This window comes from Ischnura elegans, chromosome 6, assembly GCF_921293095.1.
Source record: "Ischnura elegans chromosome 6, ioIscEleg1.1, whole genome shotgun sequence".
In the NCBI taxonomy this organism is placed as follows: domain Eukaryota; kingdom Metazoa; phylum Arthropoda; class Insecta; order Odonata; family Coenagrionidae; genus Ischnura; species Ischnura elegans.
The window spans coordinates 4,040,937-4,185,115 of NC_060251.1; the positions used below are offsets into that span (position 1 = coordinate 4,040,937).

The window sequence follows — 144,179 nt, forward strand, 5'->3', positions numbered from 1 at the left end:
GCCGATGCGAGTGAGTTGTGTACGTCTGCCTGAGCGTCATATCTCGCATGTTCGCATTACGGAGCCTGGGGTTCGACTCCAATTTGACGGATTATTCCATGAGAGTGTGAACCGTTTCCTTGTAAGGTGGTCGTGAGCCGTGACTGAGGTGGCGGCGTCTGCTGTTTTGAAGCGGCGTGCATTCGCCGCGCCCCGCCATTTGTTCATTCCTGTATTGTGAAAGGGAAAGGAGAGGTGGTCGACATCCTTCCATCCCACCCTGCTACATTCCTCCAACGACCGTTTGCATCGTGTGAATTCGTTGGATAAGTGTTGTGTTTGTACCGAACTTTTCTCGGTTTCGTAAATCCATTTAAAGGGAGGATATTTCTAGCAAACTTTCGTGAGTTATTTTTCATCGCCGTTGTGTTAATTTTTTCTTCCATAATTCGTGTCTTGTTCCACCGCAGTTTCTAGAAGAGTGTGTAATTACTCTTTCCTCTCTGGATTGGCCGGGTCTCCGCCATCGCCCCCGGCGTGGTCGGCCCCATTTCCTTCGCTTCGCACCCTACCCCAAGTGCCTTCCTTAGGACCCCTTCCCCACCTATCGACCCGGAACCATCCCCGACCACGGTTGAGGCAGGAAACAGGGGGCGCATCAGCAGGGCACGCCCGTGGATAGGGTCCCGCTCATACCGTGGAATATTGCATCGAAGTAAGTCATAACAGACCAATTTCCTCATCCGATCGATGTCGTGGTGAATAGCTAGTATTGGCGTTGTCTCGTGCCTTCTTTCCTTGCAAAATAACGGTGTGATTTGAAGTGCATTTCTTTCTCTCTCTCCAATTGATCGTTTGGAGTTGACTAGTGTTGGCGCGCGTGCAGTTTGGTGCATCTGCACGCAGGACGTGCTCCCTCCCGTCTGGAGGCGCGGCGAAAGCGAGAGTGGGTGCAGGGGGCAGGGCGAAAGCAGTGAAAGTGGCGGCGCGGCGACTCGGCTCCCCGCCGTGGGGGAAGAGGTTGTTGACGAGGCTGCGGGTGCCGCGCAGGCGACAGCAGCGCTCGAGCGGCGGCACCCGGAGACGCGGCAGGGAGCCGGACGGCACAGGCGACGACGCGGCTCACGGGTGCGGCGCCCGGCGCCGACTGCACCTCTTCTTCCCCCGGGGGCGCGGCTGGGAGGGAACCGTCGAATAAATCACCACCCACGTGGTGTGTATTGTACAGGCTGTGCGTGAGCGTTGAGATTCCTTTGGTTGTTGCTAGTGTTGGTTTTAAAGTTGACTGCTGTTAAAGACTGTCATAATCCCATTAGTTTCATTTCTTACCCTTATTCGTATACTGCCCATGGCACTATCATCATAGCAATATTTCTCCCATCGAGGACTGTTCTGCCTGCCCGATATTGAACATTACCGAGAGTTCCTCGAAGGATTAGGGTGTCATCCAAGTCTCACCAGCTGTCGGAGGTAAACGGATTCTTTTTCGCAGCGTGTCGGCTGTTGGTTTTCCAGTCGAACCGCGTGGATTGCGGCGGCCCTCGCGCAGTGCGGCCCGCCGGATGCTGGTCCTCCCCATTGGCGAGGGGCGCGGAGGAGCGGTGGCGGAGTTTGGCGTGATAGGCGGCAAGGGCGCTGGGCTGCGCTCGGTGTTGTGGCGCGGGGAGGACATTAAGGAAGAGATGCCTCAGCGGAGGGGCCACGAAGCGGTGGAGGCGTTGGAGGCGTGGGTGGAGGAGGAGCAGGAGCGGGGCCCGGGGTGCTGCGCCCCCTCCGGCTGCCTCCGGGAGGCCCCCGGACAGCCGGCGGCGGCCCGCCTCGTGGACACGCTTTCCGAAGACGCGGTCAGAGTCACGTGCAACAACGAGCAGTGCCCACTCGGCTCCTTCATGCACCGCGACTGCTTCGAGGCGTGGGAGCGCGGCGTCCTGCAGCACCTCAGGGGCACGGGCCGCGCCCGCGGCTGGTCGGAGCGGCAGCGGCTGCAGAACCTGTGGACCCGCAAGGGCTACGATCTGGCGTTCAAGGCGTGTGGGTGCCGTTGCGGGCGCGGGCATCTCAAGAAGGACCTGGATTGGGTATCCCCGGCCACTCAGCAGCAGCAGCTGGCGGAGGAAGGAGGCGCGGCAGCTCCCGCACCCTTGGAAGAGACGAAGAAGAGGAGGCGGCGCCGGAACCGGCAGAACAACCGACCCGCGCTCGGAGTGGTGCTGCACCACGGCGGAGGCCACAACAACAACCAGCAGCCGCAGCAGGAAGTGGGGGAGGGTCCCCGGGGGCGGGCCGGCAGTCTGTCGTCGTCCACCGCCTCCGGCTCTCCGCCACCCGCCTCCTCCTCCTCCGCCTCCCCCAGCCACGGCGGAGGCAAGAAGAAGTCCAAGTTCGACTTCTTTTCGGACAGATCAAGGTGCGTTGCCATGCCATGCTTTGGTTGGTTATCCGCTATTTCCTCGATAATGTATACATCCATATTATTATAATTATTATAAAAAATGTTGTTACAAGTCGACCATTCGGTTAGGTGGCAACATGGATTGGGTTTACCTAAGTTAATACATGTCATTGCAATGGAAAAACACTTAAACTGCGAAATAGTATCCCAAAAACTTTAACCATTAACTATCCCAAACCATGAAGGCGCATCTTGAATTTCTAGTGCAGAAAATCGTATAAGTGAAATTTGAGCAGAATAATAATCGCATCTTAAATTTTGTCTATAAAATCGTATGTCAGAATATCAGTCTACAATGCAGTGGACGAAACTTCGGATTCGAATATATGGCTCGAGTTTTATAACATTATATTTTCAGGACTAGAAATTCAAGATACGCCTTTAAGGACTGATTTTTGGATATGCTACTTTTCGGATAGGAGCTATCGACCTGTGCATTGTTGGTAAAATTAACTTTTTCCTAAGCGTAGTGCACATTCAAATAGGAAATTTAGTTTTATTTAGCCGTTTCTTGAAGATATTTTGGTTATTCGGGATGGATTTAAAAACCCCGTTATCTTCAATAAATATATACTTCTGCGTTTCGGCTAACCCACCTGCCTCTGCACGAATCGGAGGACCTGGTTGTAGTAGGTAGTGCTATCATCGTCACGACAGATTTTGCTTCATGGTTACCTTTCATAAACACCAAATTTAGGATCTATAAATTATTTAACAATATAAACATTGATAGATGTGGATGAAAGCACTGTGCAGATAATTGCAATGTGATCCAAAGGGAACTAGCTAATTTTGTTTAGGAATGGCCTGCGATTCCTTCGGCTTCTGTAGTTCGACAACGGATGATCGAATCAACAAGCGGCTGGGCGACATGTCGAAAAATGTTGTAATTATAGATTTAGTAAATATATTATTCGTGATGAGAATTTGGAGAGACAAGGAAATAGTGTCTTTTTTATAGAATCAACTCGTTCCGAAGCCCAACCCACTCGGTAAATATCCGACCCGCCGATGTGTTCGTACTTAAAGCTAGAAGCAACCTAAGCAGCTGCCGTCAAACAAATTGAGCCACACATTTCCAGTGTCATCGCAGTGCATATGTTGTAATGTTTCCAATTTAAAATTAGTGATAAGCCCTAAATTAGGTGACCATCGGACGAACAATGGCGATATAGATATTGATACCGTACTGCAGCCGGCTGTGGCCTAAGGATGTCTTTTTATTTCGGGGAGACAATCATACGATGGAATGACGTGTAGCTAACCCAGTAACGGATACAGAAAAAAATCTAGAGGGAGACGAAAGATATCTTGAGCTACGTTTACTTCTATCGCAATGAAAAATAATCAAGTTACATGCAAATACTAACAAATTTTCATTCTAACTTATTTTACACGCATACAAACAATACCATCTCATGATATAAAAATTTGCGATTCTGATTCTGCAATGTTTGGCAATGCGGGCGGCCCTGCAAGGTTGGGGGCGCGCGCGCCCCCTTCGTCCCCCGTATGTATCCGCCACTGACTGCACCGCCATAATAAGAAGCAGGTAAGGTGATGATGTTTGTATTGATTGAAGACATCCTTTAGGATTCGTTAGTGATACAATTAAAACTACCAATTTGAGTAAATGGGAGAGGCCAAAGAAAAAATAAAACGTGTAATTACCATTGATCCTGATAAATGTTTCTGTGGGCTGTTGTAAGTGATGATGTAGATCTTACGGGCTTTCCTCCACGTCGGTCGCAAGAAATATGTTCCGAGGTGTAGGAAAGCCCAGAGGATCCCTAAGTTTATGTGTTTACTGTATTTAAAAGAAATTAGGATTGCTGTGATGCGGATATTTTAAATTTTTAGAGGGGGGTGAGGGTTTTTTTAGGGTTCCGGAGGGGAAATGGATATTCTTAACTAGTCTGCAATTGCCTGCAATGCAGGGGGGTAGTAGGGTAACTTCGCCACTGACAGCCGATTCTCCTCAGGATAGATTGGGATTGTAATGCTGCTCACTCGCTCATAGCCTTTGCTCAATAATTAGTGGATATGAAAAAAATCCTAAGATCGACTGATCGCACAGCTGCAATGTGAGGGAATTATTTTGTTTTTAATTGATATTTTTCTAATAGAGAATAGATTAGTTTTAACTTGCTTTAAATATTTTTGACAAAACATTTAGAACTAAATATTAAAAATGAAATCACATTAATAAAATGAATGAATACCCTCCGGAAATTAATAAATTTTATTTTATAATGTGTGTGCCTTTGGGAATTCAGCCCCTAGGTATTTTTGACTGCTTGCCCTTCTAGAGAGAGAGAGAGAGGGAAATAAAGGGTTTGGAGAGGGAAAAGTCTGGAAATCGATAATGGGAAGATGAAATGACCACGAAATTGGACTTACCTTCTGGGCTAAGATAAATATCCATCCAACCAATTTACTTGTAATGTTCAACAGTATTTGGAAACCATCCTCAGCAAGCAAGCAATGACATAAGTATTAAACTCTCCTGTCGTGGAAAACACTTTTGTTTCCGTTGTTTTCCGCATTGTTTCTTTTACACTCTGCGGTGGTTGTCGTAAAGTCATCTTGCTCGCAATATTTCATTATCATCTTTTGCTACGTTGGTATTCATGCTTTACTACACACTCATGTCCCATTCATTTAGTGACCTTCTGCCTCCGTCAACGTGACTTATATTTGGTATCAAAAGTGAGAGTGACTCTTTATTGACGTCGTCGCGTCTTCACGCCTTCCCCCCTTTTGCATTCACGATTGCATTTTTTCTTCCCATCATTTTTTCTAATGCTTTCGCATGTGTTAAACATTCCATCTTTTGATCTGTGCCGTAGGGATCCCTCAAATAATATATACTTCATTGTAATCTTAGTTTGGCGTATCCCTTCTTTTTTACACGTCTTATCTCTTTAAAGAAATGTTTCCATCAACCCCATTCTTTTTATCATCAACTCATAGGAACGTTCTTTTAAACGAACTACAGAAATCAACCTAGCATAACATACATTAACATATAAATTAACACAATCAAAAACACAAGTAAGGAACGAAATTAAATAAATAAAGTCAAATGAAATAAATACAAATGGAGTTGGACAAGGCACGACGTTACAGATCTTATAGTAATGATTACGTTTGAAAATTTTCACGGGCTCAACGGTGTGTCCGCGTGATGATTTTTTGACAGTGTCTGACTTGCTGCAAGGCATTTATCTATTCTATTTCTGTTGACACCCACGTAAGGAACGAAACCTTTGGTTTCAACTGGAATTCCTGATCTGTCTGATATAACTTTAACGAATAATAAATATACACATTATTATTTACGTTATATATTACGTTTTATTATACGTTGTATGTAATTTATAACGAATGATAAAATATTAATCCTTGCGGAGGGTAAGTATTTGATGGCGAGGTTTTGAATGTGGTCAACTTTACGAGCGAATTTGTGCTAAAAAGCGAAGACGAAGAGTTCTTTCGCTACCCCACCTCGATGGGATATACAAGCATGGACTTATTTATGGGGAATATGACAGAGAATTATTGCCTCTCGTTACGAATGGAGAAGGTGCCCACTAAGTCAATGGTCCTTACTGAATTGCTCGAGCATTCCAGTTCTTACCAGAAGAATGTCCACCTGGACGTGGTAAATATTACTAAGACCAATCTAGATGCCTCCGTATCCATTAGAGGACACGTGGGCAGATGTATATACCAACGTCGCTGTTCACGAAAAGGGTGCACGCTTGTCTGTTTGTTGGAACCGTAATGGTGAGTCCAATTCCCTCCCTAACCAGCCAGTTCACAAAAGCATATTCAAAGGGCGAATATATATATCGTCGTCAGTGTAATGTGATGTTTGTGTGTAAAGGAAACTTAGAAATAATGAATTTTAAAATGATTTTGGAATCATTAGAACATTTTTAAAATTAAAAAACTTTGTGCTTTCACATTAATATTTATTCACAAATTTACGACCATGGTTTCAAACGTCATCATCAGGATGATGACGTCTAACGTTGAAACCATGGTCGTAAATTTGTGAATAAATATTAATGTGAAAGCACAAAGCTCTTATTTTTAATTTTAATAATGAATCGCTTTCACAAAGTTAAGCCTCAAACAATCAATTTTAATTAGAACATTCGTTAAAAAAATTCAAATATTTGACATTTTTTAATCAGCGTTTTAATATTTGAGAACTATTCTCACTCGAAATCGCTGTTTAGAAATTCGTCAGTATCTTGAATATTTTTTCTCTTTTGATTTATTTTCTTACGTTATTAAGATTGAAACAGAAGCATTGCTGAATAATTACCTGTGATTAGAAGAAGCTCAAGAGACACGAAAGAATCATAGTAGGGTAACAAGTTGAGGCAGCTGAAATTGTTGAGGTTCCAAATGTCTGTTAAATGTGTTACCCTACAGCCTGGCCTTTATTCCGAAAGCAGCTTGATATGAATATAGTCGTACCAGTGAGTGCGTTCACGTGCACCCAACCCAATTCCGCTTTTCCCCCTCCCCCTCTGTCGCCTCTGCATATTCATCCCCTCTCCCCGAATTTCTCTCTCTCCTGACCCGCACCAAATCGATTTGTGTGGTGGCGACGCCACTCGGCTACCTGGTCTCATCATATCACCATCCCCTGCCATTCCGGTGATGATGAAAACTTCCCGGGTTTCCGACCGTGTTAGGAAGTGCATGATGGAGGATGTTCCATCCACCCCTCCACAACGCATACAATTTCGCAGTGCGATAATTACATGTTTCCCGTCGTTTCGTGGGTCATAGAAATTAAGGCCCCTTAATCTTCTAATTGGTTTGAGGTTTTTCCCAAGTTCAATTAGCATCCAATGTTGTTTTCATAAAGCTGTATTCCGCCCCGTGTCTATCTTGGCCATCGAGCCATCTTCTTTCTCCGTAGTTTATTTATGGTGTTTTATAAGATGGCGCGTGCAACCAAACACGTATGACAGCGTGTAAACATACTCCGGGCACTCCACCTCCGCGGCTAGAGCCGAAATTACCCATTAGAGCCTCCGTACACAATGTCTGATGCAGAATAACAGTAGGAAAGGAGGCGCCCGGTGCACGGTTGACCTTTACGACGTGACCTGCAGATGGGGAATTCCAACTGCGGGTAAATAATGTGCTTTTTTCCCGGAATCGTAGCCCAAGTACGTGTAGCAGAAGTAAGTGACGACGGCTCACGAAAATTTTTCCCTTTCAATGCACATTCAATGTCATTTCTGAGTTAATTTAACTGTAGCGGCGGTTTAATAACCTTGAAATGCAATTTGGCAATTACTGTAAATTTTACGTCTTAGACTGCTTGTGGAGTAATATTCATTCAGAAAAATGATAAGGAGGTGGATTGTTGCAAATTGATTGCAAATTTTAATTTCTTAAACCGTAATGGTCAGCCAGGAGGGGGATACTCTCGAGTTTTTCACGATAAGATAGCTGTTTTGGGGGGCCTCGTGACCCCCGGTCTTACGATGAGGGTTGGTTGCTGTGGTTGCCAGCAATCTTGCCAACATTCGCCACTGCACAATCGGGTACCTCCACTTGGTCGAATATCAGTTGGTTAAAGAAATAGAAAATATTGATTGACAAGGGTGAAAATACATAAATAGTGCTATGTAGAATTTAGATTATATTATATAATTTAAAAGCGTTTTCTCCTAATTATGTTTTATTAGTAGACGATACTTGGGGCAAATTTCATGTTCTAACATAAGTAACGATACTGTAGGAAATAATCAAACACTGTAAATGTTTACCAAAAATTTGAAGAGCTCTTGCACGTTGAAAATAAGGAATTGTTGAATCACCAATCTTTTATATTTATTTTTGGTGCTGTCCCAAGTTGGAGGTGGGGGAGGGTGTTGTACCATTGGAACACTTTTTAATTGTAATTTAAACCTCTGAAAGTGTTTTACATTGTTCCTAGCTACATCAGGTTCATGTATCTAGCTGAACACTTCCTATTGTACCGAGGAGCCCAAGTTAGATTGGTGGAAGCAGTAATTAAAAAGTGAAAAATGGAAATAAATATAATTTATTTATTGATTTTGAAAATACATGAACATGTCTAATAAAAAAGTTAACGTAGCTTAGGTAAATATCTCAATATTATATTATAACCCCTTTCAAGTCAAAATAAACTTAGGTTAAACCCTCCTAAATTAAGAGCATTCTTTAAAGTCCAGTTATATAGTGAATTTCACACAAAAAAGCAAATTATAGAATATCAGACCATAAATTACGGCTGACTACAAAAATCACAAACACAGTAACATGTTACATCATGTGCTTGTGTTCCTTCGTACAAGAGGTAGCCATTTTTAATTTCGGCTGAATTTACTGTTTAATATTACGTCTAAAATAGCAAATAAGTAGCTAATACTTATTACCATTACATGCCGATTTCACCTATGCTACGATAGCCGGCCTCGGTAGCGGAGGGGTAAAGTCCTCGCCTGCCAAACCGTAGGTCGTGGGTTCGAATCCCGCCTGGGTAGGTGATCCCTATCCAGGGCATGGATGTTTGTGTTGTACTTTGTTAATATTGGAAACCCTCGTTGTAAAAGGCCGTTATGTGCTGTTTACGGGTGATGTGATAAATAAATAAATAAATAGCCACTGTTGGAGTGATCAATTTTTGGTGAAAGACTTCGATATACAACCAAAAATCTTTACTTTTCAGCGTAATAAATTTCAAACTAATGTCTTCTTTGTAAACATGAATCAAGTGAACTCAAATTGACCTATTCTAGTGCTTCTTTCTCGTAATAGCTTACTTTACATCCCCATTGGTCGCAGCATTTGGCGATAGTCTCAAGTGTTCCTCGGGTACGCTATGCCCTTGGTACGCGACCCTCCCCTTCCTCTCCTTATCTTGGGACAATGTTTTTAGCTTTTTTATTTACATTTAACGGTAGCATAAATTGCCAGCAAAGAGCAATAAACTTTAGAAAAAAATTGATATATCTACTCTACTTGTTGATGCGTAGTTTTCCGCGGCGTTGTCTAGATGATGTCTCCATGTTCCTGGGTTTCACCGCGTGGATTTTCTTTGTGACGACACTCTTCCCTTCGACCTGAAGACGCCGGTTGGAATACCGGCGAAACTGTCGTCACAAAGAAAATCCACGCGGTGAAACCCAGGAACATGGAGACATTATCTACTCTACTCTTTGAAGACGGTATCATTATGCCTTCAGAGAACTCACGCTGCTTACATCATGTTAGCCTACCTGAAAAAGTAAAACTTCCCGTTTGGTGCCAAGTTACCTCTTTGTCCCATGTATGGGAACTGTGCTGACTAATTGAGGACCCCAGAATTCAAGGGGTACCAGCGCACCTTTTATAACTTTGGAGTTGTTAGGTGCAGATAGTGGGTTGGTGGTCCTATATTGATATATTGTCCAATAATTATCAAAGTTTCCTTTTATCACACAAACCTCACCGGACCTCACCGCAAATAAATAAATGCGCCGATAAAAAATAACAACTGTCAACTGGCTGTTTGGGGTCTGAGTCATTCAGCATCGCGCTCACCCTCGTCCTGTTCATCCATTGTTTTTTTGGTTGATTGTTACTGCCGTTGAGTCTCTTCTTGTTCTGCACAAGGGGTGGTTCAGGGCCTGGTGGAGGATTTTGTTTTCACCGGTCTCACTCGCTTTTACGCCGGGACGATTAGGCGAGGGTAGAGCTATCTTCCGACCAGTCCATAGGCTTATGTTCCTTCGCGTCGGCACTTAGAAGGCTTTTGCTTGGAGGTTGTGCGGTACTTCCGCCAGGATTTGAACCTGGGACAACACTTCGAACTGTAACCAAGCGATCTGTACGATGTCATGGGCACCCAATGCCTCCAGAATGTCTTCAGGAGGACTTTCTCGTTGGAAATGATTGCAGCGGTCTTGTAAAGCGGTGCCCGGCGCATCATTCGAGAGGTGCGACAGTCGTGGGAATGCGGCAAACGCGAGAAATCTGGAGAGAGAGAGGAGATTTACCCAACTGTGCCTAGGGGTCGCTGGCTGGCGGTTTAGCAGTTGGTGTTCTACCAATTACGGTTGGCTTACATTGGGCGAATTACCACGGTCTTCTCTCCAGGAAAATTGGACTTCCCTCTTCAATTCACAGTAAGGACTATTCACACTCATTCTCCCCACACGATAACTCATTTCCTCTTCCTCCATCTGCCTCTTATAACCACCATTCTTCTTCCACTTCTCCAACACTGTCTTAAACCTACCCGCTCAGTAATCGCTCCATCCAAAACCTATTCGTCGCGTCGTCTTGACTTTTCCTCTCCTCACGCACCGCTTCTCCTTCGTCATTTTCACCTTTTTCATTCTTTTTCACGCACACACATCTCACGTTTCCCATAAATTAAAGTGCTATACTCCACATTTGACTCTTCCCTGGCCAATTCTTTCCCATACACGTACAAGGTACCCTGCAAGTCACCACCAGGGTGTGTGGCACAACAGGCATGCACCAATCATCGTAGCCTTATCCAGACGCGCGCTCACATTCCGGACTCAGGCCAAGCACACAGGACAGCGGGATGCGGTCAGACAAGAAACTGGGAGAGTAATAAGGACACGAAAATGCGAAGTAAACTATTAGTTATAAAAAACGAAAAGTTAGCGTAGTAAGCTGATTCATGCACGAGTTGTAATATGCCAAGAAATATATGCGGATAAATAATATTGACAATTACAGTAAGTTAATAACTATACTTGCAGAGCCTATTTTATCTAGTACGAGTCAAGCTATCCTGAAGCTAAACTATCGCAGATGGTCCCTTATTGTACGCGGTAAAAAACGACATTTTAAATATATGGGTTCTGCAGTCTATTTCCCTATGTAGGATCTTATTTATCGTTCGCTATTTACCCATTACTAGGGACACGTGAGAGACTCTCAACTCCGTGAGGGGCAAAAGCCCTCGCTGACGGAATGTACTGAGGAAACGCACACGTTGGGCTGTCGGAATGTTTTCTTTCGGGATCCGAGGCGATTTTTTTCCTCTCTTTAGATTCACACATCGTTAATGTCTTACGAACTCTTGGCTCCTTAGCCAAGTAGGTTTATTTGTGCGCGGTAGTTGCGATGAGGATTCGAATCTGAAGCAATCATACTTTCTTCATTTAGTAACATCAACACAATCGACACAGTTGATTATAGAAAAAGTTAATACTGTTAATTAAAAAAAACGACTAAATTTATAAAAATTATGACTCTGTCTACGTTAACACATTTATTAATCAGCAGATTCATTCACTGAGAAATCATATTCACGACAATAAATTAATTCTTGACGAATTGCAAAGTAAAGTTATAAATTTGATATATCACATCATCACGAATATTAATGGTCCCTAATTATTGCCTTTTTCCCCCGTGAAATACGGATCTCCCCGTCCGTCAGCGACGCGAGCGGCGAGTGCTGTTAACGTATTGGAATGCGCGGTGGGCGACAGGGCATCTGGAGGCCGATTTGAGAGACCACTGTTGTTATTGTGATTGTGAGAGAGCGTTCCACGGCGTTGTATTGCAGTGTTTGGCACGTGGGGGTTGTTGTGTTTGTGTGCCTCCCCTTTAAAAGGCGCTGCATCGATTGGTCGCCCTCGAGGGGCTGCGCCACGCCACGGCCAAGACCGTCACTGGCTCCCACTTCATCGGCCGGGACACGCGTTGATGCGTGCGTGATCAGCGGATTACACTCATTAGCGAGGTATTTCGGATCTGGCGCAGAAAGATTTGATCCGTGAACTGTATACATATAAATAGAAGCTAGTGAATCGTGGGAAACTACTACGAGCGAATAGAAAGCGTTAAGGCATAGTTACACGGTACATTAACTCAGTGGCGTTACTAGGAATATGCCTTGGGGGGCGGGGGGGAGGATGAGAGGCCTAGGGGGCGAATCCCCCCCACCCCCTCCAAGCAATCGAGGTCCGAGAAAATTTGGCAAAATGACATTCCTGGATATGCATTTATATCGATTTGGTACTTTAAATTTAATTTTAAGTAGATGCAGTTTTTATGCATCAAAACTAGGCAATAGTTTTATAATACGCCAAAGTTACGCCACTGCATTAACTCGTGCTAGTTAATGTGATAATTCATGAACGATTTTTGTGGACCGGAACGGAACATGTACGACTGCATGAACCAAATTAGAACAGGTCTATTTTCTGTTCATGCGTTCGTACAATTTGGGTGGTTACACGGTGAATTTTCGCGTTCATGCATTTAGAAGTCAACTTGTTCATGTTAATGTATCCTGTAACGAGGCGTTTACAAAAATTTTACACTAATTTGGCTGGGAGCCTCCAGATAATCGGAGGCTATGTGGCAGATAAAATTCCTTTTAAGCAATTAAGGACGGATATCTTACAGATCGTCACGGAGAACATTATCTTGGAACCTCGCTGTTTCTAGGCCCGACAAAGACGATAAAATTAGAGATGTGTTCTTCAGAACGGATGGGAATATCAGATCTATTTTCCCTCGAACAACTTGAATAAATGCAAGGTGGGACTTGTTTAAATATCGCCTGAGCGAGTTTTATGTAAATTTAAAATATGTTCTATCATTAACAGCTGGAGCCCTAACACCCACTGCCACACACCTGTTGGTGCGGCTTCTAACAATGTAGATTATCAATTCTAGCGTTGTAGACGTAGATTTTCAAGCGCAGTATCAGAAACGCTGTTCCGTGGGGAGTTGGGCCTCACCTACAATACCTAGGTTTGATGCGGGGTCCTCTCTTTCTGTCTCATGAATGAAATATGATTGCGAGTGCTTAGAGTCAGTTGCGGTGAGCAGCATGTGTGCCACTATGAAGATAAATATAACATCGTGATTCGACCCTCGCGGATGTGAAAGGGAGCTCTTGAGTGACAAGCAGTTGTATCTTCACGTTAAGCTTCCCCTTTTTATAATTATAGAATCGCGGCATAAGTTGCATTGCGTAAGCGTTTATAATGTCATCGAGGAGACTTACGCGTACTACGCAATGATATAAATAGACTCGCTGTGGTGTGCGTAACGCATTTAATCGCGCCGTAGCGGACAGACGTCCATTGAGAGGGAAATGTTGCACAACTGCAACTTTCAAAGCTCGTCGTCCTTGGCAACCATTCCGTAAACAAACGCGCGAGATGTCTAGTGCAACTGATCCGTAATTTCTTTGGATATCCTCTTCTTATCCACGTCCGTTTGTTGCATTTCGCTGACCGCGGGAGTGATCAATTAATTATCTACGAATCCAAACGAAGTGTCTGACATCAGGCGTCCAAAAATCATAGCTTTGGCGTGTCGGTCGCGTGAATTGAGCTGTTTGAATTCGGGTTGGTAGGCGAGGGAGGGGAATTTAGTTATATAATGAAAGGGGGCGGACCGTGAATTGAAGAGGCTGTCCAATTAGGGAGTGGACACAGTTGGGAGGTGATCTGCAAAATGCTCCAAGGAAACGGACCTAATCCGGTAGATGCTCTAATAAGAATATATTTTCTTGCTATTTATTATTTACTAGCAGGCCGCACGGCGTTGCTCGGGAAGGACAGCGCCCAGGGAGGTGGGAAACTTTAAATTAATGGTCGCGTTGCAGGATTTTTAGGCACGCAGAACAACCATCAACGGAAAAAATGCTTTCCGCGTAACGCGCACGGGATCACCTTATATCCCGCTTCACAGCATTGATCATTATGTGTTTCTGAATGTGTGTAAACCAAAAACGTCTTGTGAACTGATGCCCCAACAAAAAGGTTTGCATCGAGAGGCTTAACAGACAAGTGTAGTATCCTTCGAGTTATATTTTCCCTTTGAGCGAGTGAAGAGGTGTGTCTACCCGGCAGGATGTCTAACAACAGAATTCGTGTATAAATATATATTACACAGTGATGTGGAAAAATGATGCTTGTAGCACATAACATTAATGGTTCAAAAGCGAGTTACTGTCACTAAAACACAAACACATAATAAGAAAGATTTACACAGAAAAAAATTAAAACTCGGTGCTTTCGGAACAGTAACTTCTTTGTCAACGTCTGAGGAGAAAATGCCTATCAAATAAAAATCTGAAGGTAATCTGCAACTTCTCCTATTCGTCCACTTCATAACTTCTCCATTTCTAAATATTGCATGATTAATATTTATCATAAAAGGATCGCTCACGCGTCATCGTGGCTCTGCGGACATTATTGAAGACCGATTAACATGCTCCCGAAATGATAACACGAGTGAGGCACCCAGAGTGTCGTGAATGTCGTCGGGGCTGTCGTTGGTTCGGTGGCAGAGAAAGAGTACGTTTACGGCGTACGCGAGCGATGCCGGCAGACGGTGGTGACATCTCGGGGTGGGCGGGGAACATCTCTTGGGGCGCCGCGCCGCCGCGGCGGGCCAATGGTAGGGGAGGTGCTCTTGCGAAGGAAGGGAGCGAGCGAGGCACGGTCAAGGTTTAGCTTCTTCACTTTCTCACTTGAAGCGGAACTGAAGGTCCCCTCGAAGCCAAAGCGGGATTTTATTAAAGCCAGACCGCTGGCAGTCGCGGGACCTATTGTCATCTGGGATTTATACAGTGCTCTCTCTGGGTGATCCAGTAGTTATATGACCAGAGCGTTGCAAGGGCGTACCCAGGATCATAACTAGGGGGCGGGGGGGCAAGCCAAGTTGTGCCATTTTAGCATGGAAAAGGTGAATGAAAACAACATCTTAAAAATATATAACAGCGCTTTATTATTTTTTTAGATTATTTCCTTGAAAAAATAGTTTTATTTTAGTTAAATATCTTGTACTTATGCGTATCATTTTTCGTGGGTTTAAAGAAGATTTGTTGAATACTTTCGTTTCAATTCAGTACTGATTTTTCTTGGCTTTTTTTTTGCAGCTGCCCCACCCCCCGTGCCCCTCGCTGGGTACGCCCATGGAGCGTTGTCGAATTAACGAAAACCCAATCAATCAGTAATCACACAATGGAAATCACTAATAATGACGCAATTAAACGGCAGAATGTATATTTTATTTGATACTTACATGTATAAAAGATATCGAATTATATGCATGTATGTATATAATTATGTTACCTAATATAATCCAGGTTGGGTAAGGCACTGTATGAAAGGCAGAATGAAAAAGAGACACAAATTTTAATGCCCGGTGGCACTGCCCCATTCTCAGAGTTGCGAACGAGAGTCAACTTTTTCCTTACTCTTAGCAGGGTGGTAGTACCGCCGAAAGTTTTAAGTCGTGTCTCTTTTTGTGCCTTCCATACGGTGTCTTACCAAACCTTGGTTGTAGTTGTGGTAAATACCTCATCGAGAAATATCAAGAAGTAATTATATTTACTAATGTATACTTTAGTTAGTACTCGCAATTTAAGTGTCGTTATTATTAACGTTTAACTTTCGCGTTAACCTGGCCGATGCGGGCATAAATAAGTCGGCCCATTCCACTTAAGATTTGAGGGTTAACGGTCCTCACCTACTTCCCCCCTCCCTTTTCACTATGGAACAACTCTTCCTCCATGTCTCCCCTCTCAGCAAGTGCTGCATACTTCGCCAATTTACTGAGATGGACCAGGCACACCTGCAAAGTAGATCACTCGAAATTACCGAGCTACCCGGGCTGCCTGTATAAAAAGGCCGGATTATTGGAAGAGTGAAGTGCCAGATGATAAGAGGGAGTACTATGCTTGTTTTTTTGATCGATAATTCGATGCAATTGTTATCATCGATGCCGTTGGCCGTCAAGGCTGTATTCACACGTCGAAGCAGACTGCTAGCTCAATAACGATACATCACTACTATTATATGAACGTAGCTGAATGTCTTATTTGTTCCAATACCTACTCTCCTTGATGCCCGGAGAGAAAAAAGCATTGGAAATGACTTACAATTAGGACTATGAGTTTAACCGCTGGTGGCGCCACGGGGTGGAAGTATTTTTTAAAGATGGTTGTATGACATCATATTTCCTGGTCTCCGATCTTAAGTTCTTGGATCATAGTAGCTCCGTAAGCTTCGAGATCCATGTCAAGCTAAGGTGACGCTCATTACCAAGATCCTGCGAGCCGCTGTGCTCGAGGAGTACGATACTGGATACAGGACAGCATATGGTACGTGGAAACATTCGTGTGGGCTGTGGCACTCTAAGGATGAGAAGCTTGGACCATGGGGAAAAGTGATTTAAAAAGGAATGGGGGAATTCGAGATGTGGTGCTTGAGGAGGATACTGAAGATGGAAGGTTGGGGTGAGAAATGAAGAGATGCATCGTAGAATTGGAGAAGAATGGACTGTACGAATCACTGTAGGCCAGTGGCGTAACTATGGGGGGATTAGGGTATAGATTCCCGCCCAAAGCCTCAGAGAAATGAAAAAATGTGTAAATATATTGTTTAGTTTTGACTTATAATAACTGCATCTGCTTAAAGTTACATTTTAAGTGCTGAAACCATGTAAAATTTATTTTCAGGCATGTCAATTTTGAAAAAATTTTCCCGGGGGGAGTCTCCTCCCATGAACCCCCACCCTCACTCCAAACCATACTCCTAGTTACGCCGCTACTGTAGGCCTTAGAAGAACACTCTGGATTGGCCACGTTTTGAGGCACAGGAGTTGCGTGGGAAACATAATGGGAGGAAATATAGATGAAAAAGTGCGTAGAGGAAGACCAAGGGACTAGTACATGTGTAGGGCAGATCAATAAGGATTAGGGGAAGAAGGTCTTCAATGAGGTGAAAGAACTTGCTGGGGATGGGGGCAAATGGATGGCTGAAGTATACAAAACTTCGGATTGCTGTACGATGCGAGTAGGTAGATCTTTTAACCGGAATTTATATTCGAGATGTTGTGATCTACCAAATCCATAACCTTTTTAATGCTATTCCTACCGGTTGAAAGTACCTACTAAAGTGCAAATATGGAATTAAGAAGGATCGCTCTGCCCTCTGTGGACGTTTTTGGAAACGGGTGTAAATGCGGCCATAATGGCAAGGACATGAGTAGGCTCGGCTCCATCCTGACTGACTGTGCCACGTCCACTAACTTAGAATTTCCATGGCGTTACTATATTTATTTTCTACAAATTGCATTCAGCGAAGAACGCTTTCTTGCTTCCTCCTACGGAACTGCTGCAAATAAAAGAATTTTGGCTTTACTTTGATTGGGAAATTTTCTCCGAAATTAATCATTACTCTTAGAGAGCGCACATTGACAATCAGTCTCTATGAAAGCCGTAGGCGTTACAAGAGTATAATTTTATTCCCGGACTAATGGGTGTGACTGAGAAGGTGACTTTTTAAAACACCTGCCAAATCATTACTTCTTAGTTCTTCTATGGGTTTGAAGTGATTTTTATATCATTAAAATTTTAAATCACGAACATCTGGAAGCTCAAGGTGAAATGTTTTCCGGAACTATAACAGTTATTTTCAATGGTCTGAAGTGTGTGTGACCGTTGTATTGGACCGTACTAACGTAGACTCATCGTATATTATGGAAAGTGCGATGAATGAGGATGATCGGGTGTTTGAGACGAAAGAGCCCTTTAAAATGAAGGAGGGGTCTTGGCCGAAGGATACTGTGAAAGCCACCTGAATGAAGAAAGGTGAAATGCGGAGATTAAAGGACTAATATCTCTTGCGGCAAAAGTGGTACTTAGTATTTTAAGTAGGCGAATGAAGGCAAGGGCAAACGATTATTTGGGCGAGTATCAGTTTGGTTGCAGGTGGGGGAAGTCAACCGGTATTTCAATAGCGGTGATCAACTATCAAATGTTATTTGCGCAAATTCACGGCTATTAAGTATATCACATGAAGACAGTCGTTTTAGATTTTATAAGATCACTCCCTCAATCGCATATATAAAGAATATTTGCGGCATAGCCCTGAAGAAATTAGGATTTTATCAAGCGTATTGTGGGAACATTTTCCGATGAGGAAGTAAAAGAAAAGTTTCGCACTCGTCCGACCTCACCTTGAATATGCACCGAGTATATAGGATCCGGTGCGGAAAGACTTAATCCGCGAACTGAATAAAATACAAAGGAAGGCTGCTCGTTTCGTCAAAAACTGCAACGGGGGTACAGACAGCGTTACGTAGATGTTAAGCGAATTAGGCTGGGAGCCGCTGGCGACTCGGAGACTGCGCGCTAGGCTTAGATTGCTTGAACAATTGAGAATGGATATCTTTAAGAGCGACACAGAGAACATAGTAATGGAGCCACACTATATTTCCAGGTCCGATAGAAGCGATAAATTAAGAGAGATGTTTTGCCGAACGGATAGATATGGGAATTCGTTTCTCCCCCGAACCATAAAGGAATAAATGCTAGTCGTGAATTTGTGTGACCATTTTCTTTTTATATTCAAACGGCTGGTGTCCCAACAACCCCTGCTGCACGCCTTTTTAGACGGCTTGCGGGGTAGTATGTAGATGCAGAATTAGGCTCGCCGCAGGCTTACGTTCTAAAAATATCCACCGAAAAGAAGGGGGAGGGGAGGCTGATTGCTCACTTCCTTCATTCCATCCGTGCGCTCGGAAAACTCGTTTTGCCCTCTCTCTCTCTCTCTCTCTCTCTCTCTCTCTCTCTCGCGTTGCTGCTGCTGCTGCTGCTTGCCTCTCCTCCCCCACCATCGTAATCGCCTTCTTCTTCTTCTCGATGCAGCACGGGTGTTAGGTCGTATTCAGTCGTATGAAGTGTGGAAAAGGGAATTTGTGGCTCACTCAGAAAAAGGGACGAGACAGTGGAGAGGCTGATGGGGAGCGCGTGTAATTAATGCACGCTTAATTCTGAGACTAATTGCGAGTTTAAGTTTTGAAATCAAGCATCCTAAATTCATCAAGTTAATCCATTTAAACCCAGAAAATTGTCTGCTTGTAATTTTGAAGGTATTTAGTTGTTTCTCTCCTGTGGTCGTGCTAAGTTATCCGTTAAAAATATCTTGGTGATGCATTCATCTAACAGTTGTCTCAGAATTGCCGGTGGCCACAGGGTTACACGGTTAACTGGTCAACATTTTATGGCATCCATTTTCCACCACTATGAAAAGGATTAAATCTTCAGTGAAAGCATAGTTTTGGATGAAGACAAGTTAAAATCATCTCTTGGATGTCCTTGTATTTTCACTTCAATCACACTCGCATCTTACGTACGGACAGAAGGCGTTCATATTGAAATTCGGATTTTCAGCAGTCTCTACTAGCAAGTGGGATTATTCCGAACAGCAAAAAAATACTGTCGGATAAGGTTAGAGAAACATTTAGCAGCATGTTTATATCAATTGCAAACAAAATAGTGAGTAATTTTGCATCAATGGCCTCACATACTCAAAATGGTAGGGTGTAGCTATATGGCTACAGTGGGTGGAAATGTGGCCAAAAGACGGTCCACAGATGAATGCTGCATGTTTTTATCAAAAGATATTATGACATCTTCGCGCAGACGGTACGGCGTCAGAGAAGCTTGTATCAGTCATAACATAATAAATACCCCCTTTTACGAAATATTATGATTTCACAAGAATAATAGACATGAAAAGAATTCTGTTTTGCCGAATTGAAATTTTTTCGGTAATCTGTAGCTTTTCGAGCATTTTGCCTTTACTGGGGAATCCCGGAGATTTGGTCTTCCTTTAGGATTTTCTTTTCCTCACCTCAGAGCTCTGAAAATTCTTTCGTAGCCGCACATCGTAATTGTTTAATTAAACATTAGTAATTTGTATACTTACCTAATTTTACACCACGTAAATAGTTTTAAAATATATGGAAGTTGTTCAGTGCATGTTATGTAATAAGTTAATTGTTTGGGAGGGAATAATTTTTGTGTTTGATGTATGTATAGAGTCCCATGTGCAAATTATATTACTATGACGGTTCTCGTGAACACCTAAGTTGGCAAGAGAAGGGATGGTTACTCATGCAAGGATTATTTTTTATTCCTCTTTCAGAATAGAGTGAAATAGTTGTATCGCCAACACAGACAGTTGTTATTCTGGTTTACTAATCGCTGGAAACTTAATGAGGGAAACTCGGTGACAAAAATCAACCATTAAGTATTTGAAAAATTATAATTATTTAAAAATCCAATTAAAATCCAAAATAATTATGTATTACAAATTAAATAATGAATCAAATGCTGAATGATTTGTCTCCGAGTTTCCCTTGTTAACTCCTATGCAATGAGGATTACGGAATGAACGGAGTCGGGGAGGTAAATCATTTTTTTAATGACCGACCCACGGGAGACACGATAAAGTAACACAATCGTATAAATAGAAGGGATTCTTTAAAGTGAGATGTGGTGTTGTTACCTGTCCTTCGTGAATGGAAGAAAGAGTACAGGTTCCACTGAGTTGCTTCGTTCGCTACACTACTCGAGATGCGTTTCCATGTATGTCGCCACATTGTCGTAAAATGTTCAATGATGTGACGGCATCAATACGCCTCGTGTATTGTAATTTTCATCAAGTTTTTAAGTGGCTCGCGTAAAATGTCTTTCATTCGTGAATCTTTTGAAGTTAGTGGTCAATAAATACATTGATTAAAATTTAATAATAAAATATTACTGTGAATTAAAATGTTAATCTGAAGATCCAGCCTTTTATTCGGGACAGAAGAAAGAACATAAAGCCTTCCAATATGCCTTGGCACGCATTATCCATTTTACAGATAAATGACATCACATATTTCAAAACCAGAAACGTGGTGAACTTCAATTTCAGCATCTTAACTCAAATTCTGTCTTCAGCTAAAATCTCAAGCACATGATGATGAATAAATATCACTCGTGGCAAATGTAAGGTTAATGTTTACGTTCACCACATGCAGTTTTTTATTCGTAAAAATCAAGCGGGGAACTCTGCTCCTAGGCAGGGTGGTTAATTTTCTTCTGTTTAATTGGAATAAAAAACGTTGGTTTTTAAATAAATGTTAGTGATTTATTGTGAAATGTTTTTTCGCCGTTTGGCTTCGTGGGTGTTGTCACGGCGTCCCCGATGCACGCCGAGCGCTCTATTCACGGGGGAGGGCGAGGAGGGGAAGGAAATAAACCACCCCCCTCTATCGCTTTAACGGTACCCTCCCCTCGTCTGCCTGCAGCCAGACCGCCCCCTCCCACCCAACACTCGTCTGTTTATTTGTGTGTCAAGTCCGCGTTGTTGTCAAGTTTATTCCTCTCCATGCACGATCCTAGGTATCATAAAATGTACGAATTTCGTACAGAACCGTGGCAGCCTATCAAGTAAGCAATTGTTGAAACTACATTTTTAATCTTTTCGGTTAGATATTTTTTTTCTATACGTTGACAAAAATGATGTTTTTTGCTCTTTTAACATAATTATGGTATCATGAAAATTTTGTCAAAAAGACTGGCTATTTTTTACAAAGTAAATTTTATGGTCTATGTCCATAATTATGGTCAAGAATACACGTTGGGAGGTTAAAATTCCATGAACGTCATTTTCATTTTAACGGGCACTTTGACTGAAAGGGTTAATCCACAGAGTTTAAGATGGCGTATCACTTCCGCTCGACCGATATTCTTCATTGAATCATTTTCATCGGGTTGAAAAATTCAGCTACTTGGGTGGAGCATGAGAGGGAAATGGAGACATAGGTGAGTAAGGACATGAGGAAGGGAATCGCGTTAGCAGAGGAGGCGCACGTAAGCGGAAAAGAGCTGATGAGGTGATCGTTGTGTAAGAGTTTAAGGAAATGACTCGTGAGAATTGACTTTTAATGTTAATTGTAGGGCTTTATGGTGCGGTAACTGCAGTAGGTACTTAGGAAGGAGGCAGATGAACGACCGGAGGCGTTGGGCGTGGAGGAGAGTAAAGAAGGTGAAGTGGACGGAGAGAAGGAACGACCAAGTCTTGGACATGGTGGGCGAGGAGAGGTGGTAGCTTTTAGATGAGATACGGAGGAAAAATAATGTTTGTATGGAGCGAGGGATGAACGGGGGGGGGATGTTGAAAACAGTGGTAACGGGTAGAATGTTGGGTGAACGAGGGAAAGGAAGGAAGTGAATAGGATTTGTAGATGGAACGAGAGTAGTTAATGGGATTCCTAACACCCCATGCCACACACCTTTTTGGGCGGCTTGAGGGGTGGTATGTAGATGTATTTTTGTGAACTGAAGATAGAAGTCTATGTATGGGCTTGCTCAGTTGAGTCGTAAAATATTTCATGCATACCCTCCTAAATCGCAAAAGTACTTAAACAATTGTTAATTTTTCATTAACCCTACGATTTTATCTTAAAATTTTCGTTGAATGCAGAGTGAATATTTTAATGTTTTTAATTTTTAAATTTCACCCCAGTACCTTCTCAGATGTAAAATAGTGAGATGTACAGAAGATTATACTCTGCATCCCCTTGCAGTTACAAAATGATTACGTAATTTTTATTTACTCGGGAAATGCCATCCTCGTGGCGATTCCAATGTACTTACATGATCTTGAAGGAGTGCTTCATCGATTCCCGATGGAATAAATTGGTTTCGCCTCCGTGCCTGAGTCTTCTGTGCAATATTTCTGCTCATGGGTGTCTCATGGCGATGCTGCCGTTGTACTGGAGGAATTTTGAAGTGCAGTTGCCATAAATACTGATATTAAATTTGTTATACTCTAATTATCGCAATAAAAATTGTACCCAAGATCATCATCATACTACTTTTTGAGTTTTTATCTTATCTGTGCTTTCATCGGAGTCAAATAACGTTCGTTCAAACCTGCAGGTTGATTGAAGATTGCTGTAGGTAGACCTCACACCGGACTAAGCTACAGGAGTTTGAGTTTCACGTATTCATGTTAGGGATACCAGTCCATTTCCATACATTTTATTAATCGCTTGTCAAGGGTAATGATCCATTATGTTTAAAGAAATGCGTGATTTTATTGTGCCACCTAAATACTTCGGCATCCTTGTTTTATAGCACAATTGACGAATCATTTTGCGCACAATCCCAACTCAACAAATGCGTGAGTATGGATGACTATGGCGGCCGCGTTGCTGAACAGGCTTCTGCCGGCTCTGCGCTCGAGAAAGTTCTATGCTCTCATCAGCTGTCGTCATTACTTGCATATTCATCTAGTCTCGTATCAGTTCGGAGATTTAGGGTTATCTGCGGTGAGATACTCATGGGTCACTGGGGTCTATTCTCCAAACGTATGCAACTTTGTAGCGCTAGTGGCGAGAGCGTCGATATGTCAACGGGTGACCTCGTGTATCCCACGGGGGCGCAGGTCACTCAAGGGCATCTCGTCGTCTGTGACCGATTGTGGGTGCATTTAAGAGTTTTATAATCGCAATTATTCTCACTAAGACAGCGTCGCGCGTTATGACTGCACTCGAGATATGAGAGATCGTAATGTGAAGCCCGTTATCGCATTTCCCGAGCGTGATGCCATTGAAATAAATTCTTTATCTTTTCTGTCATTAAAAGTGACTCTGACGGCCTTTTAATGAGAGCAGCGTGTTCTTTTTGGATGGGATTCGGTCGACAAAGGATGCCGACTGCAAGGGGACCGAGAGTGTGTAAAGAGCAGAGAGGAGGTCTCAAAGCGTTAGTGGCTCGATGCGAATTTGGCCTCACTCTGAATAAGTTGATTGCGGTTGCTAAGCAGAATAAAGAAAAACTCAAGAAGGGAGAGAAGACTGCTCGGATACTCCACTGAGTAATCTCCTCCAGACCTGAGGAAGGAGTACGACTCGTGCCCCGAAACGTTGGATACGATGGAGGAGATAACCCGGTGGAGAACCCGAGCAGCTATTACTAAGAGCATACCAGCGGGGAAAGCATCAGATGTTTTTTAAAAATTCGAGGTATTTCTGGCAGCATTATTTCATGTTGAATTGTAAGGATTTTTTACAGTCGAAGATATTGGCTCCGCCGTGGGGAAATGGATGAGCAGAGAAAGGAAATGAATCGGTTCAGCTTGATCATCAGAAAGTTACTGGAAGAATAAACCCGACATGAAAGATAATGACGGCATTTTCTGCTTCCCCAAAGATCCATCCAGGAAAGTTTTTTTTTTCCATAAATAATGGCTAGCATTACACTTATTTGACGAAGATGGGAAGGGTGATGTGACTGGCGACCGTAGAATGTGGAGGCGTGAATTTGTTGGTGAGATGTCCTCAATATATATTTTTGCTGAAAATTATGATATTGGATGCGTTACAATTAATTGTGCTTACGATCCAGGTGCAAAGAATGAGTGATTCAGCGCTGTACCTACACGAGGCGCGGATACATATTCGCAAATGGATTCGGTAATTGAAGGTGTTACATAACTTGAGAGGTACTGACCTTAATGGTGACTGAAGTGACGGCCAAGATTACGTTCAAAGACTACGAAATTATTATTTTAATTAACCCTCGTTCGGGGAATGGCTAGTTATTATTGAAGCAGTGCTGCTCGGAGCATCGCGAGGAAATCGGGTAGTTTCCTTCATCAAAGAAAACGAAAGGCATTGATTGTGATTCGTTACCCACCATTAGTGTATTCATAATGTACAAATTATTTCGTTTTAGAAATCTCAGTTCAGACGAATGGCAATGGTCAATTTAAACCGCATTTGACAAAGGCCAGATTGGCGCCCATGCGATGCCACTCCACGTGACGTCACAGGGAAATTGTTTCTTTACGAGTAGATAGGAGTTTTACTCCGTCTGAGATTACCAATGCATGCATGAGACATAGAGCTCAGGGAAACGTCTCTTAATTATTAAAACCTATTAAAACTGCCTAAAGTCGGAAAGTTTCCTTCGTTTGATTGGGTATTAATAATCCTTATTTAAGCCTAGCGCTACCTATTAGCAGGGTACTCTGCTACCTGCTAGCAGCCTGCATCGTATCAGCGCTCAAAGCCTCGCCCCTAGGTCACCTCACCCGGCGACAGCGGGAACCAGAATGACGTCAGACGAAGTTTTCCCAGCATTCATACTTAGCCGTCGCGTTTTCGCGCGCTTAAAATTTTTCACTTTTCATTTCATCGCGAAAAATAGATATCGTCATTTAAAAATCTAAAAGCGCGAAATACCTACTCCAGGAGTAATAATCTTTCGATTTAGGCAATAATAAATTATAGGAAACCACCCTATTGTGATGTGAATTAATGTGATTCTGTGGAATGATTTGGTTGAGTGCTGTCACGGTGGATGATGGCCAATAATAAAAATCATTGAAAGCAGCTGATTCGCCATTTCTATTATTCTCTCGCGCAGATACTGCCCTCCTCATCTGTCATCCCCTCATATTTATTCCTGTTCTCACCCTTGGACTCACTCATGGACACCACGTCGAAGTGTTTCTTACTTAGTTATGAAGGTACGGTATTCGCCCTTATCTATCGTAAGTTGTACCGAATTGGCCTGAACGGGAAATGTGTAATGACGTTTTTTTAAGGAAAACCCTGGTCTTCTTTAGACTTATTTAGGAAAACCGGGATGGTACTCCGACCTCGGTCATTTACTAATTTCAAGTACTCGGTTAAAACTTATCGTATTCGTAATACCAACCGTACTATCATGTTGTCCTGTCCTTATTTCGTCTAAGCAGCCATCACTTCCGTTGGTGAAAACTTTTTCCAATTAATTAGTCCGATGGAGTTGATAGCAAATGCAGGGAGGGCAGCGATGTAAGGTGGCGCTGCTAGCCGAGGGATGGAGAAGCTAATAGAGGCACTAAGTTAAAGTTTGTCGTAGGCACTGCGCTGAAAATGGCTTCTCCATAGAAAAAAAAAACGGAAAATTTTTCATTCGAGTTTGGGAGAACATTTTTCTTACTGTTAAAGTAAAACTACCCTGTTTCACAATCAAATTCGATGAGGGCGTGGTACGTTCAGAAGACTCTGTATTGAGTGCTGAGTGTGAAGAGTGCTAAATATTTTGTTGTTATTGTCAATTTGTTTAATGATTCATGATTATTATGGAGTTTAGGTCATAGATTTTATATGTGCATTCAACTTATCGCCTAAGTTTTGTTATTCATTGCGAACATCATGTGGGGTGTTTTTTAGGCAAAAAAGGTAAAATAATTATTGGAATATAGGAAATAATTTTTAAGTCATACTATCGTAAATTTGTAAGAACTTTAAGTTTCAGAAAGTTAGACTCGGACAAACTTTTACTTTTTCCTTGGCGCACTCGTATGTCATTGAAGTTATCACACATTCACTTTGATTCACCAGTGAAACAAATTGTAGGACTAGGTTTAAAGATTACAATTATAACGACGCCGAGGCAATTGAATTAAAATCTCTTTACTCACATAAATGTAATCAATTTCGGCGAAATACGATGTCCTATCTACCGATTCCACATACGAGTGTTGATCTTTCACTCTCTTATATAATTATGTTTATTATATTGGTTTAGCGAGCTTCTAAAGTCAAATTTACTGGACATCAACACAACGATAATGTAATTGTAAAACTCAAATTCCTCATCTTTCTCTTTAAATACATTCATGAAAGGATCGAAGCTGTTGTCCCTTTTCTTGCCCTCGATTCAAATTATGGGGTCAAAACTTATCTCTCTGGTCATTATAATTTCGCGCGGAAGTGAAACTAAAGCAAGGCTTACACTTTTAGTTACTTTACATCTGCATTATACCATGCGAGCCACGTCTAGGGTGTTTGGCAGGGGGTGATCAATTACCAGCATGCAGCATGTAAGAGGATTCCCACATGCCCACCACACGGTCATAAAAATGTTACGTATGCTAAGAAATTATACTTACACACTCATGCAAAGGCAAAACATTCCAAATACTCATGAAATCAATCTGCCAATTAAGCGAGAACACACAAAACATGCCGTTAGAAACACAAGGAAATTTCAGAAACATGCATGAAGGAATGCATTACATTAAGTTAGTAGGCTACACTGCATCTACATAACATCCTGCAAGCCACCTCTAGGGCGTTTGGCTGGGGGTGATCAATCATCGCTATGTACTACAAGTCAACTAACCTATTAGTAAGTCCTAACGCTGCCGTTATAGGGTCTTATCGATCGTGGAAAAAACGAGGATTTTTATGATCTGATCTACAGAGTATATTGGCTTCTATTTTTACTTTGTCGGAAAATAAACTGGTCTTTACATAATGGGTTTAGTCTAGCTTTCAGCAATCCATTTGCTAAGTCTTCGCAGTTACTGTCCGTACATTCGAGAGTTGGCCCAGCTGTGAACACACTGGAGACTCTTCGTCCACGCTGCGCCGCGAGATATCGTTCGCTTTGGCGGAGAGAAGCCGAAAAAGATTAGGGGCAAGCCGAGTTATCTGCCCACGAACACGCGCAATATTAATATTTTGGGTGGCACCACCTCCTCTCCGATAAGGGCGAACTAGAACAAGCCGCGATCAACACAAGTACGGAGAGACAGAAGTCTCAAGATTCGTCGCGGGGGCCATTGACAGCTGCTGACATCCATGTGGAGAAGTGCGTTGGAGGGGCTAATTAATCATTTTGGTGGATTGGCCTGGAAGGGTTTCGCTCTGAAAGGAGTGTTATTACGTGCATTAGGGTTAGCAGAACGAGCAAACATTTCCATCGCGTCAAGATTTTAGCGCAAGGGAGAGTATCTCCATTAATGCGTAAGATAAAAATCCATGCAATAGCCCATCTATCAAATCATTTAAGGCCTTGAATTGAGAAAGATAATCAATGCGTTTTTTTACAAAATTTGAAAAAATTACTGAAGTTAACAACAATTTCCAAATTTTTTCGATTAGCAACTAATTCGAATTTCCTTATTTCATCCTGCTACCCTATTTTCCTTGCATAGCCATGGCGGAACGAACGGGATGTTTTTACCCGCTCACGTCAACGCGGCCCCGCCCCTTGTCGTAAAAAAGTTAGCTATCCTCGTGAAATTTCCTGTGTATATAGTTTCCCCTAGACCTGTGATCGAATGACTTTTGGCTTACAAGGTCTTTGCGCAGACCACTTTGCTACGGAGGTTCCTTTATTCCCGGGGTAATTTACTTTTTTATGGCGATTTAATTTAGTTAATGGCGATTGCAGATGCTTGCCCCTATGGGGTACATCGTAGATGGCAACGCAAGGATATCGGTTTCGGAGAAGGATATTGACGTCTGGACAACTCGTGCTTTTCCTGTGTGACAGGAGGGAAATATGCCTTTGTGTGGACCGTCCGGCAACAGGGCAAACTCGCAGCCAATCGGAGCGCTGGGCTTAAAGAGTTTCTGTAAGTAGTTTAAAAATGGTGCGTCTTCAATCATCAGTTATTTTGGTTCCTACTGGCATCAGCTTAAAATTTCGTGACATAATTTTTCTCTTCATTGTATAGATGTAGGTAAATGTTTACAAGAGTCTCTTCTTTACACTCTGAAACTATTCAAAATGATATCGTAATTTCTCGTGTGTTTTTGCGTCAGGGGGTGGAGTGATCGATGCGTCTCGTTAATGGTTGTTCAGAGAGCCAATGGAGTGGATTGAGGTCGACGTGGAAAGCAGAGGAGGAGGACAGCGGAGGTCGCCTCTCTCTCTCTCTCTCGTGCTGCGAAGGAAGATCCCTCGCCCTGTCTTCCCTCTTGCTTCTCCACATATCGCTCCTCGAAAACATCCTCTTCGGCCATCCCTTATAGGTGCGGCTGTCATTTGCTCGCTGGAATTTTATTTCAAAAGATCATGCGTAAATTATTATGTGCAATATCTACGTTATACATTTTAATTTCGACCTGGTTGCCAATGCAACGACATGATATCGCTTACATTGACGTTCGGCTCTAGTTTAAAATTTATTCCGTCGAAAATATCACAATTTTATAATTATTATTTCATGTATGGACAAATCCCGTGCCATTTCGCAGGAATTATCGTATTTTATATTTTAAAAGATGCATTTGTGTGATGGAGGAGGAAGCTGTTTCAAATTTGGATCGGCTTCAAAACCGCGTGAGATTTAAGGAAATAAAAGTTAAAGATCTTTCCGCGTGGGTAGCGGAGGAGGGGAAGGGGGAGAAATGTGTGCCTCTCGTTGCCTAGGCGACGCTGGATCAGGTTGATTTCTCTCTTGGGGGGGGGGGGGGGGAGAAGGGGTGTCCACGTGAGCAGGTGCATCTGGATGGGCAGTCGTGGACCTCGCTTTTGCTTGGCCTCTCTCCGCTTCCAGTTTTTGGGCGTGCATGTGCTGCTGATGTTGCAGCTACAGGTGGGGGAACTGTTTGGGGTTGGCTGCTGCTTTTGTATCTGGTGGGGGCGACCAGGGGAATCTCGTCCGCGCCGTGTGGAAGGAAGGAGATTGAAAATATTTTATTTCCTTATCCCATGACAGAATTTTTTAACGAATATTTTTAATTGAATCGGAGGCCACTCAGCCTCGTGTGTGTATTTTATTGTACTCTATTGTACATATATTCCAGGATTTGGGGAATTATCTTCTTAAGTAATACAAGAAAAGCAAGAAAAGAAAGTGATACAACTCAATAAGACAATTTATAAACTTATGCAGAAACAAAGTTTTGTGCAAATATGCCATTTGAGCATTGAATTAAATTACATATATAATGGTAAGGCCAGATTAGAGCGTGATATTTGTGTTAAAAACAGATGGTTATAGAGTCTTTGCCTAAATAGTCGGCTATATTTGTATTTCACTAGTTAGGAAAGGGTTGAAGGAAGTGGAAGGTGTGGTAGAAGGAAGGGTGGAGGGAAACCTGGCGTCGTGCTCTTGATGGCTGAGCATGGTGGTGCGGTCATTATAGACTTTATTTCCAATGAAACATCTCCATATGTTTCATGGAAAGAAATGTCCTCTGTCCAACGGTGCCATGTAAGCCGTGAGGGTCCCCAGTCATTTTTAAAAATATATTTAGAATACGCCAATGGGTATTTACGTGGACTTGGGCTTCAATTTGACAACGCGTTTCCTCCTCTCTTTTGATGGCGATTGCAAACTCATTAGCTTGGAACTTCCGTTGACAAACCAGCTATTGATGTTAGAGCTGTGAAGCGGCGCAGGACTTCAAGACAAGAGTGGCTGTTGATGGGCTGGACCAACTCTCAGCCTATGCCCTTCCCGTTGGTGACTGCCTGAGAGGATCGGAAAACCATCTTCAGAGATTTTAGTTTCCCTAATTGGATTTGTATTTGAATATACTTGTTTTGGAAAATACAGCGTTTGTGGTGTTTAAACATGTAAAGAACGTGAATTCGTAATATACATATATTAGATATTGAATGGTCGTCCATTACTTCAGGTATTCATCCTTGTGGTGCTATTGAACTTGTATTTGTTGGCGTCGTGTGTGTGTGATTGCTTGTTTTCTTGTTTCTGCAGGCATGGCTCCGGTGGCAATGGCATCTTCTCGCGTCGCCAAGACTTCAGCTCCTTCAACTCACTGCCTCGACACAAGCTCAACTCTTATCACATCAAGGTAAGACGATGAGCAATCCATCCCTGTCGGTCCACTCGGCGGCCGTGCGACTGTATGCATTCGGTCCCCTTTCATTTCCTCGCCCTTTCCAGAGTTTCCAGTGAAACTTACGATACCCGCCTCGGCGACCACGACATTCATTGCGCGAGAGGTTTTTGGGTGTTGCCATGGACTGGAGGAGATTGTGATGGGTAGGTCGGGTTGGAGGGAGTTTAGGTCGTTCTGGGTGGAAACGAATGTGTGGCTGAGGAGGTGAAGGACTTAAACGGTACCACATCCTATTGCGACCCCAATCAGAAATTTCTACGAGAGATCCTCGCCTTCCTTAAAGAATTTGGTCCCGTAGAAGGGCTCAAAAATTAGCCTATCGCCTCCCACTGACCACATTTTTTTTATTCTCGCCGAAATTCATAAACCCGGCATGCCAGGCCGACCCATTGTTTGCGGACACGATTCCCCAACTGAGAGAATCTCAGCCCTAGTAGGCTACGAAGTATCTACAGCTTCCAGTCACGTTCCTTCTTTCTTTCTTTCATCAAAGACTCGTACCTCTTCCTCTCTAAGTTCTACCCACATTCCCAGCCCGAGCGACATCCTTTTGGCAGCAATTGATGTCGTATCCATTTACATATCAATCACTTACGAGGAAGGGAGCGATTCTCTTCACTATTTCTTTTTGCTGAGACCCACATCGTATTCCCCATCCACCAGCTTTGTAACCCAGTTGAATGAGCTGGTCTTAATATACGTATATGAGTGGGTGGGAAGTCAATGGGTACTAGTGATTTCTTTTTTCTACACAGAGTTAGGTTCATAAATTAGGAATACAAAACAAACGAAATAAATAGATGTTTAGTAGTGCATTAGATTTTCCACTCGATGTCAGCACAGAGAATCACTCGTATCCCATGGCAACCAAGTTTTTGTGTACTTCTTCTAACAATTAACTTTACCTAACTCTGTTGAGGAAAATATCACTTGTACCTCTTGGCTTATCACCCTCTCATATCATAAATGAAAAAACGTAAATTTTATAACGTTTATCCGGTAGGAGAGCGAAGTGTTGAACTGCGCAAACCAATTCTAGGATCCATGACATCTGATGATGAAGCTATTGTGGAGACTGGAGAAAGATATTCGACAGGTTCTTATAAATACATTTTATTGAAATAGGAAATCTCTCCTTTTTGCGAATGTGAAACTTAACGAATATAGTATTTCCGAGCGAGTAAATTGCACAAACAATCGTCTGAATCATCCAATCAGCAATCTTGGGGATTCGGGAGATGACGCGGTCGTCGTCATTGTAATCTTGGTTTCGTGCGCGGAAGCCAATCCTGTTTTCCGAGGCTCGCGTTCGCGACTCCGGCCGTCACAATCCACTCCACAATCATGATCATCGGAGCTATAGCCGTCCGTTGTCCATGTACACATGAGAATGGACCCCTGGATGGAGCAGTTGTATTCTGGGAGAGCAGACCGTGAAAAGGCAGCCCCTGCCAATCGATAGACGAGAAGGTCACACGGTGCCTCCTCTTGAGGTCACGGCTGACGCAAGAGCCGCTATTGCCTCGTGGAGGGAATGCAACTCGCCGTTCATTCATTCATTCATAGTATGTATTACAATCTTAAGGTTCTCATCTCTCCCATTCACTTCTCCTCTGCCATCTGCCCAAAGCACTTCTCAGATATTTCTGAGTCAATGTCCCTCAGTTACCCCTGACGATTACATTTAAGCTATATTTTACTTGCAACCGTTACATTTGCTCTCCAATATGGTCCATCGCAGCTCCCTCTAACCTCACCTCTCTTGACAGTATAACCAGCTTCTTCGCCAGAATCGTAAGACGCAGAGTTCCCCACTTACGTGACATGTCCACCAGCTCACTCTTATCTTCCCTATCAATGACTGATCTCTCCCAACAAAGGATTAAAACAGACTTAAAACTTATTCACAATATTCTAAATTCACACATTGATTGTCCTGATTTGCTTTCATCCATTAATTTCAGAGTGCCTTGCCGACCCACTCGTACACATTCGTTACTCCATACGCCTATCCCTAGACTATCCGTCGTTAAGCGCTCACTCCAACACCACCTTTGCTCCTTGCTCAATTCATTACCAGACAATATTGACCCGTTTTTTCTGCCCTTAAACTCATTTAAAAAACTTGCCATGTCCCATTCCTCGGCTAATAAATAGACCTCCTTCTCCACCTCCCTTTCCTCGTGCCTTCTATTTTGTTCTTTACTATCTTATGCCACTGCTCTCTGTTCAATTTAAATATGTTAAAATTTTATGTTTGTTACTGTGTCACTATAAATTGGCAGAAATGCTGTTTGTGAGCAACTCCTTAAATAAAAAAATAAGTAAATAAATAAATTTGAAAAATGAAGTTAAAAACTTGAAATCCTCGGCACATCCTAGTGCCTTTCGGTTGCTTACACGATGAGCTTTGTCCGGTGCCGAATTATGGCTCGATATCCGCGGTGATCTGTTCAACTTACCGAATCCGCATTGAATCTGAATCCATCAGTAATCTGAAATGGCGTCATATATTTATTACCATATTTATAGAATAATATTATTCATAGAATCATATTTTTAATATTAACCAAAATCGCAAGGTATGTGATTTAAACAGACGATGAACTCGTCAGAGTCCCCATTAGGTTACCTGCGACCTCCTCAATTGCGCTACTACCTCAACAAGAAGCCACGGGTGTAATGCATTATTTGTTCTTATAAAACGCAGCCTGATTTTTGGGAAACGTTCAGCTTGAATGTTCTTGGCAGTTTTCAAGAGATTTTTGGAAAATTAACTTTACTTTGGCGTCACTTGTCTTCCGACGGGCGAATTATTTTCTATTTCGGAAGTGACCATATTATTCATTAGCTCACGAATTTATTCCAAACGCCAAATATACTTTGCTCTAGACAATTATTATTATTACTTAATTTAAGCATTGTACCGATTCAGGTAGGTTTGCATGGTTTCACTTTGGCTGTCTCCGCCCCTATCTTGGAATTCTAATTAACAATGAGGCCTACTCCCTTTCATTCTACACCTATAAATCTATTTATATTATATTTATATATAATAATATATATTATTATATATTATTATTATATTCTATTCCTCCCCCACCTAAGAAGCAATATTCCCTCATACAGGGTTTTTTAACATCCCCTCCCCTACTGAACTGTGGGGGTACTTTTAAGATAGTAATTTTCATCGAATTGTCTCATCCGATGAGCCTGACTGTTGTTGTCGACTATTATGGCAAGAGGTTTGGCTGGGCCCGAGCAGCAAGTGTCGTTTTCTGGCTCTGGTGGCGTTTCTAGCCTTCCTTCAAGTTCATCGCTCTCTGGCTGATCCGAGAATAGACGAAGGAATTGCACGGGCTGCTGTACGCTGTACCCCCCGCTCCTTCCATTTGTGTGAGGCTCTTTCGAAACTGCGCTCGACGAAGCTTCCACGGCCTCACTTTCCGTTTCGATAACTGCACCACACGTGCGATGCGTCCCATCCACGATTTTTATCCGCCGAGCGATATCGAAGGCGGCTGCAATTCATCTTTGGCTTTCATCTCGCTTCACTCCGACTGGCTGGCCCTACTTCGTGGAATTTCGCCATTTTTATTACTATTAATTGAAAATGTTCAGAGTATTGATGGGTCGAACGCAATCGCTTCGTTCAAAATGATTGAACCACCAATTGACTCCAATGGCTCATGATTCATAGCACAAAGTAAAGTCGTTCATTAATTATTATCAGTCAGTCCGATTTTCGGTATGTTCGGTGTTATGATCGTCTATCAGCCAGACTTCCTCTTTGTTCAGTGATCGATTCTGAGTATTTACTTTGGTTCTGAAAAGGTTTGGCGATAAATTTCTATCGTTTTAAGTTGTTACTCGTGTATTGAAATGACTTGAAAACTATTCTTATGGTCATTAGTTTCTACCCCATGAGCTATATTTACTTTAAGAAACTTATGTTTAGGACTGAATGTATCGCCCCACTGGAAAAAGAAAGCAATTCCCAACATGGAAAACCTCTAACGAAGGAATTTTTTAATTAATGCCCAGTAGACACCCTGTTGGCTTTATTATTCTCTTCTCTAAATTAGCCTTAGTTTGTTTTTTATTTTTTAACAAACGTTTTCAATTCTGATAATGTTCGTTGGACCGATTCATAGAGTTGTAATATCTTCATCCGGTTGCATCGCTCCCTCCATCTTTTCTGTTTTGATTTGCTTCTCGTAAAAGATCCCCTTGATTCAAACGAGTCCCATTGTCCCGGAATTGTCTCTTTTGCGTTGCTATGTGAAGGATTTCACTCATTGTGTGGTGATGATCTCCCTCTCTCTCTCCCGGCGAAGCGTTTGCAGCCGTTATTGCAGGAGCTGTCGTGCTTTATCCCGCTATAAGTTTTAATCAACCTTTCGCGAATGCATTTCCCATTGAAAGTTCCAAGCCGAAGTAGCTGTTTATCTGCTGCCATTTGTCGCTAAAACTAGGTCGTCAGCGTTTGGAACAAAAATCAGGGCTCGGCATTCTACATCTTCCCTCTCAATTTATGTGATAACAGTAAATAGGTTATTTGAACTGATGAAGGTTTTTTGGAAAATCGTCCTGCCACTGCCATGATTTTAAAAAGTCCTTGTGATAGAGTTGTACGGATATCGGGAATGTTAAGAAGGTAACGTGCCTGTCGGTACGTACTCTTTCAACCAACTTTGCCTTGGTCAGGTGCGAAGGTATGAATTAAGGCTGGGGGGGGGGGGGTAGGTGCAATTAATACCGGGGGTGTGTGGATGTATGGAATACCCACCGGGATAAGCGGTAGGTGCGAGATTAATAAGTTGTGGAATTTTAAGATAAATGCCTCAAAATGGTGAGTTTTACGGCATTTTTCGGGATATTTCATTGATCCTTACGCTATTCTATTAGTAATATCAATCCAATTAAGTAAAATGGATTAAAATTAATTTTTCTCTGAGCTTTGGCGGGGGGGGGGGGTTTATCCCCCTAAATCCCCTGGTCTTGGTAGCAAATTAACTTGCACCCGGAATGATATGGTGATGTAAGTGCAACAACTAACGAAATAACCGATGTTAATTTATTTTCACTATTGCATTTTTGTGTCTCGGTAGGTGTTGAGGAGAAAATCATGCCAGGATGATTTCGTTATCGCGGAGTGTGCCTCGGAAAATTTCCGTGAATGTGTTCAATTTCGACTATTCCCTACTGTATGATCGACGATACTGACTCCAATCGTCAATAATAATGTTGGTGTTCAGAATCCGTGGCAAATCAGGGGCTGCGGAGGTGCGTATGCATATGAGTTGTTCGTACTATTTTACACTCGCGGTTTTATCTCCCACATGGTAGTGGATCATTTATTGCTTTGAATGCTAGAATAACTTTGATAAATGACTTAAATTATTGCTAGCTTGGCCACTCGAGAGGGTAACGTCAACCCTCCACCAGAAACTTAAACATTACATGCTCCATGTTTACGTCGTCCTCATCCACAGGCATCAATCCTAAGATTGGTGTGACCAGAGAGTAAGTGTATGTACTCTGTGGTTTGACGCAGCTCGCCGCTCAACTCTCCTATCAGCTAATCTTTGAACACGTACATAATTCTTCCGCTTCACCTCCTTCACCACCTGCAGTATCAGGGCTACCTCTGCTTTCTTACCTTCCACCTGTCCTTCAAAGATTATTATCATTATGCCATCGTGTCTCATAATGGATGTCCCATCTTCTATCCAAGTTTTTTCAAAAGACCTCTCTTACTCTTCTCAGAACTTCATTTTTTCACACCCGATATATCCAATTGATCTTATCCATTATTATTCTATTATATGCGCCACCTTTCTAAAGCTTGTAATTTTGATTTTTCCGCTGTTTACATCGTCCAAGAATATCCGTACACAATATTTTTAAAGATAATTATGACCTAAGCAAATATCCCAGCTTTGAACTGATGGTAATTTCCACTAAGTAATCGAAGGATCTGTTAAAAATAAATATTTTTTTAAAATCTAATAAATCATTTGGGCGTGGGAAGAGCGGCTGTAGTCAGTCGAGGGGGAACAGATTGCAAGTCCACGGTCCCAGAGGCCCACCTCGGCGTGGGTGTTCCCGCAGGTTCCCGTTATTCCCGCAGCGGGTCAAGAGGTCGCCCATGGAAGCGTGAGCGTATAAACGGAGGGGTTGGCCAAGGGAGCCCTTTCTATTGGCTGAGTGCTAACCACCCCCCCCCCCTCCCCGGACGCCATTTCTCGTTCGTGCGCCGGAATTATGTAGTTCGGGAGCGGGGGAATTGGAGCTGATGAAAATTTTGGCACTTCTGAAGCTATTTATGCTTAAAATAACTGACGGAATGATTCGTGGAAAGTCAGCTGAATTGTCAGAATCCTTTGTTTTTAGTGTTCCCTCGAGTATTATGGTAAAATGCGTGCATGTAGGAGCAGTGGCGCCGACTCCATGGGGCTTGAGGGGGCCCGAGCCCCCTCAAAAATTCGTTTTGGGCGTGAGGAAAAAATGTGTCAGGCTTGCTGATTTTCTCCGGAGTGTCCAGATATCGAGATTCGAGTTATAAGGGCTCTAATGTTGATCATATGGCTCTTCTAAAATGCTTAAAAAACTTAAAACTCACTACTTATAATATTTCCCGGGGCAAGATCCCCGGTTTGGGCCCCCCCAATATTTTTTGTAAGTCGGCACCCCTGTGTAGGAGGCTGTGCTTTGAATGATCGTTAATCAGGGTAAATTTAACACCAGTGCAATTTATCTCTTGAGAACTTGGCTTATATTAAATTTTTGTAAAGTCATTATTATCTCAATCACTTTTTCATTAGTTGTGTAAAGTGTGCTGATAAGCTTGTTCGATGGTGTTCTACGTCAGAAGCCGTGTCGAACCGCTCGCACTAATGCTAGCGCTAGGACGCTGTGATTTCACGCTACGCCAGCGCTAACGACGGGTATTGCTTGCATTGAAGCTTGGAGTTCTCAATCAGCATCATTCTCATTTCCGTCACCAAAGTATTACCAAAGCTATTTCTCGGCAGTATTTGGCGAGGCCATGACGGAATTAAAATGCCTAATTATCAGAACTCATGCATTTACATATTTCCTCATAAGCCGCCTCAATAAGAACGGGTGGCGGGGGGTGTTAGTATAGCAGCCGTTGACAAAAAAAGAAATGAAAAAAGGAGGGTATATGAGCGTGCTGTGACCCATGGAGCAGATTTAAGGATTTTAACTAGGACGAATGGGAAGGAGGCAGCTATTGTGGTTTAGGCTACACGCGACACGGGTGGAGCTCATCACTATCTAGGGGGAACGTCTCGTGGCGGCTTATCTAACGGTCCATTCGGTTTTGAGGGAGTGAAGCGATCAACGGAAGCCCTTCGTATTCATAGATCGAGGTAGAGTGACCTATTTCATTGTTTCACCCCCCGCCTTTCTGTCTCTAAACGTTCTTTTCTATTCAGACTTCCTTCTTCCATTAACTCCTATGCCAAATGTGTTCCAAATTTTGATCCTTTTTTCATCCCTCATCCAACTTACACCATCACTACGTAATTTTCCCCCTATTCCTCACACCACCCGATGAAATTTACTATTCTTTGTTATTTATTTGTAAATACTGTTGAATATATTTTGTTCATTATTGGTTACGTTGCTTAATATCATTAAATTGTTTCTCCTGTTATTGTGAGACCTCTGTAATTTGCCTCGAACTGTATTTTGACTGGATTAAATGAATAAATAGATGCATTCACGAATTTACGGAATCTAAACCTAACTGGTCGACTGGCAATGTCTTTTTGAGCCGCATCGATATCTTTTACCCAATTCAATCTCAAATCCATATTATATCCTCGTTATCTTTCATTCCGAGGTGTCCTTTCCCTCGATTCGCGGTTAGAAATAACAAAACAAGATTGCAAAGCGCATGGGAAAATTTGACTTGCGACACGAGAAGCCCCAACGTTTCCCGACCGATGCTGGTTGCTTTTTCAAGGGCATCTAATGAAGTAGACATTTTTTTCATATATATCGGTATCCGTGTCAGGGGCGGGAGAGGAGTGGAGTGGGAGGCTGGAGGAGTAGGTTGTTGAGTGTTTTTCCGGATTACGGTTTGCCAAGTACGAATTATTTTAAGGCCGGTGTCCCTGTTCAAATTGTTCTTCTCCCCTTTTGGTATTTCGATGGCTGAAAGTTAAAACCCGCGAAAGTTTTAACGATGAATTTCTATTTATTTTATATCTATCTACATCTACATAATACCCTGCGAGGTACCTCTAGAGTGTTGGGCAGGGGGTGATGAATCACCAGCATGCAGCATGCAATGGGACTCCCACATGCACACCACACAGTACAAAAAACGTCACGCATACTAACAAATTATACTACCTCATGCTGTTAGAAATAATTATAAACTTAAGAAACACGCATTAAGGCTACACTGCAAGTCATCTAATCTACGTATGAGTTCTGTCGCTGCCGTTATAATCTCTTATTGATCGTGGAAAAAAAGACATTCTGAATCTATCTGTTCTAAAATCTATTTCTCTTATTCTATTTCTATGATCTGATCTTCCGAAGTATGTTGGCGTCCGTAAGATATGGCTAACTTCGTTAGAAGCTGTAGAATAAAAACCTGTCTGAAGAAGGCGCTGCTGAGGGCTACACGGCGGGAACATGTCCCACCGTCCCTTCGAAATGATTGGAGGGGAGATAGATGGTAGTGTGACCAATGCAGTTTTATGTGTACGCACCACGCGCGTCCCTCGCCCTAACCTTCCCCGCTATTGCGTCGTAGAGCAGGGGTTGTCCTCGGACTGCCCACTTCCCCTTTAAACCTTTAAGCGTGGCTTCCACAGCGCGGCGACGCCACGGGGGATGGGCGAGGTTTGCCCTTCACAGCACTGGGTGCTCCGCGGTGCGAGAGCAAATGAAAGGGGAGAAGCGTTGACTCCTTTGCACAAAATTTAGGTTTTGTGTGTGTTTTCGTGCAGGTCTAATTTCTCCAACCATCCTTCTTAACAATTAATCTTACTCGAATTAAAATTTGGCATTCATACAGTCGTTAGTCAAGTTTAAAATAATGACAATTGCATATGCATCATTATTAAATTTTGTTTCTTCATTCGGAATACGCGAAAAATAATACGCAGGGTGTTCTCAGCGAACGTGGGTAGCGTGAAAATTTACCTGGAATATTTGTTTTGATCACCAATGTTCCAACAGCTTCGCTTCTTCGTGCTGTTTAAATGGCTTCAACTAAGCACATTCTAAGGGCGTAATTACGAACCTTATATTGTGTTTTAAGCAACCACGGTCACCAGAAACGAGCTCTCACGCTATATTTAGCTTGTGATATCAATGAATGGTATCTTTTGCGGCGACGCACGCTCTTTTGTGATTGCTATCTAATATAGGGCCAACGTTTGTCTTTTTTATGGATAAAAGTCCTAGTATCGATGCTTACTAATTCATAATAATATATTCTAATGGATTTAATAGCATTATTAGCTTCCACATGAGCTACTTGAGCATATCTGTATACCTAAGCTTTCAATGTCAAGAAACACCAATTCGAAATCCCCGGCGTGTTGCTGCCTCCATGCAGAGTCAATCCAACGCGGAGGGATTTTTCTGCGACGACGCTGCGAACTGACGTCATCAATTGTCGAAGAGGGGATCCGATTGGGAGCTGCGAAGAAACCCCAAATCGAGCTCGTTCTTTGGAAGCCATAATGGGTGGCGCCAAGCGAGCGGACTCCAATGCTGTGATGCGCCCACCTCGGCGCCTCCCCGCGCATCTCCTCGCTACCAGTCACCTTTACTGCGCGAATTTCACCAAAGGGAAAACTGAGCTATAATTCCCATGTTTGAGTTATACGTAATTGGTGAAGAGAGTCTACTTTATACACACTCAATAGCTCGAGATAATTCATTATAAACATTTAAAAAAGTTATACGTCGGGAAATTTCCTAAACGAAGCAAATAATACTAATGTGTTTATTTTCAGCGCTGTGCGAATATAAGTTAATCTATCGATTGTGCAGTCTCTTTCCCTAATCTTATGCTTGTGATGCCAAAATTATTAGGCTCTTTCAAAATATCTTGAACAAATTGAAAATGTATTCTACTTGAAATTTCTGCAAAATATGTACTTAATCTCAATTTTTCCCTTCGATGAGTTAGTCTTTCCCATTTTAAATTCCTAATTAATTCAGTTACGCTACTCCGTCTATTGTAGTAATTTATCTCAAATCTTGCTGCTCGCCTTTGTATTCCATCCATATCGCACGGGTCCCATACACAAGCGGTAGACTCCAAATCGGGTCTCACGAGCATCGGCGAAGCGTGGAATTTTGATGCCCGGAGCGGACGTGGCTGTCGAAAACCAAACAAACAAAAGTCACGATAGTTGGCCAAGGAATTAATTCTCCGCACCCATTTCTTCTTCTGGAAGTAATATTGAATTTGTGATGATTACAGACTTTTTAAAAAGTTCGTTTTTTAGTTTCGATTTTTATTTAAGGTCTGCCTTCGTACTACAACTGCGCAGTCCTCTTTTCTTGCCACTGATGTCTTATATAATCGTATCTATACTTCGATTTTGAATAGCGATCGAGGTAAGATTTATCAATGAGGCACATATCTGTTTTAAAAATGCAGGATGATGCCCCTATTTTAGGTGAATCCTCGTTCCCCCCTCCCCCACCCCCTGACGCTAACTAACTCCTCACGCGTGAAGGAAAACCTCGTTATTTTAATTTTCCTAGAATTCTTCAAATAAATAGGAATTTTCGATTTTTCCTGCCCGCAAATTTCCTGCGTTGGCTTCATCCGGGATAAGTCGTGGGGAGGAGTCACTCCTAAATACTAAACTGGCTCCATATTAAATTACTTAGCTTCATTAATTGAATTCGATTCGTTGGGAAAGCCTTTCTTTTCCAAAAGTCGTTACTTCACATCAATTGAGTGGGTTGGAATCCAACGGGTACAAGTGATTTCTCTTTTCTATACTGAGTTAGGTACAGAAATTAGGTATAGATAGCGAACGAGATCAATTAGATAATTAGTGGTGCATTTGATTTCCAACTCGATGTCAGCACAGAACAGAGACTCACTCATATCCCTTGGCAACCAGGTTTTTGTGTATTTATTCTAACAATTAACTTTTCCTTTCTCCGTTGAGAAAAAAATCACTTGTACCCCTTGGCTTCCAACCCACTCATTTAAGATTGAACTCTTAACTGCCAAGACGTTCACGAAAGTGACCTCGCCGAAGGCGTCTCGCCTCTGCTGTACCGGTGAGTCAAAAACTCACCCCAACCAGCCAGTTCACCAAAGCATATTAAATAAATGGCGCATGTGTGACGTTGACAGTGTATTGTGGTGTTTGTGTGAGATAGGAAATGTAAAAACTGAGACTTTTTGCACAAATTAGAAGCAATACAGCAATTAGATCAATAATGGATAGAAATAAAATTTTAAAAAATTAAATCAAATTAAAAAATTAATTCTTTCTCCAATTTTAATAATTTTTTGAACCAATTTAATAACATTATAGTTTACTTTTGTTTTTGATCAATTTTCCATGCATCTTAATTCACTGCTGCGAATTTCAATCAACTTTTTTAATTAAAAGAATGTACATTCGCTTTTTTGTAATTAAAAACAGTGCATTTCTAAATATCGTAATGACCTATGTTTAGAGGAGGGTGAAGACATTATTTTAAATTGTTTACTGTGTACCCTTGGGCGGCTTTTGTTCGACGCAGGCGGGCCGGGCGCGATGTGAGACCGCGACTCGTGCTTTTCTCGGATCTAAACTCGGGATCAGGACGATGGATTAAATGCTGCTCGTGATCCCTTGGCATTCTGGAGGAATGCACTCCCCCCCCCCCCTCCCTTCCCATCTCTCTCTGTCTCTACCTCCTGAATTATAATCCTCGGCACTGGGAAATTCTCGCGTACTTCGCTCGGTCGGGGATTGTGTCGTCTCTCTGCACACAATCACTCTCCGAAATCCTTGCGTGCTGCAAGCGGCGCGTGACTGCAACCCACGTCATCGACAAACGATCAATGGCGAGCTCGTCAACTGAATCGAGAGTCCCGTTCACTCGAAATCGACCCTAATAATTCGATGTAGAGGTTGAAGAAACATTTCGTCTCGAAATTTGAATCCTTAGTTGGCTGATCCTAATTTAAACCAGAAGAACAAATGATGTTTAGCTCTAAAAAGCACCATGTTTAAACTACAGAAGATTCGATCCAAGCGCTCGGATTGACAGCGAGTTTGCCCTGTTGCCGGATGCCGTGGACACATCGCAATCTCCCGACATGCTAAGTATTCGAGGTCATGAGTTGTCCAGAGCATCCGGCAACAGGGCAAAATCGCGGCCAATCGGAGGGCTTGGCTCAAAGTTTCTGTGGTTTAAAAATGATGCGTTTTCGGCCTAAACATTATTTGTGATTTTGGTTAATTCTTACATCAGCCATCCAGCGTTAAAATTTCGTGTAATAACTTTTCTCCGCCTTGTATATATGGAAGGGTGTATTAAGCTGCGACGAAAACAATAATCTTCCCCATTCAGTCTCTCTCTCGTTTTTAATTTCCAATAAGAAAACCCGAAAGTTTCCTCCCACTTTTAACGGGTTTGTGACTTCGATTCGAGTTTCTGCTCATTGACTTGTTCAGAGGGAGAGCCTTTCTATGAGGAAAGGAATCGCTCACGGAAGTGTTAAAAAAATGCATCGAATAAAGTGAGGACCATCCATACATGAGGCCGAGGAATGACGAAGGAGCGCTGAACCACTTGGCTATAGTTCGTGACGTCGCCAACTTACCTGAGAAAGGCCGTCTGTTTACGGCCTGATCAATTTCTCTCCTCGGGAGAAGTACGGACCTCTTTTATTTTTTTACCCTGTCGTACGTCGCATCGAATTTCTTCTGTTTGGCGTTCGTGTTTCGGTCTCCTTCCGACTTCAGGAGCCCTGGATCGAATCCCTAGCTTCTGATATGCCTCGAGTGAAAATCCGACTGGGGAGGTGGTCCGGGAATAGGAACTGTTCCCCCTAACTCTAAATGTATTAAAATTCACTTGCCTGTGGCTGACCTCTATCCCCACTGACTCCAACAAATCCTCGAGTGAAATTGTGAGTTCGCGATAGGAGAGTGGAGCCAAGTGAATCTTGACTTGGGAGTTCGTGTCGCAGATTTACATAATATTCCAAACGAGAGATTGCTAGTCACGTTTCATAGCAAATAAATTACATTTTTTAAGCTCTAAAGTATCCTTATGACCTACTCTATTTTTGGTCGTTCCTCGATGATCCTCTTAGGCCATCGAATCAGGAACTATCGAAAGATCGCGCTCTTGTCATTTCGAAAGGGAAATTGAATGTTTTGTTGGGGTGGTGTGTGTGGAGCGCAGCAGCGCGGCGGTAGCGAGGGGAACGAACGCCGTTTCCTGCGCTCCCGACGCTATGATTTCTAATAATAGGGGGCGATCCCCATTCTGACGAAAGGACCCCCGGGGAGAGGGGGAGGAGCGCATAGAAACACCATTGCTCGTTGCGAAACGGAGGGAATGCGTGCGTGTCCCGGCGCACGCTTTCGAATTTCAAGGCACGGAGCGCTCCTAACGAAAGGGAAACTTGCTTCCTCAGCGCCAGCTCAACTTTGGCGCCTCTCCCCACACTCGGGAAAGTTACCAAAAAAATTGACCCTTTCGATTTAATCCCTATTAAAAATTACTCGTTTAAGTTATGTGAGAACCTACAGCGATTTTGGGACTTTGATAACTGAAGACTGGAAAAGTGTAGGAGAAATAAAAAGAAGGATAGGAATGGCGAAAGAAGTTTTCAAGAAGAAGAAAAGAGCCTCGTTTAACAAGGCAGTGGAATTAAAATTGAGGAAGAGATTGGTGAAATGCTATGTGTGGAGTGTGTTTATGTATGAATCTGAGACTTGGACGATGGGGAAGGGAGACAGGGACAGGATTGGGGCGTTTGAGATGTGGGTTTGGAGGAAGATGGAGGGAATACGGTGGACGGATCGAGCAAGGAAGGAGCAAGTGTTAAATAGGATAGATGAGAAAAGAGCGTTGATGGACGAAATAAATCAAAGGAAGGGCTGGGACATTTGATGAGAGGGAGTGGAATTTTGAAAGTAGCTTCGGAGGGAACGGTGGAATGGATCAGAAGAAGGGGAAGGAGAAGGCTGAAATTCATCGACAACGTAAAAATCGGAAGATATGGAGACTTCAAGGAGATGGCCGGAGGGAATGGAGACAGCATTGGCGCGGGGGACCTGCCGACGGGCTGAACACCACAAGATGATGATGGTGAAAGTTGAAGGTTATTTTCCTGATAAAGTGACAGATGAAAGTTTAAGCTAAAAATATTGTTTGTTCTTTTCATATTTCTGAATGCTGGGCCCAAAAAAAGTTACATGAGCCCTCCGAGACAACGTCTTCGCGTGGTGTTTTTTATTTTCCTGTCTTGGAGTGCGTTCCGAAGTTTTTACGGTCACTCCAATTAACCCCGCTGACTGTTACAATGCTGAGTGCCTGAACTGGCGAATTTGACAAATACGGTTCATTAAATGAGCTCATTGGGGATTTCCCCTCGTTTCCATTGGTTTTTGGTGATCCCTTTTCTCATTTTTAAGCACTATGATGAGGATGTCGCCTTGGAGGCAATTTAATTAAATTGAAACTTACCAGAGTGCGACATGCAGACGCTCACCCGGTTGGAAGCCCGGGAAGAATTCATTCAAGTCATTCAATAGGAAAAATACAGATTCATGACTGAATTCATTCAGCTCATTTGACTGAATTATTCATTTTGAACGATTCATTCATGAACGACACAGTTTCAGTGTGCTTCCCTGCGCGTTGTTTATTATTTTATGTACAGTATAATTCATCCATTTTATCAATTGATCTGGCTAAGTCTTAACTGTCGTCTTGGCGTGGTATCTTTTTATTGGCTGTCTACCCTCGCTACGCTGTCAGTATTGTCTTCATTATTTCTAGCTTACTTCGGCTTAAGCCACATAGTCGGTTGAATGTCTGTTGCCGATGATGAATTCTTGAGATGTTTCGCATGGAAGGAAGTGTCTTATGCAACGCAATCACGCGTCTTTTGTTTTCATGTGGACTCTCGCCGTCGGGCGTTTGAGCAAAACAACATTAGGACATTCTCTTTGCCTCCGCTGAAAGTTATTGACGCGCCTGAGGCAACTTTCGAAATAGGTCGGAAAACATCGATATTTAAAGTGAGCATTTGTAAAGCAGGCAAAAGTGGTCGGATTTCATACTGATCTGTGGGGAAATAAATAAAAAAAATCTCACAATTCATTTTGCTTCCGTTCGGACATTCACCCTGAATGGAAACAGTGACAGAAAATGGTAAATTCAGCATTAAAAGTAAAAATATTAGGGCAGTGTTTAATTACTGTTGCCAATTTGAGATAACTTTATTTTACCTGTCTGATAACAGTAACATTATTACATCAAAGCGTAAACTGTGCATTCACATTTGGTTGGAAAATTTTAGGAAGCTTTTCCCTCGCAGTTTTGACGCTCCGTAAACATGTGTCCTTGTTTACGGAATTTGCTCCTTTAAATATTTTTAGAGGACAGCGTTTGGTTTCAAGCTTGCAGTTACAAATGGCAAATAACACCGAAGTATGGAGATAAACTATGAGGTAATGAAGTGTCTTCCGCCCCAAACCCCAATGATGTGGGACGACCCCCGTTTTTCGTCGCAATTCTCCCCCTCCACTCTCGATGACGTCGATCGATGGATCGATATCTCGCAGCAGCGAGCGCCTCCCGACCCAATCACCTCCCCCATTCCCTCCTCCCCCTCACCACCCCCCTACGCCCCACGAATCCATCTTTGCATCAACACTTCGACGGAGTTTGATGTAAACGTTATTTGCTCAATGTAATGTATTGCCAACAATAAGACGGGGGCGGGTGTTATCCGTGATGATCATTGTCGTTGTCCCGTCAATTTTCTCAACAGTCGATTGCGCGACTTTCGAAAAAGCGGACGATTCGTTGGACGGGTGGGGATGTGAGTGTAAAAAAATGTCAGTTCCCCTCGGAGGACTATGACCGAGTCGGCAATCTTGCAAAGGAAACGTTCGGATGAGAATTCCACCCGGCAAATCGGTGGGGAACCCAACAAGAGTTGGCCAACATGTCTTAAATCATCCCTTTCCCAACATATCAATTACCTAGTCTCTGTTCCGCAGCTGTTATGATTTTTAGTAATTTCACTCAATATGAGTTGGCATTAATACATTACGTACATTTAATTATGTATTTATATTCTTTAAAGATGAATATTCGGTGTAATGCTTGCTATCAGAAATTTTTGAAAATGTTGGGAGTGCTAGGATGAAGTGAGGGGAAGTGGCATTTTTTGGGTTTTCGCTGAGAAAAACCGCGAACATTGCGAATTGTGGGTGCATTTTTAGTCCCTGGAGTTATGCATGAATTATTCAAGAATGTTTGCACCAACGTGGAATTTCAAAATCTTGTGTTTTAAATTCATTTCACATAAAAAACTTGCCAGTTCAACGCATATTTCCTGGCCTTGACGTTCCAAACGAGACATGCATATGTCTACTGTTAAATTTCTATTACAAAGTGTTTGTCTTCAACCCTTTCTAACCCAGAGCTGTTTCTGGGAGAAATCAAATTTTAAGATTTTTCATTTTGAAAACTTGAAAATTATACACTCAGTGATAATTATCCCGGCAGATAAATATTTCGTAATTTAAATTTACACTACAAAATAATATTTAGCTTAGCTATCTCCTAAATATAGCTCAAAGGTTAAACATTTTTGATGTTGCTTAGGAGCAACACTGGGTTATAAAGGGTTAAGTTGGGAACGAAAAGTAATACGTAAAAAAATCGTATTTAAATGTATTGAACTATTTTAGTCGCTTTAAAATTAATATCTATCGCAGTATTCACGTAATATTTACCTATAATTTCGTGAAATGTCCCTGGAAAACCTGGAATTGTGCGATAATTTTTCTGCTTTGATCGGCTGGGCACCCCGAGTTTTCCGTTGGCATTGGATGGGGGTGGCGTCGGCGTGTTTGCCGTCACACGGCAGTTGCTGCTTGTGAGTGAATGGGTTTGGGCCCATTTGATCAAGCAGCTATTTGATCACCGCATAGCACCAACTCTTAAAACTCTCCCACTTTCACTCGGCTGCAGCGCTGTGGAATCGAATGTATACCTACATGCACTCGAGGCTCGCAAATAACCGAGTGTGGCTGTGTTCGACCGTTCACTCGTTTCGAGTCCACAACGGATTAAGTCGACTCGACAGCTGCTTTCGCTTGCAGATTTGCTTCGCTCATAACTGTGCAAGTAGGAGTTTGTTGTGGAGCTTCAATGAGAGAGAGAGGCACGATATCTCGGGGGTGTTAGACCGTACCTACCTACTCTTACGATTCGTCGTCGGTCGTAGCCGTACTCGGCCGCAGGTTTCCGATTGTACAGTCACTTTCAAAAGTCGGTCCACATACCTGGCGCAGCCGTCTCTGTTATTCTCCGAAGTCGACCGTCGCGTATCGCTTACGTGTTCCTTGTCCGCTGGGGACCGATTTGATTTGATCGGGTTGTGCAAATGGTGCAAGTTGACTCCTTTAACCCTCGCCAAGAGCCCCAACCACGAATTCGGAGATAGGAAGGTCCCGGTGAACCCTCCCCCCCCCCCCCCCCACAGCCAAAGTTTCCACCATCGAAGAAAGCGGGGAAGAATTCAAGGATTTTTCTGGCGAGTAACACATCGTGAGAGGAACATACGAATCGTTTGGTGAATTTATACAGCACATGTAGTACAAATAAAAATTTAAGAACATTTCGAGCATAATACTACAATATTTTTTTCTCAACATGGTCTTGATAAAATACGAAAATATATACGCCAATGTTAATATTGTCGTTTGCGTCACGGCTACTATCATGCTCGCGTTCACCCGTTCGAGGGCGAAAGATTTTCAGACATTTTTCAATGTTTACAAGTGAAATATCAGTTACTCCCCAAGTTTAAGTTTATTCGGAGTAAAGTGGTGCCTACATTTTAATACCGTAACTTATTCCCATCCTGTGAATATAAAATAAGAAAAAGTATTTTAATTTCTTACCTAGAAAAACCACCGGCAAAGCAATTGTTTTATGAGAGAATATAATTTTTGCATTATATTTTGCAGATGAGCAGTCGTATTGCCTTTAATAGGGTGGTTTCCTATTATTTTTTTATTGCCTAAATCGAAAGATTATTACTCCTGGAGTACGTATTTCACGCTTTTAGATTTTTAAATGACGATATCTATTTTTCGCGATTAAATGAAAAGGGAAAATTTTCAAGCGCGCGAAAACGCGACGCTTAAGTATGAATGTCGGGAAGTCTCTCCGTGTGACGTATTTCTGGTTCCCCCTCCCGCCCTGCGAGGTGACCTTGAGGCGAGGCTTAGCTCTGATACGACGCAGGCTGCTAGCGGCTAGCCTAGTACCCTGCTGGCTGGTAGCGCTTGGCTTAAATAAGGATTATTAATAACTTATCAAACGAGGAAAACTTTCCGACCTTAGCCAGTTTTAATAAGTGATTGTTAAGACATGTTTCCCTGAGCTCTGCGCCTCATGCATGCAATGATAACCTCAGACGACGTATAACTCCTATCTTCTCGTATAGAAACTAGGTCCCTGTGACGTCACGTGGAGTGGCATCGCATGGGCGCCAATCTGGCCCTTTTCAAATGAGGATAAAAATGGACCATTGCCATTCGTCTAACCCGGTATTTCTAAAACAAAATAATTTGTATATTATGAATACACTAATGGTGGGTAAAGAATCGCAATCAATGCCTTTCGTTTTCTTTATGAAGGAAACCACCCTATTGCTTTGAAGATAAATATAATTTTTTCAGTGAAAGAAGTAGCGAGATATTTATGGGCATTGAGAAAAATGGCAAGCTTTCAGGCCGCAATGCGTCGTAGGAAATGTTGTCCTTTTCTTTCTGTGGAATACTCGTACATCAGTATTGTTCGGTGTTTTTTAAGAAAAATAGTGCGAGCAACATCAGCCTGGCATTATGATTGTGAGTAAACCACTTATGGTGGTCATGAAAAAACAAAATTTACCTGCTCTTCTGAAATGAAAAAGGAAGTATATTTGATTATTATGAAAGGTATCTTGATAATGTTGGATTACATGAAAGAATTTGCGAATCACCCCGCCTGCGCCCCTCCCAACTTGACCTTACAACTTGAATTAAAAGTAACGCATTAAGGCCCTTTCATTCTATCCATATCCTCACCTTCATCCTTCTCCTCCCCCTGTACCTCAAATCTCTCCTCTAAGGATTGCACTTCTTCATTTCTTTTCCTCTCCGTGTATCTCACCTTTTCCGTTGTTTTTTTATACTCACAACTTGGATGCCTTCATTCTTTTCTTGTCCATCTTTCGTCGTCGTCTAAGTTTCCGCACCGTAAATCGCTACATCAAAAGCTTTATATTTGGTAGCTAATACATATCGTTTTTATTCATTGCGCAGAAATAGTCATCAAGTACCCGACACGGTATATTTTTATCGGATGAAAACTATGCATGCGTAGTTTTTTGTTTGTAGGATAATGATGAGTATTTGTTCACCCATAAGACTGCCACAAGGTATTCATTACGTGAGTGTATGTTCTATTATTAGTGCGAAACCATTTACACATAATAATGTAGAGAACATTAACATGCATGATATCACCAGGCGCCAATTACGGCTGATTCTAGCTGAAAAAAGAAGCAAAAAGCGGGAAAGACTTAGTTTGACCTCTCAGTGAAAGGGTGAGAGATAAAACATATACTAAATGTGCCTTAAAATGGTAAGAAAGAGGCAAGGAAGTCATGTAATTAATGTTTCCGAAGGTTTTTTATCTAATATATTTATGGTTACTATTTAGACATTCCATCTTTCGATGAACACGAAGAAATGTGTTAATTATTTACTGATACCTGGAATACATTAAGCATTATTTAAACATTTTCTTAGGGAAATGTTAGTAACGACTGGAATAAATATCATAACGAATTAAACGTATTAATTTGGCGCACGTCAGTATTTTTATTTCTCGTATGATGAGACGCGTATAAATCTCTAGGATAATATATATCCCAAGAAAATGCTTAGGAATTATGAATGCGCCTATCAGTGCGTCTAAAATACTAATATATAGAACAATATGCATTGATCGTGTTTGGTAATAATGTGTTAAAGATATAATCTAGAATGTTATTTTGGAGGCAACTTTTAGAATACTTTTTCAGACGTAAATTCCGATTTTCGTTTCTTCCTTATATGTGCGTTGCGACGCAGATACGTCTCCGTATTTTTGAGTGAAAGCCAGACTTCTCAGACTATTTATCTCAGAATACTATTTGGGTGAGAATTGCGTAACTGAGAACCTATGCTTTGCCATGTGTTCTGGCACCGGGAGTCGAGGAGGTCGCGAAAAATTTAGGAATAGTGAAGAATGCCTCGGTTGGACTTTGGCGGACGGTAAGAGTAAGTCTAATTGGCCCATTCAATACACAGAAGGCATAGGCAATACCCGAAGTTCTAGCCCAGCGGAAAACGTAGTTGCTCGCGCTGGCCGTGGGGACCGACTTTTGAAAGTGACTGTACCTCCACAATGCGGGCTCTTCGCCCATTTCTCCGTCGATGACGTAGCATGGGAAATGCGCGAATATCACAATAACGGGAGGAGAAGTCGGGGCCTCCAGATGTGCATTGCATTTCAGGGGATTTACAAAAGTCTCCGCTCGCGTCGCTGTCGGGCAGAGAGAATTTCACGGAGAAATCATCTATAATCCGGGATGTTAACCATAATTTAGAATCCTGATGTTATCTATCAAATTCATAGCTTTCAAAAGCCATTCCTTGCAATTGCAAATGCGTTTGCACCAAATTATTTGTGTTTTATTATAGTATTCCTCTGATTAAGATATGTTTTCATAGAGTACGTAAGAAGCATTTCGGCAGCCTCCGCTTCCATCAAGCATTTCCCTCTTCAATTCACAGTATGGCCTAATCCCTTTCATTCTATCTAAAAATCCTTTTATTTTCCTTCCTCTCCCTCGTTTACCCAAAATTCTACCCTCCAACACCGTTTTCAACATTCCCTCCCCGCTAAGTACTCCCTTTATCCATACCTTCTGTCTCCTTCGTATCTCATTTAAAAGCTGGCTCTCCTCACCCACCATATCCAGCACTTCGTCGTTCCTCCTCCTCTCCGTCCACTTCACCCTCTCAATTCTTCGCCACACCCACATCTTGCACTCCTCTAGTTTTTCTCTCGTTCTCCTTCTTAAGTGTCCACGTTTCCGCATCGGAAAGCGCTACACTCTGGATAAAAATAGCGCCAAATATAGGAATAAAAAAGAGCAGAAGTCAGTCTTGTGTGGGATGGGGTGATGGGGCCTCGTGCGTTCAGTGCTTGGGGGGGAAATGGCTCATGAGTGGCAGCCGACCGACCGATTGCGTGGGCGAAAGCGAAAGTTGTCGAGCAGGGCTTCATTAGTACATAATCCATTCGGTCTCTCAATGATTATTATTCAGATTCCACTTATGAAGGAATAGTGTCATAAAATCCATTGCATTAGGATTGAAAGCACCTACTCAGGCTTGTGAGCTTTAGTGGTGTCTTTCTAAAGGAAACGAAGACATTATATGCACTTTCCGCAATCGAAAAAGTTGTCCCCCACCCCGTAATCATCTAGAATAAGTTCATTGAAATGGGATTTCGAGAGTTGTGTTGGAGTTAGTACTTTCTGTGGTACTCTTGCCTCAGAGTGAAAAATAAACGCAGTACCTGATCATCCTGGATACTTTTTTTACTTGGAAATATTTTATTCAACGTTCTAAAACGTCCCCGGAGAGTAAATAACGTTTTTTTCCCATCAGTAATCGCAATCGACAATTATCCGACAGTGGTGAAGGAGGCCGTTCCTTAGTTGATGCCAATTACGTTTTTCGCCGTAAAATGGCGGGCCAATGTGGGGCCCTTGAGGCACTCAGTCGCCTCTTTCGGGTGGACGACGACGCAGAAAGCAACGCCCCTTCCTCTCCTGCTGCTCCTCGCCCGTGGGACCGTGTCGGTTGACCTCATTCCCCCCACCCCACCCCGCCTCCTCCTCGATATGCGAAACAACCTTTTGGGCGAAAGCTGTTTGCCGCCGCTTCGGAGGGCGTTGACCCCCCCCCCCCCCACCCCCTCCGAAATTACGTCACTCGCACATGCACTCACCCACTGGCTCTCTCATCGAACATCTCTCTCTCTCTCTCTCTCTCTCTCTCTGTGTCGTCGCACGTGCCGTTGCCTGGGGTCGCCATGGTGATGCTAAAAATAAACACCCGCTGCGCGGTCATACCGCCACCAAATGTATTACACGCCCCACGGTCACTGTGAAAACTAGCACCATTAACATCCTCTTTGCACATTGTATAGTTCTTCCCAGATAGTCGTGGGAGCAGCGGTTGGAGCAAATAAGAAGTAATCTTCCCTTTGGGCTCCGCTGTCTGTATGTCTGCCTCTCCTCATAACCATCAACCCTCATACCAGTCTCTCCACTTGCATTCCTTCGGCTCCCAGATACAGCGTGGGAATTGCTATCATTTTATGTTTGCTTCGTGATAAATAAGAAATACAAAATTCACTTGTTCTTCCGGTGTACTTTATTACCCAGCTCGGTTTCAGCAATCCATTGTGACTATAGAGGTAATTATTGTTATCACTGATCAACAATCAACAAAGATTGGTTTGACGGAGCTCCAGAAGATTATATAAAATATAATAACCTCTCAATATGAAGAATTTTATCATGTCCTTAATGCTAAGTTTTGGAGTAGCTGGGATTCCTCGGTATAATTCCGTGGTGTCTTCCGCTTACCTTCCGCGTTTCTTTGCTACAGTCACTTAAGAGATAGCGAGGATACTCATCTCTGGGACCATCAGTGTCCCTGTACCAGACAAGATGGTCACCACCTTCACCCACATTATGAACTCGGTAATTACATCAGAAGATTCTCAAGTCCGCCGCTAGAATTTGCGTCCCTCAGCGCGCATTAAAATCATATTTCCTGATAACCACTCGCGGCACTACCTGTTCTACCTAACTTCGACTTTTTACACGGGAATACTCGGAAGTAACTGAGCCAATAAATCATATAAACGACACATGTAACGCGTTCGAGACGATTGTCTACTATAAAAAACCACTTCCACTACAGTTAATGGCCAGTGTCACTCTGACTGAGCTACATAATGGCGCCGCCGAATAATGTGCACGCGAAACGATGAAAATACAGAACACAAGCAATTAAAGAGGGGTAATAAAAGATAAAAAATACAAACAAAATATGTATAATTGCTAATTGTATTGGGAAAAAAACAATAATATAAAACGTGCAAACCTTTTACCCACACTATGCAATCAAATGTGCTCCTTAAGTACTATTGAAATGTAACCTGGCTGGTTGTGACGAACATGGTTTACCAGTGCAGCTGAAACGCGCCAATTTATTATAATTCGCGACAGATGTAACGCTTAACCGCCATGTTTTTAGCCCACCGTTAGTGGAGTCCCCTTCCATATGAAGAAGAGCTGCTGCCCTCTACCCCGGGAGATGAGTGCTACAATTGTTGGCGGTCTCCCGTCGCCGAGTTACGGTATCTTCGCACGTGTCCGTACTATTACTTGATCTGGCGTAAGGTTCGCCTCACCCAAGGATGGACCCATTCCCCCTCTGAGTCACTTGTTGTCCACCAGTGTTCCTTCGACTAGTGCACTCGCGTATCTCGCATGGTGGTCTGAAACTCAGAAAATAGGAAAAAATCCCCATCGCAAATTTTTTGCGAATATTTTATGTCATTGATGTTTGTTAAACAGAGAAATAAGGAATGAAAGATAGTCATGGCAATTTTTTTGCGTTACAATACCCATAGTTTTTTCGTAGAGAAGTGAAAAAATCGAGAAAAGTGTTCTTAAAGGGGGAAAATGATAGCCTTGTCATAGTATTGCACGTCGTAAATGGTCAAAATTATGACTTCGAAAAAATCACTCATTTCCGCTGTTCTTCTATTTCATTCCTCTATTAGTCCTGGCTTACGTATCTAGAGGTCCATCCGCAACCCGTCATACGCAATCGGTGATTTTTAGCTTAGCCGCGAGAAAATCTAATTAATTAACGAGCTCTTTCCATTAGCAATAATGTCGTGTTTCGGTGGGGTCCGTGTTGGCCTCGTATTTGTTTGACCGTCTTTTGTTTCCGCTTGCTCTGTTAGGTGGGCACGCACGCGTATATCTTCACCCACAATGCGTTGCGCGTCGTTTGGCGGGAGGGAGGTCGTCGACCTCCCGTCCTCGACCCATATTCCCCAAAACTGCGACGCCCCCCCCCCCCCCCCCCACAACAATATCCAATCTCCCCCCCACCTCCCTACTCCATCATTTATATATTTCAGTGCTGTTTTCCTTCCAAACGCTATCTCTTCCCCTGCGTTGCTTCCCTGGCATTCAGCAGGACGTCCGAATATCGATCGTCATCTGTTTTTGAAATTATGTAGTTGGCCTGCGTTTGTGTTGGTCCTTAATGGGTTACCATGGCAATATTCTCGCACAATGTTATTTGGGCCGCTTATATTGTATCAGTACCGTAAATTGTAATTATTTTAATTAAAAGTACGCGAAATGGCCAGATGATCTTATCCCGTGACCCTACTGGAGAGGTTTGCCATCGGCCAAGGAGTGCAAATAGAAGGTTAATGCACCGCGCGCAATTGTAGAAATTACAGTCGTGCGGGAATCGGCAGTGGGACACCGTATTTTGCTGTGATGGCCGTGCAATATGCCCTGTGCCTCCTGTGGTTCGCCTCCTGTCGTTTTATCCGTTATTCACATTCTTTTAATTGAACGATTAAGTTCGATTTGGGGGACAGGTGCAAGGTGGTCCATGTAAACTTATCGTTTTGAGTAACTTGAATGAAGAACCTGGATTCAAAGGAATTAGAATGTCGCGCCCGAACATTCTCATATTCTTTTATTCCGATTGGGCGAAGTGAGTGATTTTCCGTGCGAAGCATATTTGAAAGATTTTGTTTATATCAGGCGATAGTGTTAACGTTACGTAATATCTCTTACCTCGTTGGGAAAAGCAGGTATGTTTAGTAAAATTTAGAATTTTTATGCATATAATAGTATTGACAATCAACTTTGCATGCTCACGTTGCATTTATTTGGCTGCTAAAACGTTGTAATATAGTTAAGCGTAGGTAGTGCATGTGGCTGCATTTCAGCTTGAATTACTGATTTCATCGACAAATACCTCCCTTATTTTGCCGTGTTGTGACCGAAAATACCTTTTTGGACTGAAAGAAGCGTTCTTTTGTGAGTTTTCACGGCTCGTTCACCATTTTCAATCGCAACGTAGTTTGAATGATACGGAGGCCCTTTTTTCCTATCGCCTACTTGTTGGGTGATTCGCCAAAAAAATTCGACGGCCTTTTACCCTTTAGAAAGTAAGTTGATGACGTCACCCGCCCTTGCCGAGCGAGAGACAAACCTCTCCAGGAGCTACTCCTCTCTTCCACACTTGGGCCTCGCGTGGTTCATTTGTTGCGATTACCTCCCTCATTGAATGGCTCTCCTGGAAAAATGAGTCTCTAGACCATAGTGACGTCATCGGCTCATGATAAGGGGGCGGCAACTATCGCGTTTTCTTCTAATTAACTTGCGGATGAGAACGGCCGAATGGGGAATTATAAAATCCTAATATTCTAGCGTGATGGAGTGGAATTTTTCCATGTTCAAATAAATACTTGCAATTTCCCACGATTATAAAATTCATTACGATATAGGTTTCAATGTTACTACACCTTACCTTGAATATGATGTTGTAAAATTGAAACATAGGTCGTAATAAATTTTATAGTCGTGGAAAATTGCTAGGGTCTATTTCAATATAAAAGCAAGGATGAGGAGTGCTTTTGTTTCGTCTTCTGACGTGTCCATATAGCGAATTCTCTCCGTCTAGCGTCTCCTTGAACGACAAGTATAAGGTCTTACCAGTAGAGGGGACTTTTGTAGAGTTTGAGACACACGGGGTGTGCATGATTCCATCCGTATAGGTTGGAGACTCTTTTCAGCTAATTGAGCCGACCGTGGAGCAATTTCTTCTGGCCAACGTAGTGGACTCATGTTCCAACTTTACTGTCAGTTGTGTGGTTGTTCGAAAGATAAAGAGACCCGTATGCTTCCGACTGAAACAGGAGTATGAGCTCAACGGACTTCAATGCGCAGGAGGAATGCATGGAAATGCTCTCTCTATCCGCTAATTTCGCGCTTAATCCATCACGTACTGCGATAATATTTTTTATTAACGCCGCACGCGTGGTATGTGTACTGGAATCTCACGCTACATCTACATCTACATAATACCCTGCGAGCCACCTCTAGAGGGTTTGGCAGGGGGTGATCAATCACCAGCATGCAGGATGCAATTAGAACATGCACACCACACAGTACAAAAAACGTCGCGCACACTTAACAAATTATACTACCATATGCTGTTAGAAATAAAGATAAAATTAAAAAACATGCATTAAGTTTTACATAGGTTAGTAGGCTACACTACAAGCCATGCAATCTATATATGACTTCTATCGCTGCCGTTATAATCTCTTATTGATCGTGGAAAAAAAGACACTCTGAATCTGTCTGTTCTACAATCTATCTCTCTTATTTTATTTATGCTACTTGCACGGCCTTGATTCATTGTCATTATGTCTTTAAAGTGGGCTTTTGGCAGAAAGGAAGACATTTTCAGGGTATGCAAGACTCTATTCCAGCTATTCCCTACCGGTGGTACGCGTACCTCTAGAGGGTACGCAACGAACCAGTCGAACCAGTTTGACGAAAATAATTGTAAATGACGGACTATACGTTTCCTCTATTTATACAAATATTTATTGCTAAAGGTGTCACCTACCTGTGGTGAAATTATGTAATAAAATTTGCACGTTACATTTTAGGGGGTTAAAAATCAGTTATATACATATAGACGGGTGCGGGAGGAAAAAAAAAAAGGTTGGGTACCGCTGCTCTAGTCAATAACCATCTGCTACTCAAAAAAGTTATAGTAGTTTCCTTCACTCATTAAAGATGCGTGCACTCGAAGTAATATTCATAATCACAAAGCATATCGTCAGCAAATTAACAGACGTGAAAGAGCTCCAATCAATTAGCGAGGGAGGTAGAGCGACTGGAAAATAATTATGGGACGGCTTCACTTCGAATTGACTGAACCTCGCGGAGGAAAAATAGAAAAAAATATGAAAATGAAAATAAGGAGACTTTCCTTTTCCAATTCCATGACTGGGGCTTCCCCGTAATTCAGATCGCGGGTAAGAGATGGCAGCACTCGCGAGCCTGTTGCATGCACTCTGGCTTGCCCGAGTTGCTTTGTGTGACCTTGGGCACTCGCTGAAGGTGTAAACAAAGCGAGTGAGCCATGGGCGTGTGCACGTATCACGTGATTCACCGCAGACACGTGACCCCAACAACACGAGCAGTCGCGTAGCGTCCAAAATGAATAGGCCAGAACATCCGAGTGTCGATTGTCATCTGTTTGAAGTTAGATATTGTTTGAAGTCCTGCTTTTGAATGTCCTTATGGGGATACCATGATAATAGGGTGGTTTCCTTCATCAAAGAAAACGAAAGGCATTTATTGCGATTCCTTACCCACCATTAGTGTATTCATAATATACAAATTATTTTGTTGTAGAAATACTGGGTTAGACGAATGGCAATGGTCCATTTTTATCCACATTTGAAAAGGGCCAGATTGGCGCCCATGCGATGCCACTCCACGTGACGTCACAGGGACCTAGTTTCTATACGAGAAGATAGGAGTTATACGTCGTCTGAGGTTACCATTGCATGCATGAGGCGCAGAGCTCAGGGAAACATGTCTTAACAATCACTTATTAAAACTGTCTAAGGTCGGAAAGTTTTCCTCGTTTGATAAGTTATTAATAATCCTTATTTAAGCCAAGCGCTACCAGTCAGCAGGGTACTAGGCTAGCCGCTAGCAGCCTGCGTCGTATCACCGCTAAGCCTCGCCTCAAGGTCACCTCGCAGGGCGGGAGGGGGAACCAGAAATACGTCACGCGGAGAGACTTCCCGACATTCATACTTAAGCGTCGCGTTTTCGCGCGCTTGAAAATTTTCACTTTTCATTTAATCGCGAAAAATAGATATCGTTATTTAAAAATCTAAAAGCGTGAAATACGTACTCCAGGAGTAATAATCTTTCGATTTAGGCAATAAAAAAATAATAGGAAACCACCCTATTGTGTTACACAACGATATTTGGACTCATTGTACTGGATTACTGGCGTAAATTTCTGCGTAATAATGATCATAGTTATCGAGTTATCGCTACCGATGGGTCATAAAGCTTTTTGTACTATTTTATCTAATATATTTGCGCGTCGTCCAAATAAAGGTGTAGATCCGAATGTTTCTTATTTACTATTTGTCTGGTTTCTATATCCCTAAGATACAATAATGTATTGACATTTTAAATTGAAGAGAAGTGGCCTTCATGGATGCCGACTTACAAAAAATATTGGGGGGACCCAAATCGAGGATCTTGCCCCGGGAAATTTTTATAAGTAGTGAGTTTTAAGTTTTTTAGCCATTTTAGAAGAGTCATACGATCAAAAGCAGAACCCTGATAACTCGAATCTCGATATCTGGACATTCCGGGGAAAATCGACAAGCCTGACACATTATTTTCTTCACACTCATAACAAATTTTTGACGGGCTCGGGCCCCCTCAGGCCCCATTTAGTCGGCGCCACTGGACTGGCCTTAATACTAAGCCTTGCGAATTAAATTTAGTGCCGTTTCTGGTCTGACCGCTTGTCGCTGTCCCGTGTGCTTGGCCTGTGTCCGACGAACGAGAGCTTTTCTGATTTAAGGCTAGGATGAGTGCTGACTGCCAAGTGTGGAATCACCCCGTGCCACACACCCTAGTGGGGACTTGTATGGTACCTCGAAGATGTAGATATACATAATTGTTTATTGATTAATTCTTCTCGGGTTCTCAGCCATGTTGATTCTGTTGTATAAGCCGACGTTTCGATAGACTAATTGTCTCCCATCTTCAAGGCCGTGTTACTCTTTAAAAGTCAAATTTCACACTGATAGCAACAATTATAGCTGATAATGACAAGAGTTACACGACCTTGAAGATGGGAGACAAGTCGTTTCTTGAAAGGTCGGCTTATACGACAGAATTAACCTGGCTGATAACCCGAGAAGAATTCATCGATAGTATTCACAAGGATAAATTAAAATCGATTATAATTGTTCGTTTCTCAAACTTTCCTGGTTGTATTTGCCCTAAATATTCCGCCGTAAACAATGCTAATCGTTACCCTGGGGGTCATGACCCCCACCCAAATGTTATCAAAAAATTTTAATTTTTATTAGTTAAATAGTTTGTGCGATCTTTTATGTGATTATCAGCACTCTAAGCCTTTTCCAATCAATTATTTTCGATTTTCTTTGTTGTATGAAGCGTTAATATTTCATAATTAATTTTAACGTCAATTTTGCAATTTATTTCTTTTCAATTATTTAACTTCTAGTAGATATGTCTAAAATTGTCCAGTTTCATATGTTGTTAAGAATAAAAATTAAATTTTAGGCACAAAAATGCCTAAAAAAAGGGTAATTCAAAAACATATTTACATGGGAGAGTGCCCCTCTACGCCAGGGGGTACTACATATTACCCGGACCCAGGTCATGACACACCCACCCGTTCAAATTTGATGATTAATCAACCCCGGATTAAAATATCATTGGATCAAAGCGCTTAGGCCCTAGTCCGAATAACATTTTCGGGCGAGGGAGGAAGTGTCCCTCTCACAGGCGGCGTAGGCTGTATCTCGTAGGCTGCGGTGTCGCAATTTGTCGCTGTACTGGCTGGCTGGTTGGGATAAGTACCTAAGGGCTCATCGGAACAACACAACTGTGCGCCCCTTAAGCGCTGTCATCAGCGTGATTGGATCGTTCTGTCTGTAAGCGACTCAAGTAAACAGATTTAATGCGCGGAGGACTGGAGAATCCTGTTATTTATGGTGAACATAGGGGATGACCAATTTCATCCCGCAGGAGGCTGATTTCTCTTCTCGCCACTTCGGTCGCATTTTAATCAATTTTCAAAAATGTCCGCGGCGCGGTGACGAGTGCAATGCGATCCAACTTTCTTCCAATATTTTGCATTTTAATGCTTTCAATTACATCTACATCTACATCTACATAATACCCTGCGAGCCACCTCTAGGGTGTTTGGCAGGGGGTGATCAATCACCAGCATGCAGCATGCATTGGACTCCCACATGCACACCACACCGTCCAAAAAACGTCACGTATACTAACAAATTATACTACTATATGCTGTTAGAAATAATAATTGAATTAAGAAATATCCATTAATTTTTACATAGGTTAGTAGGCTACACTACAAGTCATGCAATCTATTTACGAGTTCTATTGCTGCCGTTATAATCTCTTATTGATCGTGGAAAAAATGACATTCGGAATCTGTCTGTTCTGCAATCTATCTCTCTTACTTTATTTATATGATCTGATCTTCCGTAGTATGTTGGCGTCCGTAAGATATGGTTAACTTCGTCAGAAAAGACACTGCTCTTGAATTTATCTAAAAGGTTTAGTCTATTTTTCAATCTACGGTCCGACAGAGATTCCCATTCGAGTTTATCTAAGAGGTCAGTTACACGAACAAGACTATCGTAACGACCTTTCACATACCTGGCAGCTCTTCTTTGCACGCGTTCTAACTCTGTTATTAAGCCTTTTTCATGAGGGTCCCAGACACTGGCAGGGATAGGGATAGCATTGAAATATAATAGTTTACATCATCATTTGTATAAATTTTGGTTCATTCCCCTTATTATACTTCATTTCTCCGTGAAACTCGGATCACATTGTCCGTGTGCGACGCGAGTGGCGACTTATGTAAAGCCATTTAATTGCGCGGTGGGTGACGTGAGGATCCTCTTTCGTAACATTCGTGGTTCGAATTCGGCCCGAGTGCCAGCTGCAAGGGAACGCATTCTCTCCGAGAGCCGATAATGGCGGCACAAACTTGGTCCGGAATCCTCGCGTCCGTCCTTCTGCGCGCGCGCCGCTGTGGCTAGCTCGTAGTCGCGGCCATGATAACTAACGACTCACCCCCTCCATCTCACGACACGCCATTTTCACTGCCAAGGTCATTCAGGACTCCCCCTTTCGATAGAAGCAGAGAGAGTCTCTTGTGTGATGCCGTCGTCTTCCGTCATCATCGTCATTATTATTATTTGCATTAATGCGCGTATTGGATGTTAATTCGAAGTAAATCTTAATATTAATCGGTAGCAGAAGACCCTAAGTACAGCGCTAAATTTGGAGACTATATTAACTTGCGGACGCGAAGGAGTTTTGCTGCGTGGATGACCGAGTGGATGGACGAAGAAAAGTGTTTGCCGAGCACCTGGCAAGTGGTGGCATCGTAACGATTTCCCTAGCCTCCGTACACCCCTAATCTTGTCCCAGGAGACATTTTTCGCTTCCCCTCGAAGGAAGCCAACCCTTACCGTACCCTGAATTCTGTCAAAGCGGCTTGCACGCTGCAACAATCTGAAATTTTTATATAGTCTGAAACAATCTGAAATTTTTAAATAGTCTGAAACAATCTGAAAAGGGTAAGATTGCGATATAGTATTCTTTGACGCTCGCTTCAGGCTCTCTTTCAATTAAGATCAAAGATTACCTAATTGTATCAGACAATTATAATGGCACATTTTCATCCAACCTTAATTATTCAATGTTCATAAATATCTAGAGAATTAAATAAAAGGTCGAAAATGCTGAATACGCTAGAAAAAGTTTCCATGGTAACTGCGAAGTGCATCCAAAAATTATTGCGTCGCTTAGCTCAGTAACTAAGGAGTTTGCGACCCCATGTTTATGGACAAAAATGCCTTAAATCGAATTTGGAGACGAAGCTTTTCCACTTGAAGAAGGGGGAAAGAACACGATATCTAAGAATTCAGTATGACAGCGTAGTGGTGCCAGAATACTATATTGAATAGATATGTCGAGACGAATGCAGCCAACAAAAGCAGGTTTGCGTGGATTGGATGCATTTTTTCTTTAAATTTCAACCGACTTCTATCAGACAGGAGGCACTTTAAAATCGCATATATGCGGAAGCAGTAACGAGAGTGCTGCACTGTTGACGAGCTCTCAGGATGTGATAGAAATTGCTTTATCAAGTGCGTGTAACCCGCTGGTATTCCTTCATTAGCTCAATGTGAAAGGATGCTTATTAGTGCTGCAGCAATTCGTTTTGCGGGCCTGGAGAGGACGGATATTTTATGCCAACATTCAAAGGAGAGTGTAATTGGAGTTTAAGGACTTTTTAAGTTATGGTTACGTAGGTAAATTATTTTTAAACTCGAAGTTTGTATTTGTATTATCGTAGATGTATAAATAGATTTTAATCGTTACTTATTGATAAGATAAGTTAACCGAAAAAAACCTTTATCGCTAAAATTAATTTTTTAAAAAATCTGCAATGTGATCATATAGTTTTTCAAAAAGTAAATTATAACTTCAACTATTTAATTTTTACCGAGCTTAACTTTCATCCATAAATTAATTAAATGTTAAATAAGTTAATTTTTGTAACTTTCCCATGCTCAAGGCTATTGCACTGTTACACGGAAACAAATAGCTAAATATTGCCAAGGGTTGTAAATAGAATAGGTGTACATATGTGAAGATATACTCAAGCCAAGTGTTTACCGAGAGGACTTTCGGGTGATGCAGTTAGTTCAGTAGTACAGATACAGTTCTCTAATGTGATAAGACGAGGAAAAGTTATATGCAATGTTTAAAGGCCAGAAACAAACAAACGGATAAAAAACATGCAGTTGCTAAACTTATTAGTGGAACTGTTTTCTACTTACTTTCCGCCCAGCCAGCATTATGATTACCAAGTGATCGATTTCAACTTTAATGCTTCGTCATTTTGAATGGGGGAGCCGAACTCAATTTTTTATTACAAAGAGGAGCGTGGTAAGGGGGGGTAAACGGTGTGGGAAGTACAGAGCAGTTTCATTTTTCATGTATAACGAACGGAAATTTCACAAAGTGTCGCCTTAAGCCATTAATATCTACTGATCGGTTGTCCTGGCGAGTGCTCCAATTGGTTACAGGATTTGCGAGACTATTACCGTCCCAATTATATAGATAGACGGAGAAAAAGGGAGTCATTCCCTCTTCTGAAATCGATTTCCTTCATCTTCTTCTCTCCATCCCCTCCTCCAATTTACGTCAGTAATGGAAGGTGTTGTGTTCAGATTATCTCGTGAAAAAACCTCCTCTCCGCTCAGTAGGGCATATTTCCGGGTTCCGTCCGCGTTGTTATTTTGATGGCGACGTTTCGCCTACGATGTTGTAGGAGTCCTCACGCCTAGAGCACATTTGGTGAAACGTCGCCATTAAAATGATGGCGCGGAGGGAAACCGGAAATCAGCCTTACTGCGAACCTGAACGCCGCGAAAACCAACTTCATCAGAGACTCCTCATTTGCGTTCTAATTTCAGAGCAGGAACACTTCTTTCTAGGCGCCCGTTAAAGTTCCTCGCCTGATCACATGAATGCCGTCTTTGTTCATTCCCATTGAATGCACCTCGTCCTCTTTCCATTCCTCCAGCATCTATATGCCTAGCGCTCCTTCGCCCGCAGCTTGTGCTCTTTTTTTGGGGGGTCCCCCCCCCCCTTCTTCCATGCCTCCTCTGGGGTCACTGGGTACGAATGGAGCAAGGGGGTGGGATGGGATGGAGTGTGGGAAGGGGGGGGGGGGAACTAGTCGAACGAAGGAGAGCAACTGCTTGTGTCTGATGCATCACGGGAAGACACGCGGTGCGGCGTTGCCGAATCTCTCACTTGGCCCGTCCGCTTCCCCCCCCACTCCCCGCTCTTCCCTCAATAATCACGCGATCGTTTTTTCCGTCCGTTCCTTGCGTTAGCTACAACAACTATGACGGCGGAAAAATGGCCATTTCTCGCGATCATTTCGATTCCGCAATTCGCTCTCTTGGGGTGGGAATCCTATCTTCCCATTGCTGAAAACCATCGCTAGCGTAGTCTTCCATCCTATCAGAACATACGGCCGCTCGCTGTGATTGTAACGCCGCGTTTGGCTTTTGATGGAATGACAATCGTGAGCAAGGAAAGCGAATGAAAAAGGGACAATGGGTGTTATTCAGAAAAGGATGGGGCGAGCGATCACGTCTCAGAAAAGCCTTCGCTTCAGCGATCACTCTGAGGGACTGAAAAATGAATAATTGCGTGATTATTCACGCCTTACTCTTCGTGCATCTACTCGTTATAATACACCTAAAAATATATAATACACCATATAAAACTATCGACAGAATACCCTATCCACGCAAAGGGTTTATGGCAGGGGGCGGGTGGCCATAACGTTTTGGCGTAGACCGGGACTTCTTAGTATCGGGGTTCCCGGTGAAGTCCGAAAACCTATAGCCTCATTTCATGGAAATGGGTTTGTAAAATCGATAGTAAGATTTTAAAGTTTATTTTATAGTTTTTTTCTTTCTGTGACTAACTAAAATCTAAACTAATATTGCAGAATTGTGCTACGTTAGTTCCCATAATTTTTGCACGAAACCGGGACATTTTAGAGAATTTTCGAAAAGCTACGGGACGCCCTCAAAAGTCGTCGAAACTGGGGCTATTCCAGCCAAACTGGGACGTATGGCCACTTTGGGCAGGGGTCTTCTAATCACCGTCATGCAATAGACACTTCACTAGCGCACCTTATGGTTATCATAAATGTACGTATAATTGTAAAATGAAGACTTCATTAGTTTTGGTGTTGTGAACTCCCTCAAAGAATGAATGCACTGCTCCGTGCAAAATCAGACAGTAATACAAATTCGCTAGCGTAGAAAGCTTGAGTAGGCCGAGGGTTAGTTACTAGAATGGATTCTATCAATGAACGGTTAGAATCAAACAAGGGGTATATCGTGAAGAAATTAAGGGCAAACAATATGCGGAAATGATGAGATGAGAAGAAATCCGGTACAGATGGAAAAAATAAAAGAAATGCCTGCTATTGGTCGTGCTAGTTAGCTGGTAAGAAGTATTTACGAAGTTATTTCTCATTTAAAAAGTGTTTTTTCGTAATGAGGGGAGACCTGTTGTGGGGATAAGAAACATTTGTGGCGGAGCTCTGACGAAGCTTGTTAGATTAGTCGAGCGCGTCGTGGGAAGGTTTTCGAACGAAAAAGTGAAATAAGTGTTACTGCTTCACCTCGAACACGCTGCGACCACGAGGGGTTTTACGCAGAAAGTTCTAATCCGCGAGCTTAATAAAATACGAAGAAAATCCTCGTGACACGTCGAAAACTGTCTAGTAAAATAACTTGAAATTATTAAAAGGTAAATTATTTTCTTTGAGTTTTTGTTGGCGCGTTGGAGGACATCTGAATGCACTCGAATGTTATTCTCGTGCCCTCGTCGGATGGAGCTTGGCTTTAAAAATATTACGCCTGACTCCGATTCGACGAGTTACGTGCTGGAATCCACACACGCGATCGTCGACTGTTTGGCTCGTCTCCCTCGCTCGCATCCACGTCGTCCTCACTGCATTGTTTGCTCTCGTTTCGCCATCGGCATCGGTGAAGTCGACGCCTTTCTTTTGTTTGGTGAGTGGACGCTTTCACTTTTCTCCCTCGCGGAATGCTCTGGCAGTGTCTTCTTCAAGAAAAGCTTGCGTCGAGACGAAAATATTGTTAAACCCTCATCCCACCATTTGCCCTCCCCCCCTGTAATCTTTTAATAAACTCGGTCGCCATAAGAGCCGAAGGCTTCGCGGAATGATGCTTCAGTTGCCATGGTGACTCAGTGGTTACATGGTCTTGAACGCGGTCCCTCATTGTCGTGGGCCCCGAAGATTGCTTCTTATCTGTAGAGACTCAAAGGGATCATAGCGTTTAAGGAATCCTTGTTCTATTGAATTTGAAATGGGATTTACTGCTTTATTTCTTGCCATTAGAAATATTCCGATTTGCGATATTTTTGACGTGTTGTTTATGTAGCATTATTACTCGAACTATGGGCTTATTAGATACAGTTCAAATTTATCTAGAAGTCCACGAAGAAAAAACTGAACGTGTTCCCACGTCATCAATCTGATTCAGAAAATTCAGAATTCATCTACATAATACCCTTCGAGCCACCACTAGGGTGTTCGTCAAAGGGTTGAATGTGTATGACATGCCTTCATGCACACCTCACGGTCATAAAAATACGCATAATAACAAGAAATACGTGCGAATTCATGAACAACAAGCTTAGGACAGTGGAAAAAAGCACGTAATGAGTCGGCCTAGCAAGTAATGCCATTAATCTTTTTAATGAAGACACCGTTGGTACAATACTAAGAGAAAATAATGACATTTTAAATCTTTCTGTTTTGCAGTCTATTTCCTTTATTTTTTCCTTCCGATCAAGTCTACCATAGTGCGACCGTAAACGAAGGACATTTTTCACGTCGTCTGAGGAAAACTCAACGTCGAATCAACTAAGTAAATGTAGCCTATACTTTTATTTACGCTCCTGTAAAAATTCCCATCCTAACTCATCCTGACTCGTTCCCAACCTAAAAATACTGAACTTACCATGTAAATTTTTAAAATGAGGGTTTAAATTTTGATGGAGAAGTACGTGGGCCCAAAATACCTGCGACTGTTCTGGAGAGCGGGATGAAAAAGTATCAGTCCATTTCAAATATCTCAAGTAATTTAGAAAGTGCAGTGAGATGGTGGTGGACTTTAATCAGTGCTCCTTCGAAAGTCATTTCCAAGCACTATAAAACTCTTATCAGTCAGTATATCCGTGAAATCAATCCTTATTTCAATATATGATGTTGAATTCATTGAATCGACCAAAGTGAGTTTCCTTCCACCAATCATATCAGTCTTCGCATTTCACTTAAATGATTCTTCAAATTGAATTTTTTTTGTTGTTCTGTAAGCTACATTTTTGTTCGCTTACATTTTTGAATAGACGCTTTATTTTCAGGCTTTGTCTTTCGTGTAGTAGTTTGCAATCGTGAATAACTAAAAAAAATATTGATTTATCACACAAACTTTAAACTTATTTTCTTTGCGTAGAATGTATCCTTTATCGATATCTGGGGTTATTTTGTGGGGGGAAAATGTCCACCCCCAGATCAGGTGAAAGCGGCCATCGGCGCTCTGTCATTATCGTATGCATGTACGCACAATATCTCCAAATGTGCTCAAACTGTCTGCTCTATTGGTTCGGTTTCGGAGGTGAACAGCGTCAATGGCTGGACTTGGTTATTTTCGCTCCTCGGTGTCCGTTCCTTGTTTATTGCGAAATGGGAGCAAATAACTGACGCCAAATGCGCTGTACTTCCCCTCGTCGAACGAAATACGAGACATTCTCAGCAGTATGATTTGCAATTGAAGTGGTCGTCTGTGATTCTTAACGGGAAGGAAATTCCATTTCGTTGTCTATTCTAAGTCATTTTCACAAATTTCACTGCATTTTTGATTGATTGAAATTGTTATTTCATAAATTTTCTTCAAAAATATCTCTTCCTTTCGGCCGCTCATAATTGGCCTGATTACATCTATGTATACTTACAACTCCGCAAGCCTACTCTATAGGCGTTGGGTGTTACAGCACCAACCGTTAACATATATTAAGGAAATGCGTGCACTTGGGATTTAATACAAAATCCTTTATTTCTAGGAGGAATAACGAATACATATGCTTACCCATTTGGAAAATGTTTCTTTTAACCCTTATGTTTCTTTCGGACCTAGAAATCTAGATGAGGTGAGGCTCCAATATGTTGTTCTATGTGTCGCTCTTAAAGATATCTATTCTCAATTGTTCAAGCAATCTAAGCCTAGCGCGCAGCCTCCGAGTCTCCAGCGGCTCCCAGCCTAATTCGCTTAACATTTGGGTAACGCAATCTGTACGCCCGTAGCAGTATCACTCACTTTGCATGCAATTCAATTTTCAGTGTAAGAACGGTAGACCTTTTCAAAGTTTGCATGTCCCTACTCATATCTAAGAATTTTACCTCGTCATTTTGTCAGATACATTTTTTGTACGAATGAAAAATAAAGTCAAAATTTGACAAAGGTGGTGTACGGCTTGAGGATTTCAAGATGGTAGCCCAAGGTTTTAGTGAGCAATTCGTGACCAGTCGTCTTTAGTGCCATTCTTAAATTTTACTACTGAGCTAATATTTTGGATGAGTCGCGCACCGAAACAAGATTGGGAGTGAATATCTCTTTGAGAATTATTTTCATGAATGTTTGATTTTTAGCTTATTAAAAAAGCTCACTAAAATTTAGGCATTTTACGCTTCTGTGACTGCCTGCATGGAAAATCGACGGGACGACGAATGCAAGTAGGCGTTCGGCTCGATCGCTCATTTTTATTGCCATGCAGGCATTACTGTTCAATTAAAGTAGGTATACCGGGACTAGCCACGATGATAAATTTACGGAGCCACCCGCAATGCAGAAATTGTGCAAAAAATCCGCAGAGGAAAAAAATCACCACAGGGGAGAATGACGCCTCAGTGGCTTAACTGGCGACAGCACTCGACCGAAAATCGGGAAATTCGGGTTCGAATCCCGGTCAAGGCGAATGATTTTTTCTCTGTGAATTCTTCGCACAATGGGACTGTTTTACAAAAGCCGCCACTCGCATCACAGCAATCCGAATGTCACGCAAAAGTGAGCTATAGGTAATCAGGTCTTTTGACCAAAATTTGTATTTGTGCATGCATTCCCTATAAAAGCGGTAGATTTTCATTGCTACTCCTCACGATTTATAATGTAATATTGTAAATATTGAGAACAAATGCATCCATCGCTTTGCCATGGGCGGAGTTTTGTTTTATGTTGGGGGAAAGCAGCAATCCTGCTGGGGTTTTAGGGAATGCCCAGCACTCCCCCCCCCCCCCCCAACATACGTGGTTATTCGTCGTGTCCCTTAACATACATCCCCCTCGCCCCCCCCCCCCCAAAAAAAACTCCGCATCTGTGCTCTCCACTCATCGCTGAGCCGCGGGAATTTGATAACCGATGAAATTGCGTCCGAAGTTGCGAGGCCATAAATGAATGTTCTAAAGGCCTGGTTACACGGTACATTAGAATGTACAAGAAAATGTGAGAATGTCTGAATCTCAGAATGAACGCGAAAATGCACCGTGTAACCACGCAAAATGTAAGAATGTATGAATTTCTGAACGCCTGTTCTAATTTCGTTCAGACAATCGTACAATTTGGACTCATAACAGAGTCACCTGGTGGTACCACGAAAACGACACATTCAGCTCAACTGGCTTGTATTGGCGACTTCTTTGTTTACGTACGGCTCCGATAGTTATTTTGATTTTGACGCCTTGCTTGTCTTGGATTTATCACTGATTGGTTGCGAAAGGGTGGAACAGAAGAAAAGGGATGGGTAAAAGGAAGGATCAGATGGAAAGGCGTTGAATGCTTGAACCGCGAGTATTGTCCAAGATTGAGATCCAAATGATCGTTAAAAGGTCATAAAAATCATTTGATAGACAAAGAAATAAGTTTCAAGTACTATTTACGCTGTATTTACTCGAGTTCCTGTTTTTGAATCGAGACCGACTGCAAAACGAGTCCAACTTTTAGGTGTTGCGTTGACATGCAGCGAACGTTATAGGCATCGCAGTAATAAATATTGAATTTACCTTGCCAAAAGCCTCATATTTCTCGTACATTCCTGTAGCGTGCGCCGATTCACAGGAGATGTAGATGTAGATGTAGATGAGAATGATAGAGAGAAATCACGACACACTCGCTTTCAAGTCTAAAATTCAACTGCTTTTATTATGTCCTATTTATTATATCACAAGGCTTAAGGGCACGAGAAATTTTGAAAATGTGCTTTTATTATGTAACACTACTATCCAACAAAATTTGAACGATATCGGCGAAAGACACTTCGTGAATATTCCTTGTTAGGGGCTCCTTGTGATGAGAGGCCGGCCGCCCATTACATTCCTTATTTTTCACCGTGGTTTAATCGTAATCAGTATTTATTCTCGTAAACAGCCACTTTCCTTATAATTTGATCCTACAACGGGTAGAATGATAGGTACATTTATAGCGTTGTTTACAAAGTGAAATAAGTAACTTGATAAAATCCTGCGGTAACCCTGATTTAAGAGTGTACTTACGTTGAGGATATCCCGTTGACAATATAGATAATGTATTTGGCTCCATTCTGTAGATCATCAACCACTTATTCCTCTTATTTTTGTCCTTTTGAACACAAGCAAAAAACTTCTCCGGCGAGTAAATAGAGGTACTAGACAACGGGGCACTTGATATATGTACCATATGGTTTCATGGGATACACGATTTGTATGGTTTTCACACGTTTTTCTATTGAAGGTCCATGCTGCAATACACTTACTGCATAAAGCAAATGCTGTAGTGTGTAACGTAGATCACAATCTGCAATCAGCTTATTTTAATTTAATCTTCCCAAAGCTCCCCAAACAATCGCCTTTATTTATTTCAACAACGCCTTGGCAACCCAATATATTCACAAGCCGAAGTTTGACGTTAAAACAGCAATTATATTCGCCAAATTTGCGTTTGAGTCCCTACATAGACAGTTTTTCTATCCACTTCCTCCGCCTGTCATCAGTGGATACCGTGCCGTGATGTAACGCGCGCACGCTCCGTCACGTGTTTTCAAACAGTCGATGAAGATTATTTTCAAAGACTCATATCTCATTGTCAGCTATAAAACATTATTCATCCGCGAAATTTTCTGCAAGTACATTCGAGGTAAGTATCTTATTATTCTAGTCCTTTTAAAAAAGTTTGCATGTTCCCCATTAGTTAATATTTGAAGTTGAAATAATGTGTTGCGCATTTAAAAATGTCCGAAAAAATGTACCTTGTAACCACCTACTCGTGGATCTTGTCCATGTGAATGTACAAGAATATGTTCAGAAATCCATTCAGAAAAATGTACAGAATGTTGTAAATTCTAATGTACCGTGTAACCAGGCCTTAAGGGAAGGAGCAGGGGCGGTGTGGCGAGGTCGACTGGTCGGCAATCTCCGAGGGCCCCTAGCTATCGTGAAGGGTATGTGGAAGGTGTAATTAGCAAAGAATCAGATTACTTGGACCAAAGTTTGTTTTACAATCATAAAATTCTTCGTGTCATTAGTTGCTTTGTATACAACATACTCAGTGTAAAAAGATTGCATAAAAAATAAAAAAAATAAAGGCGTGAAAAGGATAAAGGAAACCTGATGCTTTTTTGAGAGGGTTATTCGAAAAGGTTTTTTCAGAGTTTTTAATATATTTCATTACAGTTTCAAGGAAAAAATTCACTAAATAGATAATAAAACCATAATAAATTATTAAATTATATAATCTGTGAAATTCTCTTTTCAAAGTATTTTTTCTTGCGGAATTTCTGTTTTCATTAACTTTTATCTTCTGTTTAAGAGCCGAAATAGCGTCAGAATCCATTTCCGGGCATGCAATTTCCTAAAATCTTTCGGGGGAAGACCCCAGTGTGGAGGGCTCCCGATCACCCCAGACCGCCCCTAAGCGAGAGCATAAATGAAGTAAGGATTGTCCTCTAGCGCTCCTATCCACTGCTTATTGCTGATACTACGGAGAGAGAATTTTTTTGTCGTCTGTTGATCAAGCGATGAGTTCACCCATCCATTAATTCGATGGTGATAACGCCGCTTTGATGCTGCTCTCTCTCCCAAACATGAAGCCCTGCTCCGCTGTGTCGCTACGAGGCGGAGGGGAGGGAGATAACCTTGTAGCACGGGCGCTATTTATAACATCTTCCCCTCCGCGTGACCTTGAAGCGCCCCTCCCCAAGGGCACGCAACACAGGACGTGGATGGAGTTTATTATGACGGCCTCCTCTCCCTCCCACCCCCCTCTTCGTTTTTATTTGGCAATCCAAATTTTCCGCTGTTATTTTGTTTTCCGATTTTTGTGTAATCTCCAGCCAGTCAATTGCCATATGTGATAGCTTAAATGTTCTCTTCTCTATGTGCGGTCGTGAGGACCCGTGATCCTTGGCATGACACCCGGTTTTCTCAGACTCGAACAACAGAAATAATCCCAAGAAATGAATGTGTGTTGATATAGTGCGACAGCGGATTTAAAAAAAAAACTGCTCACGTTCTGAAATCGTTTCCAGGCGGCGCAGCGCCGCGGTGGTCATTGGGGGAACCTCGTATACCTATTTAACGATTTACAACGGAGGTGTGCGCTGCTGATGTATCGGTCGGCCAATAGAGGTCTCCTGCGTTCCTGTAATGCAACTGTAATGTTCATCACTTGCGCATGTAAAGAGGCGGAAGACTTTCGACTCGTATTACGAGCGTCTCATTGAGTGAAGTTTAAAGTGCCGCTGTTTCATGAGTGCCATTATAATATATCTTAATCACTATTTTCTCCAGCTGTCATCATCGATTGTCAGCCAGCCGTATATGGGTTTCATAAAGCTCTCCACTCATTTTTTTTATCATCTAAAATTTCATAATACATATTTCACATCGTTCATCACCCTCTCTCCTACTATCTCATTCGAAGCCTTTTCTTGCCGTCCGAGAAGAAAGGAAGACCAAGGAGAAAAAACTATCAATGAACGCACGGAGGTAGAATCTTAGGTCGATAATGTAGAATTTTTTAAAACTTCTTATATTCAAAGATTTCTTCGCACCTGCTTAATATTTCAAATACACTTATTTTCAGATTTTACTGGAGACAACATTTAATTGATCTAACAAAAAGTTGTAAAAAAAGCATTTAATAAAATGGAAATAAAAACATATTTAAAGAATAGAAACAGAAAGATATAAATTATAAATCCTAAACGTAAATATGATTACTTATATGAAAGGGGAAAGGGAGGATTATGCGAAGTGAGGTGGAAGGATGGTGGGGACTACTGGAGTGATGGGTAAAGGGTTATTTATAGTGCTGGAGAGGAAAGTCTATGCGAAGGGTAGCTTTGAAATTAAACGGGAAGATGGGTAAGAGAGTGGTGGGAATAGGTTAAGGAAGCGGAAGTATTCTGGTGGTAGAAATTGAGGCGCAGCCCACTGACCTTGTGGTGGTTCACGTTTACGTGCCCAATAGCAGGCACGCACGCAGGCCTGGACGATGTGTCGGGAAACTGTGGACATTTTTATCGCTATAAATAAAATTTTATGATATTTTGGCACTTAAAATTACCTACTCCACTGATGAGTCGCCGGGAGGCCGTGTTTCTAAAAAACGTACCTATTTGGCTGTGAAATGCATTTAATCAGTAAATTTTACTCCAAGGACGAACTTGACTTTTATTCTTAGAAAAGAATAATGGAATATAAATATTAAATCACTCTTGCTTTATGAAAGATGTGAGTACAGTAATTTGTTTTGGGGGGGTACGTGCCCCCTGTACTCCCTCCTGGCTATGTTACTGCCCACTAGCAATCATACGGAGGTAGAAGTAGATGGGGTGTATGAGCAGCTCGAGGAAATAATTAGAGAAACTCCGGGTAAGAAAAATCTGGTAGTGATGGGGGACTGGAACGCTTCAGTCGGGAAAGGGAAGGATGGCAAAAGAATAAAATAATTGAAAGTTGCATAGGCTGGTGCTTATGAGATGGTTCGAAAGGCTTGAGAAAATTAGGGCATGGGCTTAGGCACTTTGACGCACTAGTTCCTGTAAGATCACCGCTGTGAAGCAATTTTGGATCGGGACCAGGGGTGGAGCATTTATAGCGTCATGTATGAAGTGCGGTACGGCGTGGTGGAAGTTTTTATATAATATCAGTCAAATGGAACTTTTCAATATTTCCACTGTATTTATTCGAACGCGACGCGTGTCGTCGTTACAGCAACAATATCAGCGGCACTCTCTCTCTCTCTTTCTCTCGTTGAGCCATTAATCCATGGCGTGATCGTGGTGGGCTTATCCGCAGGCGAGAGGCAGAGTGTACGTGGGGGGGGGGGGGGCAGAATGGGCGAAGGGAGGTGGATGGGTGTTCCCACTAGGGGTGAGAAAGTGGCGAGGGGGAGAGGTGAGGAAACGTTTGCAAATTATAAAGCAGTGCTACTTCTCTTAAAGTACTTGTACTAGTGGATGATATACGGATGGTTTGGGTGGAGCGAGTACCGCGAGGAAAGCGATGCTTAAATCCGTGTTTGAGGCAAGAATGTTAGGTGATAGTCCGGGCATTGAAGTTATTCGTTGATATCAGACAATTACTTATACCACCTATTTACATAAGTGGCATAAGTAATTTTCTGATATCCAGGAAAACTTAAAATGGAATACCACAAAGTAGATCAAGAGTTAGTGAATTTTATTGAAGTTATTCACCTCCGATGTCTTTGCAACGAAACCGATTTACTCGACATTTTGTGCGCATTCAAAGAATGTGTAATTCAGCTATTTGGGGAGAGGAAAATGGATGCGGCAGTAAGGTTACCAGGAAGTTAATTGCGTTAGTGAAGGCGGCGATCATGAACAGGAAGGAGCTTATGGGAGGATCATTATGAAATAGCTTAAAGGAAAGGTCGCTGAAGATTTTGATTTGGGGTGTAGCGCTTTACGGCGCGGAAACGTGGACATTGAGGAAAGAAGACGAGAGAAGATTGGAGGAGTTTGAGATGTGGGTGTGAAGAAGAATGGAGAAGGTGAAGTGGACGGAGAGGAGGAGGAACGACGAAGTGCTGTACATGGTTGGGGAGGAGAGGCAGCTTTTAGATGAGGAACGGAGGAGACAGAAGGTATGGATGGAGGGAGTACTTAGCGGGGAGGGGTGTTGAAGACAGTGTCAGAAGGAATAATGTTGGTTTATCGAGGGAGAGGAAGGTAGACGATAGGATTTTTAGATGGAATGAAAGGGAGTAGGCCTTATTGTGAATTGAAGTCGGGAGTGATTTAAGGAAGGGGAGAATCTCAGAATACATCTTAAGTACGTAATGGAAACCTACTTTAATCGGTAGAATAATAAATAATTCGCGCATGCATACAACAATGAAAGCGGGCCGATCGCCGGGATGCTTCCTTCTGACCTGGCGGTGGTTTCCAACCCTTCTCGGGGGGAGGACATTCTTTACTGCAAAATAACCCCAGAGAATAATCGAGGACCAAAGTTTAAGCGAAAAGTGTAAGATGAGTTTTTTTTTATCAATACTGTTCGAGTTATTCGCGATTGATAATTCGAAGTTATGATGGATATTAACTAATTTTTTGAGCGTTTTTAATCGAATAACTCAAAAAATATACGTGTTATCAAAAAGAAGTGTAAGGAAATAAATTTAGGTTATAAAAAAATAAATATAATCGTTTTTCGAGTGATGGTCCGTCTGGAATACAGGCATGGATGAATGGCAGATGGACTGAATTAAATGATTCTTTTGCTGATCGCTCGACTGGAAAACGGAAAAAGGACTGTTTTCACGGGGGTACCTATTATGACCAAGTAACAAGTTCTGTGTAATGCATGAAAATACCTTTCGAATGGCTGCGGTGGAATTGAATTGGGGTAAAACTGAATTCAGTCTTTAAAGAACCTTAGAAGGATTTATCGTTAAAAACAGATGGGTCGCTCACACGTTTAAAGGAAAATGGATCAGCATAAAGCAGTAATCTCTCCTTCCTAAGTAAAATTAGTCCTTTTTTATATCGTTCACAATTAATTTTTTATTTTAGCGCTTTCTATATGATTACAAAGTTTGAGCGGATTTGAATGCGTATTTTTTTACAATAAATTACGATGATAGCCGAAAACATGTCCTTTATAGTTCTCACATACATAATAAATTACGCAATAGTTTAACTAATAATTCTAAAACTATGAAAGACTCGTAAAAGTGAATTATGAATATGTAACTTTTGGATAAAATTCTTTTTATTTTTTGTTTCTATAGCATAAATAATAGCAGAGTTTGAATGCCGCTTGAATTTTATCGAAAGGAATACCTGCCTCAAGTCTCTCGGCCTTTAAAATTCGAAGGACTTGAAGGATTTCATGTACGTACATGATCTTGTAGTTCTTGAATATATATTTTTAATCCTTTTTTGTCGGATACGATAGTTAAAAATTAACCTATTTATCTTAAAATGAAGTTATGACATTTTTTTTGGAACAAGTATTTTTTTCATTTTTCATCATCTCCTTCAATTCACTGGAATTGATTTAATTTAAGGTCTATTAGGTCTTTTCAAGCTGTATGAGGTCATCATACCCATTCCTTTTTCCATTTTTTGATGTAGAAAATATCAAACCGGCTCTTCATAAAAAAGTTCCCTTGCACCTACCATATCTCTCTTTGTAATCCACATTGATCATGTCTAAAAAAGTTTATCTTTTTATAAGCTGCATTTTTGTTCACTATACTTTTTTGATAATACACATAGTTTTTGGGTTATTCATTAATAATTGTTTGAAAATATGTGGATTTTTTCCATACTAATTCATGATCGATCAATCTTGAATAACTGTAAAAATTAGAGATTGTCTTAAGCACCAGAATATAAGGTATTTCCTTCATTACAATTGAGTCGTTGTCCTATTTTTCTCCATTACACTTTCCTTACTATCTAATTTGTAAATCCCAAAATTAATCATTTTAGAGTCATTGAGTATTGATTTATCAAAATAAGTCATTGTACACTTCTTGCTTAAAATTTTGTATTCAATCTAATTTTCTAATCAATACCATCCCCAGCATGGGAGTGTCAATGGGCCCTGCGTCACTATTTTTTGTTGACATGTTCTCACAAAATGTACTTAATTTGATGTCAATGGGTTTAATTTCACAGAATTCTGATGTTTCAGCTGATATTTGGCTTCAATGGCTGGACCACAAGGGAGCAATGCCAAGGGAGAGGATAGGATTTATGAATAGAGTGAAAGGGAGTAGGCCTTATTGCGTGAAGCAACTGAAGAGGGAAGTCCGTGAAGGGAGGGCTGAGACAGGGCTGGATAGTTAGCAAAATGCTCCATCTATGTTGTAGTATACTTTACTTTATGACAATAATTTATTCATTGTAAAAACTTCCCACTCCCACCTTACCATGATCTAATATTGAAATTGGCCTTGAGTGGTGTATAAAAAGGTGGAAAAGTGCTTCTTACGTCTCAATCGAGATACTTTTGTTATTTGCATGCTCTCAAAATCTTCTTGGCTCTCCTGAACACAAGTTGAATTGCCAGTGTGGACAGTGGGGTTTGTCACCTTGGCAGCGACGCCTTTGCAGGATGCCATTGCGCTCTCTCTACAAAGCATGTTTTGTACGTGTGCGATTCATTTGTTTTCCTTATTTGCAGATGGAGGATGAGGGTAACCATGGGAATGACGACACGCGTTGCTTCATTCTGTCCACGCTGGCTGCGCAACACATGTCCAAGGTGACGTGCCTCCTCTGCCACGCTCCGATGCCCGTCTTTGACCGTTATCCACTGCTCGACGGCACCTTCTTCCTCAGTCCACGCTGCCACGGCCCATCCTGCCTCCAGGTGCGTTGACAGACTTTTCCCTTTTCTTTAAAATGCCAAGTCTCTGTGTGCACCAAGGCACATGTGCACTTCTCTCATTCTTAGCGTCTGTTATCTGCACCCAGGATACTTTGTACGTACATACTTCTACTATTTATCCTTCAAAGAGAGAATTCATGTCATTAATTAAAACCAGATAGAAGAATAGTATAATTAAACGTGGAATCATTGATTTCTGTTTTTCTCTCCCTTTTCATAATATGTGATCTATTGATAATAATCAATTTATAACTCAAATGGGGGACATTAATGCATAAATTAGGAGCCATGGCAGTCCCTTAACTGGAGGGCACTTCAATTCAAGGTGAAGGGCATGAGATGAGTAACTAAAATGAATTGAAGGACATCATCAACCTGTAATTTACCTGATTGGTGGAACTGCGCTATTCTATTGTCTTGAAAAATACCTATTGTATATTGACGTATCTGGTGTATTCTGGTTTTCAAAATTTCCTATTGGACTACAGAACTCACGGTGAGGAGTGCGCAAAAACTGCCACTCTTGTATCTGTGCCATATTTAGTGACCATTTGAAAGCAGTAAGGGCAGTGCTGTTCAGGCAGTAATAATCTAAAAGCCATGTGGTGAGCATAGCCCAAAATGTATATTTTAACTAGAGAAATTGGAGGTTGTCTTATACGCCAGAATATATGGCAATTCCTTCTCCACAATTGAGTCACTCCATTTTTGTTTCACTTCATTCCTGGAATGCAAACCCATCCTGTGAATGTGGGGTTTTGCCCAGCGACACATGTGGTATTCAAGTTGTCACATTGTGCCTTTTTGTGTTGTGCTCAGGTGCGTGTTGAGGGTTTGACGCAGTACCTGAGCGCGGTGTGCATGGGCTGTCTGGAGGGGAGCTGGCCTCCGTTACGCTGTCGCCACTGCAATATGGCGTGGGACGGCTCGTCCCTCATCCTTGGGACCATGTACTCGTATGACATCTTTGCGGCCACCCCTTGCTGCGCCAACAGGCTCAAGGTATGTGTATGTGTGCATTCTCTTATTTATTCTTCGCTTTGCCAATAGTTAGTGAATCCAAAAGTGGGTGTTGTGAAACTTTCGCAAGGGTTTTGGTTGAAATAATTGTGAATTTTGGTTGAAAGTGATGCTTTGTAATGTATTTTGCTCAAATAATAAGGTTTTGATAAAAGGAGAATTTACTTCACTAAATGTGTACCCGCCACTGTGTTTGGCATTGAGTAAAACATGGAAATAATTGGTTCTCACAGAATGGTTGAATTAATTGATCTTGTTCAACCAGACCCAGAAAGTGTCTCCATCATGGCCTGACAAGTGTCTCATCCCCTTGAACAATGCACTAAAATTCAAGATTGAATTTTCCCTCTCATTGTGGCTTTGAACCCTTGGAAATCACTCGGAGGCAAGCATCAAAATCATTCATTTCAATCTTAAATGTCTGGCTGTATATTGTATTGTGCCTGTGAATGTATTAGAGTTAAGTCAACCTTCTGATCTTGGAGATGGATGCGTTTCCATGCCAAAAGCCAATGCAAGAGCCGTTGGGAGAGGCCATAATAGATACTATCGTTTTCAAAAGTATGTAGACACCCACGAGCCCCACTTAACTGATGTGGTAGGGTCGGTAAAACCTTGGAAGGTTGGCACATGAGGTAGCCTGCATCTCTCACCAGTATGCCAGCAATAGCTGACGAGGACGGACGCGGGGGCGATCGGGATAGCGAGACAGGAGTCAAACGACAGGTGCAATAGCCCAAGTGGATGGAATACACTGAGGAAACTCACGTCCACGCACACGTTTTGGCCATCTGGAGATTTTTCATTTGGGCTCCGTGGCGAGGTTGTTCCTCTCTTTAGATTCCTATTTAGACTCAGCGTGAACACGGAATGTGTATGTGGCCTCTTAGCTGAGTAGGATTACTTCACGTGCATTTGATGCACTGAAGTTATGGGGGGGATTCGAATCTGAGAAAATTGTTATTTATTTTGTGAAAGGTCAATTGATAACATCAACATTATAGATATAGTTGACTCAAAAAAAAAAATTAACACCAAATTTTTTTAGCGATTAATTTTTTAAAAATAATGACTCAATCTGCCTTAACACATTTATTTCTATGCAAATTTATTCAAAGAGTGGAAATAAGCAGGGGAAGAGGCAGAGGTTGTAATTTGTCCTTGCTACTGTCCGTTGAAGAAATGGATGATATCCATCCAGTCATAAATTTATAATTATTTATTGTTGTCTGATCAGTGTGGTGTGGTCAGGTTGGTTGGTCGGCTATCTCCGAGGCCCCCGATGTTATAGGGCCCCCACAACGCTCGCGTCTATCTCGAAGTGTATATGAAAGGTGTAATAAAAAACTCAGATTACTTGAACCAAATTATTTTTAACAATTATAAAATTCTTAGCTTTGATTATTTTTTGTTTACAGCTTAATCAGCATACAAAGTTTGTAAAAAATAATGAAGTAAAGGTTTTAGAAGATAAAAGAGAACCTTATGCTTTCTGTAAAGGTTATTCGAAAGTTATTTTGGAGGGTTTTTAGATTTCAGTGCGGTTTTAAGGTACAAATATTCTAAATAGATAATAGAACAATCACACCTACCTAAATTTTTAAGCTATTTAATTTTCATTTTTCTTAGTATTTTTATTTACGAAATTGCTACTCTTCATTAACTTTAATCTAAATCTTAAGAGCCAGAATAGCGTCAAAATCCCAAAATCTTCCGGTGGAGGACCCCCTATCATGGGCCCCAGCCGAGGTCACACAATCATCCCAGGCCGCCCCTTCGTCCTTTTTTAAGGGGGAAAGATTTCATGTACCAATTTACTTCAACTTAATCCTTGGAGATATTTGTATTTCGCACTCCTATTGGAAGCAAAGCGTTGGTGCTTTTATTACATAACTTCCCATGCTGGTGAACAAAGATTTTGTCCTGGAGACGTCGTTGGATGATCTTAGTCGTATTTTTTCCTGATTCGGAATCTGGGCTTGGATTATTTCCATCACGTCTAGTTTCATTGGGACAGCTGAATGTATGTTTTTTCTTTTACAAAAGTAGTAATTTATTTCATTTATATATCATAATAGCATGAACAGGTAAAAATAATAATTTCCTGTCATAACATGTTGTCCTATGATGGCATGCCTTCCTGTCCCAACAAAATATATAATTAACTTGCAGTAACCTATCGTTTTTTTTCGATGCAATGCATAATTAGCTTCCACTCCAAATAAGTATGTGACTGTCGGCGCGTAAAGACGTGTGTTTTTCATCTGCAGACGATTTGAGAATTTTGTTGCTCGCAGGAAATTTCAGCTTATTACATTGTAATCGTTGTGAAGTGTCTTAGCTTTCATCGTGGGGTCAATCCCTTTCAAATCACTGACGCAATTTTGCTCAGAATTTTTAATTATCCTGAATTTTTCATCATTGGTTCCCTACATGTAGACAATCACAAAACACCATTTGAAAAAAATTTATAAGCCATACTTTTTTTTGGCAGACATTTTTAAAAGGGCGAATGGGCCTAAACAGAGCGTTAACTACCACGATGACTTTTGTTACATGTGCGATGAAATTACTTTCAAGGCTAAGAGGAGGAATACAGTGTGTCCTCGTTTAACGTCGTCCCGTTTAACGTTGTTTCACGATAACGTTGTCCTAAAATTGAAACCCTTGATCATTTAACGTCGTTATTGCTTTGCGATAACGTTGTTCAAATTATGGGCGACGAAAAAAAAATGAATGGCGAAGAGGACGCAAGCGCATCTGATGTATAGTAAATATTACTATATTAATGCGATTGGTAATTTTTGTTCGGCAGAAAAGGTTGGCGTGGGTAGCGTATGTTAAATATGTATCTGAGCGAATAATTATCGCCTCATTTACCCATTATCCGTATATTTTTCTGATGCCAACCGAAAAAAATGTCCACGAAGAAGGGTGGCTATCCTGGTGGTTCCTCAGACGTGAAGAAAAAACGGCGATATTAGAACAAAAACTTGGTATTATTAAAAGAATTGAAGAAGGTGCAACTGCTGGAGAGATTGGTCGAGTTTTAGGTTTGCAGGTCGAGTTTTTACAATTAAAATTTCTTCTGTTACTGAAAATATCGATGTTTCGCCATTAAAATACTTTCTTTTTAGTTTTTATATTTCATTTAATAATGCCTTCTTCCCAACCTTTTCGTTATGAAAATTCGTTTTGTTTCGAATGAATCGTTACCATGCTGAAGTGAATAATCGGTAGTGAATGTTTCTCGTGATTTCCGCCAGGTCAAAGAATTCCTATCATCACGAAAATTGACTCGCCCTTCATCCTCGTGCTTATGAGTGTCAGACTCAGATTTTTTTTTCCTTTTGGCCTGATTCAGGTGTCTCCCGATTGGTCACGAAGTCTGCTTAAAGTTACGGCTCCGATAATTGGCCTCCTTGGATTCTCGCCTGGGAAATTCTGGATTCTTTACGAAGGAATGGATTGTTAGGAACCAATTTAAATTTTTTACATTGTTTCTTATGGGAAACACTGCATCATTTAACGTTGTTTCGCTTAACGTCGAGTTTTTCAGGAACGAATCAACAACGTTAAACGAGGACTCACTGTATTACCTTTTTGAGACAGTGTTTTAGACTTTTTTTTTAACTGTCCGTTGGGTGACCTGGATACAGGATCAGAGTCTTCTGTGATATGTAGCAGGTGTGAAAGGCTTCTCACTGGTTGGACTGATGGAAAACCTCATATGAATTTTTCCGTCCTCATGATTTGGCGGGAAGCTAAGGATCATATTTCTGACTACTATTTTTGTGAAACATAAATTAAAGGAAAATATTGAAGTTAAAACAAACAGTAAAAGATCCAAACAACCTAGAATCAGCCCCACACTTGAAAAATTTACTAGTGCTGGAACCACACAAAATTTTAATCTTAGCGAATATTCAGAAAGTATGTGAGAATGATGGATTCGAAATCTCGAAAGACCCAATTTTTGGACCAAACATATCTGATAGACCTCATTCTATGACGCAATAGGATTTAAGTCATCTATTGCACAAATTAAAAATTTGTTTAAAAAGCAGAATGAGATTTTAAGATCACAATTGAAGGGTTGGAGTTTGCTGGATCCAAGTACCAAAATTTCTATGCATAGATTTCTCAATGACGAATTTAAATCATTTTTCCCATGAAAACAATCTTAATTTTTGCAATGATGTTCTCTTTGTTGTGGCTACTCTTAGTTTTGAATACAACGCAGATGATTAGGTTGATTGAGATCTTTAACTTCAGCTTAAAGGCTGTTTTCTAACATAATGGAATTTAACTCCCCTCGAAAGCATTAGCTCATGGAACTGACATGAAAGAATCTTACCCGAATGTGCAGTAAATTTTTCACTACGCAAAATTTGTGGAAAATTAAAAGTAGCTGCATTTTTACTAGGCATACAGTTTGAATACACGAAAAATTATTGCTTCTTCTGCGATTGGGATACATCTACATCTACATCTACATAATACCCTGCAAGCCGCCTAAAAGGCGTGTGGCAGGGGGTGTTAGGACACCAGCCGTTTACAGCTATAAAAAAAAAAAAAAGAAGTGCTCTAACGAGGTTGGGACAAGCGTTTATTAAAGTCCTTTATTGTTCGGGGGAAAAACGAATTCCCATATCTATCCGTTCGGCAAAAAATCTCTCTTAATTTATCGCTTCTGTCGGACCTGCAAATATAGTGTGGCTCTAAGATTATGTTCCTTGTGTCGCTCTTAAAGATATCCATTCTTAATTGTTCAAGCAATCTAAGCCTAGCGCGCAGCCTCCGAGTCTCCAACGGCTCCCAGCCTAATTCGCTTAACATCTGGGTAACACTGTCTGTACGCCCGTAGCGGTTTTTGACGAAACGCGCAGCCTTCCTTTGTATCTTATTCAGTTCGCGGATTAAGTCTTTCTGCACTGGATCCCATACACTCGCTGCATATTCAAGGTGCGGTCGGACGAGAGCGAAATAGCACCTTTCTTTTACTTTCTCATCCGAAAATCTTCCCACAATACGCTTGACGAATCCTAATTTCTTCAGGGCTATGCCGCAAATATTCTTTATATGTGTTCCCCACGTGAGGTTCGAGGTTATCGTAACTCCCAGGTACTTCACTTCGTCTGTTGCCTTTATGTTAATGCCATCAACTGCATAAACATTGTTAGTGTTGGATGAATTCCGCAAGAAATGTACCGTCATGCATTTGCTCAGATTAAGTTCGAGTCCCCACTCTTGACTCCACAAATGAACGTTGTTTAAGTCCGATGATAGAATTTCAGAGTCCGAGTGATCACTAATTTCGCGATAGATGACAGCGTCGTCAGCAAATAAACTTATTTTACTGCTAATGCGGAAGCAGAGATCATTAATGTATATAATGAACAACAGGGGGCCGATTACGCTTCCTTGTGGAACACCTGATGTAACTTTTACAACATCAGAGCTAATTCCGTCAAGAACTACTCTTTGTTTACGATCTCTGAGAAAGTCGCGTATCCAGTTTACAACTGTTTCGTTTAATCCGCATGACTGTAATTTGTATAAAAGTTTGTTGTGAGGTACAGTGTCGAAAGCTTTCTTAAAATCTAGAAATAGTGCGTCAACTTGTCTTTTCGATTCACCAGATTTTATAACGTCGTGAAGAAAGAGCGCGAGCTGTGTTTCGCAGGATCTATTTTTTCGGAATCCGTGGATAGCGGAGACAGAAAAAATCATTACTTGAAAAAAGATTGGCTATAACCTAAGCACTCATTCCTGGTTTCCAAAATGTCCTTTTCAACTATTTTACGATCCTAAAAGTATTACTTTGCCACCCCTAAGTATTAAATTAGGGCTTTTTAAAAAATTGTGTAAAATATATATGCAAAAATGGTGCAGGTTTTGCTTACTTGAAACCAATGTCCTTAAAATCAGTGAAAAACAGATAATAGAAGGATTTTTATTGGGCCATAGATTTTTTTAAGAAGCGCTGAAGGATTCGTAATTTTGACCACAAGAGTTCCACAAAAAAAGCGCGTGGAAGACATTCAAAAATGCATTTGAAGGTTTTCTAGGAAAGAGAATGGCTAAATATCACCACAATCTGGAGGTTAATGTAATTAAATTGCACAAAAAATGGGCTGCTCTACGTATTCAAAACAAATCACTTCATTGGCTCACACCTGGATTTTTTTCCTATGAACCTTGGCACCGTTAGTGATCAACACGATAGGTGTTTCCACCAGAATATTTTACTGATGCACGAACGGCACCAACAAAAGTTCAGCATCATGTTATCAGATTAGTGGTGGACACTGAAAAGGGATAGGACAGAAGCTAAATATGCGAGAAAATTACGAGTGAGTACCCATTTTTCACATTATTTTAACTCACAATTTATTTACTTAAACTCCCTTGAATCCCCGTTGAATCTGATTGTCCTAATAAGAAACGGAACGTGATAGAAAACATCTGGGCCCAGTTTCGGAATCAGCCCGAAAAATACCAGAGGATCAGCCAAAAACATGGCTAGAACAGGAAAAATTATTTTTAGGTTGATCAGTGTTATAGATTGAGTTGCAAACATCATGATCTACGGCTATCATAAAGATTTCATCAACGAGTGTATCTGGCGTGTGTCATAATATGAGTAGAGATTTTTATCAATGGAAATTTGACAGTAGCAAGGACAAATTACAACCTCTGCCTCTTCCCCTGCTTATTTTCACTCTTTGAATAAATTTGCATAGAAATAAATGTTTTAAGGCAGATTGAGTCATTTATGTTAAAAAATTATTTGCTTAAAATATTCAGTGTTAATTTTTTTATCGGGTAAACTATATCTATTATGTTGATGTTATCAGTTGACCTTTCACAAAATAAAAAAAATACAATTAGTTCAGATACGAATCCCCCCCCCCCCCATAACTTCAGTGCATCAAATGTGTGTGAAGTATTCCTACTCAGCTACGGAGCCACAGACACATTCCGTGTTCACGGTGAGTTCAAATATGAATCTGAAGAGAGGAAATCCTCGTCACGGAGCTCGCAAGAAAACACACCGAAGGCCCAACATGAGCGTGGACGTGAGTTTCCTATCCACTAGGGCATTTGAGCCTGTCGTTTGACTCCTGTCTCGCTAGCCCGGTCGCCCCCGCGTCCGTCCTCGTCGGCTATTGCTGGCGTACTGGTGAGGGATGCAGGCTACCTCATGTGCCAACCTTCCAAGGTTTTACCGACCCTACCACATCAGTTAAGTGGGGCTCGTGGGTGTCTACATACTTTTGAAAACGATAGAACATATTTTGTTATCACACTCCACCATATGTTAGTGTTGCACTAAGTAGCACATAGGAAGCCTAATTGAACTGTACTTTTTCTTTCTACGTTGTTTTTTTTGTGTGTTTTTTAGAGTTTTTTTGTGCTGGGGAATGGCAGTTTTGGGTTGACTCTGTTGGCACCATTTCGAAGGGTTGTTGTCATGTTGAGTGGCATTGGCAACTGAGATCTGGTGGTACAACTGGAATTAATCATTGTTTGCCAGGGAACATCTTCTGTCATAAAACATGCGCTTAATTCATTGTTAATATCGCTCCATATAAAATAAATGCCCTAACTGATGTTTTTGACGAGTACAGAGTATTGGTAATGCTGTGGAAATGCAGATTGCAATGCTACCAAGCACAAACTTCTACGGCACTCCAGGACTTACTTATATGCTTGGACTTGATGAAAGTGATAATAGTTGTATGAAAAAGATGTATGTACAGCATTTTCTGTATGAAATATGTGCATCGAGCATAGTCAGCATCCATTGCATAAGAGTGATGTGTTTCCAAGCTATTGGTTACCAAAGTATCTGCTTAGTTGGGGCACATTCAGAAAGAGGTATTTTTTTTCGTAACAACTGTGATAAAAACTATTAAAATGTGTTTTTCAAATTAAACTTTTGTCTAACCCAATGCAGAAATGAGTATGAAGGTGGATTGAGTCTGTGTGGTGTCTATAGTGTTGGCCTATGTGTCACATCTTTTGGTGGTGCTGTGGATTTTGGAGAGACGTTCCGATCCCTGCTTGATTGCTTTGTGAAGGGCATGTACATACTGCTCTAAATCCATCAGATGGGATTTTAAACCGTGGTTCTGCCTGTTCCTTTGTCAAGAACAGACCAATGCCCAAGTGGGGTTTCTCTCCACCCATCCCTTGTTGTGCAAATGCAAATGATGTGAGTTGATCACCTCCAAATACCTACCTTCCTTGAGTAAGGAAAATTAATTTTCTTCTCTGTGAGTTCTGAGATTTTGGTCAAAATTAAGAAAACTTGTCTTGGCCAATCTTTCACTTCATTTTTGAAGTTTATCATAGCATAGGCTCACTATTGACAAGGCAATAATAAATGTTAATAGTGTTCTGAAGAAGCTTAAAAAATAAAGCTATTGGTTGGCTCAAGGCAAGCTACATTAATGTCGACCAAAACCTGGAATATGTACCTGAAAAGGAAGATGAAAAAATAAATGTTTGTTAAAATAAAAGCATTTAAGGAAAAATGTATTGCACATATTATTTTTTGGTTTTCGTCATAATTAGTATTTTGTTTCCAAATGTGTATGAGTCAGTGGTGATTGTGTTGTGTTGTCCGCAGTGCAATGGGTGCGAGAAGGCAGTGCTCCACCCACACCAGCGCCTCCCCTTCTTCTCCGACTACAGCCACGAGGTGGTGTGCCCGCACTGCGGCATGCCCGACACGCACTTTGTCAAACCACTGTCGACCTGCTTCATTCGCCGTGGTGGCGAGGAGACACTCGGGTGGCCTTAGACCTCGTCCCGACCCGTTCGTTTGGATTTGGTGGTGAGTATGCATGCCATTGACCTGGGGGACACTTCAACTGCTGGGACATATCCAGGATTTCTTTCTGGGGGGGAGGGGCAAAAGGATACCCCGTAATACAAAATGAACGCAATGATAACGGGACCGTATTAAAAAGCTTGCATATTTTTTTAAGTGTCTAGGGGGGGGGCACGTGCCCCCGTGCCCTCTCCTATGTTCAACTGTATACGTGTATGTAGTAGGTGAGGTGTATGTGGTAGGAAAGCATGTTCAATTCAACAAAAGAAAACGATTTAAAACAGCACAGAGAATCATCATCGTACATCAATCGAATATTTATTTAATTCGCCTGAGGATGGTGCTTATTCTTCGCAATAAATCAGTGGAAAGTTTGCTAAAATTCAATCTTATTCAATTGGGACACTGGACTTAAAACTTTGAATTATGGTGAATTGAGACTCCGTACTTTAATTTAGAGCATTTTTATTTTTGCTTTCTTCTTAAATGGTGGGCAACCCTATTAGAATTGAATTAAAGTCTTCTAATAATTTAATGTTAGAAGCTAATTCAGTGTTGGCCCAAAGTGGTATTTTAAACCAAGCCACATTTTAGTTTGGTGGCTGCCTGCAGTGATGTTTATTGTCTGTTATGATTTGCTTTCAGGTCATTTGGATGATTTAATTTGTGTTGGTGTGACCTTTGTACAAATCTTGTGGACCATTCTCCAACGGATGTGACGGGAAACCAGCATCGGTCTATCTGCTAAGCTGCTGCCGCTGCCTATTGCCATGTGCTCCCTCCTCTGGTGTTTAGGCCTAAAGATTCCATCCAACCGCCGTGGCTGGAGGACTTCTCTTTATATGTTTCTTCCTTTCCCACACCTCACTTGCTCGGGTGGCATCTCAAGAGCAATGTATGTTTGTATTACCGATATTCTTTCCTCTAGCACTAATGGGTGTGCTTGATATTTTTGACTCATTACATAGTTTTGTTCCAATTTTTCTTTGGAGTTATGAGTAGTAGTAAATGTTACCCATGCTAGTACCTGGTAATTGAAGCCTTATTAAAAAAAATTGACTGTTAAGATACGAAAAAAAGAATGTTTAAGAAGAAACAATATATCTCCTTGTTGTGTTGGGTCGTAACTTGCCAGCTTTACTATTCAACTGGGTTCTTTGTCATAAAAAGATATAGGTGGTGCTCCTATAATTAAGCTCTTAGAAGAGGAAACAAATTTTATAGTCGAAACAAGTCATATATAAAAATATATATGCCTTTATTAATACATAAGTAGCCTAAATTTTTTTCACTGAACAGTTTTTGGGTACCAATGTGTCTGTTTTGATATTAAAGAACCTTTTTCATGGTCATTTTTTTATTAATGAAATGTCCACAACCATTTTATATGATTTTTTCCAAACTGCATACATATGTGTGTGTGAGCGCGCTGAGAATGAATTATGGACAGTGATTGGAAAAATGTCGATGGAATGATTTTGAATAACCATTCTTTGCACAAAAATTTACAACACACGTATAACATCACTTTTTGAAACTGCTGTAGCAAATTAAAATAGTGCAAAGGAATTAAATATAGCATTTATAATTGTAGATGGTTTAAAATTCCTTTACTATATCAGACTTGTACAACCATCAAATGTTCTTACGTAATAGAAACCTCCTTACCATTATGCTAGGATATCACGTCACTGAAAATGTGTTATCGCTCCAATACCCAAGTAATTATTAGGAAATAATAATCATCAAAATAATCATCAAAATAAATGCATTCACGATGTGTTTATTACTGGAAGGGACTCAAGTCCTTCAATACTGATGACTAGTTACAGCTAACTTGAGGTGATGAATTTCATATCTGTGTTTAGCCTTCTTCTTTGCCAATAATGTAATGCATTACCAGGGAAAGTGAACAAAAAGCATGTAATGATTATGTGTGTGCCAAATGAAGGCAATAATGGATGTTTCTCCCATGTTGCCTAGCATAGGAAAATGTTTGTCTTTGGAATATCCGTTCATGTTAATTGTATTCATAAGTTCCTTTGAACTTCACTTTGAGGCTTTCTTAGGGGACATTTGCAGAGGTGCATTTTCAGGTCCCTTGTTTTATAATTTCTATGATTTTTTAAAATCAATGAATGAAAGTATGTGATGCTTTTTCATGGTTGCTCTTTGACGAGGAATTGTACGGTCAGGTGGGGATTTGAAAAAGGTTACTAGATATAAGTATTCTGTCATTAATGATAAATATTTTTGTAGATGAAAATAATGCTGATTTTTTGCTTTGATGAGGTAGAGTTGATAATTGGTCAGAATTTTTGTCATTGAAACGATCCATTCCCTGATGGTGTATGAGTTTATTTTTAATAGCCAAATGTTTTTTGAATGGAACTGAATCAGTGGAAATTGCTTGCAAAAAAGACTGGGTGTGATATTGTGTTGATAGTTAACAATTTTATTCAATTTCTCCCTGTGATAATATGTAGAATGGAAGAAGTTTATTTACATATGTTGACAGCTGCAAACTAAGGGTTAGGCATTTAGACTTTACTCACAATTCTGCCACAATTACTTTCTACATTTGAGTAGTACTTAATTGGCAGTCTTCTGCGACTTTATTCATTGCAGAGGTTGATCTCTTATGTTCATATAATACCCACAAGATGATGTTTCTGGAAGAAGCTACATTTTTTGCAAATATCTTTTATTTCTGTCATCCTAAAGGTTGTAATAAGGATGATTTTATTTCATATGCATCATCAGTTTTAGTTTTCAAATGCTAGTTAGTCTAGTGTTTTGTAATAAGTTAGCTTTATCTTGTTGAATCCAAGTTTGACATCTTTCACCAGGTATATCATCATTAAAACACTGATGTATGTTTGAGTATTGTGTTTGTATGAAACTGGTAGAATTGAATCATTAAAATGATGTAAGCATATTTTATCATTTCATTTACCATGTTTCATTAATGAAAGATAAGCATGAACCTGCCAAACAAACCAAAATTCATGTATGCATAATATGTATACAAAATGAATCATTTAACAAATATGCATGTTCTTCGGATTCCAGATCTCCATGCCTCGTAACCTTTCCACACTTCTTCATCCAATCCTCTCACCGCATTCATGTCTCTCTGCTCTCCACTCTCCCTTGCCTTTCCTTCAACGTTCGTTACTCTGCTACGTGTACTTCAGGAGTCCTTCACTTCCCTTTCATTGCCCACACAACTTTTACTGCTGTGTTCCTGTATCACCTTGTCACCTGTATTCCTCCTTTCCCTGTTCCTCCTTTAATTCCTTATTATTCTTCCATCATTTAATTCACCATCTGCTCTTCCGCAGAATTCAATTTCCGTGGTCAGTCGTGAGATTTCTGATTTTTCCATAAGTGGCCATTCTTCACACCTTTAAGTTACTGCGATTTTCACCATGCTATTGTATATTCCCATTTTAATTTCATTAGACCTTGTCCGATAGTAAGTTATTCGAAAGTAAAATTGCCTTTTTTATTTTATAGCATCTATCCTTGATGCCAGACTCAATCGTTTTGTTTTCTGAAATTTTCATCCCTAGATGTATAAATACTCTTTGCAGTATCCTATTCGTTGCCCTCCTTGTACAGTTAGATCCTGCTGTATTCCTCAAGTACAAATATATTTTGCTTTGTCATAACTGTTATCCAGACCCAAATTTTGGTTTTCTGATATTATTCTCTTGTCATTTATTCCATATCTTCATGATCTTGTGTTACAGCATCTTGGTCATCTGCATAGCTTTAGTAGATCTTTCATCAAAAGGTATCCTCAAGGAATTACATTGTATTTTCTCAGTTTAAGCTATTGATCTAAGTATATGTATTAAAAAGTGTAGTGGCCTTATGACAGCCTCGTAAATTTTTTGGTTAATCCCTGCGATAAGTCTCTTCCCATTTTAATCTTGAATGTGTTATTCCTGTACAGATTTTCTCTCGTCATCCATTTTCTTGAAAGTAACCAGTCTAGAAGAATGATACTCCAAAAATAGACCCTGGTCCTCCAGGTTTAGGTATCAGGCTAACTCCTTGTAACTCATAAGACACTTATCTGTTTAAAAATAACCTATGCTATTCGTTAAACTTGGGGAAATGCTAGAGTTAATATTTTATGTCAGCATCTTAGAATGTTCTTTTCTCAAAGAGTAAAATGGATGTCAAGTGTGGCACATGAAATGAAAGGAGGGGATGTAAGGACCAATCAAGAAATGACGTCTGCATTGCACTGGGAATAGCTTGGGAAGAGACCAGAGCAGGCCAGCCCAAGCAGCTGTCGATGTCCCAACAACATAATGTCTGGATGCACAACGTTGCAGGGATGTCCAACAGTTGACGTGGAGGTCCATAGTACAATTACATCGCTTAGATATCTTCAGAACATCTAATGATTAGATAATAGGAAAACTTATTATGGCTTTTGGTAATCCCTGGACATACAAACAAAATAATTGTGCTCTTCAATTCTACACAGAACATATGCTACCTAAAGATACTGTTATGAATAACAATTTTTTAATATCACGGATTATACAACTTGTATAGCTATGCAACATTATTTTTACAACTCATTGTAGATGTTGCAAAGAGGATATCTATGTAACATTGTCTCAATATCATCAGGTAATAACAATGTGTTTAGGATAAATCAACCTTTTTTTGATACCCGATGGATATCGTTTGCTGGTTGGGAAGCATATGAAGCTTAAATTGTTGGTGGCTTTGTGTGCTGTGAGCAGAGCCCTTCAAAATGACTTGTATGCTCGGCCGCAATCGGTTGGCTGCCACTAGGTCATTTTCCATTCCACTTTTTTGACAAAGGAATGTGCAAACCCTGGCTGAGTGATGGGTAACCTCAGGCTGAGTATGGCCACATGCAACATTGAATCCTCAAGCACAGTCATACTCGCCCTGTAGCCCAAGATATCGTCACACACTTTCCCCACTTCAGAATGCTCCAGCTAGCCATTGATTTGAGAGCAAAGAAAACTTGTAGGCTGACTCCCAAGTTGCCCGAATTCATTCATTGTTGATAATTGACTGTGGACTTGAAGCGAGTGAGTTGTTCAGCACCGCCAAACTTGAGTAACTCAAGGTTTGAGTGTATGCATTCAACTCCACAACGTGCGGAGTGAGGGTTGTCCACTTTAGGAATTGGCACTTAGCTGGGCTCTTGCTGAGAGCACAGGTGAAATTGCTATGTCATTAACAGGGGCGGATCCAGGATTTATTTCTGGGAGGGGCACAAGCAAGGCCGTATCTAGGATTTTGTTCAGGGGGGGGCACAAGGATACCTCGTTATACAAAACGAACGCAATGATAATGGGACCATATTAAAAATCTTGCATATTTTTTAAGGGTCTTGGGGGGGCATGTGCCCCTGTGCCCCCCACCCCCCAGGTACGCCTATGGTCATTAAAAAGTACAGTGTTCCGGCCTCCTTCAACTGACAAGTGAGTGAGTGAAAAAGCAACATGACGTAGGAGTCTTGTGTTAGCCTCTGAACCTTTGACAAAATTAAGTTCTCGGATGGAAAGTATTCGTATGTTGGTATCTTTAGATATATTCTTGAGGGTTGTCAATAAAGGAGTGTGTTTGTTCCCTGTCTACGTTACAGCTTTTACAATGTCATCCTAAAGACTCAACATAATTAATGTATGCTGCCTTATTTGCCTCGACTATGATTCATACTCAAAGAGTCCCCAAATTTTTGCCTGGTGTTCTCTGCTGGAAGTCCCAGGGCGTCTTCATTCTTTGTGGAGTGTTGTTTGCTTTTGAGGGCAAGGTGCAATGTGAAGAAGGCAGCATGCACTGCACTGCAGTCCTGATGCTAAAACCAGAAATTAGAATTCTAGGGTATTTGCTTGAGCATGGCAAAACCTTGGCCTCTAAAACTAGAAGAAATGGAAATGGGAAAAAGCTTATGGCAGCTAGAATTGGTGGAGAACCTAGCATGAATTAAATGGATCTGAGCTTGAATCCCTGTCAAAGCAAACGATTCTTCCCCTGAGAAATTTTCAATCTGAGCTGCTTTGTTATTGGATATTTTATCAAATAATTCTCCAGAAATCTTAGGTGTTCGAAGTGAGTTTCTGAATTATTAACATTCTAGGAATTATAATTCTAGGCCCCATTCTAGAGCTCATTTGATATTTCTTATCAGTGAGACTAAGAACATTGAAGACATGAGGTCAGTTGCTGGGCCTTGAAGGTACCTTCGTACGAGTGTATTACTCGTGGGCACATCCTTCAGGAAGAGAGCTTTGGAAAAGGCAGGCCATGAGCAAACTGAAGGAGCAGCATGCATATGTAGCTTGGGAAAGGGAGAAAGGGTGGGATGCCTTCTTGTCTTAGGATTGTGGTACGATGAATGAGGGAATCATTTGACTTGATCAGCATTTGCCAGTTATTCCACCTGCAGTATGGCACTCCTAGGATTGGTATGTATCCCTTACCTAGACGTCCCTTTCCCCACATTGTGGGACCTCAGGACATTTGTCGACCTCGATGGCAGCAAAGATAAGTCCTTGCCTACCACAGCGAAGGTCGTGGGTTCAAGTCCCTCCTGGATAGGTTGCCACTTCCAGGACATGGATGTATTTGATCGTCTGATGTTGATCGTTAAAACTCCCGATGTAAAGGCTGCACTGTGCTGTTTTTGGGGGTAATTAAAATAAATAAATAAATAGTTCCCTCATGTTCTTCTTCTTTGTATCTCCTCTGTCTGGGTCCTAAGGACTCATTTTTTGGCTTCCCTCTGGAGAGAGACTCACCCTCCATTTTATTTCTCTTTTTTTACCATGTTTTCTGACATGTCGCTTGAATGTGGTCCTTCTGTGGTATTTGATCGTTTGTATGTATACGTACTACATATATAACCCCAAACTCACCTATCAAATATACTTAACTGTCACATAACCACCCTGCCTCATTCAAAGGATAGTTCAGTGGAGTGGTTTCAAATCTGTGGTTTAGCGCAGGATATGTTATATGGTATCAAATGTAAAGAATCGCTCATTGCTTATTGAAGTATTCCACTGATTTACGTAGGTTTCCATGGAGCATTTAAAAGTATTCTGGAAGTCTGCTCTCCCTACATGGATTATCCCGCTTCGAAACTTGAAATGACACCTTAAATCTGTTCTGCAGTCTTTTTCCTTCATCTTCTTGTGATGATCTCTTCCACCATGATACTATAGTTAAATCAGAATGTTTCGCATCATTTGAAGAAATTTTCTCGCCTAATTTGCTACATAAGTTCAGCTACACACACTGGTAAATATTCCCAGCCTAAGTTGGTTAAAATATTGTAAATGCTGCACTTTCTATTTTGACAACTCATAATGAATTTGGCCACCCTGTACCATAGGTACTCTATTAATTTTGGCCGTACCTCATATGGGTCTCCCATACACTAGCAGCAAACTTCAAGGCAGGCTTGACTAGAGTCAGTTAGCTTCTCTTTTTTACCTTCCTACCACATTTTCCCAGAATTATTTTCATGAATCCAAGTTTTTGGTTGGCTTTCCTGTATATTTCATTTATGTATTAACTCCATTTGAGGTCCTAGTCCTTAATTACAGATTACCCAACTCCTAGGTATTTCATAAACTCTGAAATTAACAGTAGAATCCTGTTCGCTTTCCTGTATATTTCATTTATGTATAAACTACATTTGAGGTCCTAGTCCTTAATTACAGATTACCCAACTCCTAGGTATTTCATAAACTCTGAAATTAACAGTAGAATCCTCTTGAAGGAATGTCCTTTTCTCAAAAATTCATATTCATACACTTGTAAACATTTACTTCTCTAAAATTGATTGTTTGAGGCGTAACTTGGTGAAAGCGATGCATTATTAAAATTAAAAAGAACTTTGTGCTTTCACATTCATTTCATTATGATGATGACGTCTAACGTTGAAACCATGGTCGTAAATGTGTGAATAAATATTAATGTGAAAGCACAAAGTTCTTTTTAATTTTAATTTACTTCTCTCTTAATTCCCAAGCATTGCACCATTCTTTTGTGGCGGCAAAGTCCTATTCTAATTTCAATGCATTTACGGGACTCACCCTAAATTTCTCTGTAGAAACACTAATGCTCAAAACCCACACTATTTTATATTTCTGGTAACTGCAATGGATGGAATAGCTTGGAATACAAAGAGAAATGCACAGAAGCAGCACCTAATAACAAATATGCTACTTAGTTTATAATGGCATTACAGAAAATAAAAGTTTATCACATGTTAACAAATAATTTATTTGACCATAAAATTGGTCTTACAGCAACTTGAATCCTATAAAATGATCAGTTAAGTAATCTGAGGAACTTTTGTGATTACAAGGGCTGCTCAATAAAAATAAAATAATTAAATGGTGATAAAATAATCATCTCTTTGAACTTTCTTAGGATTCCACGGGAAGTTAAACTAAATCTCAAGAAAGAATGTTATAAAAGTTTCTTAAAAATGAAGAACATACACTTGATGTTTCATTCATGAAGTCCTTCCTTCTGGACATTCAGTATTTGGGACATTTCACGGATCATATTTCTCCATAAATGCGATCAAAAGAAGCCCATAACATACACAGGCTCAAGAGAAGAGAGTTACACCTCACCTCACAGAGCAGATATTGCACACAATTTCTCATCATGTACTTTGTTTGTCATTAACTTCAGCATGACCACTTGACTCCAGGACACCTTCTTGTATACGATCATGGCTAATTAATGCTGCATTATGGACTGCTGACTGGACGTTGGTTTCTAATGGAGCATCCTTCTCCCCTAGGCCATCATTACATTCCAAAGCACAACTCGCGTCAGCATCAGTATCGTCCTTCACGCCTTTGCACCCGCCAGCTGAGTTGCATTCTGTGCTGCCACCCTCTGCCAAGCCTTGCACTACAACGTCACCACTGACTACTGAGACATCACTTTGATCACCACTCAGTTTTGTTTCACCATTTGGCCCATTTAAGAAGCTATCATGCGTCTCTACCACAATGCACTTCACCTTGGGTTTCCGACCACCTCGCTTCTTCCCGTTAAAGTGACGTTCCTTGTGCTTCTTTAGAGTATAGTTCAGCGGAAATCCCTTCCCACAAATATCACAGACGTACCTGTTCCTTTCCTGGTGGCGCTTTTGGTGTTGCCACAGAGCCGAATACTGTGCAAACTTGAGGCCACATTCCTTGCACACGTGGCGCTTCACTGCGTCATGGAGCTGCATGTGATATTTCAAGTAGGTCCGTTTGGAAAACCCCTTGCTGCACACATTGCACTTGTGTGTCCTGTTTGATTCATGCGCTCTCATGTGTTCCTGGAGCTCTGCCTTGGTGTAGTATACCTTGTCGCACTTTGTGCAAGCGTTGCGGGGTGCAGAGTGACGTGCCTCATGCTTATCCCTGGTGTGCCCAGACGGGAATTCCTCGGGACACACACTGCACTTGTATGACCGTTGCACCTTATCCCTTGCGTGCATTTTGACGTGCATCTTGAGGTTGTTGACACCTGAAAAGCCAACCTTGCATACGTCACACTCATACCTGTTTGGCACATTGTAGTGATACTTCATGTGGAGGACTTGGCCCTTGCGTCCCGCAAATGTCTTTCTACACAACCGACATTTGTAAGGCTTGGGATCGTCCTTGTGGGTCAGCTTGTGGGACTCCAAGAGTTCCGCTCGATCGTACACTTCAAAGCACATGCAACACTCATATGAATCAAGCAAGAGCTGGCACTGCGTCTCCTCACAAAGGCTATTCTCCTGACACCGTTTAAACCTGTTTGGCACGTTGTAGTGGTTCTTTATGTGCTGTACTTGCCTTTTGCGTGAATTGAACGTCTTTGCGCAAACTCGGCATTTGTACGGCTGAGGATCGTCCTTGTGGGTCAGCTGGTGGGACTTGAGTAAGTCTGGTCGATTGTATACTTCGAAGCACTTGCTACACTCGTATGAGTCGAGTAAGTACTGGCGTTGCATCTCCTCACGAGGTGCTCGACAGAGAGCTGAATCAAACGGAGGCTCATCAGATTTCTGATTGCCAGCTCCTTGGCTGCTCATCTCATCCTCTTTCCCACTCATCTCACTTGTGACAGACAACATCCCCTCCTTGCAGCCACCATCTCTTGGGGCAGATGCTTTCAGATTCATCAGCTTATCAGAAAAGCTTTCTCCTGGAACTTGACGATTACCACAACCTACAGCCTCATAGTCCTGGGGTAGGATCTATAAAGAAAATAACAAATATTTGAGCATTAAGACATGATTGGTAAAGGTGTCACCACTTCGAAATTTATTCTGAGACAACAATTGCAACCAGTATATTCAGGTCAAGTGCCGCATTACTTAGCCAATATGTTGGTCCCAGCAAGTAATAAAAAAACTGAATAATATCAACTGAGAGTACGGACCCCTTCCATCGATTGTGGAATATGTACTCAAGAGAAGAAAACTTAACTTTTATCAGATTACGGCCAAAAAAAAGTAGCACTGAAGGTATCTCATATCATATCGACCTCAGAAAAAGTGGTCAGATAAACCCCAACTGGCGCTTGAACCAAAGACTGCTTGTAATGCCAGCTAAACTGTGATCTGAGAATAAATGTTGACACAGTGAAACCCAGAAGCAATGGAGAATTCAATGCCCTGAAAGTCAACAAGTCAATCAGGACATGATTTTCAAAGTGAAAAGGCAAAAATGGAAAACAAATGTGCTACTTAGCAGAAGCAAGAAAGAGGAGGTAACAGTTGATTGTGACACACTGCGACTGGTGCAAATGAAGCCATTGCTAATGGTATCATCTTCAGTTAAACTCTACCAATATCATCTTTATACCATTCGGCAACTTTAACGGGGGTCACCCACCAGAAACTACAAAAAAAATTGTATACACCAAGTGCAGGAACTACACCACACTAATCAACATGTTGATACATTAAACTAAGTCTAAGCACATATATGATTTTACACTTTCCCGGCGAACAACTTTAGAAAAATCTTCTCGGGATACCGCGTGTGTTAGATTATTTAAGAGCACCGACGTTTCGGGTACCGACTCGCTACCCATTCTCACGGCTACTATTATTAATAATGCCATTTGTAATTAATACACGGCTACATTCTCACGGCTATTATGGCAGTAGCCGTGAGAATGGGTAGCGAGTCGGTACCCGAAACGTCGGCGCTCTTAAATAATCTAACACACGCGGTATCCCGAGAAGATTTTTCTAAGTCTAAGCACGTTATTGCAATGCAAGTATTACATATATGATTCAGGAAGTTGATAAGCAACTTTGGTGTGCGAGAAGGAGTGCAACAATACATTGGAGTAAAAAACATGCCCAACATTCACATGAGATAAAACAAAAAAGTGAAATAAAATCTGAAGTGTATTATTTTATTTGATACCACAGCCTGCCTCGAAAATTTTCATTAAATAATCACTGCTTTATGTGCTTAGATTCCATGCTTTTTAGCATTAATGAGTCATTCCATGTCAAATCACCCAGAAAATTTTCATAATGACACCCACCGACTTGGATTTCAATAAAATTTTTGTCACCAGCCACTAATGCCCCAGGTAAAATATTACCTCTCTCACTCCTGTAGTTTACAAGATATGATGGGTCAGAGTTTGAGATTTGTGATATTTCTAACCCTGCCGCGTGAACGGCGGTGAAATATACAAGAATTGCCATGAGAAATAAGGAATAGGAAAAGGAATATAATTGCCATGGGAATTAAAGAACCTGAATAGCGTAGTGGTCTGCGCAGTGGCCCGAAAAGCCAAAGGTCTGTGGTTTGATTCCCGGTCCAGGGGAATTTTTTCTCATAGCAATTCTTGTATAGAGTTAGAGATGTTTGCTCAGAAGTGTCGGTAGTGGGATTTAAATTCCAGAGTGCAGGGCACATGGTAAAAATTCATAGCTCAGAAATACGTAATATATGTATTTAAATGAAATTTTGACCCATTGTCTAATGTATTGAGCCAAAATAATGTCAACAATTGTGAATTAACTGATTTTTTGAGCTCAAAAATATTACTTCATATTTTCAGAAATATCACCAACAGACAGGGTAGTTAACTCATCCAATTTTTTTTTAAATTGGAGGTAAATATGTGCTCCAATATATGTACTATGAAATAAAAATGGTGGTGTTTTAACTGCTACTACAAGTATTTCAGGTTTTATTTTTTTATCCGTCTCCGTAAGTGGGATTTCGAACACATACTGTAAGATAATAGGCATAAGTGTATCCATAGCTTGATGAGGATGTATTTGATAAAATGGTCAGTAAATAATAATCTAAGACCAAACATATAGCTTTAGTGAATGTAGCTCTTGTTCGTATAATTTTTTAAGAACAATACTTGGCTTGTGGCAGCTGAGGGGGAAAAAGAGACCAAATGGCTCGGAAACTAAGAAATGATTTTCTTTTCCTGGAATTTACCTTTTTTCTAGTGTTTAGCTTATGGAAAAAATGATATCAACATACATTAGACTCTTACTGTGCATTTAAGGATTAATGAAAATAGTAATTTAAATAAAATTATTTAAATAATACACTTCAATCCTAAAACTTACTTTCAAAGAGTGGAGAAATGAATACATTTAAATCCGAGTCCGTGGGTGCCATGGCTAGGGTGAACTGACATGGAATGACCCTTATGTGATTTTCCATTTTTTTGCATTGGGCCCTAATGTAGAATTGTGCAAAGGTTCATAACATTCCAAGGGTTAGGTTTTGAGCCTAGATAAAGTTATCATAATTCACCAAAAGCATTCTTCTTTCACATACATAACTCAAAGAGAAATTGGTGATGGTAACCTGATATAATTTTACACAATCTGCCTGATTTGAGATGAATAGGCCTCCTGAACAATACAATAGCTTTCCATTATAAAATTTTGTTACACACTGCTGAATATAATAAGACACACATCAATATGAATTGCAGCTCTCAATATTTCCTAGCACTATTTCAAGAAATTCTACTTTCTTCTTTCAAACACACTTAATAAATTACAATTGAAGAATAATTTGATCAGCAGCTGCCCCTCTCCCTAAAAGCAAAAATCGCAAATGTCTTTCAGGAAAATAATATTTTTTCATGCAAATAATTTTAAAAACTAATAAAGAGCTGTTACAGTTTCCTTTAAATATTAATTTTATTCACCTTTTCCAGGCTTAAATCTTACCTACAACTTGAACAACCATGGCTTGCCCACCCCCCCTGGTTTTGATCCTGAGTATACCCTTGACAGTATACTAACTTGATTGTAATCAGTGGAGAATATTCAATCCCAGTTAGGCCAGTATATGTAAATGTTAAATGTATATGAATAAAAATATATGTATATGTAAAAGAAAGTCGAAAATCGTATTAGTTAGAACATTTGTAACTCCAGAACGGCTGTACCGATTTTAATGATTTGTTTCTTTTTTTTGGATTCGCCTCTGCCCCGGATAACAGAATAAACATTAAAAAATAGTGAAAGTTAACGAAAAAATTTATCTTGATCTTGGAGGTATTACTTTAGGAGTTGGTAACACTGCAACAGCAGTTAAGTCGGTAAAAACTTCCAATTAAATTCTTTGTTTTCTTTTTACCAATTTAAAGACTGAGCTTCGTAACAATATAACATTTTGATGGCTAAACATATAACTTATATTGAAATCATATTTGAAAAATTTAATTCGAGCTAATTAAAAGGCCATCTCGTGTAGACACTTCACTTCCATGTTTGTAAACAAATCTTCATGCAATAGTTTCCTTCATCAAAGAAAACAAAATGCATTGATTGCGATTCCTTACCCACCATTAGTGTATTCATAATATACAAATTATTTGGTTTTAGAAACCCCAGTTTAGAGGAATGTCAATGGTCAATTTTAACCGCATTTGAAAAAGGCCAGATTGGCGCCCATGCCACTCCACGTGATGTCACAGGGACGTAGTTTCTATACGAGTAGATAGGAGTTTTACATTTTCAGAGATTACCAATGCATGCATGAGGCACAGAGCTCAGGGAAATATCTCTTAATAATCACCCATTAAAATTTTCTCACAAAGTTCGGAAAGTTTCCTTCGTTTGATATGGTAATTATAATCCTTATTTAAGCCAAGTGCTACCTGCTAGCAGGGTACTCTGCTACCTGCTGGCAGCCTGTGTCGTATCAGCTCTCTAAGCCTCACCCCGAGGTCACCTCACAGGGTGACAGCTGGAATCAGAAATACGTTACATGGACTTTTCCCAGTATTCCTACTTAGCCGTCGCGTTTTTGCGGGCTTGAAAATTTTCACTTTTTGTTTAATCGCGAAAAATAGGTATCGTCATTCGAAAATCTAAGAGCGTGGAATACATACTCCAGGAGTAATAATATTTTGATATAGGCAATGAAAAATAATAGGAAACCACCCTATTGTTGACCTTTGGTAATATCTGTTTTCCTGTCGACTAATAAAACAGTTGATTTCATTTCCTCAGCATTTTTGCAAATTCATTGCATCGGAAGGTGAGCTCAACAACAAAATGTTCGCGAAGATGATTGATCACCGCAAAAATCACAAATGGTTGATTGAAGGAGCAATTTTGACAATCTATAACAAAGATGTGGATGACTCAAACTAGGTGTAGGATCAAATATCATCATCAGGATATAATACATTCATTCAAATCCATTGACTGTGTAACAATCAAAGTTGAAGTCACCAACAATCTATCTGAATTTTTAAAGAACTTGGATGTGCCTAGCTAACCACGGAACAATTACAGCAAAATGTTGGCTCGGTGTTCATGATGCTTCGAAACCTAAACCAACAAAACCATGCAACGGAACGTGTTTGGTGATTAAAAAAACGCTATTAATGAATGTGATTCACGCGGCTATTCTCAAACAAAAATTCAAAGGTGAGGACGTTCACATTCCAAGGATTCCATGATCACAACTTATATGCCCTATTAAGCTTAAACGTATTCAATTTCCAATTTATGTTGCATTTGTGATGACGATTAACAAATCGTATGGTCAGTCTTCCAGTTTTTGTGATGTAAGTGCTCATGAAAACCCATGATTTTCTCATGGTCAATTATAAGTGGTATGTTCACGAGTTGGTAAACCATCCGCTGTATTTCTTTCTTCGCTTCAGGGGCGCAGCTAGGAATTAAGAATAGGGGAGTTTTAGGTGCAACTAATACTGGCGGGTCAGGAGGGCATAGAAAACCCGCCAAGGTAAGTGAGAGGAGCAGGGGCCCTCCCCATAATTTTTTTAAGAAAAATGCTTCAAAATGATGAGTTTTACAGCTGTGTGAATAGTTAAATATGTTTTTTTTTGTGAGTCATCCGTACCCCTAATATTAGTTACAAAATTTTTCACATTAAAATATTTTCATTAAAAAATTCTTTGAGCTCTGGGGGGGGGGGGGGGGTTATCCCCCAAAACCCCCCTCTCTGTGTCACTGCTTGGCTTCGCTATATTTATTCAGCTTCATCTGCTTTATCTTGGGCCTGATAACAAAACAAAAACTGTTGTACATCAGAAGGTGGTTGACTCAAGAGATTAAACCCAAATGTGTAGGGCACACCATGGTGTGTTTACGCAGAGCATTTTATCCAAACAGAGATACTATAACTGTCGCACTTAACATCATTTCATACCAAGGCTGTTTCCAAGGGGTTTGCTTAGACGATTTTGAGCATCAGTCAAGCGTCGGTCTAGCAGTATGTTAACTTGCCACGTGAAAGTTGCCAAGTTTACGCAACGGACTTAGTCCTAAAAATATATTTTTTTGCCGTTATACTCTTTTTCCCAACTGATGGTGGCAAAACTTGAAACAGCTCGAGGCCCACCCACTCTTCTGGCCAATCGCAGAAGAGTGAAAGCCGGTGAAAGTGGGCAGGACGCCACAGCCTCTCTCTCCGACTTGCAGGGAAAATCGCTCTCCAGCTCGCAGCATTGCCAAAATTAATCTGTGGAGATCGTGCTCGTCACGTGCAATTATTTCCACAGACTGGCAATCCTGTTTGGCCATGTGGAGGGGAGCGGAGGGGAGAGGGGAAGGGGATGGAGCGCTTCTGATTGGCTACTAGCTCCCTACTGCCCAGCCGCCAATAGTTTGGAGAATGGGTATAATGACACAAATAGCCAACAACTGAACGCATATAATTTTGACTTTATTTACTGTTGTATACAATCACAATGTCCAACATTTCTTAAGTTAAAACGTCAAAATTAGAAAATTCATTGAAGAAAAATCTGCACAATAGTGCTCCAATCCACCCTATGTAGATTCAATAAAGAAAATGTCTTTCTGAGAAGCAATTTTGATACTTATTTACATAGTTTTATTGAATTGTTTCCTTATTTTATTATATTAAGTCAAATATGATTAAAAATTGTACAGCCGCTCTTGATTTTAAATGGTGTAACTAAAATGTAAGTTCACTGGCTGTTGGGCAGAACGAAGTTCGCTGGGTCAGCTAGTAATTTACTAAATATTTGAACTTGGCATACGGAAAATATAAATTATATTATTGTGCTGCCTATCGTTTTTTGGGTTTCTTTTAAAAAACTTACCAAGTCTCCGACTAATTTACTCAATTGCAGCATAATGGCTTCAGTACCCATGAAGTTTAAAAATTTACCTCATTTTTGATTCACTGAAATGCTTTACAAACACTTCAAAACTTGCATCGTGTACATATTCAAATCCTATCAAAATGTGTAGAGGAGGTAAGTTCAATAGTATTTCTTACCATTTTTAACAATAGGGCTTGAATAAACCATTCTTTAATTGGTTATAGCTTCCACCTCAAGAACCTGTGCAAACAATACCTGAAGAACAGATCCAACCAATGCTAATTAAACATGCTACTAGGGACAGTATGGAAGTTTCAGTTGCTTTAAACTATATGAGTTTACAAACTCTGCAGTATAATATTTAGTAGGTACGTATTTTCATAGCAAAATGAGGATTTTTTGAAAGAGAGAAAATGTGCCTGAAGAAAGGAATAATCATATACATACATACGTAGAAGGAACACAGTGAAAGGCGTTCCAGAATGCATTAGTCACATTTTTCAAATTAATCATGAGGGACATCAACCAAATATTTTTTTAAGAGATCCAAATGATAAATGCAACAAAACTCACGTTTTTCTCATCCGTTTCTTCAATCTCATCCTCACGCACAGGTGATCTCGGCAAGTAATCATCCCAGAGCGACTCATTGTCCATTGAATTCGGTTTCTCCTCTTCCTCCATTGGCTCTTCTTTGGGCTGCAAGAGGACGTCATTTGCAGATGATATCTCTTCCGATGGCTGCAATAAGCTGGGCTGCGTCCTTGCCGGACAAGGAGTCGTTTCACTGATGCTCGGAGGGGCCGGGCCACCATTTTGATTGGAGAGGTTAGCCAGGGGGGGAGGGGGCATTCCCATTCCAAAGTTGCTGGCATTTGTTTGGCTCCCTACCAATGGATGGACGTTGGACGTGAGCAAGAAATTGCCACTGCCTCCTCCCACGATGAACTGGTTGCACTTTGGAGCCGAGATGTTGCTCAGTGGAGGTGGTGCCACCTGACCACTGCTCGTGATCACCTGGCTCACGCCTGACAGCGCCCCCACTGGCGCATTTCCTGGAATGACGAGACCACCGCCACTCCAGATGAGCTGGCTGTTGCCGTCTGGAGCAGCACCTTGACTGCACCCCACCGGGAATCCACCCTTGGTGAATGCAGGCACGGAGGACACGGGCATCAGCAAGATCGTCTGCGGTTTGTTAGTACCGGCCGCAGAAGCACTGATTCCCACGCACCCAGGCATTAGAACTACCTGCAAAGGGAATACACACATTCAATGGCATGGCCAGCCAATAAAAGCTGGAAAAGTTTGTTACAATAATAATCAACAAAGCTGAGGTACGTAGACGTGTGTTTTCCTCGTCCCCTTGCCGATCCCCGACGACGCTCTCTTGGAGCAATATTTTCTCTTCCGGAAAATTGAAGCCATCTGTAGGTGAGCGAGTGACTGCTTATTGAGTGCGTGTGTTTCCACAAATCACTGGCTATCCCTAACAGGCCCATCCTGTGAAGATTCCCTTTTTTTTGTGGAGCTAGAATCCTTAGTGGAGGTCCCTACAGCCCCCACAAAGTACCTTGTTGTGTATGTTCATTGTGAGTGAATACGTGTGTGTGTGTTTTGGGCTTTCTGGTTGAGAGGCTGAAAGTGTTTGGTCCCTGCGGTGGATTTCTCCCCCTTCCCGCACACCAACGCAGTGACATTTCTGACTTGCAAGGTGGACGAGCCGTGGGAGAATTATACGGCCAATTGAGTATTTCTTTTCTACAATTTCTACAAAGCTGAGGTAAAATGATTATTGGTGTAGTTCCGCATTCTTGTGGGTTTGTCACAGATGTTTCCTTTCCGATGCTGAAGCCTTCTTCCGGATGGAATCTGTGCATTTCCTGGGTATTTGTGTAGCTTTGGGAGAAGATTGGGTGAGGAATCTCCAAACTCTCTTGAATTATGCGAGTTCTGTAGTGTTACTCTCTCAATAAGACCTAAACACCATGGCTATCTATAACATATGTACACGTGCTCTGCATCCCCATAAAGGTGTTTTGCAAATTGATTTAAACTTTTGCTCTCCACGTCTACTCTATGCAAATCACAAACAACAATGGGATGGTACTCTGCACAATTTGAATTTTTTATGAGGAAATGGTTATGGAGGTGAAATGGAATGACCTCTAACGATGCATGGGAAAAATCGACTAGGAATTGAAGCACAGACCTTCTGCTTTAATGGCAGCTGCTCAGACTACCAAGTTACCAAAGTTAATTTAGTTACTAGTGTAAAAACAAGCAAAAATAACAGTAATTACAGTAACTTTGGTAGCTTGGTGGTCTGAGCATCTCCCCAAAAGGCAGATGGTGTTTGATTCCATTCCTGATGAAGCAAAATTATTCCATGTGTCATTCCACCTCTAGGCCACCACCATGTCATCTTCATGAGTTATGTATTAATTAGTTATTCCTTTCGCTAATGAAAATTTAAAAGTATTGGCAAAAATGATTTATTCAGTCATAATTTTTATGAACCCTACATAATAGTGAAGTCCTTGGAGAGTATTGGATGAACAATGCAATGAAATGCTTTTGATGAATCACAGGCAGTGATTGCAATTGGGAGGGTCGTAAAGGAAAACCATAACGGGATGTTGCAAAAGTTTAAAACAAAAAAAATGGAAATGGATGAAACGTTTCTGAAAGAAGAGGGTCTTTACTTGCTATGAAGTGGCACTCCATCAGGGTATTGTTTTGCAGGAATTGCATGGAATTAAGGATTCATCTCACAAAGAATTTAGACAATGGTCTCATTAGACTTCTTCACCTATGATACTTCAGATACCGTGAGTTTAGATCTTATTGAATTAAAAAGAACTTATTTTCTAAATACATACCTTTGATTTGGAATGTAATGCCTTCCATAGCCAGGACTTGGATATTTCATTATATGTTATGTACGTTGTTAATAGGAATAGTCAACTATTCTGATTAGATAGTATACTGGGTGTATGTTTTACAGATAATGAGAATAAATTCATAAAAAGAAATTTAATAGTGATATAGTTAAACACTTTGATAGACTCCAAAGTATGCTCCTTCACCATCAGCATACTTCCATCCCAGGAAGTGTACAACCGAAATATCCATCAAAGCATACTAGCAAGACACATCGACTGCATCGAGCATCCAGTGTTTGCATCCTTTTGAGAACGGTTTTCCCATGGAGGAAGAGAAAAGAGTATGCTGGAGCAAGATCAGGGCTTTAGGGAGACTGGGACATTGTTTTTTTCATATGAGAGCCATTTTTTGCCAGGTGCTCAGAAAGAACAACCCTGGATGCTGTCAAAGCAACTTCGCACATATGCCCAAAAGGATGTTTCCATTGTTCACTTCCTGGGATCATAGGAGACATTGACAACTAGCCTGCAGAACTGTGCTGATGTCAAATACTTTGGAGACTAATAGTTTTTAATGATAACACTAATACGTACATTTCTTCAAATAAATTTATTCTCATTATTAAAAATACACACCTTGTACGCACCTTCCGTTGATTGTAATCGCCGTTTTTAACAGTTTCAAAATAATATCCAATCCTTAACACTCGAAGGCATTCCATTCGAAAACATACGCAGCGGATAAGTCTCTTTTTTTTTAACACTTGATAAGACATAAATTTGAGATTGCCGAAGTGATATTTAGAAGGAGTTTGACAGCTGAGGTGGTGGAGAGGCTTGTGTAAAATCCAAATTGTGAAAGAGGATACAGTTTCATGCTACTGAAGTGGTTCACATATTCGTGGACTGAAATTGCTATTTCAAGATTATTATGAAAATTTGGAATTATGGCAATTGTAGGGAGTTGTGCACTTTTGTAGTGAATTGATATGGTTTAACACACTCAGCGCTGCTTCAGTCATAATGACTGAAACATGTACTTCGTCTCCATGCCGTTTCGGTCATTATGACCGAAGAATGAGCCTTTCTTTTGACCGCTCATAGCACGCCGTCAGTCACAGCCACTTCAGTGACACATAGGTACATGATGTGACCAACGCAACGTACGCATAGACAAATGCGTACGAAAGCTCAAACGGAAAGGATCCAAGCATTAAAATGAAAGAAAAAAATGTTGGCGTAATGGGCACATTTGTCTAAAAGTCCATGGCAGGGAACGTGCCGAAGTTATTTTCTCTGCATTACGAAACGAAAATGCACATAGGACTCTTATTGTAGCACAAACAGGGGTGGCGTGGCCAGGTCGGCAATCGCCAAGGGCCCTGAGCATCAGGGCCCTCCACAAATCATGTGTATATAGTGAAGCGCATATCAAGAAAGACTCAAATTACTAGAACCAAAGTTTTATTGCAATAATAAAATTTTATGTTTTCATCAGTTACTTTACCCTGTATGCATGCTATATGTAAAAAGATTATATAAAATTATAAATACAAAAAAGGTGTCCGAAGATAAAACAAACCTGATGCTTTTTTTAAAGGGTTACCCAAAAAGGTCATTTAGAGGTTTATTAATTTTCAGCACAGTTTCAAGGAACAGATTCACTAAATAGATAATGGAACATACATTACTAATTTTTTTAAGCGGTTAAATTCCCACTTTTCTAATAGAATTTTTTCTTATGAAATTGCTACTTTTTATTAACTTTACTCTGGTTTTTAAGAGACAGAATAGCATCAAAATCCATTACCGGGCATGAAGTCACTTAAAATACCTTTCCGGGGGACGACACCTGCACCCCCTGGTAAGAGGGGCCCCATCACGTGCCCCAGCCCACGGCCTCATAATCACATATTTTGGTAGAAATTGCTTGTTTTAGACAGATTTTATTAGCTTGATATATATTTATTAGCTTGGCTATTATAGCTTGTTAAAAAACTCATTTGATTCTAAATTTTTTGCTCACCTAATAAAAAAAAACCTTTGATGGAAAAACAAGTCCTTGCACAGATTGATATATTCCTGCACACCAGTCATTATTACAGTAATTAAAATATGATTAACTACACAAAGGGAAACTGACAAGCACTCAAATTATCGACATAAATTCCTATAAAATGAACTGCTATAACAAGGTATCAGACTCGTGTACATCCATCTTGGTATGTATGTATTAGAAACGCTTCAAAAAAGCATTTAAGGCCTGGTTACAAGGTACATTAAAACGTACAAGTCAGGGACGCCAACTTACAAAAAATATTGGGGGGGCCCTAACCGGGGACCTTGCTCCAGGAAATTTTATAAGTAGTGAGTTTAAAGTTTTTTAAGCATTTTAAAAGTCATATGATCGACATTAGAACCCTGATAACTCGAATATCGATCTCTGGACACTCCGGGGAAAATCAACAAGCCTGGCACATTTTTTCCTCACACCCATAACGAATTTTTGAGGGGGCTTGGGCCCCCTCAGGCCCCATGGAGTGGGCGCCACTGGTACAAGTAAAGTAATTTACGTTTGCATGAATGATTTTGGTGGATCGGAATGGAACATGTACGAATGCATGTACCAAATTAGAATAGGTTCTATTTTCTATGCTTTCGCACAAGTTGGGTGGTTACACAGTGCATTTTGGCGTTCATACATTTAGACATTAACCCGTATGTGCTAATACATGGTGTAACCAGGCCTTTAAAAACATCATTACTTACCGCTTGTAAAGGTAAGCCTTGAATGCCCAGAAATATTGGGCACAATGACTGTATCTGATAAATCCACAGTGGGGGTAAAATGAACAACATTCCATCGTTTTAATACTTGCTCATTATGGAGATAAAAAAACCGACTTAGCTCTAGCATTAAATTACGCTTCTCTCTTGAACACCGAATTCAATATTGAAGTTTCCTCATTCCAAGATGACCAATGGATCTAATGCCTTCACTTCATTGGTACTATCTTGTACACAAAAAAGAGCAATTAAACCCTTGTCCTTTCAATGTTCAAATGAATGTACAGCTGTTTAATAGAGGATTACTTTAATTTTGGCAGCTGATTATAAAAGTGATGAAAGCTGCATTGCTTAAGCGAAATTTTGTTGGAACGTCATGCATATATATCTTCATAGTTAGTATCGGAAGCTCTCACTCGTTGGCAGACAGTGAGTGAACACATACCTGCTGTGGGAAGCGACTTTCGAATGCCACCTTGGACTCCATGCAGTTGATCTTAAAGCGGCGGAAATCATTTAACTTATTCCGGCAGCTATCACACGTCAACCATGGACAGCCTTGTACTCGAACTACCTACGTGGGACACAAGGCACGGTTTAAATTGGATACAAGTAGCTGATGTTCTCAGAGCAAGGAAAGGTGTTCCCCGCATAGACTTACTTTGAGCTGCAATAGGTCTTCTATTGTCTCTTTCACAATGAGACCTTCGATATTTCTTTCATCGAAGATGTCCATCAGACTTGTACTAGTGCAGAGACAAAGTCTGCAAAATGTGAACTGATTTAGAGGAAACATCTTGCTGTAGTAGGGGTACGTCCGACAGTGGATTATATACTGACTTCCTTACATCACCATTTGGAATGTTTACATATTCATCGATATAAACATCGCTTAGGTACGGCCAAATTTACGTTGTGCTGGATTATAATCTAAAATGTGCAGGTCTTAAATCCTTTGTAATTAGCTACAGAAACTCATTTAAAACGTCCTAATAGAGAGTCATACATAAAATTTACCAATATTCGACCGATGATTTGTGGGACTTGGGCCTTTGGAACCTGCAGCAACATAAACACGAATGCTTCAGCACATACGTAAAGTTACCCCAATAATGGCATCCCAATTTTCACTAAAATTCGCGCCTTAATTTGAATGTGATGTATTTTCGTTGTTATTGGGAATATCACATACATACGTAGATAGGGAATTAAAATTAAAATTCAAAGAATAATGAAAAAATAATATTTAAAGTAATTATGGAGCGAAAAATTTGCTCTTCAAAAAATTTTCAGTCATATTTTCGTTGGGGCATTAAGAAAAATGAAATAGGGAATATCCGATCGAAAGACTCTTCAACTTAATGAGAAACGATGCTTATTTACGAAAACGACCATTATAAGTACCAATAAAAATTTCCAGAGCAACAACAAATCATACAATCAAGAGCGCGGACCGAAAAGCTGCCCCATGTGAAGAGAAAATCCAAGCAATAGAAATTATTTTTGAGTGAAAATTTGACTGGGAATTTTTCGGACGTTTAATCTTTAAATTATGTCTTTCATCTGGAAATTCGCATGTATAATTCTGTGAATGACCCAATGAAAATTTAACTGCGAAGTATGAGCGTAATATTTTCCATGATTATTTAAAAATGATTATTTTTTAAGTTTTTATTTGAATTTAAGTTCTAACGCAATATGGTGCAAAGTTTCATAGTTATATTCTCAAAAATAACAACAATTTGGAGGATTCACCAGGGTATCAATTTTAGAACAAATTTTGATGACTTTTTTTGGGCTAATTTTGTAGGATGTGTTCCACATTTGTTGACAGTACGGGCGGTACAGGCCTTTGACCAGTGATACTTTCTCTCGGCCAGCAGTCATCCTGCCAACATATGCAAGAGCTCATAACAGCGCGCCAAAATGGAATTCAAAAAAGGAATTTGCGCTTGGCAAGGAAGTCTTGTATTTCATGAAAGAAGATGTTGAATGAGGCGACGGTGATGATATCAGACGGATAACTCGCTTTCCGACGCTTTAATGAAAAGTTGCTTTGAACGAAATGTGTATTTCCACTTCCTTGACACGCTGACAAATACTAACGAATGGTTTACATTTATGTTTTTCTTCAAGTTAAGTTTGCATTGGGCCTAAAATTGATGTCATTGAATTCCTTAGTGCTCCTCGAAATATTAATAACCATTCCATAGTCACAGCACCACTCTGAAAACTTTTTGAAAAAGGATATTGCTTTTGATCATTTGGTGAATATGAAATGAAATATTTGGAAAAGCTAAAAAAAAGAATTTTTAGGTTCTCTATTTCATTTGATAAAAACAAATATAGATGCATGTAGTGTTCACCAGTGGCGGATCCAGAGAGGGGTTAAAGAGGAGGGGGCTCCCCCTGGTGTATCCAATTTACGTTAGATAAAATGCTAATTTTGTTCGGACCCACACTACTGCTGATAGGTTGCCCCCAGGCCCACCATCTAGCCCCCTATCCTGGATCCGCTACTCGAGTATTTACTGTCAGTAGTTAGCGGAGAAAAGTCTTGGAGAGTTAAAATTGCAGCGAGGAGTAGTGATTGTTCAATTATTGAATCTAGGTGGTTACACGAGACATGTTTACATTACAAGTGAATTTAAGGAAGAAGAGAAATGGTCATCGTTGATGGGCACAGAGGCGGTGACTCCATGGGGAATGAGAGGGCCCGAGCCCCTCAAAAATCCGTCAAGGGTGTGAGGAAAAAATGTGTCAGGCTTTTCGATTTTCCCCGGGAGTGTCCGGATGTCGATATTCGATTAATCATGGTTCTAATGTTGATCATGTGACTCTTCTGAAATGCTTAAAAAACTTAAAACTCACTATATATATAATTTCCCGGGGCAAGATCCCCGGTTTGGGCCTCCTCAATATTTTTTGTAAGTCGGCGTCCCTGGATGGGTACCTTGTCAAGGGCATATGTTATCAAAAGTCAAGATGTAACCTTGTGATTTTGACCCGTGACCGGTCTGGGGCTGTGTCGCAGGTAGTCGTGACAGGTCTGGGGCGTGGTCAGAAGGGTTATCGCCAATCTTCCAACCGTTTCCTCGAGTAGCTCACTCTCGCTGGCTTCTCTCCTCGACCCTCCGAGCGGGAGGCTCCCTCCCGAAAACTGATCGCTCCGACTGCAATTTTAGCAACTACGAGATGCAACGAAATATTATTACTTGCATCGTATTCCCGCCAATCATGCAATCCAGCACGTATTTGAACCATATATTCCTGCGATGAAAATAAACGATTCAACTTCGACAAAAATGTGGCAGAGGAACTAGGGAAAATGGCAACAGCGCTTTGGAAGGGATAAGTCATCCGGCTGTATGAGTGAGTTTCATGCACGATTTGGCCAACTCGTCCTTTTCATTTCCCCTCCGAGGCTTCAGTTGCTTTACCGGAGAAACTGAATAAGAAGCGCAGATTTGAAATAAACCCTCTTGGCTTCGGTGAGTGATGGATTAGTTCCGATAAAATGTTCATATGTTTTTAACGGACGTCTTGAAAGTGAACTGCTAGGATTCACGAAACTCTGGGAGTGCCTTGCGGTACTGCGAATGCACCTCTACCCCTGTTTTCTTTATAATTATTCATTATACTCCCCTCTTGTCAGGTTATAGTTTTACGTTTTACTGATAAATGTTGTTATTACCTCGTACAGGTTGGCTGAATCGGGTTGCATTAATTTTTTAAAAGTTCTGGAATCCTAAAATATAGATTTTTTTGTTGCCAGAATGGCATAATTATATGAATTATAATGAAGAATAAAAAATAAAATATATATAAAATCATGTGTGAAGAAATTACTTTGAACTTGAAGATATTAATGACGTGAGTGCTCAGATGATACGCCAGTTTAAAAAGACCATTTGAAATAAAATTTTATAGATAAGAATTATTTGCTCGTCCGTTCGTATTCTCAATTAAATGCTGGTTCCAAGAGATAGTGCTCCAGATCTTCGCTACCCGCGCTCTGTAGGCCTTTTGCGACTGATGTCTCTCCTTGGGGTTGTCCATCAGGTGATTGAGCCGAAGTAGGCCCTCCTTGGTGACCAGCGCATTGGATACCGGTCCTGAAGGCCGTTTTACACGGTACACGGAATTGCGCAATCTGACGTACGTGCGAAGGCGCAATCAAAATTGCGTCGTGTAAAGCGGTGAATTGCTAGAACACATTCGAGAATGCGTGGATGCGAGACGGCAAAATAGCCCCTGTTCTAATTTCGTCCATGCATTCGCGCAATTCCACGCCATTTTAGAAATAAATGCAGCTCTAGCCTGCGCAATTCCGTGTACCGTGTAAAACGGCCTTGAGAAACTGAGGAATATTGAAGCGTGAGGAGCTAGTTGGCTGAAGTGAATCATCCTGAACATGGAAAATCCAAATGACATAGGTGTTTGTCGTGCATGTAGTTCACGATTAGCTTAAATCGTGCTTATTATGCTTAAATTCATCCTAAATCCCAGATATTTGACTTCGTCTGACACCATAATGTTAAGCCCATCGACACGTATGCATTTGGATATTGATACACTTTACGCCAAAATAATTATCGCTGAAATTCAGTTCTGGCCCCCTCGCTGGCTCCGCGCAACAAATTTGGTTTTGCACTATGAGCAACAATCAAACTTGCTTTCCCTTCGCAATGCAAAACTTTGCAATCTAAACACTGTCTCTATACCATAAAAGGTGGGCTTCCATGCAAAACATAGGCAGTTCAAAATGTCAAATGAACACCAAAATCAGCATTGCGATTCCTAAACAAAGCGAAGAAAAAATACAATTTGATGCGTTTTTAACGAGGAATATGAAATCAATGTCTCCTAATAATTCAAGCGTGAATTCATGTCATTTTGTTCCGAAGATTCGCCTCGAAATCTTAAAATAGCCGGAGTGCATGCAATGGAGCACGAGGCAGCCGATTGATGCTGCGATAGTGTTCGCTTAAAATCTAATCAATGGCGTTAATGTGTCGAGGGCGGCGCTCTGAGTCACAGGCGCCCCACACTCGTCGACGCTCAGTGGCCGAACAGCGGGAAAAGCTGGCCAAAACCCCAATTTTGAACTATTTTTACTGATCCAAAAGTTGCATAGTATTGTTTTAGAATGCCTAGATTCCCAAATTCGTTAATTTATTTTTATTCATTTAAATATTATTTATATTTACATTTTTTACTTTCAAAACGTGACAAAAATCGCAACAGTTCAAACCTACATGTTTTGCTAAATATCCCAATTTTTGTTTCCCTGATGTTCGGTAAAACATAAAGATTGTTCTATTGGTGAATAGATGACGATAATATATATTTATTGGATACTATTAAGCTATGATTCTTGGAAAATATCTCTTTCCAAACGACCATTATACATTTATTAAAAATTAACCGTTTTTCACTAAAATTGTTAATAAATCAGAGATAAAATTACCTACCTCCGCGGAGATATTTTCTTCAACGATTAGAGTGATGCTTATTCTATGTACCGAAACAATAAAGTCCTGCGCAAACTTGCAAATTTCCTATTTTTTCGCGGTAAAGAAAATTGATGTCGGGCGGTTCTCGCGCTCAGTGATCCGCAAATTCTTGGGGTAGGAAGTTGGGAGCTTTGCGTGATATGCGTTGCAGTCCGTTTGAGAGACGGGATTTTGCTTAAATTTTGTGTGTATTGCTCTCAACAAATTATCATTTGCGGTGCCCTTATGGTATGCACCTTCTTCTTACGATTTTACCCTCGGGTCTTTGCGCGGAAGCTACGTTCGGACGGTAAGAAACTTAACGGTTCGCGCGCTCCCGAGGCCCTTCGGCGGCTACCACTTTATGTACCCAGATTTGTTCTTTTACTTTGAACATGTGTAAATTTTATCCGTTCTAAACATTAGGTTTCCCCATAATATGACATCTAAGCCAGTGGCGCAGCGAGGGGGGGGGGGATTTTGGGGGATAAAACCTCCCCCAGAACTCAGAGAAATTTTTGAGTTAAATCTATTTTACTTAATTGGATTAATATTACTAATAGAATAGTATGAGGATTGATAAAAAAAAACTCCCTCAAAAGACCATAAAACTCACTATTTTGAACCATCTTAATTTTTTTCTGGGGGAGGGACCCCGCATCACCCGCTTACCCTGGCGGGTATGCTATACCCCCAGGCCCCCAAATATTAGTTGCGCGTGGAACCCCCCCCCCCCTAGCCCTAATTCCTAGCTGCGCCTCTGGTCTAAGCTGTTGGGTCGCTCGTTTCCAGCAGAGTGCTCATCATCAATCTCCCTTAAGTATTCCTCGTCGAAGTTTGTGCCGAAGTACATTCACAGTGTAGTTATCCAGTTATGGATACGACGAAAGTGACTCGCCGAGAGATATTATGATATTTGCAAATAGGGCCCATAAAGCAGAAGAATCACTCGTATAGGAGTTTTTACACAAAAAACTCTTTCGCGTCGCGTCGTGACGCTCTTTCTTTACCTCCCCCTAGCCACCAGCAACCCTCACTTGCTCGCCCAACCAGGGGCGCAGCTAGAAATTAAGGCTGGGGGGGGGGGGGAGGGGGAGGGTTTAGGTGCAACAAATAGCGGGGTGTGTGGGGGTATGGAATACCCACCAGGATAAGCGGTAGGTGCGAGCAATGGGACTCCATTACTAATGTAATATTCGTGGGTGCGAGATTAATAAAATGCGGAATTTTAAGATAAATGGATAAAAATGGTGAGTTTCACGGCTTTATGAGGGATATTTTATTAATCATTACACTATTATATTAGTAATATGAATAATTATTTTTTAATCTTTTTTTTCCTTATCTTGACCTCGTTTAATTCATGTTAAAATATTTCTTGGAGTGTAGGTCAGCGTATTTTATGCAAAAAAGTTATAGCCAACGTTTCTGTTTATTTTAAATTTCAGTAATATGAATCCAATGAAGTAAAATGGATTAAACTTTAAAAAAAAAATTTAAATTTAAGATTAAAAATTTTCTGAGCTCTGGGGAGGGGGGGGTTGGGGGTTTATCCCCCAAAACCTCCCTCCCTCGCTGCGCCACTGCGCCCAACGACGTGTTTACCAAAACTCAGCCGTAAGACTTTGTGATGCACTGCGACTCTAATGCAGTTCAACACTTTTTGACTCTGCCTGGGATATTCGTACCAGATAACACCCCCTACTGTCCTTAGCAATTCCCCATCCTCCAATAAGTAAGTATGAGTAAGAAGCAATGCACCGCTTTCGGTTTTTCCCGGTAGTCCTCATTCTGCTACCGTGAAGTGCGAGTCTCACAGCTGTTCGATTGGTGGTTGGAGGTGGATGGTCTGTTGCTGAAGAGTTTGAGGTATGCTCGCATTACTCGCATTGCTATTTTTTTCATTCTGTGTCCGCATATCAAATCAGTGTTTCGCACGAAAGGTACAAAATCACAGCAAACACTTTGGCAATAAGATTAATTCGAAACGAATGTAGTTTTTTCGGCACGTGTTTTTGGGGTTTGGCTCTCTAGATCCTGCTGCAAAGACTGGTTTCACGATAAATTACTGCGTAAAAATTTGCATAAGAATGCTGAGCCGAAAATGTACGTGAAAACTTACCTCTTAACCATCTTTTACGAATCATCAGAATATTGTATCTAATTGCATCATTGCAATATTGCATCACCAATTCGCACAAGTTTCCTTTCATTAAAAATGTTCAGAAATATGCATTGAATTATAAAAGCTAATCTATCAAGAAACAGGTTTTGTATGTATGGAATAAATGGTGTAAATTTATATAGGTAACATGCATTTACGCTGTCATCATTCCTTCTTTTCATGTAAATGGATGTATAGTGTCGTGGGTGCAATTTATTTTTTGAGTTATAACTTTAGGAAAATTTCTTGTTTTCCAGATTTTACGAGAAAGGAGTGAATAAGTCAATAAATGGACCGATTGGATGAAAGTACAGGCTTAAAAACAAACTTATATCGATCCCTTTGAAACCGTCAGCTACGAAAGACGTCGACCGCAGTGTCAGCAGGATGCGTGTCTCAACGAATGTGGAGTAATAATAATAATATATAACTTTATTACATTAGCATTCAAATATATATTGCATTAGGACATACTTAAATAATATTGGAATATATAGGTACCCCTTATTGTATAGTTTTGGGGCTACCATCTTAAATTTTTTTACATAGGTCTGGTGCTAGCACACATATGAGAAGTAAACTTTCTTTGCATTCAGTTTTTTGTTCTCTTGCTGATTGCATTCATTATTACAATATGGTGTTTCAAATATTTGCAAAAGGATAATATGCGAATGTTTCTATTGTGTTGCCCAATGGCAGCAGTGCTCATCTAGCTATACAGTGAAGTGAAAGTGTCAAGTTTTCATTGAAATATTCGTGGTCAGTTGTGTGTTGAATGTGAAGTGTTAGTGATTATGTGTATTTTGGAGAATCGCCGAGGGACAGCCTGAGCTCTGCCGCCGATGGACATGTCATCGAATCGAAAGGTAGGGAGCATTCTCCTCTTGCACTCAATGTGAAGCTAAAACGTTTTGACAGACAATTATTTGAAATAAACGAGATGTTGTACCTAATTTCTCTGACGAGATGTAAATTATTTTACACTATACGGCGTCTTTTTGAAAATGCTTAATTTTCTGTGATACTTGGAATGTTTGATATTGTGCTATCTTGGGTTAAAATCGAAAATATAAAATTCTAAAAGCAGTTCAATAGATAAAAAGTGCAATTTTTTCTCTCATAACTCTTTGTGAAAAACACTAATTATTAGAGGTTCTTACAATTAGTTTTATTACGGTGCCTTGGGATTAGTAATAACCTTCGAAATCTCTGAAACGACGATATATTTTACGCTCTGAAAGATTCAGCGCTCATATGCCAATCTTAACGGTTAAACAGTTAGTTAAAAATAAAAAAGGTTAATTATTTAAGTCTAGAAGGTTATGTGCATACCGAGTTGACATGGATTGAGTGAAAATAGGGTGACAGAGAATATAACTGAATCACAACATGAAAAAATTGGGTTAGCGTGAGGGACGTATTTAGTTGGGGGTAGTAGATGAGCTTCTTCGATCTTCTCGTAGCATTGACGTGTTAACTCATCTGATGTAGTGATGTCGGCCGCCAAGCCCCTTTCTGACCGGGTCTTTGTTCGATTTCAATTGTGGTAGGTGGATGATTTTCCAAGGCTTAATGTGCTTTCTTATCTATCTCCTTAATGGAATAATATAAGAAAAGGTTTTTCATTTTACATCAGGCTGCGTCATTTTGAAAATGAATATTTTCGTTTAAACCTCGTTTTAGTTTTATATGTAGTGATATCACGAAACTGAAAAACTACAATTTTCGCATTAGTTCAATTGATAATAATACCATAATTATCTCTTATACCTCCGTGTGGCATTATGAAAAATCATTGCAGGCTTAATCTAGTTACCTATACCGTGGAATATACAATAATCTTTGCCAACTTTAGTATATATACGTTCTATACGCTCTAATAAAATCAGAATATCTGCTTCGTCATTCATAACTCTAAACTCTATGAGGTGTCTTGGAGTGAAAGTTATGTATGTGCAAAACAGGTTGACATGGATTGAGTTAACATGAGGGAGAGAGAATTGAAAAATTGAACCATCACAAAAAATTCATTATCTTTAAGATTTGTCCACATGTATTCCACTATCTCTTGCTCCGTTGCCGCATCTTCTTCAATGTCCTCCATTGAAACTGAAAATCTATTTTTCAGCTCAATTTGGTATTCATTTAGTTTGTTGTTTTTAAAGTATATTCTGTCTTCAACTATATTTTTGTTCCGTCTTTCTATTTTTATTCTTTGTCTAATCGTTTTCATCACTAAGTGATGATCCGTCCCACATTCTGCTCCTTTGAAGCTCCTTACCTGAGTCACTGTTCTTAAATATCTTTTTTCTATCAAGACATGGTCAATTTGGTTAACCGTGCGCCCATTAGGGGATACCCAAGTATCCTTATGAATGTCTTTCCTTGGAAATTTTGTGCTCACAACATATACGTTTAATGGCGATGCAAAGCTGAGCAATCTTGTCCCGTTATCATTGGATTCTTCATGAAGGCTTTCTTTGCCTGTAACTTTGCTCCAAATATTTTCTTTGCCAATTTTAGCAAGTGGAAAATTATCAATAGTATTTCATCATCATTTTAATACATTAACATATACAATATACATAGTACTATCCTGCAAGCCGCCTCAATAGGTATTTGGTGGGGGAGTTAGGACACCTGCCGTTTACACACAAAAAGAAATGCTCTTACGAAGTTACGCGTAGTATTTATTAAGGTCCTTTATTGTGCGGGTGAAAAACGAATTCCCACATCTATCCGTTCAGCAAAACATCTTACTTATTTATCGTACGACCTGGAAACGTTGTGAGGCCCTAATATGATGTTCTCCCCGTCGCTCATAAAGATATCCATTCTCCATTGCTCAAGCAATCTCAGTAAGCCCAGCCTCCGAGCCTCTCGTGGCTCCCAACCTAATTCGTTTAACAACTGCGTGACGCTTTCTGTACGCCCGTTGCAGTTTTTGAGTTCAACAAAGCATCTATCTTTTACTTTATCGTACGAGAATATTCTCACAATGCGCTTGACTAATTCTAACTTCTTCAGATCTCTGCCTTCGTTTTATAAGTCGCTTTCATGTTGAAATTATCCACTGCAAATACATGTAGATAGTTGGACGACCTCCGCAAGAAATTTAGCACTATAGATCATTTATGTATATAATGAACAAATCTTGTTTAGTCTCGTAATAATAAATAAAAAGAACCTTTTGAGTAAGTTGTACAGTTTTCTCTGTTTCCTAAGGACCCTCCTAGCATTGTTGTTATGCCAGCCATGTATGTTTTACTATCTAACTTCAATTTGTACGGAATATATTAGTTGATTCGTTGGAGTAGAATTTCTAAGATGTATTTCCAAGATTCGTCAGTTTTTTATTGTCTGCTTTAGCTACGAAGTCCGAGTAAGATTTATTAAGCTTCTCGCTAAATTTAGTAAAGTTGCATGTATCAAATAAATAAATATTCCGTTTTGATTTTACAAAAATTACTCTGTGACCATTTAAACCGTCAATAATATTGATTTCTTTATCAACTTATGATGGCTTACTGCTATTAGGCCTAATGCTTTATTTCTTCTCATAGATTTGTCAAGTACTTGTTTAAGTGAGTGCATTGCTACGGCGTTAGGTAAGATCACGCTAATTTCCCTATTCTTTGAATTCGATTTTCGGTGTAAGAATTCCAATTTAGAGATGGGCGATTAAAATTAAAGTTCCTCGAATAATTACTACACCTTTGCTGTCTCTCAAAGTAAATGCAGATATTTGATTTTCTTGTTGGTAAATAATATCAACTTCGAAGTTAGGAGGTCCATAAAAAGAGCAAATATGTGTACTCCTTTGTTTCATTGTTACTTGTAGACCATGCACTATCTATTTCATTTGCGGATTTTGTGGGCGGTGCTCTGTGAATGTGATTTAAATGATAAAAAAACTCCGCCGCCTCCTGTCGCTTCGATCGCATCTGTTGAGTTTTATATCCTGGAGAAAATGTTTCGCTGTCGCCAATATAATTCTGTAATTCAACTATCTGTTCCTGTGACCATGTGTGCGTCCTGAAATATACGCTCGATTTTTGCGCTCTTGTTTTTAATGCTACGGAAATGAACTACAACCAACTTGATGTCATATTTTGTAGGCTGACGTTCGGTTGATTCTTTTCCACGCTAATGCACTAGGTGGACGAATTACACTGGAAGTACTTATTACATTGTGTTAGATAAATGATAGGCTACGATGTAGTTTTGAAACAGGTATATTGTTAGCGAGGTGGTAAGCCACCTGCACCCGAGCGCGTCCAGTACGAGACTGACTTTCAGGGCGAAGCCGAAGTCGCCAGTCGACTCACAGTCGAACCGCGCCGTCGACCGGTCAACTACGGCGATACAATCGATTACCTTTTCAAACACATTGATTTTATTGCTTTCACTGGAGTACGCGTTTTGGAATTTTCGTTTTTTTTCTGGCATTACCGCTCCTAAGTTAATTTGGTGTTAAAAGTTTCGTTATGCGGATTACCTGGGAGGCTTCTATTAGTTAAACAATTTCAGTCGTTTAAAATATTCAGTACTAACTATTTCTCGGGTCATCTGCATAAATTCTGTTGATGTTCAGGATGTCTATTTTAAAAAGAGGAAAAAGTATGATAATTTTGGATTCGAACCCTCCCAGAACTTTACCACAACTACAGCGCAGTGTAAACCTACTCGGCTATGGAGCCACGTATTAGTAAGAGATAAAGGGCGAGTCCAAATATGAATCTAAATATAGGAAAAACCTCTCCACGGATCCCGAAAGAAAACACTCCGACGGCCCAACGTGCACGTGGACGTGAGTTACTTCTGTACATACCATCCGCTAATATTAATTACGATGGGGCTTATGCTCCTGGAGTTTTACTCCGGCTAGGTCGCTTCCGCCTCCTTCCTCGTCGGCTCTTGGTGGCATACGAGTGAGGGATGCAGGTCGATTTATGTGCCAGCCTCACATGTTTTCACGACCCGGCCCCATCAGTTAAGTGGGACTCCTGGGTGTCTACATACTTTTGAAAACGGTAGTACATTTACATGGACAAGTTCCACGAATAGATGGTTAATCGGCACATTTATTCGGACGTGCTAAGTGCTAAGTTATCGATCATTTTTACATGCGCATTTTGGTTTTCGTTTGATTTTCCTCATTATTTCAACCTTGGACGATTTCTATAAACCAAATTTAAACATAGGAAAGCCGTCGACTTTTAGTAAGCAGACGAATGCGGCTTAGTCACCTTATTATTTCTACCTGGTGGTAGGAATGGAAACGACTTCTTCAGTTGTCATCTTGCTTGTGTTGGCGGTTTCCTTAATTGTAATTTTTTTAAATTTTAACCTCTTGCTATTCTTGGATCTTTCTCTACCGGCTAGACTTTTGTTTAGTTTGGCCCTTAATTCTCCTGAATTTACCCCTGCACCTCATTGGACTACCCGAACGGAACTGTATTAAAACAGCCAACATTGAGCCATACTCTCCTGATTTTGATCCTCGCACTGCTTGGATTATTCTAGCTACAAGTTTATTAAAATTTTCACCCGACGTAACGGATATTTTGAGCAAATTTACAGTTTTTTTATTTCCTAAGGTCCCTCATAACATAATTATAGAACCTGCGACGTGCTATCACATTTTGCTGTCTCTTTGTGAGGAATATAATTGTTGGCTCCTAGGTAGAATTTCTAAAAAGTATTTACATGATACGTTAGTGATTTATTCTCTGCTTTACTTGCGAATTCCATGTACAATTCATTTATAATATCGCCAAATTTAATGAATTTGCATTTATTAAAGATATAAATATTCCATTTCGGTTTTACAGACGACACTACTCCAATTTTTAAGGTTGAAAAAATTACTCTGTGACCACTTATACCGTAAATAATATCGATTTGTTTTTATCAAAATCGGATTGCTTACTGCGAAAAGATATGTGACAGTGTAAGAATCCCATTTTATATATGTACGAGAGATTAAAATATACCCCAATAATTATTACACTTTTGCTATCCCTCAAAGTAAATTAAGATATTTTATTTTAATATTTAGTAAATAGTATCAAAGTGGGTGAATTTGGAGGTCTATAAAACAGCAAGCATGCACACTCATTTGTTTCGTTGTATTACTATACACCATACACTTTCTATTTTATTGTCAGTTACTTTGTGGGCGATGCTGCGGAAATTTGATTTAATAGCAGCAATGTAAATAAGCAAGTGTGAATGTGATTTAACAGTAGCTGCATGCTGGTGATTGATCACCCCTTGCCAAACACCCTTTTATATTATGTAGATTTAGGTTTTATGTAGATTTAGGTGTAACTGCTGGAAAAACTCCGACATGTGTCCTATCGCGTCGATCGCATTTGTAGATTTTATATGCTGGAGGAAAGCGTCACTGTCGCTTATTTCCTCTGTAATTTCATCTGTCGCTTATATCCTATATCATCTGTAAGCTCTCTGTTCCTATGACCACGTCTGCGACTTGAAATATATGCTCGATTGTAGCGCATTTTTATTTGACGCTGCGGCAATTAACTCCGACAAAGTTAATATCATATTTTGTTGATAGAGATTCGGTTGGTTCCACACGTTTGTGTACTAGGTGGGCGAAGTTCACTTTCTTCAATTTCAAATGCTAATTAAACTTGATATTATTTATTTCCCTGGAGTTATTTCCCGGCACCATCACTTCTAAGTTTACTTTGATTTGAAAAATTTCTCAATCCGGATTACCTACGTTTAGTACAATAACTTTAGTCGTTCAAAAAAGTTCAGTATTAACCTTTTCTTGATTCGTGTGTTGACAGTAGTAATGCCTCTTTTAAAAAATGAAAAGAATGTGATGCCTACGGACTCGTACCCTCCCAGAACTTACCCGCAATTACGACGCACAGAATAGACGTAATTTTCTACGGAGCCATGTGCTAATGAGACATAATCGGCGAGTAGAGATATAAATCTAAGGAGCGGAAAAGTCTCGCCCTGGAGCCCGAAATAAAACCTTTCAAAGACCCAGCGTGTGCGTGGACGTGAGTTTCTTCAGTGCATTCCATCCACTCATCTTTATTTCAATTGGGAATTTGCCCCTGGAGTTTGACTCCACCTTAGCTAGCTCAGTCGCGTCCGTCGTCGACAGTTCTTGGTGCTCTGAATGCAAAGGATGCAGGTTGCTTCATGTACCAACCTTCCAAGCTTTCACCGACCCGGCCCCATCAGTTAAGTGGGACTGGTGAGTATATATTATTATTATTATTGAAAACGAAAGTTACGTTATTATGGGCCGTCCGTTGCTCTTTTTCCCTTCCACCTGTCCTTCTAAGATTTTTTAATGAGGCCATTATGCCTCATACTGTGGCCAACTAAGCTATCCCGTTTTCTCCGTAACGTTTTTAGAGGACCTGTATTCTTTCCCTCTTTTTAGCACTTCCTCATTACTTACACGGTCGATCCATTTTATCTTCATCATTCTTCGGTAGCAACACATTTCGAATGCTTTCTTTCTTGACTTCTCTGCTGCCCATAGGGAATCATACTCCATTTGTAGCACCTGTTGAATTGTTTCCTCACTTATATCGTTCGCTTACTCTTATTTATAAGAGGATTCTTCCTTTTGTAGAAAGCCCTCTTCGCCAGCGCTATTCTACTGGCTATTTCTTTCTTGCTTCGTCCATAATTGGTAATTTGGCTTCCCAGGTAAGAAAACGCTGTCTACTCTTCTAGCTTATGCTTTCCTTGGTTAATCTTTGTCTTATTGTTAGCCTCCACCCTTTAGCTGCATACTAATATCTTAGTCTTCTTTTTGTTGATTTTCAGCTGATATCTGGTCATTGTCCTTTCCATATTTGTCATAGTCTCCTTCAAATCTTGCCATGTCTCGGCTATGACTGCTATGTCGACAGAAAATCACAGCTTACTATTTTTTCTCCGTTGATATTGACACCCAAAGCCTTCTCCTTGATTTTATTGATGGCTTTCCCTATGTAAGCATTAAAAATTACGGGGGACAAAGCGCACTCCCGTCTCACTCCTTTTCATATTCTTGCTTTTTCACAGTTTTATCCAGATTTTATCACAGCCACTGGGTTTTTATATAAACTGTGGACAAATCTACGATCATTCTAGAGCGCTTCGATGTCTTTCAGAATTTGAAGCATTGAATTGGAAACATGCACAAATTTTTATAAGTACCTATTAGAATAAAAAGTTCCCTACCTCAAATGTACTCGCCGAAAATTTCGCTGATGAATAATGTTTTTTAGCTGAGTTATGAGCCTTCAAAAATATATCTTCATCGGCTGCTTGAAAACACGACGTCATCGGACCGTGACGTCACGGCACGGTATCCACTGATGACAGACTGGGAAAGTGGATAGAAAATCGGTCTATGCAGGGGCTCAAACACAAATCTGGAGAAAATAATTGCTGTTTTAACGTCAAGCGGCAAGTTGTGAATATTTTGGGTTGCCAAGGCGTTGTTGAAACAAATAAAGGATTGTTTGGGGATATTTGGAAAGATTTAATGAAAATAAGTTGATTGCAGATTGTGGTCTACACACCTACATCATTTGCTTAATGGAACATGTGTACTGCAACATGGATACTCAATATAAAAACGTAATGAAACCATATAAATCGTGTACAGCGCCCTGTATCTCAAGTGTCTCTATTTTCTCGCAGGAGAAAGTTTTTGCTTGTGTCCCAATGGACAAAAAGAAGAGAAGAAAGTGGTTGATGACCAACATAATGGAGTTAAATACTTTATGATATTTTTTCAACGTAAGTACACACTTGAATCAGGGTTACCGTAGGGTTTCATAGAATGGCCAGTTTTTCTTGGGTGGCCACCAAATTTAGGATTTATCACTCATTTCACTTTGTAAACGACCCTAGAAATGTACGTATGGGTCTGCCCATTGTAGGATTAAATATATAGGTAGGTGGCTATTCTTGAGAATAAATAATGATTACGATTAAAGTGCGGTTAAAAATAAGAAATATACAAGAAATATAAGGCTTTTGGCAAGGCAAACTCATTATATATTACTGTGATACCCATAACGTCCGCTGCATGTCACCGCAAAACCTACACTTTCGACTCATGTTTGCCGTGGTCTCGTTTCAAAAACAGGGACTCGAGTAAATACAGCGTATATAGTACTTGAAACTTATTTTTGTGTCTATCAAATACTTTTTTATTACCATTTAACGATCATTTGGGTTTCAAATCCGGCCGATTGGGAAAACTATGGAAGCTCTGATTGCTAGGTTACTAATTAAACACATGAGATGAATTTTCAGCTGGCAATGGATCTATTAAATCTTACTGAGTAATAAATAAATATTTAAATAAGTACGTAATATAATTTTTATTTATCGTATAATTATTTACCTGCATGCTTCGACTCCACGCATCGCGGTAGTTACGAAACAATCACTGTATTTTCAGAAAATCAGCCGCCATATAAAGGAGTCGACCAAAAGTAAACTGTCGTATTGTGCCTTCTTAAATCCCTCTTAAGTCAATTTGCCCTTTGAGGAACTACTACAAAGCTCAAAGATGAGTTTTACTTCGATATCTTGCATTAAGGCTCTATCACTCCACTCTCTTAGCGAAGTGCATGGTGTACCGTGCGATGACGGCAGAAGGCGTTTCAGGTCACGTGACTTCAAGCGATTTTCGAACACTTTTAATTAGCATTTAATAACGTTTGTGGAGTGCTAGGAGAGTTCTGACTTATATATTTGAACTCGTGAGAAAATTGTCCATTCAATGAGACTTACTAGAATGATGAACACATTTCATGCACGTTCCCCATTCCATTCCACGTTATCAAATGCCTTCTCTAAATCGACAAATGCTATGAAAGTTGGTTTGTTTTTCTCCATTCTCTTCTCTATGAGCAGCTTAAGAGCTAAAATTGCTTCTCATGAGCCTTTGTTTTTCCTATATCCAAATTCGGTCCTCATATATGATTTACATTGCCCAACGTTCTATTCTCCTGTAATCTCCGACGCATGTGTCGTGAGGCTTATGGTCCGAAAGTCTTCGCACTTGTCTACTATTTTATTTTTGGGTATGGGAATGATGATGTTCTTATAGAGGTCACTAGGTAAATCTCATGTTGAGTTCACGTCGCAGGTAGTTTTACACAGTTAACACCTTTTCTTCTGTATTTTTGATTAGCTCTGCTGTAATGTCATATTTTCTGGGGCCTTATTCTTTCGCAGGTGTCTTATCGCAGCGTCAAATTCCGATCTTAAGATACTGGCTCCCATATAATCCTTTTCTACTTCACTTTCCTCTTCGATAATTGTTGAGCTGAGTTTTCTTCCGTTGTATAACTTCTCCATTTGTTCTTCCCTTGAAATGGCTCCTCACTATTCTATTGGTCGCTTCCACTTTCCCTTGTACGAGGTTATTTTGCAGGTCCTCCCATATGTTTCTCATCCACGCTTCTCTGGCTTTCCGCGCTTTGCGGCAAATCTCGTTCTTTATTCTCTTGTAGCAAGCCTGTCATTCCTTCGTATTCACATTCTTATACTTTCTTTGTTCTTCAATGATATCTAGGGGCTCATCCGTGTTCCATGGCTTTTTCTCAAAAAATTTCTTCTCCTTTGAACTGTGCTGCAAATTTTCTTCTCTATCGTCCTGAAACTCATTTTGGATTATTTTCTTGCTATTCCCTATCCTGCTATTAGGATTGATTATTGTAACGTCTGCCCGAGAGTGCTCGAAGAGTTGTCTCTGCGAAACTATAATGGGCGCCAGTGTAGTGTGGGTATATTAAGTGCCACACTCGGAAGGAATGGGGTAAGGAATTATTTTTTTTAAAGATTCTCTCAGAGTTGGTGGCGATGGACAACTAACCGCTGACTCGTTCACCTGTTCATCACTGAGAATCAGGAGAGGTTGGGAAATACCCCGTTCACACTACGATCGTATCGACGTTGATCGGAACTACGGCACATTTACACGTCTAAAAGTTACCATCGTAACTCAGTGCTGCCCTCGTTGTGCAATTGTGTCAGATAACAACTGAAGACGTGACTGCGTGAGAAAATAAATTTCTCAAATTAAATAAATACGATTTAGGAATGTCTCCGTCTGATTATAACACTTCATATCTTCAATCCTTTGTCAATTTGAAAACCCTTGCACGACACACGATCCTCCAACAATGCCCTATTCCTCTGCAAAATTATCAATTCCTATTTATGTTGTTCCTATCTCCTTTATTTGTAAATTGTGATGGATCCCGTCATAACTATACAAATCCTCACCTGCTTGTTTTTGATTACCATAGAGCAAATTATGTCTTCAACTCCCAGCTACCCAGAATGATGAGGTATAACTAAAACTAATCATAACAGTCCGTGAATCCTTTAAGAACCTAGAATCCTTGAGAGAATATGTCAAAAAATTTAAGAATATTCACACATTAAAGACAGTACATATTTCTCTTATTATTATAACTAGAAAAGGCTTAGATTTCGGCTTAAGTATTGGTTTCTCCATGTCTTCATCTAAATTTTATAGTTATTTCTGGCGAATTTTATCGTGAAATCCTGTATACAATGATTTCAATTGGTTAATATGTTGTGTATGTCCGTTACTTTCCATCATTTGTGAAGTATAACGTAAGGATACATGGTTATGGGTTAACCTGTAAATAAAGAAATACATAAAACTGGTATAGTATAGAATATCCGATATCATTTGATAAATAGAACATCAGAAAAAAACTTTCCCCTAACGTTCTTCCATTACCTGCTCAATAATGTGTTCAATCGTTTCCATGTATCTTTGATATATTAGAGTTATTTATGAAATATCAATTATCATATCAATATTGCAACGGCGCGAAAGAATCGTATATGAATCGATCTTCATTTCCTAACTCTTTTTTCTCGGCGCACTAGCGCTAACCATGGTAAGTTCGGCAGTGTTAGGTACTAAGGCCTACCATGGCAACTCTGCGCGTTTACACGACGTTTTGAGGTGACGCGCGTACGGATCAACGTCGATACGATCTTAGTGTAAACGGGGTAAAACACGACCGGGTGATGAAAGGAAAACGAAAAAAAGGAAAGGGAACGAACGATACATATACTAGGACTATCACCGACTACCTAACTTGAAAAGAACTCAACCACGAAATCCTAACCGGCCACGCCGGACACTAGGTGGATCTGATGAACTCCGACCATACTCGCCGCACCCGACTAATCACTACCCCTCGACTTTTGCCGACTACCTAAACCATTGGCTTGGAGGGGGTTGCGACCTCCCCCTTCTCCTCCGACGGCGGCCTCCACGGCTGTCTACGGAGGTGACAACAAAAAAAAAGAAAAACAGTGGGCGCTCCCAAGCGCTAGCATTAAAAAAACGTCACATTATGTCTCAGTAGGATGTAATCTTACCTTGCTCTCCAATACTTGATGAAATGCTCGTTGATTTTTTGGCCCTTTTAGTTTCTCTACTTGCCAGGAGTTCTTCACTAGTTTCTCTAGTTTTCAGATAGCATTTGATCACCACTACATTGTCACTGTCGTTATCTGCCCCTGGGTAGCTTTTGTAGTTTTTTATCTGGTTCTAAACCTCTGCTACACTAGAGTATAGCCTAGTTGATATCTTCGTTTGTCTGCTGAAATTTTTCATGCAAATCTTCTTCGCATTTGATTCTTAAATAACGAGTTGGCAACCACTAAATTCTGTGTTCTGCACCTCATCCCATAAAACAAGAGGACCTAAGTGACCTAATATCAGATTTAGACTCACCAAAGTGTAAAGCACAACTTCATGACTCGCATTTACAGAAGTGGAATCTTTTGGCCGATAGTGTGAATGTTTCTTATTACAGAGGCAGACAGTCAACCTCACAAAATTTATCAAAGTTATACTTGCTAAAGCGTAATAATAGTGATATTAGATATGTAGGACAGACTGGGAGGAGATTTAAAGATCGAGTGATTGAACACAGGAATAGTTTTATCAATAATGACGAAAAATCATGTTTTGCTAAACATTTGAATCATGGTAAACATTTTAGTAACTTTTATTTTGATATATTACATTACAAAGAGAAAGGGAAAAAGCTGGAATTTAACGAGAAATTTGAAATTGTTAATAGCCCGCATAATATTTGTAACGATGAAGTGTATTTTACCCAATCGCCTCTTTTATCCCTGAAAATTCCTGCCCGCTCTTAGATGTTTTTAATTTCTGACCTTCCCCAACACCCGCTCCTCTCCTGGTTGCTATGACTTCTCTTCCTACCTCTCCGATTCACTGATTTACGTAATCCCTAGCCCCCCCCTCCTTCAAAGACCTTCCCTATTACGCATTTTTTTAGTCAAACTGTCTCCCCCCTCCCTTACTACCCTTTCCACCCCACCTTTCTCTTGCTGGACGGTATATATAGAACTTGGAAAGCCAAATTGGTACCTTGATATTGACACTACGTGTCGAAACCGGGTCGGTACTTAGTAAATAAAATTGTGTGGAAGTTTACCATTTTATTTTATTCTCATGGATATAAAAGTGGGTGGTAAAAAACTTGAGCAGGTAGAGCGATTCAACTATTTGGGCAACACATTAGAGGAAAACGGATACAGTAGTAAGGGCATGAGGAAGCGAATTGCATCAGCAAAGGAGGCGTTCATGAATAAGAAGGAACTTATGAGAGGATCATTATGTAAGAGGCTAAAAGTAAAGGTTAGTGGAGAGTCTGATCTGGAGCGTAATGCATGACGGGACACTTAGGAAGGAGGTCGAGAAAGGACTTGAGGCGTTCGAGATGTGGGTGTTGCGAAGAATGGAGAAGGTGAAATACTCCATGGAAAGCTACCGTAATCGGTAGAATATTATAATAAATAAAATTTCGTTTCGTCTACATAGTATTCGGTACGTGTCCTACTTAAGAGGTCCGTTTAGAGCCATCAACTACATTTATAAACCATCCCGAACCAGATCTGCGCTTAATGTTTGAAAAACCTACGTAATATTTGAATTTTTACCAGTATTGAAGCTGGTATACCTCTCTAACACGATGAAAACATCAAACTCATGAGGTTTCCGATAGAATTCACCCGCTACTTGAACGTAGCGAAGTTATAGAGGTCCCTTTCAAGAGCGCAATATCTTGGTTTCACTTAGAGGTCAGCATATCTTGTATTTCAGTGGTCACGGCCTCTTTAGTCCCAAATTCTATTCATCGTCGTGAGATGTCAATAAACGCTTTTATTCATTCGCTTCAATCCGCCAATAAGGTGAGTCCATTGGGGCGAAGGCCCGCCTCGAAATATTGGAAAAATGGATTTGCTCATCGGCGGATCCTCATCATTATGAAGAAGATCTTTCCTTATCTTTCATTTTCTTCTTCCCTTTCTCTTGGAGCATAAATTAATGCACAATCGGCATCCGAGCCACATCAAAGGGATCGCTACAAGCACCCCCTCTCAAAGTCCTCCAAAAGATGGGGTCGCCTTCCATCTTCACATTCTTGAGAGGAAATAAAATCAATCTCTTCCACATAATCGCCCGGGATATTCCCTTGGATTTCGCAAAGAACGCCACGGCACAAATGTCGCTACTGTCTGAACTTCCTCGATAATTTTATCGATTATTTTGTTCATGGAGCTACTGTTAAAATATTCTACTGACCTAGGTAGGTTTGCATTGAGTATTTACGAAGTACTCTGGTGGTCTCCCGTCCCTTCATGGTCTTAAATACAAAATGAGGATCACTCCCTTTTGTTCCATCTAAAGATCCTGTTCTCTTCATTCCTTTCCCTCGTTTACTCAAACCAAAAAGAAATTATCATAAAAGTCACAGGTCTAAGGCGACGAAATGGTTGTTTCCTAGAGCTGTCTTTTCCCTCCATCTGCTTCAAAATCCATCTCTCTGAATGTGATTTCGTCGAGTCAGCGGCTCCATTTACTCCTCGTTTCTTTTCTTTGACGATTCGACTGCCTCAAACTCTTGCAAAGTGAAAAAAATACATTTATTTTTCTGAATGAGTCTCTCAAGAGTGACCCAGAAAGAACTTTGTCTATGGAAGGGATCGGAATCGAACGATAGGAATCGTTTTGTATGAAAGCGAAAGATGCGGAACCTATTGGATGTTTGTTGAATCGATGTAGGAAATTAAAAATGCTAGCTAGACGGTTTTCTTCTCAGTATTTAGTGATGCAACTGACCATGGTTTTAGCCCCTTGAACAAATAAGTGAGGCAATTCATACGAAGTTTCTCTCTTCAAATGGAATTGTACAGATTTTTCCCTTTCATGGGGATCGTGTTGCTGAGTTGGCTAGAGTGTTGGCTTCCCAGCCTGAGGGACCACTCTCAAATCCCGGAGTGGATGGAACATTTTCATTTTCCCATATACCTGCTTTAGTGATTTGTGGAGGGCCCTTCAAATGTCCGTCCGTCGGTTGGGACGTTAAGCCGTGGTCTCCAAACGCTCCTTGCACATTAGAAGTTTTTAAATGGAGTCATTTTGACTCCTCGCTATTTTTATTTCTCTGCCTTATATTTTCCGAATTTCTGCCCACAAACCTTCCATGTAGCCTACATAACATTTTTAATATTCAGCCGTGATAATAAAATTTGGTGAGAAGTTTTTTTTACTGTATTATTCAATTCCTTTGTTATAGTCACATTAAAACAAGTTTACATGTGATAAAAAAAGAATTTCAAAGGAATACTGTCGAATCTCGCATATAAAAATTGTATTTTTTAAGACCACGTCTTAAATATTGCGGTAATAAATAAAATAGATAAAATAAAGCAATTTATCAATAAAATCAGAGACAAACTGCAAAAATAAACAATTATAAGGTAAGAGTCAAAATGACTCCATTCGGTAGTTCTAGGAGGCGTGTTAAGTCCGGTATTCCTAGTGTTAAAACACGGGCACGATTTTTAGCCGAATCGCAGCCGTCCAGTGCCACCCGGCTACCGTATCGTCTTTCTGCTTAGTGATCCACGTAAACAAATGCACACTTTCACACTAGACGGCTTTAGTCGAGCGGGAGCTGTCTCCAATACTGTTGAAAATAATATTTTTGTACGGTTAATTTTTACACGTTTTTTTCCTCGCACGAGCGAAACCGTGTAATGTGCCAGGAGCGCTAGCCCTTACGTTAACATCTAATGCCGACACCTGATTTTTGATTTTTCTCCACCTATCCAGAATTTTTATATTTAATGACTAGAACTGCGGGGATCGGGTTGGTGTGGTGGCTAGAGTGTTGGCTTCCCACCCCGTGGGCTCGGGTTCAAATCCCGGCGGTGGCAGAGAATTTTCAGAGACCGCCCGATCCCTGCTTGAGTGTTGTGTGGAGGACATTTCAAGCGCAATACTCCGTCCGTCAAATGGGACGTTAAGCCCTGGTCCCCTTGGCGCCTCTCGTTAAGAGCCGGCTATTGCCGATGCCGGGTTTCTCTCCACCCTTCCTTACCTACCCTTCCATCATGGCGCAAATGACCTAAGCTGTCGGTCGCCTCCTCCAAATATCATACCGGACAAGAACTGATGTAAGAGGCTGTGCATAAATGTGGGTTTTCAAGGGCCGTTTCCATAGTAAATGCTTATTATGCATTTTTAACTTCAAACACGCTTGAAGTTAAGTCACAAGAGCATTATAAATATATAGTAGTTCTTCTTGCCCTACTGTGGCACACAGAACCAACACTTAATAAGGAATGATTAAAACATAATTAAAAGTACAATAAGGCTTAATTAAAAATAAAACAGTGGACCTTAAGGGGGCGATAGTTTGCTATAATTTTCGATGGGACATCTTTCTCAAGAGAGGAGAGTTACACGAATCATGTCACTTCTTCGGTCCACGTCTGAATGAATGCTCCTTTTCTCATGGAGGCATTTTCGCCAAAATTATGTAATCGTGGAATATGCTCCAAAACAATCTTTCACCCTATGATCGTCCACGGCCGAATAGATTTTCAAACGATTGTGTTTTTCTATTTGCTTTGTTTGAGGACAGCAACCCAGTTTGCACGTTTGCTAAATGCAAATGGCGATTATCCCGCAAACTCGGAGAGCGTTTTTCCGGATATGCACACATGAAACTGAATCTATATTTGTTTTCGTTTGGTGCTTGCGTGGGAAGACCAAACAAGACCAACGGAATATGAATGGTGATAAATTACGGGCTTAATTAATTGGCTGTTGATAGCTAACATTTGTACATGTAATCTCTCTCCAATATTCGATGAACCTAGTCGGTTGAAAACACACATAATCTTTATTGTTTGCTCCACGTATCTACTTATGAAATGTTATGATCGGCTTATTGCGTACCATGAATAAATATTTACGGAACTGTTTTAAAACTGATTGATAATAATACACGTATCTGCTTTAAGACGGTTTTACTTAAAGTTCGCCCCACAATTTGCGTAACTGAGACTATAGCTGAACTGAATCGTGTGGAGTAAAGCGCCTTCTTTCTTCAATGGATAATAATTTGGCTGGACTTCTTGTAGGTGGTCATCTTCGCTGACTCTTTCATGGGCCATTGATAAATAAAACTTGTTTCTGCGTATTATTCTCTAACGAAATGGGTACACTTCTGGTATTATAATTGTTCAATAAACAGAAGTATGTTTTAGTTGTCGAAACTGCCACCGGAGGGCGTAGTTTTATTCCGATATTCATTTTTGTGTGTTTGTGCGTGCGACCAGTCGTCGTCAATCTTGGAGTCAGTGTGTGGAACTCATAGTGAGAATGTGTGGTGCCTCAGCTGCCCCCGCCCCTCCCCCGCCCCCCAAGTGTGCCCAAGTGTCGGCGGAACTGCAGACAAGGAGGCTTACTGACTGAAGACTGACTGATAAGTGAAATTTTCCCCATTATTATACTGATGAGTGAAATTCCCCCCATTATTATTCACTATTTTCATGATATTGTTAAAGTTATGAATATATATTTTTTGAATGTTTAAAAGTGCGTTGTATTTCTCTGGTCCTTCGGATTATAGTTGTATGAACATCGTTCCTTTTTCATCCCGCCGCGACAATAGTAATCGGATGATATATTCTTTGTGCGGACTTAACCCTTTCACTGCTGTGGACGTACCTAGTACGTCCGCACGACAGACTGCGGTGGACGTACTTTTTCGTTCCTCCCTGCCATACGGTCAGCACTTCCACGAAGCACTTCGAAGGGACCCACTAATCCAGGACCCTTTCCTCGACGAACACACCCACGCAAGACCGTCTCATCGGCCCTACCAGCGGGGGCCCTACCTCCAGAAAAGTGACCGCTCTGACTGCAATTTGAAAATCAATCAATCAATCCGATCATCACAATATGATTGTTTTCATCGCACTCCTGCCAATCAAGCAATAAAGTACGTCTTTGAACCGTGTTTCTGCGATGAAAAATAATGATTTTGTTAACTTTGATATAATGGCCATTTTCCGGTTGTCCGCAGCCACGTTTTATTGCAAAGTTAACAAAATCGTTATTTTTTATCGCAGAGACACGGTTCAAAGACGTACTTGATTGCTTGATTGGCAGGAGTGCGATGAAAACTATCATATTTCGATGATCGGATTGATTGATTGATTTTCAAATTACAGTCAGAGCGGTCACTTTTCCGGAGGTAGGGCCCCCGCTGGTAGGACCGATGAGACGGTCCTGCGAGGGTGAGTTCGTCGAGGATAGGGTCGGGGATTAGTGACCCTTCGGAGGGTGTACCACACCCATCCTGGAAGTACCTGCTCCATGGGCCCAGGAGACGCATTTTAACATTTTCGCCGCATGTGAGGAGAAGGTTTCCGGAGATTGAACAAGTCAATTTGAAGGTTTTTTCCCAATGCTCATCTATTCTGTAGACAAGAGCATTCAGTCAAGAGTATTAATTGAGTTGAAATTTGTAAAGAAACTTAATTTTCTTGACCTCTTCATTACAGCCATCGATTTGATTGCCCGTGTCACAGGTACGAGAGTGGCACAGACCAAGGGACTTCCAGAAATGACGTTTCACAAAAACTTTCCTCTCCATTGTATGCATACAGATTGTACACCGTGTTCCTATGGCAACGAAAAATTTGACCCCACTGGGACTCGAACCCCGAACGTATACATCAAATGTCTCGTCCTCGCGCCTTGACCCACTAGGCTACGCCGCTTGCTGTACGAGGGAGAGTAGTCGAAGGAAGTCATGGTGCGCGGAATCTTTACATGCGAATATCTCTCTACCCGGGCCTATTTGGAAGAAATCCGTGACACTTTTTCTACCTTACCTATATTGTTTCAGGAAATAACATCGTCATTCAGATCCCGAACATCACTTTGGCGACCTCTCCTTGTTAGTGCTCAAAAGGGACCACTTGTGACGTCAAACACCGGAAAAAACCGGCATTTTCCGCTGAAACGTAAAAGTTGCATTTTTCTGTAGAAATCCTAACAATTTTTACGAATTCCCTCGGCGTTTGAGTAAAGAAAGTATGGTAGAGCGTAAAAGTATCGAATAAGAAAGTAGAAGCGATTCTGTTGACCACTCTGATTAATCCGAATACGCCGTAGGGGCGGAAGACGGTTGGCCGCAGGGGTTGACGGAAAGGTATTCGGCACACACGGCGACAACTATAGTGGTTGACTGCTACGTATACAAAATCTGAAACTCCTAAGCTATGGCATTAGAACGACTTTATAAACGATATTACCTCAAGAGTTTCATGATGGCGCATTCTGTCGGCAGATTTCTGAACTTACTGGCCTCGACAGCTCTGTAACCATAACTACTCGACTCGACATTCGTAATATTACTCGAATCACTCGAGTCGATTACTAACAACTTAAATCGCGAGGAATACCACTGAATAGTACAAAAGTTGAATAGATGAAATCGTTAAGAATGTAAGTTTCAGCACTGATTATAACTCATTTATCCGTGAAATTTGGATCGCTATGTCAGTCAGCGACGTGAGTAGCAACTTTTCTAAACCCATTTTCTTCCGCGGTGAGTGAAAACACACCCAGAGGCCCGCACTCCGTTATTGTAATTAATATGTATTCGTGGAAGCACCATCGCGAGCACAACGGCCGGCTGCTCACCCAATCGAGCATCAACTACTCTACTACCACCGTCGACTGAAGTGGAGTTTGAGAAGATAAACGACCCATATTTTACCGTTCCTTGATTCGTCGCCTACTCTGCGAGTTATTCGCGGCGAAAAACCCTGTCGTATAAAAAAATTGATGACGCAACGCACTACCACCCGGCGAGTCACCGCTTCTCGAAGCAACTGCTCCCCTCCCCTCCCATCGCCCCCCAACGCATCGGCCTCCCGTGACTCGCTGTTCCAAACACTTTCTCTCTATTATGATTCATTCCTTCGAGGATGGTACTCAACGAAGCGGAAATATAATGACGTCAACGTTTCATTACAATAGGGTAGTTTCCTTCATCAAAGAAAATGAAAGGCATTGATTGCGATTTGTTACCCACCATTAATGTATCCATAATATATAAATTATTTGGTTTTAGAAATCCCAGTTTAGACGAATGGCAATGGTCAATTTTAACCACATTTGAAAAAGGCCAGATTGGCGCCCATGCGATTCCGCTCCACGTGACGTCAGAGGGACCTAGTTTCTATGCGAGTAGATAGGAGTTTTACATCGTCTGAGATTACCATTGCATGCATGAGGCACAGAGCTCAGGGAAACATCTCTTAATAATCACCTATTAAAAGTGCCTATTGTGCCTATGGAAAGTTTCTTCCGTTTGATAAGGTAATAATAACCCTTATTTAAGCCAAGCGCCACCTGCTAGCAGCCAGCATCGCAGCGGCGCACATGTCCTCGCCCCAAGATCACCTCACACGGCGACAGCGGTAACAGGAATGACGTCAAACGGGATTTTCCCAGAATTCTTACTTAGCCGTGGCGTTTTCACGCGCTTGAAAATTTTCAATATTCATGTAATCGCGAAAAATGGATGTCGTCATAAAAAATCTCAAAGCGTGGAATGCGTACTCCAGAAGTAATAATATTTAGATTTAGGCAATAGAAAATAATAGGAAACCACCCTATTATTTCAGTCGTCACTTCCCACTCCGAGGACACTGTCTGATGGCGATGGACAACTCGTTCATCGAAACGTCGGCCGAGATGGAGTTGGAAAACCTGACCCGGTGGAGTTACCGAATAGCCATCTACGAGTTTCTGAGTGTTTTTTTTCGCCCGGATTTGATACCAGGGCCCTTGGATCAACTGGCAAGCTCTCTAAGCCATCACCTGCTAAGTAGTAATTGATACGCAACTCGCAAAGAGGCTCCCCAATCGCATGGACATAGATAGGCATCCCGCATTACTCCAGTGCTTTGCTGAGTAATCGGAATGACAGGCGGCTGCGCGACGTGTGCTTCTGTCGACAAAAGACAATGAAACCTCAATCTCGTGCTTTTCTCCCTGGAAGTATAAAAGTCGTATGCATTTTCTTAAAACTTAAGGGATTTTAAAAAAATTTGTTAGTGCAAGGTAGGTCATTTCCGTGACCAAAATGATACCCGTTGTACGTATGACGTCACTGGAGTGCAATTCATTTATAAGGTAAAAAAAACGAGTAAATATATGAACAGAAATGTATGATGGACGACTTGAGCATTGATACTGAATTTGAGGATGGAAGTTCAGGTCATTTTGATAATAAAAACGTCAGAATGACGTCAGCCACAAATTTACAATCTAAAATACGGCTATACGATACATGCGTATTTGAAAAAGATATCCTAAATTAACAACGAAAATGTAGAAAACCACTACTTTTTCGCGCATTATGGCTATCGAAGTTATGAGAACCGGAGTTTTTTAAAAAATTGTTTTGCGTTGATTGTTGAGACTCGATGTTTGCGCAAGCATAAGTGGATTATAATTCGGTAAATTTATGGAGTAATTTTAGAAAGGCTTATATATTCAGCTAAAATAGTCCTACCTGCCTATTGCAAAAATTCGCTGTCAAGATAAGAAAAATGGCTTAATTTCCTCACAATAATTTCAAGTAGACGGAAAAGGTTTGTTAAAAAATAAACATGAATAGCGATCTGTGACGTCACGACTTTGCAAATCCTTTCGAACACACTTCGCTGTCTTCCTCTTGCTTCTCTATCTTCAAGCAGTGATCACGGTGAATTCGCGAGGAATTGCACAACAGTGAGTTTGAATTTGCATCCGTCACGAATTTCTCCAACCACAGAATTGTTGGCACTTTGAAGTGCGTGTGTAGTCGTTTTATGCACTTACACATTTTTTACTTAATTTTATTCTTTTCAAAACACTTTGAAAACGTAATTCTGCAGTTCGGTGACTATTGCGTTCGATTTACATGCTTAAGTTTTAAGAGTGGTTTAGTTTCCACTGTGGTAATTTTTTTCATAATTTCCTTCTATTTTTCCTTTAATAATCTTCGCCTGAAAATTATTTTGATAATTTTCAATGAAATAGAAAAATATTCAACTCATTATTTTATTTCTGTGCGAGGATTTTTTTGTGCACATACGGCGTCTGAAGTTCTGAAGGAACTCAAAACCAAATGCATTGACACCAACCGATCCTCGCGCCACGGGTGACAAAAGTTGGAGTGCGAATTATTGCGCGGAGACCGGGTTCAAATTGGGATTGCTACTGATCCCTAGTGTAACCCCTTATTATAATATGAACTTATGGTGTCCTAAATGGCCAACCTGATGACTCTCACTCCCCTCAGGGTCCTCTGATACTTGATAATACACTTCATAGTTGAGTCGTCGTATTCCTCCGTTTATATTATCTGCACATGTTGTTTACTGCGTGAAAGTGAAGGTATAAGGCAGTCGCTAAGTATGATTTTATGTTATTTGATGAAGAAATAAAGCATAATTGTTGTTTTTCCCCTAATTTCTCTCTAATAGCACTGAGGAAGGGTTTTGAAATGTTAGTTTCTCCGAGATACCGAGAGATGGCTTCGCATGTGCCGAATGGACAAGGGGCAACCAACAACGTCTTCCCGCCTAAGTGAGGTGAGGATTTTGTTGCATAATAGTTCCTTAAATACAATTATCTTGGATTTTCTTAATAATATTGATTCATGAATTTTTGTCATTTGGTTTGAAATGAGAAAAAGTAGTCATTTTACTAATATGTACACCGGCGCAGATGATGAAGCGAGGAACATATTTGGCGATCAATGTTTAAAATGATGCTGTGTTTTCTATAAATGGCTCTAATATGTGAAATTTCATGCTGGAAAATGCTTCCTTTAGTCTTGATTGCTGTGATGATTGACGTTGTTCTATACTTCTCTCCAGAAGGCGTAACTATAATTTAGTAATTGGTACATATTTGTGTTTATGCTGGTAGTTCTGTTTTCAATAGAAATATTTGTGTTAATGCCGGCACGAGGTAATCATACGGCCGGAAGTCTGTCATTTAGAACAAATAATAGGGGATAAACCTACAAGGAAGTAGTGTAGAGAACTGCCATCCAGAGGGCTCTGATTCCCCTCAGAGTCCTCTATATTGCCATAATGAGAGAGTAGTGTTGAGAGAGCAATCTAGAGGACTCTGATTCCCCTCGCCCTGCAGAGACATCTATTGGTGAGTTGGGGGAGACCGCTGTCCCCGAAGAGGAACCCCCTCGCGGCCGACCTCCCAACTAACTGCTCCCCTCCACTAAGCACCCTCCCCTCTGTGCGTGGGGGGGAGGGGCAATCGGCGATCAACAGCATCAGTTCCGCCTTTGCCGTTCAACTGCTATCGTCTCTCTCGCTCCTTCATATCACTCACCCGCTACGTGCGGTCGTTCTCCACTTCCAACGAATTATCAACGCGGACTCACCGCGTCTAAACAATTGTCCGAGTGTTCCGATTGGACGCGAGTTGCCTGGAGGCAGTGCTTGTTGTCGTTTGTGTTTTGTGAAGATGAATAACTCTTCGCTATTGTTTACTTACCAATTGCATTCCCGATCGTGAAGCCTTCCTCCGCGCTCGGGCTATCCTTTTGTTGTATTGTTTTTGTGCGTTCGTTCGTGATTAATTGGGGATTCTTGTTGCACCTTGTACAACTCTTGCGTGTCTGAGGACACTTGCCTTGAGTGTTGAGAAAGCGTGTGCCTCATCACATGTCTTCTTTCCCTTGCGCCGTGTCTGTTGTTCATCAGTGTCTACCTCCATCGCCACCTCTCATCGACTATGGACGTGCGGGTGGTGGGCCAGGCGTCGATGTCGCTTCTTCGGGTGGAGGCGCCGAGCATTCGGCAGGAGGCGCCGCGGGCAGGACCGCACCCGGGCGCCGGATACCGCACCCCGCACCCATCGGATGCTGGGTCGTCGTCATGATCGCCTTCGCGTCCGTAATCTTAGGCAAGTACCAGCATGCTTCTCAATGATCATTCACATCGTGTCAATTGGACTGTCCTCGTGAGTTGAGACCGTTTTGCGCGAGGGATTCAAATGTGATCTTAACTGGTGCATGCGCGGTGCTGTGCAGTCAGCGTGATTAGCCCTAGGAAGACTGAAAAATAATCATCGCGCCTGACTGATCCCAATGGACTCTGAAACTACTCCTTTCACGCAATTACCATTTTATGATGAATTTTGGTTAAGTGACAGTTTTTAATTTTTTTTACGTCCTCACCATATGCCTTCACGTCTTTACTGCTATTAGATGATTTTGTTGGACGCTATTATTGCAAAATAGCATAATATTATTCATACTACCATTGATATCACTCCAAATTTTCTATTTTTATGAATGTTAATTAATTTTTATGAATGTTAATTAATTTTTATGAATGTTAATTAATTAAGCTAATATAAAATGGCAAATCGATTGACTGACTGACTCATTGATACAATTTTGCAGCCCAAACTGTGATACATGTGGGTATTTGGCTTATTGGAGGTAAAAGTAAAAAAAAAATTCATCGGGAGAAAAATTCTGATAACTTGAAAAAGTCGATTAGTTTTCGTGAATAGGGTGGTTTCCTATTATTTTTTTATTGCCTAAATCGAAAGATTATTACTCCTGGAGTACGTATTTCACGCATTTAGATTGTTAAATGACGATATCTATTTTTCGCGATTAAATGAAAAGTGAAATATTTCAAGCGCGCGAAAACGCGACGCGTAAGTAGGAATGATGGGAAAAAGACCGTGCGACGCATTTCTGGTCCCCCCTCCCGCCTTGTGAGGTGACCTTGGTCGAGGCTCTGAGCGCTGATAGGACGCAGGATGCTAACGGGTAGCTGAGTACCTTGCTTGCTGGTAGCGCTGGGCTTAAATAAGGATAATTAATACCTTATCAAACGAGGAAAACTTTCCGACCTTAGCCAGTTTTAATAGGTGATTATTAAGACATGTTTCCCTGAGCTCTGTGCCTCATGCATGCATTGGTAACCTCATACGATGTATAACTCCTATCCTCTCGTGTAGAAACTAGGTCCCTGTGACGTCACGTGGAGTGGAATCGCATGGGCGCCAATCTGGCCTTTTTCAAATGAGGATAAAATTTGACCCTTGCCATTCGTCAAAACCGGTATTTCAAAAACCAAAAATTTGTGTATTATCGCAATCAATGCCTTTCGTTTTCTTTGATGAAGGAAACTAC

At 40.9% G+C, this 144,179-nt stretch overlaps 2 protein-coding genes across 5 annotated transcripts; one reads left to right on the forward strand and one right to left on the reverse strand.

Annotated features, from left to right (window-relative positions):
• The first annotated feature begins 1,457 nt into the window (after positions 1 to 1,457).
• On the forward strand, positions 1,458 to 91,526 carry LOC124161519 (headcase protein). 2 transcript variants are annotated; one of them, XM_046537871.1, is made up of 6 exons: positions 1,458 to 2,386; positions 30,778 to 30,874; positions 78,520 to 78,708; positions 79,546 to 79,734; positions 88,385 to 88,591; positions 89,234 to 91,526. In XM_046537871.1, exons 1-5 carry the CDS (start codon positions 1,542 to 1,544, stop codon positions 88,556 to 88,558), a joined length of 1,494 nt encoding a protein of 497 aa, XP_046393827.1. In that variant the 5' UTR covers positions 1,458 to 1,541; the 3' UTR covers positions 88,559 to 88,591; positions 89,234 to 91,526. The 2 variants fall into 2 exon arrangements, with proteins under 2 accessions (XP_046393827.1, XP_046393828.1); XM_046537872.1 differs by having other exon boundaries at positions 79,546 to 79,728.
• Positions 91,527 to 96,867: 5,341 nt separating this feature from the next.
• LOC124160265 (zinc finger protein 2-like) lies at positions 96,868 to 111,998 on the reverse strand. Of its 3 annotated transcripts, XM_046536078.1 has the most exons (5): positions 111,904 to 111,973; positions 111,548 to 111,816; positions 111,332 to 111,460; positions 105,788 to 106,465; positions 96,868 to 98,855 (listed from the first exon to the last, which is right to left on the reverse strand). In XM_046536078.1, the coding sequence occupies exons 2-5, from the start codon at positions 111,680 to 111,682 to the stop codon at positions 97,275 to 97,277; spliced, it is 2,523 nt and encodes an 840-aa protein (XP_046392034.1). In that variant the 5' UTR covers positions 111,683 to 111,816; positions 111,904 to 111,973; the 3' UTR covers positions 96,868 to 97,274. The 3 variants fall into 3 exon arrangements, with proteins under 3 accessions (XP_046392034.1, XP_046392036.1, XP_046392035.1); XM_046536080.1 differs by lacking the exons at positions 111,332 to 111,460; positions 111,548 to 111,816 and having other exon boundaries at positions 111,904 to 111,998; XM_046536079.1 differs by lacking the exons at positions 111,332 to 111,460; positions 111,548 to 111,816; positions 111,904 to 111,973 and adding an exon at positions 110,869 to 111,072.
• Between the last annotated feature and the right edge of the window lie 32,181 nt (positions 111,999 to 144,179).

What these genes read in the sequence shown, in the direction of transcription:
- LOC124161519 (XM_046537871.1), top strand. Translation starts at nt 1,542, where the DNA reads ATGCTGGTCCTCCCCATTGGCGAGGGGCGCGGAGGAGCGGTGGCGGAG. An exon ending in TTCTTTTCGGACAGATCAAG is followed by an intron (nt 2,387 to 30,777) that starts GTGCGTTGCCAT and finishes TTGTTTCTGCAG; the next exon opens with GCATGGCTCCGGTGGCAATG. An exon ending in ACGGCCCATCCTGCCTCCAG is followed by an intron (nt 78,709 to 79,545) that starts GTGCGTTGACAG and finishes TGTTGTGCTCAG; the next exon opens with GTGCGTGTTGAGGGTTTGAC.
- LOC124160265 (XM_046536078.1), bottom strand. Translation starts at nt 111,682, where the DNA reads ATGTTTCCTCTAAATCAGTTCACATTTTGCAGACTTTGTCTCTGCACT. An exon ending in AAAGTCGCTTCCCACAGCAG is followed by an intron (nt 106,466 to 111,331) that starts GTATGTGTTCAC and finishes TTCCCTTTGCAG; the next exon opens with GTAGTTCTAATGCCTGGGTG. An exon ending in AAGAAACGGATGAGAAAAAC is followed by an intron (nt 98,856 to 105,787) that starts GTGAGTTTTGTT and finishes TTTTCTTTATAG; the next exon opens with ATCCTACCCCAGGACTATGA.